The 144,179-nt window shown below is 41.8% G+C and overlaps 2 protein-coding genes and 1 long non-coding RNA gene across 3 annotated transcripts; all 3 read left to right on the top strand.

Moving 5' to 3' along the window:
* The first annotated feature begins 23,758 nt into the window (after positions 1-23,758).
* Positions 23,759-84,384, top strand: dph6 (diphthamine biosynthesis 6). The gene is made up of 15 exons (XM_073482714.1): positions 23,759-23,847; positions 24,277-24,368; positions 25,398-25,582; positions 40,071-40,144; positions 41,065-41,183; positions 48,987-49,048; positions 50,021-50,115; positions 50,253-50,346; positions 52,200-52,350; positions 52,761-52,886; positions 54,431-54,560; positions 54,640-54,814; positions 71,721-71,969; positions 76,935-77,322; positions 82,712-84,384. The coding sequence occupies exons 1-15, from the start codon at positions 23,825-23,827 to the stop codon at positions 82,828-82,830; spliced, it is 2,082 nt and encodes a 693-aa protein (XP_073338815.1). The 5' UTR covers positions 23,759-23,824; the 3' UTR covers positions 82,831-84,384.
* Positions 84,385-88,882: 4,498 nt separating this feature from the next.
* On the top strand, positions 88,883-138,983 carry aqr (aquarius intron-binding spliceosomal factor). The gene is made up of 36 exons (XM_073483484.1): positions 88,883-88,966; positions 89,437-89,542; positions 90,051-90,107; positions 90,348-90,388; positions 90,648-90,683; positions 90,809-90,929; positions 91,058-91,198; positions 92,519-92,587; positions 92,727-92,827; positions 92,931-93,007; positions 93,983-94,047; positions 96,319-96,435; positions 96,571-96,684; positions 97,093-97,196; positions 100,642-100,744; positions 102,635-102,755; positions 103,222-103,363; positions 104,037-104,215; positions 105,223-105,390; positions 108,477-108,646; positions 109,871-110,112; positions 110,229-110,378; positions 111,126-111,195; positions 112,601-112,711; positions 113,303-113,412; positions 116,808-116,943; positions 118,168-118,377; positions 120,542-120,679; positions 120,783-120,854; positions 121,637-121,824; positions 122,482-122,653; positions 126,455-126,625; positions 132,341-132,426; positions 136,278-136,452; positions 137,722-137,832; positions 138,520-138,983. Exons 2-36 carry the CDS (start codon positions 89,459-89,461, stop codon positions 138,787-138,789), a joined length of 4,422 nt encoding a protein of 1,473 aa, XP_073339585.1. The 5' UTR covers positions 88,883-88,966; positions 89,437-89,458; the 3' UTR covers positions 138,790-138,983.
* A 1,224-nt stretch (positions 138,984-140,207) lies between these two features.
* Positions 140,208-142,554, top strand: LOC141011087 (uncharacterized). Its single transcript, XR_012180215.1, has 2 exons — positions 140,208-140,334; positions 141,930-142,554. It is a non-coding gene; the product is annotated as an uncharacterized lncRNA (long non-coding RNA).
* The last annotated feature ends 1,625 nt before the right edge of the window (positions 142,555-144,179 follow it).

Genomic DNA, 144,179 nt, shown 5'->3' with positions numbered 1-144,179 from the left:
GAGCTCACTAGCTAACGGCTGCTACAGTTAGTGGGTACTCTGCTGAAATGCTGCCCCCTGTTTGAATTCAACAAGAAGCTAATTCTTACATATTGCACCTTTAAGAATAAACCACGAATTCCAAGATAGAAACTAAAATTAAATAAAACTGGTTCACAATCCCAGTTAATCTGCTATTTTTAAGTGTTGCAAGTGCTGCATTTAATACCAATTAAAATGACTAATGTCTGCATTAGTTACTACAGACATCACCTGTGTTGTCCTTGTCCTAACTAGACTTTGAAGACTCCATTGACACGGTTTGTTCTACACCACAGTAAGAGACAGCAGAGAGTACAAGCTGTTACACTGCAGACAACACTCTCACATATGCATTCACATACTGTGCGTGCGTGTGTGTGTGTTGTGCATGCACACCGCATCCTTTATTAAGCCATGGGAAAACATGCTTCCACCCCCATTAAATATTGATGTCCTTAGTGGGCTAAAATGAGTGAATAAGTCATGAAACACTGACAACACAACACTCAAAGAAATGGAGAGCATGCGGACATTTGCAATGTGTGATGTGTGAATGTTACCGCAGAGAGCAAGAGTGCTGGGGAGAGAGAGATGCGATGAATAAGAGAACATCAGTGGTGGTCTTTCCAAATGAAAAATGCGTTTAGGAAGCGGGACACAAGAAAATGTGGCCTTCCATTTAGGGCTTTGAGGATCACTGACAGTGAATAGACCCCACTTTGTTCCTTTAAAGTGGTTCGTGAGCGCTATATGCTAATAGTATATCTAGTTTTACCATAATAGAGATGTTTTATCCATTCCTTTGCTTTGGCTAGCCTTATGTATAAATTGGCAGCCTCACATTGGACAAAAAACCCTTGGTGGACCTTTTCTCTTTGTGAGCTAAACGACAGTAATTGAAAGATCGAGGTTCACCGGCTGACATTGGCTCCAAAAGCTGAAGAAATGGCTGCCTCTCTTCCGCTGTCCCCGGTGGTCTCATTTTGCGGACATCACTTTTTTGGGTCAGCGAGTTAATCCCAAAAATATGTCCTGCCAGAGCCTCGCCATTTATCTGGGTGGGTATTCTGTGTCAAGCTCAGCATGGCTAATTCTCTCTGGGACTCCCCTCTGCTGTGGAAGACAGACCTGACTGGCAAACTCGCACATTATCGCCACAGTCATCTGATCCGTCTCTGCTCTTCTACTCCCCTTGAGAGATCTCCAGAGATCCAGAGCACCAAAAAACAGCGGGTTAGGCATACATGACAATGACGACTTCATGTGTTGCAAGACTACAAATACAGCTTTAATGTAATAAGGGAAACCATTACGCAAACCTTATTGTTGCCCTTGGCCAGACGTTTGATCTTCAAGGACCTTTATATCATTTCCAGTCTTCATCAGTCTGATCAATCACCCAGAATGCCATACTGTTTTTGCAACTTCTCACTTGCCCACCACCAGTTCCAATTTCACCTTTTTTTTCCAACTCTGTTTGACATCCAAAAGAGAACTTACCATCAAGCTGAAAACCATTTAAGTTGTTCATACAAAGTCTAAGCGCACTTACAGAATGCCCTCCCACTGCACCCCAGCGCAATGTGTACTTTTTCGCCACAGGCCTTTCAGGAAGAAGAATTCATAGGCCTGTCAAGTGCCATACAGGGGTTGAATGTGGTCATTTATAAGAAGCCGACTGGAGCACAAAAAAAGCAAGAGAAGCCATTTTGGGGCTGTCAGAGGGGTTTGTGGCTCTAAAAGGCTGTGGCAATGTGCTCTGACACTCGGGGTCTTGTATGGTGCTTTTAAGAGCTCTGCGTGGGCACTTTCGGCATCACACACTGCCGAGCAAGACAAAAACATACCTGTCACTCGCAAACACTACAGCTGCACTTAAAGAGATTTCTAGCTGATTTCATGCCAGCAGAGGTCTTGAGGTGACTTTTGTGACAGTTTTGTTGTACAGTAAAGCTTTCTTTCTTTTGCGGCTGCTGGACGTGAAGCCGTAGCTCTGCATGCCTTCACGCGCAAAGACATTTGTTTTTTACTGTTTCTCTAAAGAAAGAGTTTGCTGAGATGGAGGTGGAGTCTTTAAGTTGAGAAGTCTGCATAAAGATTAATATCGGAAAATATAGAAAAATGTATTTCTCTCTTTTTGTTTAACTTTACATTATTGTTTCTCTAGTGTGAATACTGATCAGTAAACAGAAACAGAATACATTAATAATAATACTAAACTAAATAATGCAAACCTATTGTTATTTTTGCCACAGTCCTAGAAGTGTAGTTGAGTTGATTTATATCATATCAGCTCATCATTAAAGCTCGCTTTTTGTTACATCTTCCTGCATTTTTTGATGAACTATGACATTTACACCTGAAAAATAAGCACTTCACATTATTCCTTTGGCACAATATCAAGTTTTAGTGAAGTCCACCTCATTCTTGTTCTACTGCTAACAAACGTCTGCTTCATGTGAGCCCTTAAGTGAGTCGTGATGCCTGTGTACGTCATAGGGGCACGGCATATTTTGCGAATTGCACGCATCTTGTCAAGTTTTCTTTCTCGCTTGAAAAGTCTGAAGCGTCACCAAACATTTGATTTGAAGGAATGTGGTGTGACGTGTTGATCTTCCTAATCCGTGTGAGTCTTAAATGCACCTCCGTATTAGCCGGTGGAGATGAGAGAGTGCACTTTAGAAAAAAAATTAAAGGGTAGGAATCGGTCTAAACATAATATCATTGGTCACAAATTATTGCTGACATTCTTAATTAACAAAGGCATTGGGCCTTGACGAATCATATATAATGAATCTGATTTTAGAAATTATGCATCATGATTTCATCCCAAATTTTTTCGTGAAGCTCACTTTCTTTTTGCTCAAGTAAACTGTCCATTTAAATCCATTGCCTTACAGGAAGGTCACAGTGTGCAAAACAAACAACACAAGAGGACAAAGGAGAGACAGTCCTCCATTATGCCCCCCTTACTTCCTTCCCTCCCCTGCTTTTTCTTTCCCTTCATCCCCTGCTACCTTTATTTGCTGCCCTATTAACAACTGTTACTGCAGCTTTAATTACGCCCCTGTGATCTCCAAGAGTGGCGGGCACGTGTCATCTCCTTCCCAGGGGAGCCTGGGTAATTACCAGCATCCATCCAAGGGCCGTTGCTCCTGTTCCTCGGTCGCCGTGGCGATAATCACACTGCCGCCGCTAACATCTGTTCCTTGGGCGAGAAGTCCAAGTGGCCTAAGCCTGTCACACCATGCCTCCCTGTGTCAGGCTTGACCTCTGACCCCACCCATGGCTCCAAAGGGCTAATTTGTTTACTCAGAGACAGGAAGGGACAGATCAGAATCCCAGCAGAATGCAAAAGCTTAGTGGTTTAAATTTGGATATTCTGTACATGTTACTGTTACATACATATGTATGTCTTTACTCATTTCTCTGCCTGTTCCTACAAACATAAATATACATGCTCAAGTCCTTTTCTCCTGTTTGCAGCAGGCTGCATCAGCACTGTCAGTAAGATAAATACAAACCAACCAACAGTGTGCAGTACAGTTTGAAGTAAAATATATCAAATCCGAGCTACACAATATAGTCAGAAATTTCACATATGCTCTGTTGACCCGCTCATAGGCCTGTGTTTGAGCCCAAGAGACACTATAGAGACTAGACTTACAGCAAATCTGTCTGATGGGACTACTTGACCGAACCAGAACTGAGATTTTACAGCAGAGCAGGAACTTGTCCAGTTCCATACATGTCTCCTCAAATTCTTCCTCTCATGTGCAGCGCTCTGCAATTCTTGGCCAAGTTTTCATGGGAAAAGAAAGGCACAGTTACAGAGCGGGAGTCAGAATTAGGGAGCAATCAGCATACAAATCCTCAGAGACTATAAAGCCATTTCCCTCTTTCTCACTGATGAGACCCAGCAGCAAGTTTTTGCCCTGCTCGCAAACTTTTCCCATAATGAGAGCACTTTAGAAGTCTCTGACCACACTTAGACATAAGAGAAAGAGGGAGGATTAAGTGTAGGTACGGTAGATGAAGGGATAGGTAGCTACTCTAAATAAAGATATATTGCATATTTGCAGCAGATGAGGTGGCAGAATATAAAGAAGCGTGGAGGCTTGAATAATGAAAAGCTTTCTGATCAAAGGGACAGGAAAAGCGATGTATTTAAGCAGGTCAGAATCTTTAAAAGCTGTTTTATTTATGCGCTTTTTAAAAGAAAGTCATAGTCAATATTTGGCAGCTGTGACATTAACGAGCAACGTATTATAAGGGAGGGGGATTCATAAATATGCATAAAGATATTAGTGGGGTGTTAACAGTAAGCACCTGTCTACTTAACCGTGACAGGAACTCTGTGAGTGACTTTACAGAGACCCCCCCTCCTCACGGAGCCACATGTGTCCTTCTTTACTTAGCGTCGCCTCTCCCTGCCAGTGACAGTGCCGCTGACAACCCACACTTGGAAAAAAAAAGAACATGTTTTCAGAGATGTCAACCAGCGATGGTGAAAGCTCAAGGTTAGAGTTGCTCGTTGGCTGGCACATCCGCCAGCCTGCCTGCCTGTTCTTCCTTTGCACTCTATGAATATTGGCTATCCACATTGTGAAATTAATAATGCATTTTCATATTTTTTCCCATCTCGAGATGTGGGGAATAGCATAGCATCTGTCAAGTCGGCTCCTACATCCGAACTGTCGAAAGTCAAAGGGTTATGTATCTTTTTTTTTTTATGTTTTGTCAACGAGAAGTGAGAAGCTGTCAGGGGTATTAACTTTGACGGCGAGTGCTTCTTTGCAGTTGGCATGTGCATAATTACGTTGGAAGTTTTATTAGAGGAGGTTAATCATCATTCTTTGTCCCCTCTGATGTGAAATGTGCAGGTTGTTAAATATCATTTCTCTCAGTCGGATAAAATGCAACACAACAGTTCACGTGCAGTATGTTACGTTTCTGCAATGCATCAGTAACAAAAACACAAAAAATTAAGATAAAAACTGAATTCTTTTAAAAAAGGAAAAATCCTATCATCATATCCCAATGCTGTCTTTATTCTTATTATGCTTTCCAACTCTACACTGTACATCAATGTTTCTGAACTGATTCAGATTTCAATTTGATCTCTAATTGCTCGTCATTACACTGCTGTAATAAGTTTCACAAATAAAAACAATTCATAATTCACATTAAGAGGCAAAATATCTAATGAACTGACTGGATTTGTATGTGGGATGGACTGATTATCAGCCATGTAAATGTATTGACACTGAATAATCTGCAGAGTCTGCAAAGCAACTAGAAACTAAATATATCAGATGAATGCAGTGGAATGGAAGTATAATGTAACAGAAAATGGAAACGCTCAAGTATCTTAATTACCTGAAAAGTGTACCATCTTGGTTACTTGGCGCCAGAAATAACAAATAAAAATAATAAATTCATTAGGTAACTGTTTACTGAGGTAATAAATCAAGTTAGAGGTAGGGTCATTTTCTCATAAGCTTACATACATTCAGACTTCTTTTTGCAACCAGTTTAGCCCCCTGGACATTAGTAGGAACGCAGGTTGAAGACACATTGGCCTCACTTTTTCAGACCCGGAAGCTCTGTCCGCTCTTATCATACAGTCTATGTCACTGTGCTGTTAACCCAATTGTTCGTTCCCATTCCTCAAAGTCACACCGGAATGGCTGTCCTTCGCTGATGGGAGGTGGCGACAGCAATGGAGAGATAGAGAGAGAGAGGGAGAGTGAAAGAGAAACAGAGACAAGGAGAGAGGGGAGGAAAAAGTGACGGCCATCTGGGATGACTCAACATCCATGTCGGGGATCACTGAATGTACCACATGCATCTCTAACTGTCACACGCCGTAGGATGCCAGGCTCAGACAGATGCAGGACAAAAGGTGCTTTTGTTTACCGCTATGTTCCCTCTCTCCTGCCCTCCCTTCATCCTCCCATCCTCTGTTTGCCTCTACGGGAGACGGGCCCCTTCCTGCTTCAGTCAAGCCGACGCTGTGTGGCTGATCTGAATGTGACGGCGGAGGGAAAAAAGGAGGGCGGTAGGGTTGGTAGAGATTGAGGGCTGCGGTGGGTCAGAACCCAACAAGCTGTGCTGGGAGGCTGAGCTCTCTCTTTCTTTTTATCCCCCTTTTCCTCCTCTTCCCCAGCACCAGGTGGTGTGTTGCCTGCTTCCACCTGCTCACCTGAGATGCCACTCTGCCTCTCCTGGACAATCAGCACGTGCCATGCAGATTACTTACCAACACAAGGCGAAGGGGCAGACATGTAGGACAAGGAGGTTGGTAAACAGGCGTCTTAAGTGCCACCTGCTCATGTCAGAGTTGACTTCTGCTCCCTATGTGCCTTTAAAATAACTTTGAGGACTGGAAATGCAAATTCAGTCACAGACAATAATAGTAAACCACATGTGCTACTTGTGATTTGCAGCATATTTTGCTGTTTTATATCATTTCAATATTATAGTTATGAAGCAGTCCCTTTCCTTGACCACGTGATCCATCAAAACGCACATCCTCAGCCTCGCCAAGAGTGTGTTATACGTGTTCTTCCCTTCCTCTCTCCCATCCGCTGTGTTTGTTCTTTCCTGTGTTCTGCGCTCTTAAAGGCAGAGAGAGTTGGGCCTCCCGACGCCACGTGGGACCGCTGAGAGCCAACCTTCTCAGACTTCTGGCTAACCTTCATGTTCGATCAATAACTCTCTATAGAGGCTCCATCTTTGGAGTTTGTTTGTTTCTGTTCTCCTTGCTTGCCGCGCTACTTACATCACGACTAAAGATGATGAAATTGATCAGGCTCGATGCTTTTAACCCCAATGTGAACTGGAGCGTTTTTGAGAGGAGACTGTTGTATACAAACATGGAAAAAGAAATAGACTAGAATAGAATCTTGACTTTGTGTTTGTACACTGCAATCATTTTCCCTGATCCCTCACCAATCTCTCTTCAGTTGTGCAGCATTGAGTTCCAATTAACTCTTTATGATGGTTTAGAAAGGTTTTCCCCCTCACCACCAGCTATTTGATACCCAGCAAAAAAATACCTTCCGCCTGCAAGATGGATGGACCCTGGCTGCTCCGACAGAGGTCAATGATTTCCCTTCCCATGTCAGCTGAGAAGTAAACACCAGGACACAGGCGGCTATTTCAGCTCAGTGTCTGGACCCATGAGCTCTGCTGTGAAGCTCAAGATCCCTATCTCTGAGAAAAGAAAGAGCGCCTTCCCTCCTCCCACTCGCCTCGCCTTGCCCCCTCCCCTCCCTCCTCTCCTCTCCCCTCCCCTCCTTGCCCACCCCGTCCTCTGTCCTCTTACCTTCATTACGCATTTTTTGTTTATGCTTGGGCGCAACTGTGGCTGCTCCTGATGGTTTGAGGTCAGGCGTGACTGGCCACGGGTTACTCTAAATAAATACACACGGACTAGCCAGGAAGGAGCGGGTAGGCTGCGCTTGCCGCCGAATCGCCCTTGATTAATCAGCTGGCAGATTCAGGGTGACTTTTTGTGTACGCTCCCCACCACCGCCATTCCTCACCCCCCCGCAATCGACCCACACTCCCGCCACCCCTCCAAACCCATGGAAGGTGATGAAATCGGGGCGGCACGGACAGGCCAGTCCAGGCAGTCAGGCAGATGGAGCGTTGCAACAAAGTCCTGCCTGTGCAACAAACATACATATTTAACAAGCACGCACAGAAAGACATGCACAAATGCACAAATATGATTACACACAGCACGTCTGACCAACTATTCCAGCTTGTGGTCTCTTGCGAAAGTGACAGAAAGTCCTATTTTCGAGGCTGGAGTGGAGGAAGAACACATGGCCTGTTGTCACACTCTGTGGAGCCAGCTCAGTGAATAAAAACAGCATTATTACCGTGTCAATGGTGGAAAGCGGAGGAATGTGAACTACTTGACTTTCAGTATTTTTTACTGCAAATACAAATTATGCCTATCAAATGCATTTCTGCGGATTTGGAAGTGAGATGGATAATTATATGGTGCTGCAGTGTAGACACGCTGTGGCCTCCGATTGATCTTTGATTTGAAACATCAGTATAAACAAAAGCTTTTCACACAGTAGGCTCTAACAGTTGATTCCATCACTGTCCACCTCTCGCTCCTTCCCCATCAAACAGTGCAAGAGCGCACGCCAACCTGCACCAACATCTCCCTGCCTTGGCTGCCATCATTAGGGGTGGTGCTGTTCTCTCACCTGTCAGCTCCACTCGACCATGGATCAGTAGAGCCTCAGCTGGACCATGCAGACCCCTGTCACTAACCCTGACCCTTCCCTCTCTTTCTGGCTCCACATCTCGGCCCCTCACCCCTCTCTGCGCCCCATTCCCGCCTGCCCTGGCCTTCAGGCTCATGCAGCTGCTGTCCCAGCATCCAGTCCGTTACCCCTCCCCACTCCTGCTTCAGTTCAAGCTCACCAGCCCCGACTCTAGACCTAGCCCCCGGCCTAAGCCCCCTGGCCCCTGTGCCTTTCTGTTGCCCCCAGCATGGATGGACCTATCCTCGGGCAAGGTGTGGCCCCATGTGGCACGCCTGTCCAGAATACAGGTTATCAGCTCTGATCGCTGCAATAGACTTCTACCCGAACCTGCTGCCCTGAGGGGACGGAGAGATGGAGAAACAGAAAGAAGAAGAGAGAGAGTTTGAGCAAAAGAGGGAGTTGATGAGTGAGGGGAGGGGGAGAGTAGTGAAAGAGAAAAAGAGGAGGTTGGGAAAGGGATGGAGTTTTGCCTGGAGGCAGGGATGAGGCAATGAGTACCCCTCAAAAACAAGCTGGCAGTTGGAGACCACCACAGGCACTTCTACAGAGAGAGAACATGGGGGCTTTCAGGTGTGTGTCAAACACTAAGCAGCATGCTCTCTGTTCTCTGGCTCCGTCTCCACGGTGACGTGCTTTAGCCACCCCACGGACATCCTGCGGAAAACTCAAACCAGACAGCTGAACTGCTGTTTTGATGACTGTTTGATTTAGTAAGCTCCTCTTTTTCCTTTTTTCTTTATTTTCCTCGCCTTTTCTTTATTTTATTTTCATTTGATTTCTTTTTTCTTTCAAATTTCCTTTTTGACATTTGTTTATTATTATTTTTTGTTTACATCCTCTGAATTAACTCCTGTTTACGTGGTGCCATATCACTCCCACTCCAACAGATTTCATATCTGTTGCTGGACATCAAGTGTAAAACCAAACCATATGTCACCAATTGCCGCAAATTACCCTGGATCCAGATTATCAGCACTAAAAAACCTGTCCGAGTTTGAAGCGTCATTAATTCTCCAGCAGTTTTGTTTTGCAATGAGATTGCCAAGCACTCAGTGAGGGTTGGTTTGTTATCGTGGTCGCAGACATTGTAATCAGGCCTCAATAATCACACTTCCAGAAGCGGAATGCGCCTGGGGCCCGCGCCAACAGGCCCTAATGTGGGGCGCCTCGGGCCGCTAGCCTGCAGACACACAGGGCTGGCAGATGGAGGCTGCCATTAAACACGGACAATCAGAGAGCACAATCACTGAGCAATATGTTGTGGAAAGAGGAGGAAGATGTACAGTCCGTCTGTGGATTAAGTGTCATTACAGGAATCTGTATGATCCTTGCTTATGTTTGATCCAACAGATGCAGGTTTCATTATGCACCTCAGCAATTCTCTCTCCTATGGAAGCCCATTACCACCAATAACTATAATGAAGGTGAATATATAATTAAAAAGATAACAAAAAATGCTTATGTTAAGTCAAAATGATCTCATAATGACTTTGTGTCAGACATTTTATCTCAAAATCATGACATTTTATACCATAATTGTGATTTTTATCCCATGATTTAGAATTTTTATGCTACATTTTGACTTTTTATCTCATAATTTGGACTATGTATCGCAATCATGACTGGCTTTGGAAATATTTTTTTATTCTATTAAGTTTTCATCATGTTTTTTTTTCCTTTACTGGAAAATTAGCTTCCATACTCCCCCTATCATGCAGACAAATCTTTTCTCTGTGTTACAGTACTCTTGGTTCTTGGAGTCTTGAAACATGACTACAAGTGTTTCCTCTTTCTCTTCCTGAGTGCAGGGGTGGTGTGTGTGTGTGTGTGTGGGAAGAGGAGGGAGTTAGTAATCTGAGACACTATGTAATGAGCAAGCGCTGCCATCAAGCCATATATCTCATTGTTTATTACATCTGCCTATGTTAATGTCAGAAACGCAGCAGTGAACAAACAAAGAGGACATGTCAGTCACAACACAGGACCACGGACCATGAGAGGATGTAATGAGGCCAGCAGTTAAGTGACACCTGAATGAACCTGACATTGTCCATGTGACTGAGTGACTGAGTCCTCCACTGGATCAGACCATCAGCACTTTCTAATCAGACTTTCAATTTCAAAAATAGCACCTCTGTAAACCGTAAATCTTTCTGTGGAGAGCTCCGGGCTTTTGTGTTTCCCTTTCTCTAATTGTCCTGTGTCTCTGGATCGTAAATCTCTCAGGGAAGAGCCATTAGCAAAAATGGCTGGTAGGGACTCTGCCACAGGGACGTTGCTGGTCTATTCACACACACACCAAGAGGATGTCCAGATACTGACTCAAGACCCATGTGTACTCGTGAGTTGCAGTCCATTCAGCGGGGTCAAATGACAGCATGTCTGGCTTGGCAGCTCTGCGTTTCATGTCAGCAACAGGCCAGCTGGTATTTGGGATTTCTGTGGTTAGAACGGCTTCCTTTCCAACTCTCAGAAGAATTGAATTTTCGCATAATATGCTGCCTGAATGTCATTGTGTTTGGTGCTGTATTCTAACGGCTGCAAATAGTTTACAATGTGATCTGTTTCCTGAGCTCATTTGCTTGATGCAGTGTGTCTCAACACTGTAGGTATAACACAAGACTGACTCAGTACATTGTAGACAAAAACAATGGCATCAAACAAAGTCAGACCAAAATTGGTGCCGCTGAGCACTGCAAAGCAAGTCTCTAATGACTAGCAGGTCTTTAATATTTTTCTACAATGTAAGCAGCGCTGTGAGTTGTGTGTTTCATGTGTTTATGGCTTAACCCAGGGTGACGGCCAGCTCTGGGAAAACAACATGGAAAAGACTTCTCACAATCAAATATCCTGTCTTAAGTGTTTTGGGGGAGTTTGTGTAAATAGGAGCCAGTGAGTACAGCAGTAGAATGATTTCCTGTTACAAGAGCAGCGGTTTGCTGATGAACATCAAGAGGGACATGACAGGAATTGGACTCATGTAACACAGACATGAAGCAACATGGAAGAAATGGTTAGGCACATGTGATAAATATAGATAATTTCCATGTGGGGGTGATTATCTTTTCTCTGGTGCTTTTAACCAGTCAAAGAGAAAAAGATCATTTATTTTTTAAGAAATGTCTTTCTCCAAATTTTTCCATGTCTTTAAATAGATATAAGTAATTCTGTACCATGCCTGAAGTGGACAGTAATATTATCTTTAATATGGTAATCATCGCAGAAAAACCATCTTTGTGCCTTGACTTTAAGACTGTAGAACAAGTGTGGGGAATTTATGACTAATCTATATAAGCGCACCTTATTATTACTATAAATCATCTCAGAGCCGAGGAACAGAGGTATAAATGACCTTAACCATTTCATTAAATCTAATTAAATTGAATTGACATTAAAAGTCATCATTTCTGCTCTTTTTTTCATAAGTGCAGATTAGATATGAGCCACGTTGGATCTCCTCAGTGTTAAACACATACTGCGTACAGTATTACAGAGTTAATGGGACAGATAATTGACAGTGAACCATAGGAGGTTAATAATAGATGCTTAATTGACTCCTATCAATTTGTTACACTGAACATCACTGTCTCAAGATCGCATTCATACAGGGAGCAGGCGTATTCCCAGCAATGACCATATTTCTCTTTAATGATTATACACAACGACAATGAAGTGCTGCATGAGCCAGTACAGTGCGAGACAGAGAGACAGACAGACACACATGGAAGACAGAATGAGTCGAAAACAGATTACATGGACAAAGAAAATGCATACACATATCCTGAATACAGCTACATAGCCTACATATCAGGTGTGAAGTCACTTTATATTGAACATATCGCTATGGGCACAGGTTAAGACATAAGGCATATGTAAATGTTTCTTTAAGCAGGTGTTACATGACCGCACACATAATATATATTATGTACCTGCATACACAAAGCATAGAATATAATCGTAAGGATGAAGGAAATCTACATTTAAGATATCTTTTTCTTTTTTTTTAAAAAATAAATAATTTTTTAATAGGTTTTTGGATATAGGACCACGAAGACAGTATCAGCTAGTTGTACAAATATCTGTGAAATGGTTTGGTTCTCTGTAATACAAGTCTTCCTGGTCCTTTTATAACTGTTGTTTGGCAGTGATGGAATGTAACTAAGTACATCTACTCAAGTACTGTACTTTTAAGTACAATTTTGATGTACTTACGGTGGCCCTGAGGGTCAAAACTCAACCTCATTTCAGAAAAGTACATTTCAAATTATGGAACAGGTGGGGCCCTCTCCCTGTTTGCTGTTATATTTTCTGAAATGGTGTTGTGTTTTGACCCTCATGGCCACCGTAGCTACTTTTTACAGCACTAGAAATAGAGCTGCCCAGCTTATACCAATGTCGGTAAAATTGTTGTGTTTTCTAATACAAGTTTTCTTCCTAGTCCATTTATAGCTGTTGTTTGGACTGAGAGAGAACAGAAGGGTTTTTATTTACTGTAAACTACTTGAAGCATAAATTTGGACTGGCTGCATTTCATTGACTGACGGACAAGTCACAATGATCTTCTGTATACGCTACTGTATTATCTGTTCTATGACTGTATGCACTCTGGACAGCCTGACTTGTTCAAAGCCAGCATGTATGAGAAGTGTTTCCCACTGGAATATAAATTTGTCCATCAACATTGAGGAAGCGAGAGTTTATTTTCACTGACGCCACTAGACAGAATATGGCAGCCCTGACTCCTCAGTGTGAACGCTGAATATGACAGGTCAGCTACTGTCCCAGGCCCTCTATGCCTCTCCAGACTTTCTGGAAGACCTCCGCTGTTTATACATATCTGTTTCACCTTTTTCCTCCTAAACAATTAGAGTGCAGGCCGAGAGGAAACCCGTCCTGTGAGAGCTCGACACACATTCCAGACAGTGCAGCCAGCTGGAGGACATCAATGACATGCACATGGACAGGGTAAATGTGGATAAACACTTAATAGTCACATTTAATCACTTAATAATTAATAGTGAAGTGTTTTGAAAAGAAGACAAAACAAAATGAGTTTTGACGTCATCATTCCAACTGACGCGCAGGGAAAATTTCCCTTTATTGCATAATGTTGAAACAAAGTTGAAACAATTAAAAAATAAATACTCTGATCCTCTCCCTCTTTCGACCCCTTTAACTCATGCTAATTTTCTGCACCGGAGGCTCATCGACTCATGATTTGAATGAATGTAAATAGTTTGCATTGGAACACAGGGTTGGCAGCGCGCCATGCATCACTCGGAGGACCTAAACAGTTTGAGAGCAGACTGATAGATGAACCTCGCAGGAGATGTGTGGCTGGATGGAGAAGGGAAGGTGTTGGACGGTTGAGAATATTAATCATAGCAATTATTGAAAGTGTTTTTCGCTGACATCATCGTGCAGACCCATATATCAGCCGGGAGCAGCATGCTTATGACTTAGTGACACGGGCTGAGTGGAGGACATTGAGCAGTAAAAATTAGCAAGTTATGCCGAATGAAAAATGAAGCCATCAGAGAGCCATAAGCAGCCAACATTTGTTATTCCAAAGAATCCATTTCAGGAAGTTGGCTTTGTCGTTGTTACATGTATTGTTTGTATCATGGTTGTCTTTACTGTGAAATCCATTCCCTAACAGAGTTACATCCATTGTGTTGGTCCACTGTGCAATCACAGTTGCTTAGGAAATAAGTGTGCTAGAAGAGGGAAGAACAGCTGAATGCTATTTCATATCCGCAGGAAACCAAAGTACGGACGTAAATTGATCATGTCAATGATTCACACGCAAGTCAACTAAAAATGCAAGAGGTTTGTCCTGTTACAGGAAGCAGCAGATACCAGGCTCTTGAATCAGTGTTCTCAAGGCCGGAAGAGACTTCCTTAAGTAGAAATGAGCATTCGCAGTCCATGGAATTGGTTTAATTTTCAAAATTCATAGAAAGAGAAATGCAATCCAGGTTAGATGCTTTCTGTAAAACACTTCTATCTATTTTAATTATTTTGTCTCCAACTGGTCAGTAATCTTAAAGCTGGTCACTTAAAGCTGGGGTTGGTAATGTTTTCAAGTATCCAGCCAAAGAAAACACCCTCCCTCCATGGCCACTTCCCCATAAGGAGCGCAGCACAACGTTGTCATCGCTAACTGTATCCAACTACCTGATGTGTCATTCGCATGTAACAAACCACCTAACATTAACATAATGAACGTAAGTGACAAACATGGCTACTCACAGCTGTAAAGCTAGCATGTTAGCATTCTGAAATTGCGACTGCACGTTCTCTGCAATTCTCGTGTGACTAGCTCTCTAGTAGCTTTAGCATTCTATCCAACGAGCCTTGTGGAGTGCACAAGATGAGTGTGCGTGGTTAGGCGGGTACAAATCTAACAAGAAATGCTTCTAAACTACATTACCTACCCTTGTTTTAAGAACACAACATTTGATTTAAAGACAGTTCGTGCACACTTTAAAAAATAATTGGGTTTTATTCCTTGGCCTGCATCAATGAAAAAAATAATGCGCATGTCAGTCTTTTATCTGTCCTCATTCAGCTGTTTGACTGCAATGAAAGAACCACATTCCTCTTCTTTACGTGACACTTATTTATACACTGTAGCGCTCTTTCGTCATGCTCTGTGTAAGCCTGTGCGTCGCTCCTTCCCTCCTTAAATTAAAAATGTTGTAAACACACCGCAGCCTCTCCCTCTTTGGAAACTCTCGGGAACATCAGAGGGGTCCCTGGGTCTCTTACGTCTCTCCTGCATCAGCTCCTCTGGGCAACCGCCCAACTGGCTGGGAGTCTGCTGCCCTGACCCTGAACCTTGGATACGAGGGGTTAGCCAAGGGCCAGCGACGCAGAGGCTGAGGGTGGGTGTGGTGGCGAAGGTCAGGATGGGGGAGGTGGGGGGGTGTGTGGAGGGGGGCTGGTGGGGGGGACAGCTATTAAACACAACAGAGGAAGGCCCATCAGGATGTGTCTTTTATAGCTGGCTGGTACTTGAAGGCATCTAACCCCACTCCCACAGATGAGAGGCAGGCAGTCCAGCCAGCAGATGAATCCTGTAAGGGTGGAAATGATGGGGTCAGGGTTTTTACAAGGTCGGGACGAGGTTAGTGGAAGGTTAGGGACTCAGTAATCCCTCCTTTTCGGTCTAGGACATTGTATGTCTGTTAACTCCCTCACACCAGTAACCTCACACAGTAGATCTTAACATGTATCAGGGCCTAGATGACTGAAAACTTGAAAAAGTTCAAAATTTCGGGATACGCCCATTTATGTTTTTTTGCTGACACTTAGATGAGAAGATTAGTGCCATTCTCACGGCTGTACAGTAGATATGTAACTGAAGCCAGCTGGAGCCAGCAGCTGGTTAGCTTAACTTAGCTTAGCATGAAGACTGAAAACGAGGGGAAACAGCTATCTTGTCTAAATGTAGAAAATGTGCCCTCTAACTCTTTTAAAGCAGTTATCAGGGAACCAGCCAAGAAATGGTCCAGCACAGAAACACAATATATAATGGAGAATTTTAGTTTTTCCACTTTGTGTTTTGCACATTTTAAAAAACTGAGATGTAACAACAGATCTCACATTATTTACTTCATTTGCAGGCCATATTCTAAAGCACAACATACGATTTTTAGAGTGACTCATTTTAACCTGGCGCCTACATTACCCACAATGCAACTTAGCCACTGAGTTGCATCACTGAAGTTTACATGCAGTTTTGTCCTGCGGCGCTTTATACTATTTCTTTTACATATGCAGTAGTACCCCCCAAGACCTGTAAACACACTTAATGTGTCAAATTGGTGGAGTGACCCTTTAAATTCAAACCATCTGGTAAAGTCTTCAAACCAGGCAATGTCATATGATGATGATTTGTTCACAGGGATTGTTTGTTTTCATACCACAGTGAAATAAATGGACCTCAATGGCTCACCAGAGGTAGGAAATCAATCTTTAAACTTATGGCATTCTTTAAACATCATCTCTACTTTATTTGTAATCAGCAGACAGAAAGATGATGTTTACCCAGATCCACAAACTGAAAATCTGAATCGATGCACCACTATCATCATCATCATCACCCTCCAGATGACCCCGTCCCACTCGCGCCCCCTACCCCTTCACCACCCTTTGACCCTCCGGCCCTCCAACCTCTCCTCCCTAACACCGTCTCGTTCCTTGTTTCATTTTCATTACAACCCTCCTGCTGGGACTTGAACTTGTTGCCCCGCCTGAACTGGGGTGACAGCTCACTAAATCACTGCCTTTTAGTGGTGCTGCCCCCTTTTTTATACACTTTAATCACCAGACTCCAGTAACCGGGAATATTGGGCCCAGTGTATGGAATTCGCCTCATAAAAGAGAAGGCAGAGGCCACTGATGTGCTTCTCATGGCAGAATCGCCTCGAGAATTCATCTCGTTCTTGCTGAGACGGTGGCGGGGGGATTGATGGAGGCGGGGGCTCTCTCATACTGGTGACAATCAATTGCTCAGGATCAACAGGTTTTAGGCCGTAAACTTGAGGTCATCTCCTATCTAGCCGACAGTTTCTCATCTGGCGCTGCCGGTGTTAATGCTGGTGGGAGGCCTTGGATTTTGTTTGTTATTTATGGTTAGTCACAGGTTTAGAAATGGTTCTGAATGATCGGAGGCTATCTTTCACACGGGGCCTGTCACGGCTCTAAAACGGTTAACCCTCTGTGTGCATACTGTGGCTGGGAAGTGTAGGGAAAATGGTTTATTTTAAGAAACTTTTCTATATGGAAATGCTTTTATTATACAAAGTGTTACCTTATTGAGGAAGATAACTCCACAAATCCACTGCTGAATGCGTCTTTCTTTTCATCCTTCTCCTCCGCTTGTCATCAACACACACAGTGCCTGCCTTGATCAATCCCTTTTCTCAATGCTCATCCCTGCTCTGTCCTCCTCCTCCTCTCCCTCTATTTCATCTCCAACCCAGCATTAATCCTTATCCTCCCTAAGGAAGCCCACTTCGTGCAGCAGCAGGGGTATTTAGAGCCAGTGTTGACATTGGACAGCACGTTAGACAAATATCCCCAACTCAAAAACCACAAGACAAATGGCAGACCCGGGCTCGCTGTGTTCTGGCAGGCAGTCTGCTGGCCTGGCTTAGCTGTGGCCAGCCATTCAGCACAGGTGACGTCTTACTGCAGGAAAAAAAAACTGACCGCTGAGGAGGGTAGGTGGATGGATGAAAGAAAAAGTGGGGGTAGAGGAGGAAAGAGGGGGAGATGGATAGAAAATGAAAGGAGAGACAAGTGATTTAGCTTAAAAAATAAAGGAAACAAAATCAAAACCAGAATGTTTTAGGATGGCTCTATCAAGAAATAACCAAAAAAAAAGGTAAACTAATCTGCAGCTCAAATGTTGTGGTGATGATGATGTTTGATCTTCAGATGGAGGGGAAAATGGAGGGGAAAAACAACAACATTACTAAATCATTTGTCTCCTGAGACCTTATGCGGAGGGTTTTGGCAAACCAGCAACTCCCACAGACAACCAGGTGGTGGCTTTGATTATGGGTGCACATGACATCATTTCAAGGTGGAAACAAACACACACATACCCACACACACAGACAGCACTCACACGCAGACAGGGCCCTGTGACTCTGACAAGCTATCTACACACGCTCAACACATTACCACACAGACAACACGCACACACACACTCTTCAGAGATATGGGGCCTGTTTTGACAACCGCCAAGTTGACTTGGCGTTGGTCAGACTGGAGCGTTCCAAGAAAAGCAAAGCAGACCCGCGAGAGGGCTGGGGCTTTTGTGTTTGTGGAGTGTCACACTTCATCACGAGGGAAACCCGTAACAGGCCCAGGAAGACCTTTGAAGCTATGGGAGGGGTGTGTGGGAATCGCCTCTGTGGCTACCTCTGATGTCAACTCCAATATTCTGATTGCAGGCTATTTCCTGGATTAGGATTGTATTTGTCGGCTGCGAGGGGAAACTGTCCGAGGATTGTATGTCAGAGAGCAGACGAGCTAATTACAGCATCCCGCCAGACAATTTACAGATTACAAAGTATTTTCACCATTGTAATACTTAGTCAGCTCAGTTACAGCATTTATTTACAAAGCCAAAGCCAGAATTGATCCTTTAAATGCGTTTGATGAATGAAGATGCATGGAAAGAAAAATAATTATCATCTCTTTAGTTTGTTTTGTCTAGAAATGATTATATGATATGTTCATACATTTATTATTCTGAGGATTTTATTTAAGACATATATAGATATTAGTAGGGCTTGTTTATGATGGTTTGCCCGTAGAGACAGGTACATATAACTTTTTTATTTTAAGTATATAGTGTATATTACAGGGCTTGGAGGCTAAATGTCGAGCGGTTTGAATTACTGTCTCTGTAAACCATTAGACTAAAGATCCTGTATGTATTTGGCAGCAGGGCCAGGTGATAGCAGTGCGTGCAGCTTTGCTTTGGCTGCTTCATAATTAGTGGAATGGTGGCGTACTTTAATGGACCACATCCTCTTGGCTGCAGCTTCACAGGGCTCAACCACTGAAACCATAATTTGATTTGAGGATGCTAGAAGCAGGGCAAGACAATTTCAAATCAAGGAGAAGTATTCAGGATATTACATTTGTACTTATGGATGGTTGGCTGAGTCTTTTGAACGTTGGAAAGTCTCTTTTCCTGCAGAGTTGGAGAGGTCAGACTGACTGTTTTATTTATTTTGAAAATCTTGATTCATGCAGAAATCCGTTTTGAGCCTCTCACTTACATATGTTGTGTATATTTATTTCTCCAGATTAAACATGGTTAAATGAAGAGTTTTACCAGCCTGTCAGATGGTAGGTCAGTCAGCCACAGCTGTAATATGTGTTTATACCATTATACCTGCTAAACATCAGCATGTTAGCATGCTGATAGTAGCATTTAGCTCTGAGCATCGTGTGCCCCCAGTGTCATGGCTGTCTTTGTTTAATAATAATAAAATTGTCCACATATTAAGACCACATTTCTTAACTTGCTTGGACTTTCTTCAAAACCCATATTGTTGCTATTAAATTATTTTCATGAAAAACAATGCAGACCCTTCAGCAACATAATAGATTGTTTGATTGTAGTGATTGTACAGTATGACTCTTTTTCCATTTCAATCTATTTTTCACTGTCATCATATATTAGGGATGTGAAATATTGTAAAACCCTTAATTAAATGGCTGCCAAATCAATTAACGTTGGATGAAAATATGCAATATAAATACAGGCAGCACTGAATCAGCACCACTTTTCCTAACCAAAGATATTTATTATTTTGAAGACCAAATAATAGTTATCAGCAAAATGATCTCAGGGCTTTCACAAAAGAGCAGCAGCTTAGGAGGCAAAACATATTTCATCCATTTTAATGCTTTATGTAGTTTAGACGCCAAATGGAACAAGGGTAAAAGCCAGATTTTCAATTGAGGGATTTAGAGGGAAAAAAAAAACTCAATTACTGTTTGCAGACTGGGGCTGTTGTTAAAGACGTTGCCATGATCAAACACAATTTGGATCAAACCACGACTTTATTTCACATTCTCCCACATTTCCAATCAAGGACCGATTAGCCTCAGACATTAATGAGCCTACTAATCCATTTGGGCCCCTCGTGATAACAGTTAATTGTCTGTAAAAATGTGTACAGATCCCCGTTTGGGTTGTTTACTAACTGATTTGGATGTGGTTAGGCCCTAAAGAGGTATCATTATGTTGATAGTTCTTTGGAAAATGAGCCCCTGATGGAGGCAACACCAGAGTGGAATAGAGTTAAGAATACACAGGACTGCTTTCAGCCACTCACTTGAGTGCAAATTTATCACTGTTCTGAGATAACATTTAGCTGTCATCAGCTCTCATTGAACTTCATTTATATTTCGCATGAGTTTTCTGTTTTTGCTCACTACATATGGCTAAGAAAGAATACATTTTTTGTGCTTTTTTTAACATAAACCTCTGACATTTGGGTAGACATTGATGCACACTGTAAGGTCCAGGAAAAAGAACTGGACTGCCAGATGTTCCAGTCAAACATCTTAATTTGGCACCGCATCCTCTGTATCCCCTGCTTCATATTTGTGGCTCAGCTGAAACTTCAAATTACAGTTAAATTCAAATCCAATTTGTGTTCAGCATAAAGTCAGAGTAAGAATTGTACATTGGCTTGAGCTGTAGCAGAAAGTTCTGTTTGACATCAGTTGCTAATGTTCACTTAGATGAGAGGAAATTCAGATAAACTTTGTTGCTCTTGTTCCTTTGAGTCAGAGAAAAAAGGCTCAGGAAATTAAATGTTCTAATTTTGCTACTGGAGTCCAGTAGCACATGTTTGCCTCAGTCGTTATTATTTAGCATCTCTTTGACAGAAAATCATACAGAATTGTAGTAGTTTGACAACACAGTCGGCAGAATAAGAATTAGTTAAAAGTTTACCTTTCTTTAGGTTCAATTTTAAACTTTTCTCAATGCCGTGCCCATGTTCTGGTTAGGTTCAGGCACAAAACCACTTGGTTAGGGTTATGTCGCCACAAACACGGCGGGAGATGTCCCACGGCCTCGTTAAAAACACCCTGTTTTGTCACCACAAACATGGCTGCAGATGGCCTGACTTCATGTCAATAATATCCCATTTTTGTCGCCACAAAAATGGCTGGAAATTGTACCGAGGTCTTAAAAATATCCAGTGGTGTCACGCTTACAAATACTGAGTGGTTTCAAACTTACAAATCATCTATCATCTATACCATTATACGCGCCAAAATTACAGCATACTAAAACAACAAAGTTGTGCCTGCTTACTGTTTCATGTTTAATCAATGAAAATACATTTAAAAAAACTTTGAGCTTTTATTCCAGACACATGACAAGCAAATGTTTTGCTAATACCCACAACCCACTCCTGTTTAGAAGGAAGTATACACAATGCACTCTGTACTGTGCAGCTTATGTACTTGCTTTGTCATGTTGTTGATGGGACCAGAAATATGTGGGTGTGTTTGTATTCTGGCCACTCAGCGTGCAACCTTGGCTGGCCTGTTCTGACACTCAATTTATCGTCGTGTGATTTGAGGCCTTAGTTTCTCATTACACCCAAAGTTTTTGTGTCCTTGTGCGACAAAAATTAGTTTGTGTGTCTGTGTAAATCACCTGTCATATGCACATGCTCCTTTAAGAAAAGGCCAAGGGTGTCATTTGATTCCCGCTGCCTTGCTTTCATATTTATGCGTCTCATATTCACGTCCATTGGCTGTGTCTCAGTTGGGCTATCCATCAACACTTTTTATCCCCATCGCACCAACAATACGGACATAAAACGCTCTTTTACGTCAGCAAAATGCTGCCACAAATAAAACCGGAACAACACACCTCTTTATTTGTCTGGGTAATAAACTACATAAATTAAAACTGGTAAGTGACGCAATTTGCGTTGGTCATATCGGCCTGGGCTTTAATGGAAATTACCAGAGGCAGTGAAGCTGTATTATAAAGTATTACCCACAAAATTGGAAAACATAGGTGATATATTAATGAGTTTACAAAACTGAAGGACAACCAGACCCAGAGGGATGTGTCCTGCTCTCTCCAAGACATGGCCATTTTTCAAACCCCACATGTCAAAGATACATTTTGAAAACTATATCACTCATTCTGTCAAATGAAATTTCCAACACTTTGTGATATATTCATTGTACAAATGTATTTGTAGTTCTTATTTGTTGTTGTGATGCATGGATTTATTTTGGCTCCCCTGTCCAGGGACAGAGGATGAATATTGCCTGTCCCAGTATCTCAATAAAATAGTCAAGGAAGTTTACATTTTTATTGTAGCTACATGAACCGATAGAAGAATAATGAATCAACCAGAAATGGATAAATACTGAACAAAGAAGGAAACAAAGGAACAAGGAATGAAGGAAAATACTCTTAAGACATTTTAAGACATCATGATATTTGATTATTTACTCACCTTTTAACAAAACAACCCAATCAAGTCTAACAGTACATATGTCGTAAATTAAGAGCATATTCATCCATTAGAAAAGTAACCCCTGTTCTCAGTCTCAACTGCCTGTGCCACTATGCAAATGGTGCTCATCTGCAGGTTGTAGATTTTACCACATATTCAGGATGAATAAAACAAAAAAAACAAACAAAAACAAAAAAGGCAACCTAGTTAAAAGCGATGGGATGAAGAGACGTCTCTCTCAATTTTGTACACTCAAACAAAATCAGTTGCCGTTAGCCTGCTTAGGGGTAGAAGGTGAGGGAAGCACACAAAAGCAGTGCAATTATTCTGCTCTGGCACAACAACAGAGAGCAAAAAGAGCATCAAAGGCTTTCCTCTGAGCAAAATAGGGCTCCCTCAGAGGAAAAGTGCAACCTGTGTGTGAATACCAGTGCATGGACCTTTGGGCCTCTCTTGAGACACATAGAGGCAAAGGATGTGTGTTAGTGTCAGTGTTAGAGTTACACCGCATATCCACTTTGATTACATTACAGAACGGTGTGCCTCTACGGTACTTAAATGGCAGTTTGCGAAATTTGCTTTGAGAAAGGTGAATTTATGAGAGCTCAGATTCATGTTTTCACATGTAAAATGTGACAAAATGTCCTAAAACCACATGTAAAACCACCATAACTTTTAATTCATCACATGTAAAATGTGTTTTAGCTTATATTATATGTTAAAATATAATAATATATTTTGCACTGTATAAGTATTTATTGCACTGTTTGTATGTAGTTTTCGTGTGGCTGTATAGGGCTGAAATGACAAAAAAGACAGTCAAAGAATTGTTTCTTTCAAATTTGATGCTTTACAATTCATTCAAATTTAACATGCAAAATAAAAATAAAAACAGCGCACGTGTACCCACTAGGTCTGCCTGCATTGTTGTTTGTGTGCGCTGTTGTGTTGTAAGAAAGACAGATTACATTTTTTTTGTATTTATCTATTTTTATAACATTTGATTTTATCTTTTATTCATTGATATTGGTCCTTGTATTTATTAGTATTAATTTAATCACTTTAACTCTGTATGTTTTTCAAGGTTTTTTTGTCACTGGTTTGTTTCCTTAATTTCTTTAGTTAGCCATAGTTATGTAAACAGCATTAATTCATATTCTTATTAAAAAAAAATCTCAATTATTATAATTTCACTCTTTACTTTGAACAGCTTGTCAATGCTGCACTTGATTATGGCCGTGTGTGTGTGTTTTTAAATGTAAAAATTCACAGAAAGAGAGAAAATGCCAGTGACAGTGATTTTCTATCAGGCATATTTGAAGGCAGCTTGATATATAAACGGGTCCTTTACCAACCCGGAAGTCTGGCTCTCACATGTTGTTGTGTACAGGCACCGGTTTGCAGAGCACAGCTGTCACTTTGTGCACTGTTATCGCAAATACATTGATGTCATTAAACTCTTGAGAGAAAAATAAGACGATGAAAGTGGTCGCGTTAATAAGGTAAACGCTCTTCTTCGTTATAACTGTCTCCCTGATCTGTCACGGTTGTTTTAGCTAGCATGCAACTAACTACATGTCAGATGTACTGCTGTGAAGACATGCAAGACAACCTGTCCCTATGCAGTGTAAGGTGTTTTATTACGCCCGTGGAGTGTGTCTAAACCCAGAATATACCATGTCTCTTGTAAAAGTTCAAAGTTATCGACTATAAACATATAAAAGTTACAAAAGAAAAAAGCCCATACAAGAGTGGCACTTTGGAATAGAGCATCCTCAGTACAGTAGCCAAAGTACAGCCACAAACAGGTTCATCATCACTGAATATTAATGCTGCTTCATAACACACACCCCGTGATAATGTATAGCTCTGCATCTTAATGATTCAAATGCAGCTTTACCTCTGCGCCTATTTCTCATTTTGTGTTTCAGTGGGGGCAAAGACAGCTGCTACAACATGATGCAGTGTGTTGCTGCTGGCCACCAGATCGTAGCTCTGGCCAACCTCCGTCCTGCTAACACAGGTGAGGAAGATGTGCTGCCTGGGTTTATGATCTACAGGGGCAAGCTGGGCAATGTGGGCCAGCCACCTGCTCTTCTGCGGACCAGCAAACTGTGAACTGCACATGAACAAAGTACTGCAGAACTTTATGTACTCCAAATCCCACAGGAGTGTTTGCTGCATGCCATCTGATATGCTGTGGCTTAGAGCTGCAACTATAAGGTGATTTATCAAATATTTAATTGATAGAAAATGAAACTGATTTATCCTTAAACCGTATAGCGAATATGTTGGAAGTTTTTGACTATCTGTCAAAGAATCAAAACAATTGAAGACATCACTAAATGACTGAATATGGCTACATAATGATATTTTTTCTTTATTTATATGAAGTTATGAATTGTGTTACCATCTAGTATGCACTATTTGATTCCTAGTCCATAAGTCAGTGAATAATACAAAACACAATAAAGTAAATATTCATGCGAAACACAATAGAACATAATAAAATGAAATTCTCAAGGTGACTGATGTTTGTTGGAGTTTTTCTTTCATTAAAGTTTTATTTTGAAAGCCTTGTTTTTATTTCATGTTGACATTTTTCACAGTGACACTTTTATTTCATTATGGTACTTTTCAGAATAAAGTGAATGAAAATTGTAATTGTAATGAATTGAGTTTGAAAAAGCTTCATTTATATATTCATATATATGTTTTCGTTATTGGCTACATGTTATGCTGTTTCTGACAACATGGATCTTAATATAACTATTCGGTAGGTCCAGCCGTCCCAGTAGCGTATTGTTGTGTAATAAATGGTTGATTCATAGCCATGTAGTCTGATGAAATCTATAGCCATAGACCTAGACCCTATAGCCTATACCCTATCTGTCAGTTTCAACATCAGTTTTGTTAACATTTGAAATTAGCTTCTGGTTGTTTGCTCACACTTAACTATTCCTTGACATACTCGTTCTTACTGTTTATCAGACACATGATCAGTATCTCATCACCTCACAGTGGCTCAAACTTCTTTTCCTCCATGCCACAGATGAGTTGGACAGCTACATGTACCAGACGGTGGGCCACCAGGCCATAGAGCTGTATGCTGAAGCCATGGATCTGCCCCTGTATAGACGCACCATCCAGGGCTCTAGCCTGGACACCAGCAGAAACTACAGTAAAACGGAGGGAGATGAGGTGGAGGACCTGTATGAGCTGCTGCACCTCGTCAAGGTAGGCCTCTCTTGCCCCCATTTATTGTGAGAGATAAAAGGTTTTATTATTCTAGCACTGCAAGTGGATGGGTTTGTTGTTCTTGACTTATTTATAGAAAGCTATTATTTTACTGCTTGTTTTCTTTTGTTGTTACATTTACACATAAATGATGCTGTATATATCTTATCTATCAACCCAGGTCCTCTGGCCTGACCCCTCTTATTTTCCTTACACACAATACAAACGCACACATAGACATTTTACTAGTTTATTTATTGTCATAATTAGTGATACTTTATACGTAAGTATTCTGTTGAACAATACAATATAATTCAAACTGCAGTATATTGAACATATAGGTCCAGAGAATTCCCATAGCAACAAGTGTTCATAAATGTCACCATTTTTACATTTACGAACAGCTGATTAACTTCATTTACACACACAGAAGAAACCAATCAACACTGGCATCCCACATTTGTCTTCCTGCCAAACTTAAGCCCAAAATTCAAATGTTGTTAGCCTCCTTCTTGCTATATGATAAAATCTCTGTTAAAATGGAAAAGGCCCTTATTGTGACTTTAATTAGGATAGTTTGTATGTAAGTAAACATACTTTGAATGTAAGTGCACTCAAGCTTTGCAATCAATAAGTTTACATTATTCCTAAATTATCAATATTTTTCATTCAGCAGCACACAAAGATTTAAGTTTAGGTCGGACTATTTTTTTTTCTGCATTATTATATATTTTTATTTTATTTATGTCCATGTTGAAAAATATTTCAATCTAAAAGATAGAATATATGCATATACATACATGTACATAATTAAAAGCCTACATATACATGCCATACACATAATAAAAAGTGTACAGGAGTACTTGCGCAAGACTTCCTCAAAGAACTCAAAGCAAAATCAACAGAATACCTTAATTAATAACAGTATCAGGTCATAAATCTGGAATAAATATTTTTTTATCATAATAATTTAAAATTTTTCCACACATGATGTCTGATTCTTCACACGTTATTGAAAAAGAGAGTGACACTTATTCACATTTTCAATACAATGCACCATAATTATGTGAACTCACTTTTGCAATGCTTCACTGAGCGTATACAAAAGCAGTCATCGTTTTGACTCCTTGCCACCACTGACTTATGCTTGACTGCTTTCTAGTGAACAAGCTCTCAGAGCACCACTAAACTTCTCATCCCGGCTAGGGTTCGTGACATATGTCACACTGTTGAGATGTTTTACAAGTCATTCTCTGTGGATTCAGATTCACTTAGTAACCCATCAGCACTGTCTCAAAGAGACCCAGCTTGTCTAGCTTCATCTGGCCAGCTGTACACTAACAGTCCTTAGCACCTATTGTGAAGTGCAATCAAGCTGCTCAGGAGATTAAAAAGCCATGTTAGTGCTTTTAGTCTGTCCTATTTGGTATGTCTTGATTTCACTTTCAAAGTGGAGTAAGTTTCCCTTTTATCTCACTCCGGGAAAATAGTGTGCCTGTTCTATCAGTTAATGAAAGTTTTATGTGTGAAGTTGGAGCGAGGTGCCCTTCAACAACTGGCTTCACAGGACAAACTCCATCCTTTTTTTTATCTCACTTGACAGAAGATCAGATGCAAAAATTAATCACCAAATTAATATTTCATCAAATACTACTTTTGCCAGGACGTTGTGAAAATATTCATTTGATGCCAAATTATGTATGAGACCTCGGTGGTCTGATGTGGTGCAGGGTGGCTGACTGACAGGTTGGAGACAAGCGCGTGTGTGTTTAACACACCGCTGGCACCGCCTGGCTACCTGACCGCCTGCAGCCATGAGGAAACTACCTGGACGCACACTTCAACAGCAGCAACAGCTCTCCCTGCTGTCAGCGCAAACAGGGTGTGGGATTGATCCTGTGTAACACTTTTTCCCCTCTGCACCCCCCAAACAACCTCTCATTTTAGCTTGCAGCATCAAAATTTAAGAGCCTCTTATGGGATGGTGGATAGGAGTTTGTTGTTGAGATGGGAGTTGGCTTGACGTGGTGTAAATGAGAGAGAGAGAAGGAGAGGGGGGATGCTTGGTTCTTCCTGTAGGTCTGTGTGGAGACATGTTCATCCGGAGCTGAGGGCTGCTCCAGGGCCCCCGCATGTCCGCACACCGCCTGGGTGGCAAGGGCCAGTCAGCCTGCCTCGGGGCATTTCGCGCCCTCTGCCTGACTTTCTTTGTCGTCTTCTGTATAAATAGAAAGCTTTACACATGCGGCTACATGAGAAAGCTCTTGTTTTTTGTGTTTTTCTTGTGAGAACATTCACACAGTCCGATTTCTGCTTTTTGGGCTCTTCCGGTCAAATAGTGGATATCTCTCTCGTGCATGATGCAACATACCAACTCTGCCTGTGGTCAGGGCTCTAATTGCAAAGGGCTACTAATTTCCTATTTCCAGGGCTTCTCTGGTTTGACCTCACCAGTCATACAGGCCATAGATCAGGGCAGCTGGACCCCCATGGGGCCCTCATGGGCTAGCAGACCTCCAGTCGTCTCCCCATTTACCCCTCTCACCGCCATCAACAGACCTTCACCATAAACAACAGGCTTCCTCTCTCTCTCTCTCTCACTGAGTGACGTCAACCATAAGAATACAACTTTCTATCTTGGTTTTCAAGTTACTGCTCGCTGAGGTTGCTTTTTTGGCATTCTTAATAGTCTTTTCCCTTTTTACCACACTGTGAAGGGAACTATCTAAACTGTCATGATACCCAAATGATAAAGTTTGATATAATCCTAGTTTCTAAAAACAATACCTATTTCAATACCACGGCAAAAAGAAAAAAAAGTCTTAGGCACACATAATAGGACACTTTTCTTTAATCGTGCTGGTACAGAAAAAAGTGACTGGACACAACCAACACATTTGTAATAATTCAAAAAAGAAGCCAAGCACTCTTCTGGCAAAAAAAAGGTTAAAAAGCCTTTATTTGGATCGCTATCTCATACTTAAATTCTTAAACTGAGACATTTGTAACAGTGTTACAGTGTTAAAAAATCTAATCATAGATGTGTTTTTTTTTTTTTTTATAGCTCCGGTACTTGGATTCTACTTTGTATGTGCAATTAACAGAGATAGAATCATTTTAAACTTGTATCGGAAATGTATCAAGGTATTTCTACTATTGACAACCTCATCAACCAATCAGCACAATTCAATTCAGTCAGAGCATCGCAAATCCCAGCTCAAAAAGTCATAGATTATGGTCATATTTAGTCATGTCCAACACGTATGCCTTGTTGACAAAATTTTTTTTTATTTATGATTTTACCACCAGAAAGTTTGTGGTGTTGTTGATTGGTGAAGGAAATGATAGAAGAAGGAGAAAGAGAGAGAGAGAGAGAGAAAGAGAGGGAAAAAAACACTTCTTCTGATAATGAGCTGTTAAATCACCCTCACTGAAAAAAAACACTTTTAGCATGAAAAAAAATGTGTTCTGTTTGGGGAAAGTGTGATATTTTGAAAGATTCTTTCTAGCAGTTTGAATTAATTAGAAGTTACAAGATTATATTTGGCAAATGACACTTGAGCATAGATGAAAGAATTTTTTTTTTTCTCAGATCCGGAGTTGATGAGTTTTAAGTGGATATTTTTCCCTCCTTCTCCTCCTTTCACAGTGCTGGCAACAGACCCGTAGCATGAGCCAACAGTGCCATCTACGGATCAGTCTCAGAAGCTGAAGAGGCTTCTCTACACTTTGGCCTCTCTTGGAGAATGTTTGGAGCCATTCAAAAGACTCAAAGGAGGAGATCATATTCTTCAGAACCATTGTTGATAGAGGGGGAAAAAAAGTCCAATTATAATAGAAAAAATGAGCCATCCATCCCCTGGCAGTAGTGATAATGGCAGAATGACAATGTGGCCCTATCGTTGGCTCCTTTGCTCTCATCGCTGGCTGTGTATGGCAGTTTGTCTTTGAAGTTTGTAACCTGATAGACATGCAAGCCACTGCATACCCCATCCCATCGTGCGAGGTGCTGATCTTTGAACCCGCTCTTTGAGGGGGAGGAATAACAGTTTTGTCAGCAGCGGGGGGGGGGGTGCTTCGTTTGTGGACATCTATGGCTGTAAAAGGTATATTTTCATAAAGCGGATGACGTCATCTGTCCTCTGCCAGGCTTCAAAGGCAAGCAATATAAACATAATGTAAAAAGGTATGAAACATTTTGATCTGTAGCTTGTAATTCAAATACAATCTTTGTTCATGTCAAAGTATCTTTGTGTGGATTCTGGATTTCAAACTGGATTTCGTCAGTTGCGTGTCCATACTTCATGCGTGTGCTGGTCGGTCTGCTCTCCTCTGCGGTGATCTGCTCTGATGTGTGATACAGATCAGCAGTGTCAGTCACCCCTGGCTGTAACGCCAGTCCCCCCGAAGGCCCGCAAAACCCCTCATATTAGTCATATCACATCCCTCAAGTCCTTTATCCTCTTCTCTGTGCTCTGTGACCTGACACAGTGGCTCTTTATGCCCCATGACCCTGCTTGTGTGTGTGTGTGTGTGTGTGTGCCCGCGCACGCTCGTGTGTTCAAGGTCAGGTCAAATCAGGCCTCTGTTACATGATAACAGGTCTATCTCTGTTCTCCTTACACACCTCTGCCTCTCTTTTTTCTGCCCCAGTTTCCCCTCATTCAACACCCTGCGGTAGAAAGAAGTGCTGTCACTGCTATCATCCCCCTACACACTCTTTTTCATTGCGCAAATCCAACTGCAAACTACTTGATGTTGCACATAGTATAGTTACGTTTTGTATATGTATATGTTTTTATGTATAAGCTGTTTCAAGATGCTTTATAGTGGTTTCTTTTCATATTTTTACATAAAGGTGGCAGTCAAAAAACTAATACAGCAATGTGTTCAATTGCAATGACGATTTACAATCAAAATCAGCATTTGTTCTCCATTTTTAAATGTAGACTATAGCCAGAACTGAAAGAGCCTATGAATTTCTAGTTTTCACAATAAGATGTTACTACAAGCCACAAGGCTGCCAAACAAGGAAAAGTTGGACCATCTCCAGACGTTATTTTAGCGACCAAAGCCGGCTATTTTTCACCCAAAGTCAAACCATTTCCAGCCGTTATGTGTGAAGCAAAGCTGGCTATTTTTTTCCAGGAAGTCAGACCATCTCTAGCCGTTTTTGTAGCGACCAAAGTCGTCTATTTTTCATGGGAAGTTTGACCCTCTCCAGCCTTTTTTGTGGCTACCAAAACAGGTATTTTAAGCCAAACTCTGATGTTTTCCTCACTCTAACCAAGTGTTTTTTGTGCCTAAACCTTGTGCTAAATAAGCACAGCGTTGTGACAAAAGAGAAATACATACTAAACATTTGTCAAGTTGCATTTACATTATGGTTTTTCAGAAAAGTACTTGGGTAACATTTATCCTTGCGATTGGGTTGTGTAACTCAAAGAAGAACTATGTGAAGTAATTAATTCAGTCAGCACAACCGTCTAGTTGCCTACATCGCTCTACTGCTGTGTTCACATAGCGTGGATCTGCTAGTTAATGAGGTTATGTGAAGTTTGGAAACAGAAGTAAGAGGACATTAAATGCTGTGATCTCTAAGTTTCACCTGAAATGTAGATCGTGGATGCCTTCAAAATCAATCATACAAACATTTTTCAGATTGCCCGCCCCTGCTTTTACATGCTATTTTTAAAGCTGATTTTAGGCAGATGCAACATTTTACAACACATAGATGTTGGGCCTTGAAAGCAGCACAGCCTATAGGGCGCGGATGGCAGCGAGCTTTGGGGCGACGAAACTCGAGCTTCAATCACTTGATGTAGTAATAGATAATTTATTAAAAAAGATAGTGACTCTATTGCAGCAACTCTGCAACCTTTGAGCTGATGAATAAAGACAAAGACATTTAAGCTCATTAGAGTGATGAGGAACAATAGATGATATCTACGCACACGTTCCTTTCTGCCAGCTCTAATTAGCCGCACTGTGACATCTCTGTCGTACCGGGACCCGGCTTTGAGAACGATGGAAATGTTACTTTCAGATCTAATTTCCTATCCTGTAATGCATTCGACTTTTCAGAAACACTGTTTTTCCCAAGTTCTTTTATTTTTCGGATAACTGATATCGCGGGTCAGTTAACACCCTCCCTCCCTCCCTCCCTCCCTCACTTTTCTTTTTATCAAGCCAGTATTTTTTTTTTTCTTGGAGATGTCTGGGAAAAGTCTTGGAGAGGCGCGCTGAGACCTTTAGGCCTTTGTAGATGAAACATTCCTTTCCGTTTGTGTGTGTTAAAACACCTTGTTTTTAGTGAGATAATCCTCTTCTTAAACTCACACACCCTCTTCCTCCCCCATTCCCTGTTTGACCTTTATTACACACACACACACACACTCACACACACACTCCCCCCTCATCCTCAGTCTCTACCGCCGCTCCATTATCGACATCAGCAGACAAGATTGGGGCCCTCTGAGATCGCAAGGCAGTCTGTCCACAAGTCCAAACATTCTTTTTCATTCCTTCCTCTCCCTCGCTCCTTCTTTCTTTCTTCTACTGGCATCTTTGTCTCCATTGTATTGTCGTCGCACTTTCATCCGGACCCTTCAGAAGCCTGGCACTGCGTTGTTGCGAGTGCCCTGATGGAGGTGTATCCTGCTGTGAGGAAAGGAGGGAGAGGAGAAAGAAAGGAGCGGTGGAGGAGGTGGAGGGCAGAGGCAGGCTGGCTGGCTGGCTGGCTGGCAGGCAGGCGGAGGAATCTCCAGTTGAACCAGGAGCTCTGTGGTATCGATTAGGGAGCTGAGGTGTTGTGAGACAAGTCGCTGAGGAGGGGTGTGAACTACGAAGGAAGGGGAGGGGTGGTCAAAATCAAACACGTAGCCCTTCTCTGATTACCGGCATGGTGCAGCATTAGACGTACATTGGGGGCTCAACAGGAAAATGGATTTCTTTAAAAAGCTGCTTAATACATAAATCATGACCTCTGGGGTCACAGCGAGGGTTTAGGAGATCGGATCAATAACAAAGCTAATGCAAGCATGTTGAAGCTGGTTTGTGGTGCAGAGAGACCTCTAAATGGTGTTATTGGATGTAGCTTACATCCAGTCTTAAACCGATGGATAATCACTTTGTTGAGAGTTTTGTTTTATTACATTTTCGGTGCAAATTTAGAGAATTGCACTTATATTTCAGCATGAGCCAGTATAGATTCCTTCAAGCAGCTGTATCTCTGTGTCGCCTCTCTATGTGATAGCCATTGTTATCTTTTCCTTTGGTCTGAGGCCGCTTGTATTTATGTTGGTCGCCACGGTGGCAGTGGGGTTGAGATTGCAGGCTTGTTTTGCACATGAGGAAGGATAGCATTAGCGCTGAGATAATGGCACTGTGCATTGTTTCGCTGGCCGTGTGGAAGTGGTGGGACAGGATCTATTAGATGCAGGCCCATTTCCCTCCAACTGACGCTAACAGTCCCCCACAAACATTAGATAAAGAGCCTAGCCTCAAGCCTTTGTAATTTGTTTGTATTTTTCTGCTTAATGTACTTTGCTCAATCTTGTTTAGCGATGATGGAAGCTGATAGCCTTATCTCGCCTTGCCAAGGGCATGAGCCACTACCACTGCTTGGTTGAACATTGTTCCAACGAAGAACGTGTGCGTGTATTTATAGTCTTTTTTTTCTGATTTTATTTTGATGCTGGATGAATTGTGCGTGTTTCTAGGGGTTATTTGCATTTGAGATATTGGCTAATATGTTCCATTATGCACTGATGTAAATACAACATTATGGAAAGTGTATTACTATAATTTCTCTTCTTGTTTGATTGTTGATATTAAAAATTAAGGGGAATCTGTGATCATTTTCTAAGCCTGGCTGACCAAATTTGATTTCTTTTCTCAGTTTGTCATTGTGTATTTTGTCACTTTTTCTTTAAAGTGACTTGTCTTTCCTTTCAAACAACTGCTACTTTTGATCATCAGAGATCTATTGTCACATCTTCGCTGTCACCCTTGATGAAAATCATTTTTTTCACTCCCTGCTTTCTTCTTTTTTTTTTTAAAGACACATTTCAAGCGAATCTAAAATACTAGATTAGATTTAAATGGCCACCACAAGCTATAATAATTCTCCATTTGGATTCTAGAGAGTTGTTTTTACTCTGCGGCCCCGTGTAAGAGTGTGAAGGATAATCTAGCCATTTAAGAAAAACAGAAGCCACTGGGGAGCCTGGGTGTGTAATAAAAACCTTTTAAACTCACCAGTATCAACAGCTAGTCAGGCTCAATACTGCATGTCTCAGTTCAGACATCTGAGCAATAGTGCTAAGTCTTTCAACTCCCTGCCATTCATCTACTCCAAAATTAAGAGGGCTTTTATGTTTTGTTTTGTGAACCATTCCCCTCAAGAAATATTTGTGGCAGGCCCCATCACCTCCCGCAGCTAAAGTCATAACCAGCCGTAGAAAAACACTGTCTGGAGTCTGGAGAGTGGGTTCAACCAGCATCATTGCTATATTTTCCTCTCGTCTCTCTCTGGGGAAGAATTGGAGGGGAAGGGGGGGTTTCATGATGTCTGTTGGCGCTATGGAGGAGAGAGGACGGGAGAGCCAAGATGCCAAGAGCCTGGAACCTGACCTCACCAGAAAAACATTTACATTTTGGAGTGTGTGTGTCTGTCTTCAGACCGCTGCGTGACTGTGTCTATATACATGGACGTCAATGCATGTGCGTGCATATACACCCCGTGGACTAGGTGGTTGTTACGGACCATGAAAAGCAACTGACATAGTTTACCTCTCTGTGGCGTGAAACTCTTCCTTTGATTCTGTCCTACTCGCTTTCTGGAAGCAGCTTCCTGTCTGAGACGCTTTTACCTCAGCCAAGTGGGAATGTCAGAGCTGGGATTATCACTTTGTTTTATGCCCTACAGAAACTGCCGCTGATGCTTATTTATTGGAATGCCTTATCCTTTTAATGGTAAGAGGCGAGACCTTGAGTGTTTTTGGAGGAAGTTACACGATTTCCTGTCATCGTAAAAAATGTCAGTTGATCATCTGAGAGGCATTGAACGACAATTTGTTTAATCTAGAAACAACCATTTAAAATATTGCAGTTTTTAAAAGGCAGTCATAACTTAATTAGTTTGCTTGAATTGCAAGTATTCATGGACATCGATAAACAACCTAATGTCTCCCTGTTGCTTCCTAACATTTGGTTTTCCATGAGTGTAGATATGGAAAGCCTCCTCGTCCTTGGCCTGATGAAACTAGGGCTTTGTGCTTGCTTTGGCCAAGGCCCTCTCCCTCCCTGCCTGACGACTGGCTGGGCCTGTGTTTACGTAACCATATATATCTGAGAGGAAACTCGTGAAACGTTAATCTCTCTACTTTTTAACCCTGATGAATTTCTACATTTTCCAGCTGTGCGGCATGGCATATTTATGCTCAGGCTCTATCACTGAAAACAGCTCTGTCATTGTAAATGAATCACTACCCAAGACTAAAGTGTGTGTGTGTGTGTGTGTGTGTGTGTGTGTGTGTGTGTGTGTGTGTGTGTGTGTGTGTGTGTGTGTGTGTGTGTGTGTGTGTGTAAACTCCAGGCTGTACAAATACAAACTCAGCCATGAAAAGCTGCAGGAGTACTGTACCTCCATGGATAAAATTTCTGAAGCTTCTTTTTCATTCTTCTCCAGGCCCAAATCAGTGCACGCTGGCCTGTCACTCGTCTCGTTGCTGTGGGCTGATAAGCATCCCTCAGTCATCGCACTGATGAGACAATGTCTCATGTCATATCCTCTGTTGACTGGTCACACCTGCATCGTGGCCTCAGCGGAGGATAATACTTTCCCCTATTCTGCTTCCTGTCTCCCCTTCTTGTGACTCTGGCCTGCATCATCTCAGGAACCGGTTGGGGTATTCAGGTTTATGAGCAGCTGGCTTTGTGAGCAGTTTGTTTTTCTTATTCTACCACTCTCTATGGTCGAGGACTGACACGTGGTGAGTCATCCCGCCAGCCCATCCACAAGCACAAAGGAAGAGCCCGTCTTTCAACAGCTCCTTCAAACAGACAGCCCCGCCAATTTACCAAAGGGAATGTCTCTGAAAGCCTTTTAGAACAAGATTTTGGCTGATGTTTGTTTTACAAAGACATTTGCTAAGCTTGCATGTCCATTTGTTGCTTTATTTTGACGGCTCAGACATTGTACATAGTGTTTTAGTCTCAGTACGTATAAGTAGCGTATAATCTTGTGAGCATTGGGTGTAACCTAAACAGTTTAATTGGTCAAAACTATATCTTGCACCTTGTGTGCACATCTTCCACATCCTATCATTCCTTCCTCAACTCTGGGAGTCACCTTGGAGCATAACTGTCCGTACAGAATGGTAATGAGGAAGCTGATTTAAAACAAATAACCAGTGTCTCCTCCTACTAAGCTCATGCTAAGCTTGCTGTCAGTTTGGCATGTCTGAGTTGTCAGGACAGCCGAACACGCCCCGGGACTATGTCCGCATTACATTAAACACAATCGCTTGACCCTAGCTGGCCCTATCCCCTGTACCATATCTACTTGAGCTGCTACAACAAGGTCCAACCCCCTTCTCCATGTTCCCACCGTGTAGGGGAACCAGGGAGAACAATCCCATTATATTACAACAGGCCCAGAGCTGATCTAATGGAGAGAACATTAAAACCATGTCGCGTCCGGTCACTTACTTGATGGATTCTGGGAGAGAGATGGCGAGGAGAAGGAGTGTAGGAGAGAAGGGGGGAAGGGATAGGATGCTGTTGGGTTAGAGGTGGTGTCGATATGACAGTGCGGATGCGGCGATGGAAAGCTCGTGATGGTACCCCGGTGCCCTTGAGCAAACTGTCATTCAAACCACTTTAATTAATTTCTCCACTTTGTCTTCTTCCCCGCCTCCCTGCCATCACACACGAACATGCTACACACAGGAGGCAGTAATATAATAGAAAGTATGTGTCAACAACTTTGGACTCGATTAAAAAAAGAGGATTTTGTAATGGAAATTTGTGGCCTTGTGTTTTTAATAGGCAAGATCTGCCAACGCCGACTTCCTAGTTGTCAGAACAGGCTGAAGCAGGCATGTTGGAAACCCACCATTTTGCAAAATGGAGCTTTGTATTGTTAGGGGTGTATAATTAAGACCTCATTGTGACAGCCATTGAGAAAGAGCTAATGAGGGTTCTGATGTATTCCATATGAATATGAATATTGAATTTTTAATATTTTATGGCTTTCTAATTGCCTTGGTTGCTGTTAATGGCTTTGACTGTTGAATATTACCCAGACTGAGTGTGTGGCGTGCGTAAGTACCTTTAAGCTGAGAGCTGATAAAATAGGCGCATTCTCAAGCTGAATTCTTTGCTTTATGATTGTCGTGCATGTATCTTTGGGGCAGATACATATCTTTGACTGAAGGCATGTCTGTGACTGTGAATACATTTGAACCACTCTTTTACTCCCATACCAAGATGAATGTATATATAATTACAAAGTATATCACACGCACTACCTTGATATAGAGTTTAATGGCCGTATCGTTTCTTTGTGGAGCATGTCTGCTGGCCTTAATCTTCCCCACAGCTGACATCTTAATAACTCAGCCCTCTCCATCTATTTCCACGGGAGACATCCGGATGTTGGGGAAGGATTAGTTTAATGAATTTGACAATTAGTAACAGAAGTTAATGACTGCATGGGGCTAAGTACCCTGATGGACATGGCTGGGGGGACTGAGGGCTTCCATTGCTCTGGGCCATAGATCCTCATTAATAGCTTTTCTGCCTGCTGGAGAGGACAGGGGAAGCCAGACCAGGCCTTTGTTTAGTCTGCCTCTGAAAGGGCTGCTAGGGGGTTGCACTGTTGCACAACGCCACGCCAGAATTAGTCCCGCTCTGGGCGTGAGTTAATGCAGGGCCTCAGGTCCTGGATCAGGTGAAGCTTCCTTTAATGAGCTAGGGTCATTAAACGTTGAAAGAAGAAAAGTGACATGGAATCGGGGCGGGCAAAGAGCGCTTTCTTCGGATCTTGTGCCAACAGTCATGAAGGATGAAAAGTGGCTCGTGGGTCACAAGAGTCCTGATGACCTCTGCCTTGATTTATCGTTATGTTAGCTTCTTACCCAGATTCCGCCTTTAATGCAGTCAAAACATCGTTTAGCCAGATAGCTCTCATAAAGATTTTATTATTATTTATTATTATACTGTACTTCACGAGCTACCTTGTCGCTTTGTCAGGTATTCCCACTATAAACCATTTTGATAAATTTTTCAGCTACCATAAAATCAAAGTTTGTATTTTTTATGGTATCATGAATACACATGAAACACATCCCATAAAATCCATCAATTCAGATTTACACATACATGTACCACTTCTTCACAATAATTTATCCCACCTTTCCCACAGCAGATGAGAAAGTATGTCTAGAATTTGTAAAATCACGTCCAGAGCAGCATTAGCTGCCCCCTCATTCCTGCCTGTCTCCTGGTGATAGCTATAATAGCGACGAAAACATAACCGCATCCAAGAATAATCATTTTCCAACGCTGTTTGCCAAAAGGTCCACTAGCTGGAGTCTCCATTGAAAACAAGGGAATGTGTGAGAAATTTGTCTTGTTGTCATTAGTGGCGAGTAAGCCCGGGCTCCATGATGTAATGCAATGAGAGCCAGTGAAAAGAGAAGCCATTTAATTGGTCAAAGCAGAGCTGAACCTCTGAGGCTGGAGTACCTGCAGCAGTCAGAGAAGGTGAGACGAAGAGACAGAAACACAAGAGGAGGATGTTGTTTGCTGTTGCTCTGACGCTCTGTTATTCTGTCAGGCCGAGTCTGGTCCTGCCAAGTTTAAAGCCGAGGGACCAAATTGGTGTTGATGTAGCGCACTCCTTCAACACTCTCATCTCTTTTCCTCTTTCTCTCCGTCTCTCCTTATCCCGCTCTTTACCTCCTAATATGCCTCTTTAGGAAGTGACAGTTGTATTTAGGGAAAAGGTTATCATTGTATTAGAATAGAGTGCTGGCCCTGAGGCTTACCTAGAATTACATGACACTGCCTGCAGCCCCCTTCGCTCTGTGCTGGGCTAAAATGTTATCAGTCTGACTTAATTACTGTCACTGGGCAGTGGAATTGACTGTAATGTATATTCCAGCGTTGGACACAGTGGAGAGATATTAAAACTTGAGTGCTGAATCCCAAGTTAAGATCTCCTGGTGTTTAACTTCAGGTCAAAGAGTTAAATTCTAGCTGTGTATTTGTCTGTATGTGTTTAGCTTCGGCTTTATACCTCACATCATCTGCTGCACACATGCACGTAGCTGCGCACACACACACAGAGCATCCTTTATCTGATTAGCTGGCACGCCTACGTGGAGCTGTGTGTGTGTGTGTGTGTGTGAGGCACAGTGCGTCGCAGCGTCAGGCCCCAGGCAGGGCATGGATTTCATTTAGGAAAGTATCAAAGGTTTACACGCTGTTCGCTTTAATCAGCATGTTTATCAGGCAGAGAAAAATTGCAGGAAGGGACCACAGGGAGAAGGAGGGGTGGGGGGGTTATCTTAAGGACCAGTAGCCAGGGAAATTGATAATGGCTACAAGGTAATTTACTGGAGACTTGTGCATCCCTCCACTGCTTCTACCCTCGCCTCTCATTCTAATTACAGCCCATGTAATGTTCTAATGAATCTGCAGGTGTGTGTCTGTAGGGGAGGGGCGTGACGGCAGGGATGGGGGGCGGGGGGAGGGTTGTGTGCGAGTATGCACCGCTGTTTGTTTGTGTGCGTCACTCCGGATCTTTTTTTTTTATTATTTATTTCCGTGAGAGAAGACTGAACGCATCTCAGGGCGGTGTCAGTATCTCTCGAGTGCATAGTTGTCTCACTGTTTCTGAAATATGAATATGATATGAAAAGCAATTAGATTAGCCCTCAGCAATATTAAAGATACATGCCACTCACAGACACGAGGCTCCACTGATACTTCAAGTTGTCACTGCGGCACCGTCTTGCAGCCGGGTTGTGTTGAGGATGGAAGCTGCGGCCAGACACACTCATCTCCTGCTCGCTCTAGACTGCTGATAAGGTCCAGGAACTGCCTCTGGTTGTGCCTCCAGTCACACACTCACATGTCCGCAAACCTCCAGGGGATATGGGCTGAACCATGAAGGCCTTGATAGGACCAGAGTGTAAACATCCCCACAGGATTGCGGTCCAATGAAAGGAAAGAGCCGTCAGGAATTTGCTTTCTTTGTCTGTTTTAGTCTTTGTGTGTCTGTGTGTGTTTACATGTGTTTGTGTGGTTTTGTTCAGATAACACTTTGGGATACCATTGGAGGCTGCGCAAGGAGTGTTTGGCCTCATGGGACGCTGACGTCATGTTGCTGTTACAATGCACGTTGCATTGTAACATACTGTATAATGGAAAGAGCATGACATCTTTGTGGTTTCCTCCATCTTTTTCCTCCCCACAGGAAAAGGAGGGTGTCGAGGCGGTGTCTGTAGGGGCCATTCTCTCCGATTACCAGAGGGTCCGCGTGGAAAACGTGTAAGTCAAACACACGCGCGCACTCATGATGGAGAACACACTTACTAACACACACCCGCTACGTTGAGGCCTCTGAACTCAAATGACGCACACTCTGTGGTCCATTGAAGGAAAAGAGTACATCCTCTGTAGTCTTTACCTCAGCGTGTGTTCCAAACTTGGACTGAGTTTTGTTTAAACACACACACGCACACATACAGACTTTTGTTTATGCCATTTTATTTAGACTAGCTTTGATTTTCTCAGGGCGGCTCAGTTTTTATGGAGCAGTAACTTCACGTGGAGAAATTAAACTGATAGTTTCATAATTGTCTCCTGATTTTTGTTAATATTAAAATTGCAGTTTTCTCATCTTTCTTATTCGCAGAAAGACGAGATGCTTTCCTTCCGTGTGACACAGATACGAATATGTCTTTGTTGTTCTTATTCTTGTTCTACTCTTTCTCTCTTTGTGTTTCATCGCCTTCCGTCCTCTCTCTTTGTTCTCTCTTGTTCTAAACTTACACAGACTGGACACATCGCAGCACAAAAGCTCTCCTCTTATTAACAAATCCTGTTGTCAGTCATCTATTGTTTCTCCTCATACAAACTAGGTGCATACACATAAGCATCTCAGGCATTTCTTGAGCTGCAGACTTTATGTCTCTGGTTACCTGCCGTGGATGTGTTTCACACTAGCTTACGATGGAGTTTTCGTGTATGTCTTGTCTTTGAATAAAGCCACTGGCAGTGGTGGCAGGTGGTAGCATGTCCTGTGGTCCCATCAGGGTGGCAGCCTTCCCACAAATGGAGAAGGTGCCCACCTCAGGTTGCTTTGATGTTGTTCTTAAGCTGGCAAATATTCAATATTAACTGCTTTGTAACCTTCTTTTCTTTCTACGACCCACTCCTCTCCCTCTCGCCCTTCACCTGTTCCCCAGATGTTTGCGGCTAGGTTTGCAGCCCCTGGCCTACCTGTGGCGCCGAGACCAAGAGTCCCTGCTCTCGGAGATGATATCATCTGACCTCCATGCTATCCTCATCAAAGTTGCTGCCTTTGGTGAGTTTGTGTCTCACTCTTTTGTGTCTCAGGCAGCTGGCAAGAAATATGACATCCCCTTCCCATGTGCTCTCACTTTTTACTTTCTCCTGAGGTGCCATGTTGGTTAAGTGGTGTTTGGCATGAGGATCGAAGGGACAGAATTTGGATTAGTGAGGTAGAGGAGGAGGAGAAAGAGAGAGGTGTAACCAGAGAGAAAAAGAGAGACAAGCAGAGTAATGCCCTAATCATCAATCCGTGGCTTAGCAGCGGTGTTGAGACTTGTGCCAGCGGCGAAGGTATTGAAGCAGAGAACAATATGAAAAGATAAGAAGCACAGAGGGAGGAGGCGTGAGGGGAAGTGCGCAGTGGTATTGGAGGGAGGAGGGGAGGGTTGGCAGTTGAGAAATAATCACAGGTGATTGCCCCGCACATTAATGCAACCTGTCAATAAGCGGCGCATGTCGCCATTGTGTGAGAGAAACACTGCATTCTCTGCTTATGCATAGCTCAGAATACGCGGCCCGTGAAGCGAAGATTAAAATCTCTCATTTACGGTTTTCAACTGCTTCAGCACTGAGGGAAGAGGTTAATGTGGTGTCACCTGCTCTCTACCTGCCTGTTTTGGAGCCCGAGGACAGGAAGATCAGATTACTGAATAACAGGAGAGAGTAAAAAAAAAAAAAAGTTTTCATTTTCTTTTCTCAGGTACATGACGTTAAGATCCCTACCTGTATGTACTTGACAGTGCAGCCGGAGCCCTTTTGACGGTGCCAGTGATAAATGATAATTACGGCTACAAATGGTTCTTTTTAGTCTCGAACTACTCACGGCGATAGATCATCATGTAGACACTGTTTACGTGCTGTTAAGTGCTTGTTGTCACCTTTGGTAGCAATCAGTCGAAAAGGGGTCCGCGGCTGACTGATGACCTGCAGAGCTGAGCAGCAGCATTCGAGATATTCGGTGTATCTTTCAACGCTGCTCAAGTAGCCTCTCGTGGAATGCACTTGTCAAGCCATTCATCTTTGGTACTTTATTTGCTGGACCCATTTTTCATTTTTAATGGTCTCATGATAAAGGACTTTTTGGTAATAAACAAAATGACTTGTCAGATGCCCGTCAGAGGAAGGATGACATCAGAATCCTTTTTTTTCCTGTGGGATTATAATTATTGTTTATAAGTCAAAATGTATTTTTATTTCCATGACACATGTAACCAGATAAGATCTGAAAGTCTGCATTTAATGTTAATTGAACCATCATAATGCGAGCTTACCTTTCTGGAATAACACATAAAGAGAAACCACACCTTAAAGACCTCAGTCACCTCGGTAACCCAGCTACCTCCGCCAAGATTTCTACTCTAAACACAACGTCGTCTAAAAGCGAATTCTGAACATTTTTTGGAAGATTATAATTAGAAAGGAAAATCACCCCGGGTGCCTTTTTGAGTGTGTACCTTGGCCTCCCACTGGAGGTGTTTGTGTGAGTATGTGTGCATGTGTGTTTTGGCTACAGGTAAAAAGGAAAGATCTTATCAGCCCTGACTCCTCACCTGTCCCGAGGCGGTGGTAATTAGAAAGGAGAGAATTGAATAGGGGTGCAAGCGCCCGAGGCGTTTTAGGCAGTACTCATATAATTGCAGCTTTGGTGGGAGCAGGTCTGAGCAGTGAGGTGTGCTGTTTAGGGGAGATTGGGTGACAGAAGGGCGTACCTGGTGGCCTTTGGTGTTTGCGTGCGTGTGTGTGTGTGTGTGTGTGTGTGTCAGTGAGCGAGAGATTTGGAGGGATTTACTCGCGCAGACCCATGAGGAGAAAAAAACAACTCTCTCAGGGCAAAGGTTAAGTCTGCATCAGAACTGACAGCCAAAACGGCTTATGATACTCTGTGGTAGTATGAAATGGGTTTTGGTGGGCTCTGAATAGTGAGAAGTCATTCAAGATTAATTTTCCTTCATTAGGCACTCAGAAAGACAGGTGGAAATTAGCAGTGAATAGATAAAGGAAGGGAAAAAAAGACTTTCTTTCTTAAGGGTGGATATATTCCTTGATGACAAATCCGTGTAGTGAAAAGACAGCTGTCCAAATGCAGGATGATCCTCTAAGTGAATTCTCTGGAAGTGTTCATTTGCGTGCTGATGGCAGCCTTAAACCACAAAAGAGAGAAAGAGGATTTTAGTCTTTGAAGATGGCAAATTGCGTGTAGCGAAGTAAGTTCAACTATCTGAGTCTGAGCCGATGAATGTCACAAAATGCTTCTAATTAGCAAAAAAAGCATTTCCCTCAAAGGGAAATGCACATTTTTGTTGGGAAACTGTCTCTTTATAATGCGATATCGCTTGAGCTAACCGTGGTAATTGGCAATTCCAAAAAGCTAGTATTAAATATTCATGTAATTAGTTAATTGATTGATTAGTGCAGGTGTGTATGAGGGCACAGGTTCAGCAGTTAATTGGTCCTCAGCTCCAGAGATAATTGGCATGTGTGAAATCAAGGTCTGTACGCCGGAAAACCTTTTATCACTGCATGATCTTCTACCCTTCACACGAACAGGGCCTTTGTGCTGTGAGACTAGGAATTTATGTCACAAATTTGCTTTCACTGATCCCCTCACCCACTTAAGGACATTGGATATCATTTAATATACACTTAAAAAGCAATTAATGTTCAGAGACATTAAAGAAAATGTACTGAAAGTCTTTCTGTCTTGTTGAAGACAATGATTTGGCAGCCTAATTGGCGTTCTTTCTGCTTTAAAGAAACATAATACAACCTGTTTTTTCAATTGCGACCATATACCCTATAAAGGAATGTTTGAGCTATATTTCCAGGGCATATAGATATGACAAACAACAGGCAGAAGATATTTTTGGAGGATGATCAACAAGGCAAGATGCAGGCATTAAGTCAGCTGTCCTCTAACCTAAGCCAAATTAACGTTAAGTCATTTCAGTCAGTCAACTCGTGTTATCTATTGTTGATGTTTTCTGTTCCTCAGTAAAGCTCTGGGTCACTACCTACACATTTGAGGAGGTTTTAGGGCATTTACAATGAATGACAGACTATTCGTTTCTGCTTTTAGGGCATAAGATTGACTGTGTTCTCATGTTTAGCCCGCTGCTTATACTGTTGTATTCTGTTGACTCAGTTCAAAAGCTTGTAGAAAAGCAATCAAAAATTGAGTCAGGTCATCAAAATTAAAACAAATATAACAAAAAATCTGAACCAAATTCATAAATCAATCACTGCTAAAACTAATGCTCGCTCTCTAAAGCCGAAGGAGACTTACACGTCACTTATTTTGTCCAGTATACACTCTAAAACCCAAATATTTTCAGTTTACAGTCAGAGAAAATAAAAAAATTTGTTTGGCTATCCTCACATGGAGAAACAGGTACCAGATAAAATGACTGAAAAGATTATCGCTTCACAAATTAATGGCCATTTAATGCTGTTTATAGAATACTAATTTCAGCTCTGTTGTCATGACTCTTAATTTTGTTGTAAAGTACGTATTTTGGGGGAAGTTTGTGACTTTGTTAGATGGCATATCCTGTAGGTACAGTAGGGGGGAGAGAAGGTCAGAGGATGACATGCAAGATTGTTATTACATGCTCAGCACCTTAAACCCCTCATTGCTCTTCCTCTTTTGCTTTTTTAAAAGAAATTGATCACATCCAGATTATTTAAAAATTTCCACCTCACAACCAGACCTGTCACAATAATTACATTATTGATTTATCGTACATATCTTATTGACGTGTCGATACACGCGCATGACCTTTATCATTTTCGCCGGCCTCGATATTGCCTGTTGTGTCTACATGCATTTTTTTCTTAATAGAGTTCAAGAGTCCGTTTAACGTATTCTTTTGATTGTGTGTGTATGTGTGTTCAATTCATTTACTTTATCTAATATTTGTTTATCATCCAACAAAAGCAGTTTTCATGACGGGCCTACTCACAACAAGAATATGTACATGACACAATAACTCATGACGTTCAGCACCTAGACAACTGTTTTACCTGCCTGACCTGTTAGACACTGACTGCGACCTTTTCTTGACAGTTCAATCAAATTGACATTCTTGAGCAGTTAGTGTAGGGGTCAAAGTTCAGCTGAAGCAGTCGTAAACAGTTGAAGTATGATGGGCAGCAAGTGTTTCTCTTTTTTAAAATCTCCTGCCACACGTTGGACATACATGTGAAGTCCCTAAAACAAACAATCTATTAATTTGCACAGGTTTTTTTTTTCCAGTTATGTACTGCATGATTGTAAGTACTCCCGGTTTCTCCTTTTTTGATGTGTTGGACTGAAAAGATTTCATCTTGATGTGATTGCTACACAATTCATGCTGCCTATTATTCTGTTCACAGACGGTGAATTTCAGATAAGAGCCTGACAAATTTCACATATAACCTTAATCTTATCATCCTTTGTACGGTGCCGCCTCCCTCCCCTCTTCTACTCCGTTCTGTATTCCTCTCTCCCTCTCTCTCTCTTTCTCTCTCTCTTGCGAAGATATGGTGATAGTGAACAGCTATTGTTTTGGCGGGGGTCTTTGAGAGTGTTGTTTAAAGGCGGATGCAGCTCACCTACTTGGGAGGAGATGCTCATTTCATCCATTTAAAGGCTAAAATGTTACACATCATGAATCCAATTTTCTCTGCCTTTTCTCTCTGAAGGCAGGGATTAAAGCCGAGCTGTCAGCTGGCACGCCAGATCTTAAGACAACCCGCGGATGTCTGCGATACTGCGCTCAGCTCAGCTCAGCTCAGCTCAGACAGTATCTCGAATCTCCCAGCTTTTTATTTAGCATTAGGCTCAGTAAGCAAAATCACAAGCGGTTTCAATTAAATAGGTAACGCACTGCTGTGGGTTTAAATTAATCAACTTCTTCGAGGTAGGAAAAGGCCAATCATGATCGTTAAAAAGAATTAGTGCAAAGGTGTGCTCTGGAAATAATTGCCATTGACTTTTATAAGGCTGGAAGTGAGAGCGGCATTGTCTGTAGAGTTCAGAAGGAGAATAATGTTTTTTATCTTTTTCTTTTGGTCCAAGACTTGAAAAAGTGAATTTTTCAAGCAGAATCAAAGGCTTTTCCAGATTTCACTTGTTATTGTAAGGTTTCTGCTATATGGTTGACTTGTATTGTGTCCTATAATGTTCCGCACAAAGTTTTAAGCATCTGTTTTTTTTCATATTTCAATATAAAAACTAAGTTTAATGTCCCACTGGCTCTCACTTTCCTGGTAAAATTTTTGTTCTTGGCTAATTTCAGCCTACTAAATGTCAACAAGGTTTTTAAAAAATGCTCTCCCTCATTACCGAACTCCCCGGTTTTAAAGTTCACTGAATTTAATTGGAGTTTTATAGGATAATACGAGGTAAAAAGCCCTTTTAAAGGAGGGCCATACCTCTCAGTCTCTCTTAAGGAAGGTCCTCTCTCTCCAAAGTGCGCTCTTGCTGTCTCTGGCGGCAGACTAATGGCAGCTTCTAGTGAGCTTATTTGGGTTTAATGTGGCATAATGAGGTTAGGTAATTGGGTTTAGGTCAAGTTGTAAAACAGGTTCAGAGGAGACAGAGATGTGAAGATCATGTAAATGAGTGGCGTTAGATCGCTGAAGGCTCACACTGGTGGCCACTCAAAAGACTTCTCAAAGAGCATGTGTTGTACAAAGACGAGCTCGTTCCACCTATCCTTCGTTTCCAAATCGTTTCGGTAACCTTAAGTCAGTCAGGAACATCAATTAAGAAAACACTCGTACAAGTGCTAAGTGGTCTTGCGAGAAATTCCTCCATGTTAATGCCATCTTGGTATCATTTTATCACTCACTCCTGTCTTCCCAGATTTCCATCGTCCTCGTCCCTCCTTGTAAATATCAAATCATGTATCATATATTATTTAAGAGCAGGGAAGTTAATGAACATATTAAAAAATGTGGCATCCCCTCAGCAATTTGGAGCCAATTATTAAAATTTGTTAAAAGGCATGACTAATTAAAGAGGATATTTAAATGGGATTGAATTTTAATGCTTTTTTTCTCCCTCCTTATTACCTTTGTGGCAGGGTTAAGATGAGAGGATGTTGAGATTAGATATTCTCACACTAATTAAGACCACAGATCCCCTGGGAAGAGAATAAGGGCCTGCTCATTCTCTCCCTCCACACTCTCCTCCCTCCCTCCCTCGCTCACTCTGCTGTGGCCCCTCAGTCTCTCCCCCGTAGTGCTGGACCACCGGGGCCCTGGAGGAGAGAGACACAGCTGGGATTAAGATGAACCCGGGATGGGATGCGACGTCCCGCCGCCACGTCCTCTCCACTCTCCTCCTGCCTCCCATCCATCGCTCCCCATGGGGCCTTGCTGATGACACGTTAACCTTTGAGGTTGTCAGGCCATGAGAGGAGAGAGATTCTCACATTACGATTAACTTTGTTCCTTTAATTAAACACATGAACGTGCCGATGAACAGGACCACGTGACACCTCGGAATAGAGGAGCTATATTGGATTTTGTAGATTATCATTAGGGTCAATTCAGCAAATTTGTCTATGGCATTATGGTCACAACTGCATGTCACTCCATAGAAGTCATCAGTAACTTGTTAATGATTATGTCAATCAGTTAAAGATAGGGAAGGCGATTCTGGAGAAAGATAATTGATTGTTGAGTCTCATTCCCAGGTTGTCAAGTTCCAGTGCTTTGGGTTAGAATTTCAGGCTGAAAACCAACCCAAAAGATTGTAATTTGACGACCAGGGAAGGAGACTCAACAATCAGCTGTCTTTCTCAAGAACTGACTTCCCTACCTTCAAAAGTCAGGGAAATGGAAAATGCTGGAGAATGAGGCAACTCCAGTGACCCCTAAAGGGACAGTTCACCCCAAAATCAATCCATCCATCTAGATTGCCTTGTGTGCATATTTACCTTAACGTCCTGTTATGTTTTAACTGTTCTATTCTTTGTAGATATCACCTGGCCTTTTTGTTTTCTTTCTTTTCTCGGGAACAGCGAAGAATGGAGGAAAACCTAGTTGTTGTTGATAGTGTGAGATGGAGTTTGGTGTCATCAGGGACAGATAAGATTGGGATTAAAACCCTTGGACGCTGGTTAAGTGCACCCATTTATTCCTGCTAATATGTACTGTACTTAATCTCTAAATTGGACTGATCAAAGTGCTAATCTATGGGTAAAGCTATGGTGCTTGGATGTCTTATTAATAGGGCAGTAGTGTATGACAAAGGGCTGATTTTCTACAAGTGCACTTGGTTGGTTGGTTTAACTTGTTTGTGTCTGGGGAGTGAGCGACAGTGAGCTTGTATTTTAGGAGCGTGGCACCACCGGGTATTCATACAAAAGCTCTCCTCCAACCTCCTCTCCCCTCCTTCTTTTCTCTCCCATGCCTCTGAGTCACTTCCATGCACCATTTCAGGGGAAGGGGAAGGAAAAGGCAAATAAACAAGATCTCTTTCCAGAGTTTATATTCTCAAAGGGAACTCGACGAGGGGGTGATGGGGGCGTGGGGGGTCTGCGGCCAGCAATTGAAAACTGTTGCCCTTACCCGGAGAGATCTGTGTACACTACTTGCAAAGTCAAACAAATAGATCCAGGGTGCAGGTTTACGTGTGTGTTTGTGCGACTGCCCGTAAACCTCCCTGCCTGTCATCTTCAATCACTGTTCTCTGTTCCTGATCAGAACCCTCTCTCTCTCTCTCTCCCTCTCTTTCCACACGTGTGTCTGTGTGTGTATTTCTGCGTTTGTGTATCGCTGTGTGTATGTTTCACATGTTCCCGTGCTGCGTTTCCCACGTGGGTGCCAGGCCTGGATCCAGAGAAGCACTTGGGAAAACCTCTGGCTGACATGGAGCCCTATCTGAAACAGGTCACAGACTGGCGGATACTCTGCCTCCCCATTTACTCTCTACACTGCAGCACTTCCATGTATAATTACATGAACACCATTTCACAGTCAGGTTACCTGATGCTCACGTACAAAGTCATTTAAAGTTTTGAAATATCTAAAGTCATAGTCCATCACATTCTTGTACAATCGCTGATTTTTATCACAGTGTTTATCGCAAATTTTTTGGGGTATTTTTAATTTAAACTGGCAGAGGAGGCGAAAGTACATACATTCTTATGAAAATAAATAGAAGTACAGATAAGTAAGAAAGTACAGGCTCTGAAATGTACTTAGAGTATAAAAGTAAAAAGTATCCCTCTGAAGGACATTTCTACCGTCAATTTCTGCGCAAAGCTAACTGAACCTCACGTCATACAAATATAATACAATTTGACTTTTAAACTTAAAGGTAGAATCAGCAGGATTTGTTTGAGAAAGATAGTTTATTGTTGAGTCTCATTCCCAGGACATCAAATGCCGACATTTTGGGATGGTAAAGCATCCCGAGCTCAGCAAAGAAATGAGAAAATAAGAAAATCCAGGCAGAGGGCTGCAGGGTCTCTGTGGATACGAGACACACACACACGCCTTTTCTCCCTTTTTGTTTTGAAATTTTAAGGAGTAGAAGGTACATATATTTGTGTTCAAATGTAGAGTAAAAGTAAGAAGTTAGAAAAATAAATACAAGTACAGATACCTGAAAAATCTACTCAAGTACAGTTACAAAGTATCTGTACTTCGTTTCTTCCCACCTCACCCCAACTGGTGTCAAACATCAGATAGTTTTAAACTGAACGTGAAGACACTAGTAATGAAAGACTTGTATTATTTCTAATGGCAATCTATTGTGTTTCTAGACTATAAATTTAAATTTTAGTTGAAATTATGGACATTGGGTGATAAGTGACAGTGACAAGTATTTTAATAAGGTGTTTTGTTTTCACTGATCAGCTCTCCCAGAAGTATGGAGTTCATATTTGCGGAGAAGGAGGTGAATATGAAACCTTCACTCTTGACTGCCCCCTCTTCAAAAGGAAGATAGTTATGTGAGTAAAGCAAAATAAACTTACAAGAATTTGTCCCTACTGCTTCTGTATGTGAACGTTTTTGTGTGTGTGTGTGTGTGTGTGTGTGTGTGCGTGTGTGTGCGTGTGCGTGTGCGTGTGTGTTTGTGTGTTTTCAGTGATGCAGCGGAGACAGTGATCCACTCAGCAGATGCCTTCGCTCCAGTCGGCTACCTGCGCTTCACCGGGATGCACACCGAGAGCAAAGACAGTGTGAGTTGAACTTCTGAAGGAATCCATGAGTGTAACTTGTTTTACAAATAAGATCAGCGCCGTTCGATGCTGAATCAATCATCTCACAACAAAAGTTTGAGCGCTGCGGGGTCGAGATACTTTAAAAGCACTCTGAGGGCAAAACAAATGCAAGAACAAAACCTTTTGGTGTCTGATAACTTTGTCGAGCAGAAGAGAAACACAGCACTGCGGGGCAGAGTTCAGATCGACCTCCAGAGGGCCTCCCTCTCTCTCGCACTCTCTCGCTCTCGGTCTCTCCCTTCATCCCTCGCTCTCTCTCCTCTAGCCCCACATGGCCTACTTTGACGTCTGCAATATTCACTGCAGCCCGAAACTAGGCCCAGCTTAATAAACATGTCTGCTCACATTAAGGCGCTTTGCATTCAGGTAGCTGGCTAAGCGGACACAGGCGGGAGTTGCGGGGAGGCAGTAGGAATTGGCTTTTGGTATATTAGAAAGAGCTGAATTGGGCTTTGCAGACAAGAAGGGTGACACTTTGAAAAACACTTCACTTCCCCTGCAAGAACAGACAACTTTATAATTCTTAGTTCACTGTGAAAAAAATCTGCAATAGAGACGCTGACCTCATTTTATGGGTGCTTTTAATTACTCTGGTTCAAATTGTCGGCTTTAATAAGACACCTACTGGCTGATGAGCGTTCCTGGCGACAGGAAGTGCTGCTTGCATGCCGTTATATTTGTTGCAGCGGGGGTCACACCGAGGGATGCTACTCGCCTGTAGCTCGACATGTCTCTGGGGTAAAGCATGTGTGTTTCACACAATAATGTGTACATTTGATTTTGTTTGCGTGCAGGAAAGTGTGTGTTTGTAGCCGCGTGTGCATCTGCATGTGTGATGGGGGCTGGGACTGTTATGGACAGAAAACATACCCCCATCCCACAACCTCCTTGACCCTGCAGCCTCACTCCCTACAGCTATATATTTTTTCACTCCCGCTGCTTCCAACCCCCATCACACAAACACACACACACGCACGCTCCTACAGCCCCTGTAGCCCCCCCTAGGTTGCTGGGGGAAGAGCAGGGAGATCCAGGGCCTGCGAGGGGAGAGGAGGGGAGGAGGGGGGGGCAACCAGGGGAGAACCTGCCCTGGTTCAGCCTTCTGAAGCTCTTCTCGTCAGGGTGACAGATCTGCGGTGACACCAGCACTAGAGGAAACTGCACCGAGCTCAGGGGGTGGGGATGGACCACCATCATTTGCCCTCCGTTAATGCTAGTCAAGCTATTTTTCATGCTGGCCAGGAGAGAGGGGCTGAAGTATAATTAATTTGATTATCATATGGCCTAATGCGGTTGACAGCAGATGAGGGGGGTGACTGAGTGTGAGGGGGGGGCGTTGAGGAAATATGAAATATGTATTCAAATGTGTGACGCCCCAGCAGGATTTGGCAGGTAATATGTATGCCTTAGAGAATGGTAATGATTTGTTATTTAAAGAAGTAGCAAAGAGAGTAGAGAGGCAAAGTATAAGTAAACAGAAGGAAAAAAACTGAAATCCAAAACATGTCTCACCCATCCAGGCATGAGTTTTGACTGACAGCCAGCATGATTGAATCTACAGTATCAGAAAACACCACTCCCTACTCGCCTGAGCCGCGAATATGTTAGCATGTTGTTTCATATTCATTCACCTTGAAGTTATGTGTGTCTGGGCCGTTGTCATAAAAAGAATGACACACACACGCAGCCCGCTTAGTGGGGTATTTGAAAAGGCCGGCTAATTATACAGCATTTTGTCTGTCTTTGCAAAAGGCTCTGCGCTCTTTGGTGGGCGTTTGGCCTGATGTATTCCCTGTGGTGCTTTATTGCAGGATGTGGTGGCGAGAGCTTTGCCCCATGGTAGTTGTCCTTGCCAGAGCGCCATTGACAAGATGACTGAGGAGGTGGAATATGCTGATCAAGCTGAAGACAACCAGCAAGAATTTACATCAAATTGTGACCTTAGTTGTCAGCGGGGCCACGGTGAGATTCATTTATGGTGAAACATGCACGTGCAGACATGCATGCTCGAGTGTGCGCGTCAGATGATATCTGTGTGTTGTGTGTGGTCCCTGAATCTGTGTCATGCGGCCAGCATCATGATGCTAGTGTTCTTTGAGTGATTGTTTGACAAGAGCTGTCATTTCTGCAACGTGTTTGTGACAGTCTCTGAATTCATTTCTTCTTTGACATAAACCACCTATGCATGAATTGCTCTTCATACAGCATATTCCCTGGTTGTAAATGAAGAAATAAACAGCCTATTTTATACGTTCTAAAAGTGTTGATCAAGCATTGGACCAACCGTTTGTACTACTGACTGCACAACGTACTTGTTGAAATCCAAACCTGCTAACCCTCCCCTTTTCATGTTGCTGTATCTCTTCCTGCAGATCTCCCTCCATCCTGCTCACCAAGGAGCTCCAGAGGCTATCAGTGGATCTCTGGCATCAACGGCCTTCAGAGCCAAGAACCAGGGATCCAGGGCCAGACACAGGCAGCTTTCACACTGCTGCAAAGTAATACTTGAAGATTCTTTCAGATTCTTTTTTTTTCCCTCTTTGAAAAAGCAAAAGGCACACAAACGACATTCACAAGTAAACCAATCTTTAATAAGTCATGTTTTCTCCCATCAAATACAGATTACATCTTTGATATGATCAAGGGGAAGATGATACAGAATTCCTTTGTCCAGGGGTGATTGAAGGAGCTCAGTAAAAAAAGATTCTGCAGGGCTTACTGTACCTCCTACTCAAGAACCAAAAAATTAAATGGAGAGAAGCATACGGGGGAAAACTTCTTTGTCCCTTGGGTGTCTTTCTTTCTCCTCGCTGTGTTTGCTAAAGACACACGAGGAGGTGTGGCAGAGCTTGAGAAGTCGTTTCTTATTCAAAGGTGCTTGTCAACCCAGCAGGCAAAACCCTGTGTGTCAAAAACGCCATCCGTCACAAGAATGCTATAGCGAGTTGGCCACCGTACAAGGACAAGCACTTCAAATTAACCAAGCCTCTTTTATTTAAAACACACACACTCAGACAGTGCAGTCATGTTGGGTGGGTTATCGTTTTTGCCCTGCAGAAGTTTAAAAGTGCACGCTTTTACAGTGCATCTGAGTCTCTTTTTTTCTCTCTTTCTCTTTTTTGATGGAGAAAGAGGAGCGAAAGATGAAAAGCATATTTAATGTTTATCGTGGTGCTCGGCTGAACAGCCTTCACAGTGCAGAGACAATATTAAACAAGTTAATATTTAATGAACAACCTCTTTGTATGAGGGCGAAGTAGTCTGAGACGCTCGTGTTGGCAAAGGAAAAACAAACTTGAAGCTCTTTCAAATGATTGTAGGGAGAAAGGCTTTTGCTTTGAGCCCTCGTGCCTGCGTTTGCATCTAAAGCCTACGATGTGCACACATGCTGTGTTAGACCGCACTTTATAGAAGGGGACAAACACCATTACCACTTTAAAGCAGTTTCAACGGATTTCAGTGTCAGAAAAAAACAAACTTCTAAACTATCACCTCTTAACTACGATGGCATTCAAATGACTGAACTGTTTGAACAAACTGAATATGTGGCAGGTATAGCACCGACACTTCTACACAAGCAATGCCTGTACACTGACTTAGACTCCATGAGTATTTGTTTACTGGCAACCTTGCTTGTTGCAGTGGTAGAGGATACAACTCATAATTACTTCAAAATATGAGGAAACCAAACAAGAAAAACATATGCAGAACCAGAAGAAGTTTATAGAGGTAAACCAAAAACACGAGTCTCCAAGAACCAAAACTAGTGCTCGGGCCAAATGGGGCACTTCCTTTGGTCACAAGCCTGCAATTTTTCTTGTGTAAACACGGATTTGGATTTCATTTGGGATATATTGAATTTTTTTGTTTGGACTATACAGCCCGTATTATTATATGCGGTACATAACAGCATTTCCCCAGCATGCTTCAGTTAGCTTAGCCAAGATGGGATCAGGCTATGGTCGGTTAAATTATGTTACAATGATTTAAATATGATGCTACACTAAATTGATCTACCTTATAATGTGTTTCCTGTGTCCAGGTGAGTTGGACAGCAAAGGCTGGAAAATGAAGGACATTATCCTGGTCCACCTGTATGTGAGGTGCATGGAAGACTTTGCTCTACTCAACGCAGTCTACAAGAAACACTTTGGCATGAACCCTCCAGCCAGGTGAGAATAGCAAAGCATTTACCATTTATTTTTAATTTGACTTATTACTGTAGCATTCGTCCCCCTCTTTTCCTTGTAGGGTGTGTGTTCAGGCTCCTCTACCTGCAGGTCAGCTGCTGCAGATGGACTGCCTGCTCCATGACTGGAGCGAGCCCCTTGAGGAAGGCTGCTTCCACCAGAGGGAAGCCCTGCATGTCCAGAGTCTGTCCCACTGGGCCCCAGCCAACATCGGGCCCTACAGCCAGGCACTCAGGGTAAGGCTCCAAGGCCCACAACAGGGAGAAAGTGGAGTTTTTAAAGGAGAAGTTCACCCAAAAATGAAAATTCAGTAATTATCAACTCACCCCCATGATGATGGAGAGTTGGGTGAAGTTTCGTTGTCCACAAAACATTTCTGGAGCTTCACAGCAAAACAGTGTTGCAGCATTCTCCTAATTAGTGAAGTAGCTGGGGACCACAACAACAAAAAACTCCATAAAGCTTGTCTGATTGATTGATTTGAAAAGACATCATTTAAACCCTTGATGTGCGGTCAAGCTTGTGCATCCACTTCGGACGCTTTTAGCCTGGCTTCGCAGCCATCTTATGTTTTTTTCTTTGTTTGTTTTAACACAATTCCCCATCTATTTCAGTTGTTGCAATGCTGGTTTGCTGTGAAGCTCTAGAAATGTTTTGTCGACTATGAAACTTCACCCACCTTTCCATCGGCAAGGGGAAAAGTGGATAATGATTACATTTGAATTTTTGGGTGAGCTTATCCTTTGAGAGTGTTGACAGTTTATTTTTGGTGTAAACTAATCAATTATTCATTGATAATCAGTTTTTAACATTACAATCTTGTCAACGGATTACATTTTTTCTCTTGATCATTTTCTGTTTGTTTCAATCTTGTTCTTCACATTACTTGTGTGGCTACTGATTGCAGTTAATCCCTTAAACCCTGCCTGAGAGCCTGTGCCAAAACAAGGAACATTATTTTCTTATGTGTCATTGTTTGCAAAGCAATTCATAGTATCACTTGAGGGTGGTTAGTAATGGATTAATGGTGGCACACCAAGGATTCATTTGGTGAATGATGAATCACGCCTGTGTTTCTTGTGATGCTTTATTGTGCTTGACTCTTACAAAGCAATTGAAGTGTCCCAGATTACGTGATTTGCTTTGGGTGCGTCTGTGTTGTCTCTGTTTATGTGTAGGTGAATGTGTGCAGATGATTGTGATTGTTGCTTTGTGTGATAGTTTGTTCTCATTACTACTTTTATGCATACATGTAAATATGTATGCCTTTTATAGGGGACAGTGTGTATCCATTTTTGCACTTGTTTGTAAAGCTACGAATTGAACTTCTTTCATATTGTTTCAAAACCCAGAAAGAATGCTGAATTCAAAGACAGAGCAGAGGAAGTGTGGGCCGCGGTTGCACGGTTGGCTTGGCGTTTTGTTTACCCAGTGTGTATTATATGGGATTACACTTGTCAAGGTACTGTCAACAAGGATAGTGTCCATCTCCTCCACACTGTCCTTGATCCTGCAGCCAAATCCGTCTATGAGTGAGAACATGTGTGGATTAGCCATTCGTTCAGAGCTTGACGGCATATCTCAGCAGTGTGTCACTGAAGCTCAGAGGATCTTGTGCAGTTTGGATTCCTGAGATGTAACCTACAGAGTCAGGTTTGCTTTTAACATGCCAGCAGTGTTTGATTTCCTCAATGGGGTCTCATTGAGACATGAAATTGAAGTCAGCTGTGGGCATGTACTGTTGCCTCTGGAAAACCGTCTAATCTCTCATTCCTCTAATGATCATTCATATCCAAAGCAATTTGAGAAAACAATGAGAGGAGTTTGCTCGCTCAGAGCGGTGCACGCCGCTTCATACGACCCCTGCGTCGCCTCTCAGTGTGTCTGCTCCTCCTCCACGCTACAGTGACTTAATTTGATCAAAAATGTATTAACAACTCTTCAGTACAGCTAAAGATTTTTACATATTGATACAATTACCCCCACGCTGTGAGCAAGCATGCATTGCCACCCCTCCTCTCACCAGTACCACGTTGACTCCATCTTAATGACAATTTTGCTTGGTGACTCGCCGTGTGACACCATGGCGACCGGCTCTGGTTACAACAGAGACAGTAAAAGCTTCTGTGTGAGACCAAATAACCTGGAGCCCTCCACACTCACTGTGGAAAATAATTAGTAATTAAAAGAAGAATCCATCTACACAAGGGGGTTGGGAGGGGGGTTGAACTTGAAATAATTAAAGGACGAATGTGTGATCTTAAAGCAGCGATATGCAAGAATTGGCAATTTCTTTTTTGGTGACATGGCATCCCTACAGTTTTGGGTCACAATTCATTACGTTTTTGACAGGAGTCAGCGTTTTTAATGGGAATGGTAAATATTGCATTAGGTATTCACTGAAACAAATATTAAACCACAAAGCTTAATTACCACAAAGATTGATTACCTCCGCCAAGGTTGCTGTGTTTTCACCTGTGTCCGTTGGTTGGTTGGTTTGTCAGCAGGATTACACAAAAACTACTGAACGGATTTCCACAAGACTTGGATGGAGGATGGGTTTTGGCCCAGAATAGAGACTTTTCGATGTGGATTCAAATAAAGAGACTAGAAATTGCTTTTCCCACTTTCTTAAACATTACGAGATAATGTGTTTTTCGACATTTTCTTTCATTTTAATTTCTCAGAGAATAATGCATGGATCTTGATGAATTAAATCAGCTGTATTTAGGTGGCTGGTATCTATGACTGAGTACAATATGGTGCGGATCCTTGATCTGGTACGCTTTGATTAGATCTTTGAGGCAAATGACTGTAGCCTTTGATAAATGACTCTGGTTTATTTTCTTGTTTGTTAAGCGTAATAATGCTAACTGTGTGAATGCGCTGTAGTCAAATACAACTGTAAACTGACCAACGTCCATCTCTATCGGGACCAGCGTCTTCTTTTGTCAAGTGTCCATTTGTTTGAGAGACAGCACATGGCTACTGACAGAACATGCCACTGTGGCCCTGCAGGATTTGACTGCAGTCGGCCTCCCCCGCGAAAGGGTGGTACTGGTGGAGGTAGAGACGGACGGCATCAGGGGTTGGCATGTGATGGATGCTGGACCTTCAAACTCCATCCATCTCTTCATCTATCTGCCTGGCTTGTCATGTCTCTCAGCTTCAGCTCTCGGGAGCGGCATGCTGACTGAATGTCGGCTCGGCCTGGCGAGCTGACAGATTCAGATCCGACTTGATTTAAAGAATTAGTTAACCTTTATGATGTCAAAGCTGGGGGCCTCTTGGTTTATTGTATGTTAATGTATGATAAGCCGGTAGTTTAGGTAAAAGCCGCGAGCTATAAAGACAAAAACAGTGATTTAATTTATGCTTTGTTTGTTCCCTACCTGGTTGACACTTTGTTGAGGTTACATTCACCATAATATGTATTACTTTCAGTGTAATATATAATTTATGAGTGCAGTGGTATCAAAGTTCTTGCCACTAATTGTTTTGTTTTGCTGTTTGCTTGTTTTTTTTTTTATCAGCGATCTGATGCAAATTTCTGTCATTTATTTCGGACATAATTTGCATAATCTAATTAAGATATGAGACATTTCACCCTTTTATTACATCAATCAATTCAATAAAAACAAAAGATGCTCTCAGACATCCGGCTTTTATTTCAAAAAATAAAAAACAAATTCTCTCACTACAACAAAAGCAAAGTAATGGCATGCTTTTAAAAGAACTAAAAGTTATTACTGCATTGTCTGTCAGTTGTTTCTTAGAAGAAGCTTTTAAACAATTATGTTGCATTAACATAAGAGCCGGAAAAAAAGGAGCACGAGCTTGTTGCTTTAGCCAGCATTGTTCCACGTTTTTAAACAGGAATCCATTTGTACAAATTACAGACTATTACACTTATGAGATGCCAGACCGGAAAAAAAATTGACGTATCATTTACTGAAGTCCGACTTAACAACAGGAGTCTCAAACTGCAGGATTTCTCCACGTCTATTTAGATTAATGCTGCCTGTTCCGTCACATTCCCTTCAGAGACGCGTTAACAGAGGCAAACACAATAGCCAAAACGGGTCTGAATAGAAAGACTATCAGTTGAATGGTTGTTAAACATCTCCTCTTTCCTGTTAAGGTAAGTGGCTCACCCCTGGGATATTTGCAGTGGAAATTATACTCACTGATCAGATTCTGCGGGGTGTGTTTTGGGAGCAGACTGCACTAGCCTCAGGTTGCTGGTGAGCACTAACCCCTTGCCTCGTTCCCCTAATTGTGAGTGACAGTCAATATTGTGGAAGGCCGCCTCGCACAAGCCGGCGACAGGATTTGCATTGGATTTTGAAAATTGTCAAAGTGGACTGTGAGGCATCGGGAGGGAAGTGGATCTGACGTTGCCAATTAGCGTCAAAAGGGAGGAGTGTACTGTGGCGGGTGGCAGAATTTGAATAATCTTCTCACGGGAGTCTTAATGTTTAAAAACAATGAGCTGAACTCCGTCCGGCCCACTTGATGAAAAGTTCAGAGGTCAGGCTGAGTCACAGTGAGGTTGGGGCCACCCATGTAGGGCCAGAGAGAGGGACTAAAAGTAGAACATAGGTAAAAGTGTCCTCATCTTGTTGGAATTCTGACAAACATTCTGAGAAACATTTTTTGGGGGTCTGGGAAACATTTTTTTTGACATTTTACAGACTGAAAGATTAATTGTGACAATAATTGACAGATTAATTGAAGGAATCAGTTGAATAAAATGTGATAAAGATCCCCAAACAAAGTTGAACATGGACGTTGCGGTTACGTGGCATGCATCTGACACTGCTGTGTCACGCCACAAAATGTACTCGTTCTAACCTATCGTTCGCCATCTGTGTTTTAAAATAAACGTACGGATGTGTCGGAGTGTTTTCCATTAGAAATGTAGTAGGTGAACAAACAGGCCATGATGTGTTTGTGAAGATAGCAGCCGTTCTTTATGTTGAACAATCAAAGAGTCGACAGCTAAAAATGAGCTAGTGTGGCGAGTGAGAAAGCAAAGGTTTTTAGTGATGAATTGCAGAAATTAAGCTAAGTGCTTCAGTTTTATGGTTTGTTGTTCTCACCCAGAATGTTTCACTACTGTAAAAGAGCCAACATGCACAATTCAGCAGCCCCCCATTACATCAAACATCCCCCCACCTCCCCAAACTTCCTTAACCTACATCTAGAGAATACATCTACCTCAATTACCACAGAAGAGTAATTAGCCAAAAAACAGTGTGTGTGCGTGCGTGCATCTGCGTTCAGGGAGGTATTCATGCAGCACGAACAGATTAATTAGGACATTTAACTTCATTTCTAATATAACAAAATTAATCCCATAAAATATGAGGGATCTCGGAGGAGGTGCCTGTCAGCATCTGACGCCTCTCCCCTGTTTGCCATAATCTATTAAAACCTTGCTTTTATCTCACCTCTCCCCCTGTCATACTTTATGGATTTTTTCATAAACACGGCCCATACTTCATAAATGTCTCAATTTTCTAGTCTATTAACATTACTTCAAAAGCGCTTGATAAAAGAGGAGGGCATGCGTGAAATAATGCACCAATAATACGAAGCGCTGGAGGCTAGAACAGTAGGGGCGGCTCTCCAGCGTGCACACTCAGACAATGCAAGGGATGTTATCAACTTTAATAAAAGAACAAATGATCACTTTCGCCCAAGGAGGAGGGGAGATGAGGCAGGGAGGAAGGGGTGGGGCCAGGAGGGGAACAGTTGTCGAGTAATTGAGACGATGAAAAATGAGGTCTTGAAGGCTCAGCGGTTTGAGATTGAAGGCTACTCAAAACTACGGCGCTCTTCCGTACGTGTAGTTACTTGCTCCCAGTTGCAGCGGAGGATGTTAACACAGATTTGTTTTTCCTTTTCATTTCACTGTAGGCACAAGTGGAACAGGCTGGCTGCTTCCTCTCCTGAATGCCTGAATTGTGTGCAATGAGTTGAACCTTTTGTCTGCAGAGAGTCAGAAAGGTTTTGACTGACAGTCGGGCTTCACCTCACAGCCTTCTCCCCGGCGAGCATCGATTCAGTTCCTGTCTCTGTACATCACCCGAGTCTGTCTCTGTGGGCTTTACTCATCCTGCCCAAACACTGGGGTCAACTGTCTTCACTTGAACTGGACACACACGAAACACGCTGATCAAACCCAGTAAGGCCTTAGCGCAATGGCATGTCGGGCTGTATGCCCCGAGGCCAGGTCTTACAAAGACACACACAGACGCACAGATGCACCTGTGTGCTCTTTGTGATAAGCCCTGGCTGCACGACAAGGTAAACTGGTTCGGTCATTAAAATGAGTCACGGGTGACTCACTGTAAGAGACTCATGACTGACTGACAGGGACAGGTATGCAGCATTCAAACCACATTCTGTGACATGCAAATATATAAAGATGTATGTGTAGACAAACAAAATGAGCAATTGAGCACACAGATAGTATCTCAAGCCATCTGTACCTAAACATTTGTTGACAAATGTTTGCTCGTGTGCAGGTCTGTGTGTACCCACAACATGTGTGCATACTCGTCTCCCCCTTTCTCCCCCCTGTTGACACATGTTCATTGCTCCGTCCTAGGACGATGCTGGAGCTATCGGATGTGAGTTGATTACTTGTGCCTCTAAACGTGTCCAAATCAGACCAGCTTTTTAATCTGACGAGGGGGCAGTTTTATGGGAAGTGGTCGAAGGCAGAGGAGGTAATTATGTTCCTCCCAACCCCATCCCACACGTCCCCCCTTTCCCCCCTGCTGACCTGCCATTGCAGTGGTCATTTCCCAATGCTTTCTATACTACATTATCCTGCGCTGCTGCTGATGCTGCTGCTACTGCAGCACCACGTGGGAACAGGCTGGTATCAGCTTGTACCAGGCGAGGACAGGGTAAGGACTGGATCTGTCAGAGTGCATCGACTCTCGGGCGGCCACGTACGCCGGCGCTGTGCCTCTGCCCCGGCCCCTGCCACACTCCCACTCATTAATGGGCCCGGCCCTGACAACTGATCCTAATTGCCTTTGAACAGCTCTTCATGTATTATTGGTGCCTGACTGCCTTGGTTCATGTCAACAAGCCATGGGAAGCAGGGACAGGATAGCCACGGCCATCGTCGCCCTTTCCTCTTTTACATACTGGATGATGTGGAGGGACACTACTAGATATGCATACGTCATGTGTGTACGTGGACTTATAGGTGGACATGTACCACTTAGCCGTCCTTAATCACCCTGGAAGCCTCAAGGGACACAGGTCTCTTGTGTCTCTAGTGAATGGTCAACATCCTCAGTGTACAGGAGTCTTTCACCTTTGTGTGCTGACCGTGTAAAATTAAAATTTAATGGATTTTAGCCGAATGTAATCAGTAGAATTATGATTTTATTAGAGAATGGTGGACATGAGTGTGTATGTATGTGTGTGTTTGTGTGTGAGATTGTTTTCTTCTCACTTTGTCACTGCTGATGAGCAGCGGAGGGGTGAATGGTTCAGAGACATCAGGAAGGCATCTGAGAAGCGTCATGTAAAGATCCCACCACGGCCGAAATCCACCAAGACACTCGCGCTATTACAATCGCAATCACAAACACTCAGTCAAAACGCATCATTATTTGTAGTGCCGTGTGTGAATTATTACCCCATATCCAACTATTTACTTCCCATTTTACCCTTCCATTTGAAAACAGGAGAGGGAGAGGTGGGGTGGCGTGGCTTTTTTTATTTGCGGAATGAAATAACTGAATAGCAAATGCATAGATAAAAAGCATAGCGGCGTGTCCTGTCCACTCCCATCACTGTCTGAGAGAGGAGAGACGTATGACCATCCCATTACTATGGTAACTAGCCACTATATTCAGAGCTGCCCGGGTGTGTTTCTTCCCCCTGCAGTGACGAGAGGGCATAGCTGACAGGGCCTACACACACACGCACACGCACACACGCACACAGTCACACACACATGTATTTATATACACACACAGATAAGGAGGGTCTGGAAGATGCTCCTTGTGAAATATACACATGTGTGGCAAATACAGACAGAACAATACAGGGGCCAGTTCCCACACATACTAATGTGATGACATACAGAAACTAATAGGAAACAGTGTCAGGGAGAAATGCAGTCCCTTACCTTTTGGATTTTTTTTTCCAAAATACACAAGCATTAGGGGAATGTAGCAGTAAGGGAATTAAATCAAATTAAAAGAAAAACTGCATTATGCGTTCATATTTTTGATAGCTATCAGCCAAAAAAAGAATTAAATATAACTGTCCAGCATTAAATGAATAGAGTGTTTTGTTGTTTGTGGTAACAAAGAGAAACCATGATTGATGTTACCAACAAACACTAATTGTCACCTACCCAGAATGGGTTAGTGTGAAAGATGGCTTGTTACTGCAGCAGATTCACCTACTGACTGCTGTACAGCACTGTTATGTGTATTTTTAGGAAGCTGCTGTTTAAGAGGATCTCTATCATTATTAAGCTCTGCCATGTTTCTGCAATTCTCCAAGTTGCACACGCCTCTGGTTAGAAATGATTATTACGTCCACGTGCAACAGCGTGGGAGCATTCCCATTTTGTCTTCATTTATTAAGGGTTTTTTTTTTTTTTTTTTAGCAGTGCTGCAGATGACTCAGAAAAGAGTTAGCGTTCACACTCCATTTACTTTTGGCCACTCGCTTCATCATAAATTTCACATGGAGCAATTCTTCTGAGCAGTAACTTTTAACCTGGGTCATTCATTTTTCAAATGCCATTGTCATCAAGGCACGTTTTACTGAGTTAAAAACTGCTGCAGATGAATAAAATACGGTCTCCTGTTTTTTCTGCGGACATATCAGCATGTTCACTTTTAATATATATTTATTATTGATAATATGGATTTATTATGTAAGGGGATGTCAGGCCCTGCAAGTCTAGGTAATGTAATGAAGCAGAGATGCTCAGGGTAAGAGTTCATTCAATATAAGATAGAGAACACAATATTTTCCACATGTCAAGATTTATTGAGTTGAATTTGATGCTGACACAAATGTTAATATTTGCTCTATTTTTCAGGAGGGATTTAGTACATTTTCAGAGCAGTGTTTTCTATCAAATTGCCATAGTGAGAATATTATTATCTCTGGTGCACATTTAAGGTAAAATGGCTTTTTTAACCTTAGTAAAGTTGGTATAAGCAAATATTTCTTCCTTTGTATAATTTCATTTTTTTTACACTTGTCAGCTGCAATACACTTTTAATATTTGATGATAAAAATAAATCTAGAGCAAAAATCAGTGCCTATATCGCGATGAAAACCCCCCAAAAATCTTAGCATTTTTGCAATTTTCCTACATCAGTATTTCTCTGTTTCACTGGTGGAATTTGTCTCTTATTTATGCAAACATTTTGACTTAACTAAAAAAAAGGAAAAAGAAAATACAAGAAGACTTGGATGCTGTCTAGCCAGACTGTCGATGGATTGAGTGGACTTTGTATGAATAGCATTGTTGATGCTCGTGCTGCCTTTTTAATGCAGCCATACTGCCATCTGTTGAGATGAGAGGGGACTACACCTCCTTTTGCTCTCCTCCACTGTCTTGTTTACTCTGTCTTTCATTTTTTTTGTTTGTCTGTTAGTCATCTTGTTTATGTGAACTACATGTTGTGTCCATTACAAGCAACCGAGTGGCAATGGGGCAGGGAAGAGAGGCTGTGTGTGTTTAACTGGATGTTTTGGACACAGAGGACTTTTCTCTCTGGACCAGCAGCTTCATGTCGCTGGGGCGCAGCCTGGTTTGTTTTTGACGTTCACGCTGTCACATGCAGCAAAGACATTTCACACTGTTGTCCTATCCTTCATATTGCATCCACACAGACACAGTTGCGCACACATACTTAACTTCACCACTGCTGACAGTTACACTTTAGTGCTTGTGTTTGCGTTGACATAATTCTTTTGTGCCCAGGTTAAGTTAGTGCTCCAATTACCAGCCAGACCAACAGATGTAGCTTCAAAAAGAGGAAAAAAAAATATGAAAAGACAGAAGAGACGAGGTGGTCACAGCTGGGAAAGGAGAAAGAACGGGGGTTGAGGGTTGCAGTTTCAGCATCATTCAATCAGACAACATGCCCCTCAGCTGAAACAGCGAGACCCTCCCCGATTCTCTCGAATTAGGGAGATTAGCAGGAAAGCGCATAATGCAGGATGATGGAATTTGTCATAATTTGCATTGTCCTGGAAAGATTCGGTTTGATAGAGCGATGCATGGAGGGGCTTGTCATGTCCCACGGGCAGGTCATAGAGGAAGCTTGGCAGAAATGATTTTTGCGATATGTGCATCAGTCGTAAAAGCCTCACAACCAATTTGTCAAAAAATGTGAGGTCGGGACAGTTGAAGGCAGCAGGGCATTTTGCCTAACGCAATGAAAAACCATGCCCTTCCATCACTCTTCAACCACAGCCCAGCTCTGGTGTGGCACAGTTCTCCACAGCAGCAGACAATTTTATTACATCAGCTTTGACTAAATGTTGTCTTATTTCTTTTTTGTATATATATGTATCAGTTTATCTATTGATTTTAAAATTATTATAGCAGCAGTAAATATACACAAAGCAAAACACAAAAATGAAACCAAATTGTGTCAAAACTGGTTATATTTTGTTGTCAACATATTTTTTTTTACAATGGTAGACAGATTTATTTATTTATTTATTCGTTTATTCATGCCCGTTGGCATTCAGATGTGTCTCCCTGAGCATCCAGCAGTCAGGCTCCCCTGACCTTGGTTATAGTAGTGAGCGGCAGCTCCTGACCACCATAAAGTTGACCAGAGCTGACATGACAGTGTTACTCTTCCACACGGTTCAGTGTCTATGCAGTGGGCATGTCGAGGGCAGACATCCAGGCACAACAGGAAAATACACATACGCTCAGAGAAGGTGGGGGTTGGGAAAAGGCCAGTGTCCCTGGCCCAGACTGACCATACGTTGCCTCAACAATGGCTCATTATAGTTGTGTAATTTATAGCATTCTTCTAAATCTGTCCTCGTTAAAACCCTGTGTTTTGAACATATGCTTATGGTTTGTTTTCTGAATAAATGTGCAGTTTTAGACCTGAGAGAATGCATTCAGAAATGCCCTATACTTGCCTTTCTTTGTGCACTTCATACGGCTATTTATGTCGCTGTTTAAGTAACACTGATTTTGTGTGACAGTTGAGCATACAGGGGTTAGGCTCAAACTGGAGCACAAACAGGAAGCAAAAAATAGAGATAGTGGGAAAAAAAAGAGAAGGGAATAAAAAAGGCAAATATCTCCCTCCCCCTTCCCATGGAGCCTTAAATGAGAAGCCTAACATGGGGAGAGAACGGTTGTGGTTCTCCTGAAAGGTTTGTATTTGTAGAAATGAGGTGTCAGAAGAGGCAGGATTTCCTCAGGGCGCAGCACAACATGAGCCCATCTCTTATCATTTCCCACTCCCAGACGTGATCTGCTTTGAATGCACTAATGCTGAAAGAGCCCCACAGACTTGAAGCCAGTTCAAGATGAAATCACAGCACACATCCCTGACAAACTGCCATCCACCACACAAGGATTAAACAGTCGTTGCATATCAAATCCCCGCCAAAAAGCAGAAATAATATATGCACTTAAATACATTCAACAAAACTTCAACCTCAGTTTTTTGATCCCCACATTTTGAACTATTTTGAGCTATTTGCCATCCCTAAAATATTCAAGAAAAGAAGAAAATTACTAAACTGAAAAAGTCAAGACGCAAATTTAGAAATTTGTCACATATATTAGGAATGTTCCATGAGGGATTAAAAGTGAACCAAAGAGTGTCCCATTTAAAGTAAATTATAGTTTATATATCAAGTTAAGTCTCAGATGAAACGTACCATAAAGGCAGCGTCCTGGATTTTAATCTGGCCTAGTGCTACTCACACGTCATGCTTCTTTAAAAATGTCTCTTTGTTCACTATGAAATATTAAATAAAGGCACAACAACTTTGAAAAATAATCTTTAAAAAGTTTTGAGTTGCCCTATTGCCCTGGAGATGCACTCAGTCTCCCCTCACTCACCCTTACTCCATGGTGAGGCTGTAAACAGCACTTAAAAGATGTAGTAACAGCTCCATGAAAGGACATATCACAAATATTAATTACATTTAGCATTTAATTACCCACCCTGTAGCTTTTACTGTACTGCCATTACCCTTTTAGCTTGGTTACATGTGTCCTTGCATGAGGGAAAAGTTACACCATATTAATCTAACCTATTTTACACATTTTGTATTATCATTTTCCTGGTTAAATTATGCATGAGGTCTCAATGGGGAGAAATGTGACCATTAGCATATCTGATAGGAGCGCTGGAGCAGTTTTCCACCTCTCTCTGTCCTTGGAACCAGGCAGAAAAACCTGACTGTTCGTCAATACCAGGTCATTTTATCCAGGCTGGCCCAGTTCATCTATACCATTCCAAAGCTCCGCTAATGACACTTGGAGACGTCTTCGACACGATGGGGGCCCAGAGGGCTCCGACACCGCTGTGAATATAGTCTAGCACTGTCTGGTCATCTCTGGAAGCTCTTTGACAAAAACTGCAATTAGAAACACCTCAGACACACCAGCCTGAAACGAGACACCGTTAAGGGTTGGAAGTGGACACGGCCAGGCGCTTCCTGAGCACATTTACATATATGTTACTGTCTGCAGCTGAGAGGGATGGAGGGAGAGAGAGAGAACGTCTTTGGGGAGGGTGACCTTTTGACATGTCATTGGGTTTATTAGAAAAAGGATGGTGTTGTAACCATTAAATAAAGGTTGATAAAGCACGAGCATAAACACAGCTCAGTAACACTGTTGAAGTCACTGGATTGGCGATTTTAGATCATGACTGATCTTGAAGGCGTCCAAAGGCTACTTCTCAGGCGAATCGTAGAGATTGCAATATTTACTGTCCTCTTACCCATATTTCCAAACTTCACATGACCTCACTGACTCGCAGATCCACGCTATGTAAACATACCAATAAAGTAATGTAAACTAGATGGCTATGCTGATTGGACGAATGACTTTATATGGCTCTTTCTTGACGTGACGTATTGTGAATAATGCAATGTCAGTTATAGCTAGCGGCATGGCGGATGAGGAGCTTGTGCCAAAAAGAGCAATCTTAATGCAATACGGTGTTTTAATGATGCAAATGGGGAGATTTATGGGCTATTTCAATTATGACCATAGTCTACAGGGCATTTCAAAATCAAGATAACAGATCGTAATTTAGATCAGAGGTTGTGATTGCAATTAAATAGATTTTTATATTATTTTTTGGCCAGATTGCTCAACCCTGCTTGGCCAATTCTCAGACAGAGATGTTGTGATACTGTTTGCAATTCATGTTAAAACATCAAAAACACAGATTAAAACAAACATTCGACCAGCCGACTAAATGGGACAAAAACTCGATTCACTTTTTTATTTATCTTAAAATCTTTAGTAAACACCATCAAACATTGAAAATTAGATACTGCTCTGATATTTGTGTGAGATAAATTTTGCCTATCCATAGTTTCCTGCTTGTGTAATCTGATGAAAAGAATTGATCTAAGATATAATAAAAAATATTCATTTTCTACTCCAAAAGGCAGCCACTGAAAACTTACATTTTTAAAAATCTCTAAAGTTATGGTAGCAAATATAATTAAGAAGCAGTAAAACAGTAATAAACCAACATGAATACGCTGTATTGATTCACAGGCCCTTTTCTCTGTGGGCCATTTAGACTGCTAAGGCTAGCATTTGAAAAATACTTACCTTGTTATAGAAAGTTTAATGTCATATGCAATTGTTTGACCCTTATGAATATTAAAGGATCCCATCTCTGGCCTATTAAAAATGCATGTGGCATTGTGGTTGTTGATCACGTTTAGAACGCCCATGCAAATTGGACTGTCTTCCCTGTCAGGGCCTAAGATGAATAATGTAGTTGTGTTGTATATTCAGGGACACGCCATTGACAGTCAATTAACAAGTTTGATTGGTGTGTGAACTCATTCTTTTGAACTGTTAATTTTATGTAAATAGTATTCGCTCTCCCCTTCTCCACTGTCTCTCCCCCATCCAGGTTCACCACAGAAAGATGTGCCCCCCCCACCACAAACCCCCAAATCCCCAATTCCACCTCCCACTAAGAGTAACCAGAGCGGGATCCTTAATAATTGATCATCACACACCTGCTTGGTAGAAGCTATGGGAGTCTGCCTTTAACAGTCAAGGGGCCCCATGCTAGCCCCTTTTGATATTCAAATAGACAAATGGTAACCAGCCTTTATGAATTCAAAATGGAGCGAGCTCTTTTCACGGGGACAGACTTGTTAAGAAATTCTGGCCACCCGTCCAACCTGATGGAGCCCTTCTTTGTTGGAGTGGATATGATGGCATGTGATGGCTCATAAATGGAATGCCAATGACAATTTGTTGTTGATGTGTGGGAATCTGGCTTTCATGTGAGGCTAGACATAGTAACGCAGGCGCTCGGGCAGACCGTGCTCGCAGGTAAATGATCCGATGATTGATCCAAGTGGTTGAAAGCAGCGCGGGCCTTATCTCCTCCCTCTCTTCCCCCTCACTCACTCGCGTCCATCTTCCCTCCATCTCTCTTGTCTCCCGCACTGTCCCAGTAATTTGGAGCAGCAGAGATGGAAGCTGAAGATTCATCAAAGTTGACAAGTGAACCCAGGAGCTGGGGATCATGGCAAACCCATCTGATTATGGAAATAGCCATGACCATGTCCGCCCTCTAGCTAAACAGTTGTGCGGCTAGCATCTTGTGCTGCTTGTATCCCATAAAAAAAACATACATTTCAGCAAGAGGAAAATATTCCTTTTCAGTTGTCTTCCTTTGAACAAGTTATGTTAAGGCCTATATGTGTTTTAGGCTTTATCAGACAGGAAAATAAAACGGAGGGCTTGTCTGAAATCAGAAGAAGTTTGCTTGAAAGGGCGCTAAGTCTGACGTAATACCTTTGGTCCACACTAACCCTGCTAATCTCGCTGTAAAACATGATACCCCTGGCTGTGTCTTTGCTAATCAGTAAAGGACCTTGTCTGAGGCCATGTATCAATTGATTCAGGCCTTTCTGATCCTCCCTGGAGATCTGCATGTGCTCCGGGGTCCCTGCGGAGGCCAGCAATTATCAACATGTCATCAACAGCTATTTGCATTGACCAGCAGCCAGTGTCCAGCGCTAATGCCATCCAACCTCAAACACTGGTGAACTCCAGGGTCTCTAAAGGCCTGACCTCCTTAATGCCGCTCCTCATCCCCACTCATCTCTCTGCATTAAACAGATAGATTTTCTTCAGGCTTCATTATACACGCAGCTTAATTCTAACAGACGTATTTAGCAGAGAATTGAGCTTATTATCACATGGTTAATTGTGCTTATAAATAACACTGGTGCCGCGAAGATACATTGGCAGGCTTCTCGCAGAATACCTGCTCGTGAAATGAGAATTGTTGGTGATAAGATGTTGAAAAATGGCAGAGGTGGAACGTGTTAATTAATGCAGTGCTACTCAAACATATAAGCTTATAATTAATGTTAATTTGATTATAGCACCTCGCTGATTAATATTGTACTTGTTTTTTATATAAAGCTCATTGCGAAGTTTGATTACTTTTTTATGGATGAACGGAAACTCTGTTCAAGTTCATAACTGTCTAATTAAATATTCTTATATTTTACTGACTAAGTTAACACACACTCCAGTGCTGACAGGAGTTTTGATAATACACTATACAAAACCTTTGCAACCTTATCAGTGACTACTTTTTCTACATAGGCAAAGTTTTCCACTATCAGTGTTTGGGTTTAAACTTCATGTCTTGAAATAAACATAAATTGCCAACCTCATGTTTTGTTTTATTTGAATTGACAGTTATGACTCACAAATTAGACTTTTAGGCCTTTTGAGTACAATGAAAACATTTGTAGTCCTTTTGTTCAGTCCTTTTGATCACTGCTGAACACTACCCCACCAGAACAGTTCTCTATAATGCAAAATATAACAGCTTCAAAATCATTTTAATGGCACAGTGTCTTGTAATAGTGTGAATGGTGTCTCTGTCTCAGCCACTCTGCCCCCCTATCACTTGTTTCTGCACTATGTAACCTCAGTGAGAGGGTAGGATCACAGCGTTACATACATGTTTACTTCAAGATACAAGTTTTCAACACAGAACACTGTTATGTTACTGTGTTACACTTAGAAACTGTGGGGGCTGCCAATTGTACAAAATGCCAATTTCTTCATAATGATGCTTTAAATAATAAAAATAATATATTTACTTTAACCAATGGTATCAGATTGATACCAGGTACCGGCCAATACATAAAGCTCAGGTATTGGAAATCATTATCGGTAGGGAAAAAGTGGTATTGGTACATTTTTAGTAAGAGGATAAATACTAATGACTGGTGATCCTCTGGCTAACTAACCTAGTCTTATACAGTGAAATATCTCAGAATCTAATTTTGATGGGTTGGCACAATATTCATGGTCTCCAGACGAGGTGTATCCTACTCCCATTTTTGCAATCTCCTGACTACTCATGCAGTGAAACCTTGACGTTCCCATTAGTGCTTCTGAGTGAATAATCTCAACAAATGTTGGATGGATTGAAATGACATGTGGTAAAGACATTCATGTTCCCCTCAGGATGAATCGTACTAATTTTGGTGATTCCATAACTTTAACCTAGTGCTACCATCAAGTCAAAATTTTAGGTTGTTTATGACCCAATAGTTGCAAAAAAATCTAAAAGGCATAATCTGTACTTTATATTTAGTGCTAAATGGCAAATGATAGAATGCACATTAAAACTAAGATGGTGGAAATGGAAAAACATTATACCCACTACATATCAGCATGTGAAAATTGTCATTGTAAGAATGTTAGCATCCTTACGTTCGCATTTAGCTCAAAGTGTGCCAAAGTACAACCTCACAGAGATGCTAATTTGGCTATAGACTCTTAAATGTGCAGGTTTTACAATAATAAAGCCAACATTTCTGTATCTTCTGTGTTTTCTTGTATGTTTTTTTCTCCAGCTCGATGAGTCAGTTTTCTGTGCGGGCCAAATCGCTTTGGTCCCCTGTACCATGCAGCTGGTAAAGGCCGGCACCAGGACGCAGGCCCGTTTGTCCTTCAGCTATGTGAAGAAAGTTCTGGAGGCGGTGATCAGCAGCCTGACTCTAGCTCATGTCGTCCAGGCCCACTGCTACGCCACGAGACGCCAAGACATCCCCATCATCAGGGCCGTGTGGGAGAGCATGCTGAGGGCCGCAGAGGAAGAGAAGGTCAGCCACTGTGGAGTGTTGTTTATGAAATATATACCAGTGGTTAAAAAGAAGAGCAATGACTGGCTGTTTTATTATAGATGCAGAGGAAATATTGATCATACTTACAATACGATACTACTCCCACATAGAATGAACACATGTTTAATGGATTAAAAGACAGCGGGATACATGTGTCGATGAATAAGTAAAAGAAAGAGAAACTTGATATGTTCTCCAAGTTTTTCAGAGAGGCCTTTCAGAATTTGTATTTTACAGTTGTGAAATAAGGGAAAGTTCCTCGCCCCTCTCTGCCCCCTTGAGACCCAAGCCGCTGCGACTGATATTTACCAGTGAGTGCGCTCATGAAAAGTTGATGATGTGGGAAATGCTGGTGTCTTTGATAATGTGGAGCTTGGCACAGAAGCAGATGTCTTCCTCAGAGCTTCCCTAATCCTTTGCCCCCACACACCATTTTGGAGCTCCGTTCAACTCTCAGAGCAGCTTATCCCCCCTCTCCACCCCTCTTTCCTGCCACCTCCCTCCATCCCTCCCTCCTTCCCACCGCCCCGGCTTACAACCCCTGCTCCATACGTCTAATAGGGGCACCAGTCTCCCCTGGCAGCCCTTCTCCTCCCACAGTAATCTGTCTAGCCATGGGAATAAGGCCTAAGGGAGAGAGGCAGGAGCCCACCTCCAACATGTGGCTCTGCTCAGGGGTGAACTGCGTTAAAGACTAGAGAGGGGGACGTCAACTTTGTGTCAAAATTATGTGTGTTATTTAAGGCCAAAACTTATAATTCCTGAATTCAGAAACTTAGGTTTAGCTTATCTCAGTCAAGGGTTAGGGTTTGACATATTGTGCTTTATCATAACTCACAGTGGAATAGAAATCTTGAAGGCGTTGACAGTGTACCATCAATTTAGCATGCAGATTGGGTCGTTCAGATAACAAGGCTAATCAAGGGCAAAGCTTTGGGATGTGACAAGAGTAGCCTCATGTCAGAGGTCACCGAAGATGGACAACATCGTCCATCTGTTGTGCTTCCATGATGCGGTATGTCAGGACGATCAAAAACATTCATTTAGCTGACCCAGGTTTGCCACGTGGACGCCATGTTTTATTTCCAGATTATGCTGCTCTAATTGACAGCTCCATGTGTAAACAGGTGAGTTCCCCCCCAAAGAATAGAGCGAGCTCAGGTGGAGGGTTACTAACCTGACCTCACGTTCTGTCTTTGCTTGTGAGGCGGATCATCCTCAGTGTGACTTCCCAGTATGGCCCTCACACTTTCACACCCTCTCTTCCACTTCAAATGCAGATGTGTAGCAGAAGATAGGGAGAGATGATGTGGTGGGAGGTGGGGGGGCCACTGTTTCATCCCAAACTGGGTGAAATGCTCTCTCCCAGGGGTGGGGATTATACAAAGCACCGGTGCTCATTTGAACTGATCGTAATTAAAATGTTTAACTTAGGTCAAACACTGATGACGCAACTGCCACAGACAGACATAACTCTGTCGGCTGGCATTAGCACAAAGAGTCTTGCTTTACTTATAGGGTCCGTGAGGTGACAACTTCAAACATACATGCGATTAAAATGTGCAAAATAGTTTTTAATTATAAGAAAATCACATTTATTTTTTACAACCCATTTCAAAACATGTATGAGCCACCTAAATAAGATCATTGCATTATTCCCTAAGAAATTCAATTCTTCTATATTGCATCTTTAACTCAAAATAAACAGCAAAATAAGATTTAAAAAATAAAATAAAATGGGAACATTATACTAAAATACTGTTAAACTGTCATTGGCAAAAAAATATTTTTCTTTAAGTCATATTAAGTACTTTAATAAATTATATTACATTTTATTTTGAGTCTATCAGTATACATTGTGTTATTAATACTGTAGATTTAAGCGATTGAATAGGCAAAATGCGTCTGTTATTGTAATGCATCCTGATTACCGTGAACACAGCATGTAATACATAGTTAAGTTATGGATGCTGATTGAACTCAAGCAAAAGATAGACATGGTATACCTTTCAGTGTATTTTCTGACAGCGGACCTGTGAAGTGAAATGATAGAAACACCAGTGCCTAGCGTGTCTGCGAAGCCACAGGGCCATGTTGTTGTTGTGCGTTGATAATTTCTCTAATCAGGTGGATGAAGAAGCTTGCGGGGTTAATTGGGAGCATACTGGAGTCGCTACAAGTGTGAAATTGTATTTACGGTGCATTAAACCACAATGAGACTGTTTGTCCGTGTGTGTGTGCGCAAAGGCTTTGATGAGCAAGGAGATTTTGATGTGATAAGTCAATAAATGTTAAACAGATGTCCCTTTGTGTAGAAATAACAGGCTCAGAAAACACGTCAAAAAGTCAGAAATAATTATTGAGCAAGTTTCAAATATTTTTTTAGTTTTAAGGCTAAAAATATTTATTTTGACATTTACTATTCATAAACACCGGGTTGTTTTAGAAATGTGGAGAAGATTTTATAGAAATTGTCAGTTTTAAAGAAATTTTGATTAGAGTTCAAATGTATAGTACTGAATTTGCATTGATGAGAGTTTCTTCCCTGCGTACCCTAATTTACATCAGTTCTCTTCTGCTTACTTGCCACTTTTGAAGTAACTCTGGCCTCTGGCACAGTTTTATAATGGCCTCATACCCTTAAACCTCTCCTCACCCCACTGACACGGCCCTGTGTGTTTCATTTACACAAACAGTTTGACGAGCTCCGGAGCAGACTCTTAAGAAAAGAGAGTGAATGAGGGAGTGAATGGGAAGGGATATTATAGCGGACTGACAGCACTACAGTAAGTGCTGAGACATAGAGCCACATGCTGAAGGCGTCCCGCTGGGCAGGAAATGTAGGGGAACTGGCTAAGCAGCGCAGTCCCATCAGCTCCCCGCTGTTCCCCGCCTTTACACCACTTCCTTATTACCGTGTTTACCGTTCGGCTTTCACGCCTCTCGGCCCTCCAACCCGCCGCACGCTCCAGGCGCGCGGGCATGAGTTAGAGGGAGGAAAGTGGGGAGAAAGAAAACAAACATGAGGAGAGGCAGGTCACACACCATCAGCGTGGAGAGCTGAGCGCAGCAGATCCAGACTTCATGCGTTTACCTGCTGCCTACAGAGTGAGAGAGCACTGGGGGAATGGCTGCCTGCCCTGGAACTGAAGTGGGATGAAGTAATGAGATGGATTGTGTTAAGTGGCTGGTGCAGAGCGGAACAGAGCCCTCTACACTCACACACACTCTCTGCCCTCCTAACTTGCCAGTCCAGCACTCAGCTCCACCGTATATCAAAGTTTGTATTTTATTGGATTAATTTAATAAATGATCTGTGGTCAGGTACGGATGGCGGCCACTGTTCCCCCTCTCACTCCTCTAGCTCGGAGCTCTGACACGCACGTGCACATACAAGGACACGTGCACAATAAGGCACCATTAGCACTTTCAGTCCCACAGAACTGCTGAACAAACTTTCCACCTAGTGTAACATTTTGGTTGGGTACATTAATAAAGAAACAAATGGCGACTGATGTAACCTCGTCCGACAGCTCTGACGAAAAGTCAGCAACTGTGCCGTGTGACTGTGACAATAAAGTCCTGCCAGAGGCTGGAGCTGCAGTGCTGGAGTCCCCTGATCTCCTCATGGACGGTCGGTTCAGTATAGTACCTCAGCACCCAAGGCCTGCAGGGTGGCCTTTAAGCCTGGCTGAGCAGGACCCCCTATGCTGTCACTTCTCTCCCCAGTTCCCCACTCTCTGTTCCATGTTCAATCACTATTGACAAGTGCAGGAGCAGTTCCCTCTAGGAGAATACCTAGCCTGTGCCAGAAGTGCTAATATAACATTTATCAAAGCATAGGACACGTATGTGTGCTGTCACTTTGTCTGACATGCTAAGAGCTCCCGCGCTGACACGGCTATTGTTCTCCGCTCTCGTGATTGTTATTGTTGATCACCGCAGGCTAGCCGCTCTTAAAAAAATCAGCAGAGTATAGAAATCTTAACCTAACCCCTGCAGACATACTCATTCAGGACACTCTCCAAGGCAAGAGGTTAGCTGTTGATACACAATTAAGCGTTTGCTAAAGTTTAATCTGAAGGTAAGTGCTGCTTCAGTGAATCCGGCTGATTGGGTCATGACGGGCTCGTCTGTTGAAGGGACAAAGAGGCCGTCGTCTGCTCTCGTCAATGATTTCTCTCTTTTTTTGTGAGTGAATATCAAAATAAAATGTAAGTAACCTGTTATTATTCTGCACTTACGAAGTGGGGTGTAAGTGGATGAAAATTGATCCAGCAAATTGAAAAGGGGGTTAAGTGTTTTTGCCCTATCGACTCCGACTGAAATGACGGTTATATAAAACACTCATTTCTCTCCCATTAGCAGATGAAGCCACAGCCAAGTATTATTAGAGGGCCACATTGTAGCACTGCTCCAAGACATTTTGTTACTGCTAATGGCCCTCAGTCCAGAGGAGAGAAAAACATAAAGAGATTTTGGCTCTGTGGATAAAATTGAGGCAGTTTTCTCACTAAAAGTCTGTGTGGTGAAGCTGCCATAACATGTTGTGAGTGATCTTCTTAGAAAGGTGAGAAGTCATCTTGGATAGGACCTGTCATGTTAGCAAATGCACCTCAAAGTGAAAGCGTTTGTGTGTTTACGGTGGCTGCAAGCAGTATGGATTCTTTCTGAATTGTTTGTACACTATCATTACAGAGGGTCACCTCACAATCTCATGTTAATTGATAGCCTGTCAGTCCGTCAAGTAAAAAGCCTATCTTAGTGGTTGAATTTTATGATGTGCTTTACAATAATGTTTAGTGTTGATGGAGTCGTGTTTGTGGTCAGAAAGCACAGCGTGTATCTCAGCAGGAGGGCCATACATTTGATTGTAGTGTGCGACACAACATGGTATATAATTTGCAAGCCACTTCATTTGAATACCATCTGTCTGCATTGCAGGACTTGTCGTGGGAGCCTGAGAGCAAACCTGCGTCGTTATTGGTCGCTGTGGTACCTGCCTTACCCAGGGGTGCAGCCGTTGAGCTTCATGTAACTGCAATTCAGGACGATCCCGCCGAAAGGACTTCCTGTCACGTGACTGCAAAGGTGGCGTGCGGATCCATAGAGTGCCACACTGTAATGTCTGCCGACATGTGCAGTGCTTCTCTTTCACTATCCCTGGCTGTGTCTGGCGATAACCTGGAGGTCAGCGGCGTGAAGGATGTAACAGAAACAGTCGGCGCAACATTCAAGAAAGCCATGAAGAAGATGGATGCTGAGCTGGTGCCACTTTGTGCCAGGGTTTTCTACAAGTGCAACCACTCAGTGGTTCAGGAGATTGTTAAAGGTATGTAACTCAGTGATGGAATGTATCTAAATACATTCACTCAAGTGCTGTACCTAAGTACAATTTTGAGCTTCTTTGAGGTACTTCTTTACTTAAGTATTATCATTTTCTGTTACTGTATACTCACCACTCCACTACATATTGTACTTTTTGCTTAGTTGACCCATATTGTACAGTGTATTCATACATTTAAATATATGTGTAATTTACTTTTACTTGTACTTTCCTTTTCAAAACCGGCGCCTACATTACCCACAATGTAATTTAGCCACTGAGTGACATCACCAGAGGGCAATTTATCAGATCATATGCAGCTTCCTCTGGAGCCACAAAAGTCTTTAAGCTACTTTTTTCCCATATGCATTGGTACTCCCCAAGACCTGTAAACCCCATTTAATGTGAAAAATTGGTGGAGTTACCCTTTAAGTACATTTATTGCCAGAAAATTACTTCTGATACTTACTTTTTATGACACTCATTTCAGTGGACCTGTACCTCACTCAGGACACTGCACATAATCCTTGATTGATCTAATATTTACACCCATTAAGAGGATTTATCCTTAATGAGCTGTTCTGTTGAAGGCAACACTTCTGAGATACGCTGCTCCTGCAAGTTAAGCTCTTCATCACCGTATTAATGGAAACAAAGTGACAGCTCGTCTCTCTCTGCACTCTCTTTTCAAAGAAAGTTTGAGCTGACATTGGTTAAGTAAACTCCATAAGGTATTCTCGGAAGCAGTCTCCAGAGAATCTCCTCTTCTTCCTGTGTTTAATTATTGTAAGTCATTTGTTGTGTCTGCAATGTGTACAGTAACCCAAGCAGCTGGCACAGTCTTTTGTCATCATTACACTTTTATACACTGCCATCTCCTGCTCCCAGGATCCTAGGTTTCTTGTCGAGGCAAATGTGGAATGGTATTTGTTTTATCCTGAGAGATGTTCTCTCAGAGGGAAAAGGGCGACGAGCACATCGATCACACAGGCTCAGTTGTCAAGTCATCGCTGAAGCAGTCAATTAACATTTTTGAATCGGAGCCAAACCAGCCATCTTACTGTCATTTTTAGCTTTGACATAACTCATCTTTCTGAGGACGGGAAATTATGGTTACCCGTGATGAATGGGAAATAGGTTGATCTGTTTAGAATGTGTGTTGATATGCATGACACATGAACAGTGCTATTTGTTTTGTTACCTAATTATATAATAGTTATTCAGCATTGTTTCATGATATATGATGCATGTCATTTATTTCTTCTGTCATTTTCACAAGAGAAGAGTAGGATGGTTTAGCAACGAGAAGGAAAATATCTCAAGTTTTATATGCAAAATTCTATTGTTGAAAACAAAATAGATGTTGATATAGCAATAAATGCTGAATGCATGTATTTTGGTACAATTGGAATCAAATCTTTTGATTGAAATGTCTATAGAAAGTACTCCAAAATGTCAGTTTTATAGAAAACATTAACTGTGTTACTGGGTCATTCGTTCACTGGAACAAATTCAACCCCAATCTTCACCCTTGAAATGTATGTTTGTTTGATCATCAACCCTAAAACCATTTACTGACTCATCATTGAGCTGGATTCTGTTACCTTACCCTGCATGCACAGCCAAGCCCTGGAAGCTCACCCATGGGCGTTTTTATGGGTCACAGCCTATGCTCATCGGGTGATGAATCCGAAAAGTCAAAGGAGGAAAAGTAACACCTCTGGCGCTAGCAGTCACAGCCTCACAACTGCTGCTGTCAGCGGGCAGACAGACAACAACACTGCAGCAAAATGTGACTGCACAACCCCCCCCCTCCCCTTCGGTTACTTGCGTCAGGATTCACAGCTGATAGACATGACATATGCTCCAAATGAAACCTTTAAACATCTTGTCTCAACCTGTTACTTCCGATAGAAAGGTTCTCACAAAGATAGGCCCCGCAACTCAACTAGAAACCTCAACTTTTAGCGAAGGACTTAAATGTGACCTTGTGATGGTATTTATCTGAAAATGAAAGAATTCCATTATTATACACTGTAAGTATCAATGGTTTTATGTCTTTGCTTCTATATACCCAAAATAAAAAAACACAAGGGGACCTCATATAGTTAAACCTGCAATGACTGATTTTGGCCTCTTGGGGCCAGCAGAAACAGGCAGTGAACGCAACACTGACATGTTTTCACATTAAAAAATTATACGATGAACTTGTTAGCAAACAGTTGCCTATTTATGCACCCAACAGATACGGGGCAACGTTAGCATTTACTGGAAGTTGTGTTTGTTTCCACCTGAGTTTAATATGCATTCTCTTTTTAGCTTGGTTTTGGTCTCCACCACCTCCAGAGGAAAATAACTGCCTCGTAAGCAGCTAAATGCTCTGGTTTGTTCACTTGTTGCCGACTGTCTTGTCTGACTAATCGGTGCTGAGCAGGCGGTGTCCCGACTTTTAAAGAAATGACTTGATGAGAGTGGTGAGAGTCAACCAAAACAGTGGTTTAAGTTGTGGCCTAAAAAACCTAAACACTAAGCTAAAAGATGCTATGAAGCGCTGTGAGTTGGATGATATTTTTCTGTGGGTTCATCACTACCACTGACCCCTTTCACATCCAAATAGGCATGTAATTTGTTGTTTGATACATGGGCCATGCATTAACACCGTTTGGCCAATCAGGCAAGCCGTCAGCTACCCTTAGGATTAATTGGTGTCAATTTGGTGGCGACTTTCAGGTTAGATTAAATCAGGTTATATTTGTTTAGTTATTGCAAGTACTACCATCATTGCAAGATAAAACAATGTTATTAAACATCACAAATGTTCCTTACATCATTCAGGTCTATTGTTAATATCAAATTATTAATGTTAACTGCCTTAAAGTGGCAACAGACAACTTTTCTCCCTAGTTTTTCCAAATTATTATTTTTGGCGCCACTGTTGCAAAGACAACTGGATAATTTCAATTCTCCTCAGAGTCACAAATAATAACAACACAGCACAAAACATGAGTTTATTCAATCATTTAGTCTATAATAGAAATGGATCGCCAGTTAACCTTCTTTCCAGGTGACCGCGTTCCCGGTTGCAGACAAAGTTGTATAGCGATAGCAACTTTTTATAGGGAACCAATGTAAATGCAGATGGCTTCATTGTTCTATATCATTTACATTGTGCAATTAACATTTACTTCATAATGATACATTTCATCTGAAGACATGTCTATTGCCAGTTTAAAGAAAGGTGAGGAACTTTTCCATTTTTGTGGCTCCACTGCCCACAACCAGCATCTCAGCCCCCTTTGTTCAGTCCCCTTGGACTAAATGAACAATTTTCATGAGCCAACACTCGCTAATTATGACCTCGTTTACCGGATAATTTGACCAGTTTGGAAGTCAGTGTAGCACAACTAAAAACCACTGGCTCTGGGCCTTGGACACTGCTTAAAAGCCCCGTAAGCCCAGCAGGCATCAACCATTCCACACAGGAACCCCCTCTTTCTCTCCTTTTCACCACTGCTTTCACTGACACCCCTCCTTCTATTCACTTAGGCTTACAATATTTATATATTAATCAGTTCAAACTGAAATGGTTGTTGATGTTTAGCATAAAAGGGTGTTGTGGGCATTAGTAATGGTTTGGTTTTTGAAAACACAGAGATTTAACAGCAGCCCCTTTCAGCTCCCTGTGTGTTCACCATGAAGCAGAATAATGGCTGGTCCTCTTGGGTAGATGGTTTAGTTCCATCCCATTGCTAATGTGATGGCTTTTTGAATCTTACAGCCTCTGTCCACTGGGCCTCTCAATGAGGCTCCCCGTGTAGCCTGAAGGGGGGGTGAGAGACCAGGGGACGGGGGATTGGGTGTGATTTTGTGATTTTAGAGAAGCATTTAAAGTGCTCGGAGCCAAATATTCTGTGTCTTTACCCACTTTTTACCCACAAAGACAAAAAAAACACAAAATTGCATGGTCACTCAAGTCACCTTCACCCCCCTCATGTCTCTCATTCATGCATAAGCAGGCGCGTCGGCGTACGCAGACACTGAAAGAGACTCTCAAAGAGAGAGCGCAATTATTTCCTATCTGTTAGTACAAAGATTAAAACATCCTGACATAAAACAGGCTTAGTGTGCAAGGTGTGATGAAGGGTGTGTTTCTTCTCCTAATGAAACCATCCCCTGTCTGTGATCTCCCGAGCTCGTTCAGTTGTCAGCTAGCCATCTCCAGAGGATCCTGCTTCCCAGGGTGCACCACATGGTCTGATAACACATATTTAGGCTTTTAATGCCCTCCAAAAAAGGCCTGTGTTCAGTGGGGGTATTTTAAGCTGTAGTGCATATTAGCTAATTAGGGTGTGTGGGCTCTTTGTAAGGATGTTTGGCATGCTGCGTGCGCTTCGAATGAAAGAGAATGAGGCTTATTAAATAGTGCTGAACTGCTCGCGTAACCTCTCTGTCCTGATTTCTCTCTCTAAAAGTTCCCATAAATGTCACAGAACGGTGCTGCAGTACTAGTAGATGTTATTCAAAGAACATAAGTTTGTGTTTGTCTACTGAGACTGGTCAGGAATGACATTTTGACATCACGTTAGGCAGATGTTCTGCATGGAAACAAAGACAGATATTCGCAAGAGTGATGGGACAAAAGTGACGTGGCATACTTTCCCAGATGTTTAACTCAGATCACAGTGACCACACCCAAGTCGCATGCAACATGCTGCTAAATCTGAAGATTTAAGCCAGGACAGTCAACCATGAGACAGGAACACTTGTGACCAATTAGTGCACGGAGCAGAGGAGGGAAGGGCCAACATCCCAACGGGGCTGCTGCTAAATAGACAGGCTGTCATCAAGACCAAGCTCTGAGACGCTCGATGAATTCTCACATGTCCGCTGCCCGTCTGTAGTCCGGCCACACACACACACACACACACACACACATACACTAACAAAATCTCTCAGCCCCAGCAAAACTGAGAGGTAGTCCCAACACAGCTTCCTAACATCCCAGCACAACAGGAGCAGAGGATCCATTCCACTACATCCACCCCCCCAACAAGCTGCTCAATTGTCCAAAAGGGTATTGGCAGGGGTGCCCCCTCCCTTTCTTCTGTGTGTATGTGTTTGGTTGTGTGCGAGGTTGGGAGGGGTAGCTTAGAGTTCAGTCTTTGCTGACCATATGCCTGCACTGCAGGGAGTTGAATGGGGGGGCTACAATCTGCCAAGGATTTAAGAATGCCAATAATTTGTAAATAGGCCTGTGTTCCCTGGTCGAAGGGTTAAGTGCAGCCTCTGTAGTCGGACGGTCCCAGAGGGACGGCTACATGTCCGACTCCAGCCAATGTTCTCTTGAAACTAACGCTTCCTTCTTCTTTTCTCCCTCCCCACCTCTACCTGCCAGGACTTGAGGAAAGTTTGAGAAGCTGTCTGGGAGAGTCCAGTCCGTCCGTGGCCCTGGTCCCAGTCTTGGACTTGCCTGACTCCCAGATCCTCCACCTGTCCTGCTGGCTCAGTTTATAGACACACAGCCAGAGTCAACAACCCGACTCCTGTCATCCACGGCACTGGAATTCAGTGGGGCTTTTCTGGAGGCACAACTCTTACAGCCCCAACACATAATGACTTACAACACGACATCAGTGAATGCGGAAAAGGAAAAACTGCTTCACTGCTCATGAATTTTTGTTGAAATGCAAAGCTGTGTCTGTCTCCAAGTGGGTTTGATGATGTGCCGTTTTGAGGGTGTGTTTATTCCACCTCATATCCCAAAACTTAAGCCAGTAATTCACGTTGTCCTACACTAGAGTTGTATACTGCCTGCAGCAGCTGTTATTATGCCTCGGAGATGAGTCTTATGGAGCTTCTGTAAGCTAAAGCTGCATACCAGAGGACCGGAGACCATGGCCCACAGTAGAAGACACAGCAGTGTGTCATTCCACGAGGAGATAAACTGTATCCCCTGATATCCCACTGTCTCTGCTGGAATTTCTCTTAGCACGCTAGCTAACACCCCTCATAAAGGCCTAGTGCCACCGCTAACACCATCTGTTCAGTTGTAAACCTATAGATTTACTGTGTGGCTGTGTGTAATGTGTGCGGATGAGGTGACTGCATTCCTCCCTCTCATGCTCCATGGGATTCAAGGTGTGTTATTATTGTGTAATAGGCAATCAGCGCAGAGCACCTGAAAAGATTAAGCCTCTTTATGTTTTCTATTGATTCTAAGGCAACCTGGTTAATAGGAGGGGGACGCTACAACACACAGCTGCGGGGCACGTGTGTGATCTGTCTGTGTGTGTTTGTGCGTTGGGGGTGTCAATGGACACAGTGTGACGACGTGGGAAGAAAATAACACCATTAACCATTGCTCCTGGAACATTTCTTTTCTCAAAGATCATGAACCGTATTGATGATCTGAGTTGGAATGCATCTTCACTCCGGCTATTCTCTTCATCGCGCTCGTGATGGCGGGAGAGTGGAGTGGGCTATTGATCTTTTTCACCCACCACAATGTTGTTTTGATTGTTGTTATCAAAAATTGAACAATAGAGGCAGCCAATAGAGCCTGGAGATTTTTATTGAGGGTTGAGAAACACAAACAAGCAATTATTTATGAGAGCGAGCAAAGCAAATGCCCGGTAAATATACAGCGTGTGTTAATGTTCACCTATTTGGTTTAAAAGGGCCCGACCAGGGGGGGAATCAGAGTTTTTGAATGATGCTGGACTAAGATATGGATGTTTTTTACTTTGTACTCTAATATATCTCAGTCAAGTAAACACCATAAATTTCATCCACAAATCTAACAGCTCCAGGTTTGGCAATTGCACCAACAGTCACATTTTTGTAGAAGACATCCCTCTGAGAGTGTTTTCTTTTTCAAATTACAGCCAAGCAGGGCATTGCCAAACAAGACTCGTTGTATGTTCAGCAGTCATACCCGATAAAAATAGTTTACTAAGGAAGATTGAAGAATATTTTCGTTCAAATTGAGCAATGGAAATTAAGTAACAATGCACATCAGCTTGTGGAAATGTACTGACGTTATTATTAAAATTCCATATTCATAAGACATTTCTTTGTTTGGTTTTGAATCATGTGCTTTTTTCCCTTCACAATACAAGGAATTTATATGTAACCAAACATTCAAATACAAGAGTCAGCATTTCGGTGATCACAGAGGAGCTCTGCCACTAGAATTCAGTGCACGACACACACTTGTCGATCACGTCTGTAAACATAACATTCGGTCTGTCTTTCAGCAGGCATGTTTTCATGCAGACACAGGGAAAGCCACAAGTACTGTATATCATCACACCCTCATCATAGCCAATGTGATGGCCTATGGCAGGCACATTTCTTTGTGTCTCTACCACTGCGTTTCCTCACAAAATGAATAAAGACAGGGTGACATTTAGTTTTCTCATGTGTTTTGTCAAATGTACGTTTTCTACCAAGCTGACCTGCAACCACTCTGCAAACAAACTGTCTGTTGTGGCTAACATTGTCCTTTGTGCGCAGTGTACCAGCCTGCGGCCCTTGTCATTGTGGCCTTGCACATGGACTTTAACTGTGTGTTTCTTCCTCCAGGCTAACCAGGCTGATGTGTGTGACTCTCTTTCCCCACAGCAGTGGGCTACAGTAGGGGAGCCCGGCTCAGGACCGGGCTTGCTGCACAAGACGCCTTCTGAAATTGTGGTCTGTTTGCCTCAGTGACTGCGGTTGTGTTTGTTTTTGTGTTTCAATCCTTTTTGTTTCATAATGTTTTGTTTTCCACTCCTGACGTATTGTGAAAGCATGTCTGTACGGTCACAGCACTGACTTCATAAAACTTGTTCTATCTGCTGAACTGGCAAGCTGTCACATGCTATTGAGTGGTGTGTGCCGCCCTCTTGTGGTCGACATGAATGATGCAGTTTAAAAAGCAAAAGAGCTTTCAATTCCATGTGTGAAGTATTTCCACTGATATACTGAGTGCCACAATTGATAAATTGAGGAACCACCATTGCATATTAAAATCTATGTGACTCAGGTGGAAATGCTCTCTGACTTTAAGTTTTATTCACATACTTTTAGTCTCTTCTCAGGCTTAGTCTGACTCTCCTGAAAATTCTAGCAACAGGCGACCACATGAAACGCACCATTACCTTATTACATTTATGATTATGTAAGTACACAACTCAACAAAATTAAAGAAGGTCAATGAGTTTTTATATATTTTATACCAAAATTGTTACATATATCTTTAAGACAATAAAATATTGAATTCTTTTCAAAACATTTCCTTTACTAAAAAATTTTTTCTGTCTATTCTGTCTTTATTTTTACCTTGTTGTATTTTCTTTTTTTTAAACCCATAATCTGATGATGATGATGTGATATTTTTCTATGCACATTGGATCTTTCTTCCACTCTGTGTAATGCAATGTTAAGTATATAGTACTCTGGCACAGGGGTGGAAGTAACTAATTACATATTCTCAAATTACTGTAATCATGTCATTTTTGGGGGTACTTTGGTAATATTTTGAAATAAAAGTCTGTAATTTTACTCGTAGTATGTATTACAACGTGTTATCATCAACATGTTACCTTTCATTTGCAATTTTGTAGCTAGTAAAGCTATCCAATCACAAACAGGCCAATAAAAAACCCTGACGGACAAAGAAAAACACAAAACTCTGCAGCAGGTTTGGAGAGGTGACTATGACCTCTGAGGAGAACAGAGCAGGAGTTGGAGAAACAGAAACCCCTTTGATTGAATGCCTGCTGTAGATATTGCATTAAACACCAACAGTTAAAAAGTAAGGGTTAGGGTTAGACACCCTAATGTATTGCAGCTATTAACAATGTTACATACTGTACACCTATGGGCTATCCTGGTCCGTGCAGTACCCTAAGCGGGTAGCCAAAGTAGAAACCCACCCACATATTGACAGCTTTGATTCCTGTAGTCACCCTGCCTGGGCTCTACTAGACTAAACTATGTTGCCAGACCAAACACATTAATCTAGACACAACACATCACTGAATTATATTGTCATCTTTCTGTTTTTCCTGAAAAGTATTGTAGAATTAGTGCAAAATTAGTATTTTTAAATATTTTAAAGCTGCCAAAACACAATCTGCTTCTGACATTAAAATATAAGATTAGATTCATATTTAATTTTATTGTCATTGCACAAGTTTTGAACGAGTACAGGTACTGACACAATGAAATGCACTATCAATATGTTAACCGAAACAACCAAAAAAACACCAACACTCCAGCATAGAGGAGCAAACCCATCAGCTCAGAATTGTTTATACATTTCCAGAATAATAAATAAAGGTTAGCGGCAGAATTGAACATCATCAGAGAAAACAGATGGTTTACAGTAAATGAGGAGGGAACAAGGCCATACAGTGCATGCCTTGGTAGAGAAACCCTCAGTTAACAGGAGAGGGATATTTTATTCATACAGTGATGTGATAATGTGAAATATATGGTCTTTGATAAAAATCACTTGAGACATGGGTATGGTAAGGGACTATATAAATCTTTTCCTCATTAATAAAACGCAGTGGGTTGGGGATATCAACCTCAACACTAAAATTGAATGTGATTTAAATAAATTGCTGTATAACGAACACTATTTTATGACCGTGGCTTCGTGAGAGGCCTAACTTATTTAATGTTAAAGGCTGTAGCTGGTCAAGTTGCAATGTAATGTTGTGTTATATGGTATTTAATCTATCTTGACAGTGATATGACTTCTTGGCAGGTAGTGAAGCAATGATTGATATATGTAGGCTACCTACGTTATTGAGTGAGAACAAGTTAGACATAATGCTCTGTTGTAAAATATTACAACAATATTACAACTAGACACAAAACAAATGTTTTTATGTTGTTATTTATTCAACTTCTGTGTCGAGTCTGTTCTGACCAACAAATTAAAATGAAAAATAACTATTTTCTATTCAAAGTTGACTTTATCTGTATCTATTGCCATATGAACTTCAGAGGTATTGCGTCATCATAGTGGCCAGAGGCCCTTCATCTGCAAAATCTATGGAAAAGTCTCCACACAGTCATGCATGTAAAAACACATTTGCAGAAACTCTGCCATTCAGTGCTTCCAACAGACCATCAATCAGATGGCATTTAACTCATAACCAACATCCAAGTTCTGATAAACCATCTGCAGTTATTAACAAACATGTCAATAGTAATAAATCTTGAATGGCACTTACTGTATCATCCTCTGTGGCCTCCCAGCCGGAGTGGCAAAGGGAAATTGTGACTCACAATAATTTTCTTCCTTCCTCAGAGATTGAAATTCCACCAAAAACTATGCTGCATGCAAATGACTGCTCAGTCATTCAGAACACTATCTCAAATGGATCCAGTCCCTCGGGAGCAAGTTGATTCTGCAAATATAGACACGTCTGTAGGCAATAATCACAATGGATACACCTGCAAAGTGTGCTTGAAGACATTTACTTCATCCCTTCAGCTTTGGATTCACTCACCAACTCATAACAAACCAAAACAATTTAAGAGGGGCAAAGTAACAGGCCTGACCTTCTAAAAACAGGCAATTTAAAGGTGCACCTGCAGTCACAAGATTTGAGCTCCAGCAGAGGCTAAAAGACTTTGTAAAACTTAAATGTCTCAAAACTTTTTGTTCACCATCCAAATTACATTGTTCAAAGGTACTTAACACATAATGGCTAGCAGTGCCAGAATTAGTCCTTATTCATTTGCCTCTAAACTTGCCTTTGAAATAAATAAGTTGGTCCAAAATAAAAAATAAGAAAATAAAAAATGCAGCTCCACCTTTGCTACATCAGGATGAGGGCAATGCATACCATGTCAGCCTAAAGGAGCTACAGCTATTTCAGATAGCAACAAGCTGCCCAGTGATGAAATTGTGAGGACTGTGGTTGAGAATCAGATGCATCCAGATGATTAATAGTGTCAGCCACTAAATGTATTTGAATACAACAAGTGCACTGTAAGATTTACAAGCAAAAGCAATATTAAGCAACACATTTGTTTAACTTTAGTTTGACCTAAAATAAAAGAGTCAGCTAAAAAGAATAGTTGAGATATTTGTTTCAAATAGTTTGTGTCTAAACCTAAACAGCATTATCTTAATCCACACAGGTCAGAAGCTGGTATATGTGATATTTGTGGTAAGACGTTCAGCACATCAGATCACACCCACTTAAATATTTGAAATGTTAGTGCAATGTTTGTTTTGTGTTAAATGGTGTTTATGATTATCATAATGTTTGTGTGTACTGTATTCATATAAATTCTGTGATAGATGTGTGATAATGTAGAGATGTGTACTATAAATTAAAAATACTAATAAATTAAACGTATTTCATATGGTATTTTATAGTGTCTGTTGTTAAATCTGATTCAGTCTTCTCAAAAATAAATATTTAACGATGATTTTCTTACTTTAATTCGGTCTTAGTCAAGTTGTCTTTGAGAAATGGGAAAGCTTTCTCAGTAGGAACGGAAGATACGACCTTGTACTTGGGGACGACTTTTAGGGACGTACCAATTCAGGAAGTCGGTCGCATACAGCGCGTTTTCGTTGTGTACATGCGTAACCTGCCGTTCAGCGGCACTTTACACTCATGCTGAAATAAAGTAAAAGGTAAGTGAGCTTACTTTATCATTTTTATATATATATTTATGCGTACGGCATGGGACTAACAGTAAAGTTATTGTCAAAAAAATATCTCTGTGTCAGCTTCTGACTGTTCAGAGCTGCTAATTAGCCTAGCTCATCATCTGATATTGAGAAACGGCTAACATTTACTAATGATAACATAGTATTTACCGCCGTTTTATTAAAAGTAATATCGTATAGGAACGATGGCACCAATGTGACGTTTATGAAAGTATCGGGAAGACATTTGAGTAGTTATAATGTTTATAATTGCCCGCAATCAACTTTGATTCTCTGCAGTTTTTAACCTAGCTAGCTAACTTTCTCAGCACTGTTCTTGCTTATATTTTTTCAGACATTTGGTCAGAATATGAAGTTAAATTCAAACCCTACTTGTGTTAATGAGTAGCTGTGATTACTTTCATACTATCTTATTTTCGCTCTTTTTCTCACAGTCTTCATTGTAGCTGTTTTGAGATGGCCACCACCGAGAAAGAGACCCCAGCTAAGAAGGCTGCAGCGCCTTCTGTGTCCCAGATAAATGCTGAATATGTCACACAGGTAATTATTGTGACGTTACACTACACATGTGGTCCAGCACTGTATGTTGACATACGTTTTTCCATGCTGAATACATCAAGATTGTGTCCTCACCTGCAGTCAGTTTTGTACATTGATCAAGTGAGTCTTTTTAGATAACATGAATTCCACTTCCATAAAATAATAAATTACTGCATCCTATGTCATCCCACTTTATGTAAAAAGTATTAATGTGTGGGATGGGCAGATAGAGGCAACTAGGAGAAATGTACCACTGACAGTATTTGTGCTGTAACTCGCATAATGTTCAGTCTTTGTTCAGAATTTTCTCTTGCCTCAATGTTTCTCTATTTGGTATTAAACACGAAGAGCATAAATCCAAATCAGAAGTCCACAGAAGTGTATATCTTGTTGAGCTTTGCACCCATTGTTAATGCATCATTTGTGCTCACTGCTGTGTTGTTGAATGGGCTATGGTCATGCTGCCATGTTGACTCCTATTGATGTTTTCCTTATTTACTTTTTTCAGCTGGCTAATAAATACTGGGCTCCTCATGCCAAGAATAAACTACCCTTTGATCCTAAGGTGAGTTATAGGCATTGCTGGATTAATATAGGTGTTAATATACTGTATAGATTTTTTTTTACAAGCAAGGTGCAAAACATATGTTCTACTGTATATACTGTATTTATCATAGTATTCATTACATGTGTCTTGGTTCTAACTGGAATGTCTTCTAATCATTTAGTTGGTCACAATAAAATGGTAAAGGGGATCAACTGTGTCTGCCCCTGATAATTTTAACCTGCTTTTCTGTTTGTTTAGGTGATGGAAGATGTTTACGAAAAAGAGATTCTCAAGTCTAAGTAAGTACAATTTTTTTATTTTATTTATTATTTTTATTGCACACAGGATTAGATTATATCAAATAATTTAAATCTTGGAGATATGTCAGGAGAGTCAAGAAGCCATCAGCCTTATACGAAAGACCCTTACACAAAAAAAAAACGAATGAATGTATGTATGTTTGTAGTATCTTCAACTGTAACTGCTGTATTTAATCCAGTGAAAACAATTCACGCTTATTTATCTCGCTCTATTGTCTTCTTTCTCGTCTGTTCACAGATTTGCCATCAGAAAAATTATGCTGCTTGAGTTCAGGTGGGATATTTCACTTCTTCTTGTTCCCTCTTTTCTATTGAGCATTAATGAATCAACAGTGGTATCACAGCTTGGTGAGTAGATATTCATACTTTTTTTTTTTTTTTTTTTCTTCCATCTTTCAGCCAGTATCTTGAGAACTACCTGTGGGTCAACTACACTGCCGACGTGTCGAGCAATGCCTACCTCATGTCCATATGTTGCATCGTCAACGAGAAGTTCAGAGAGAATGTCCCAGCTTGGGAGGTAGAAAAATGCAGTTCCTCAAATGCAGTCTCACGTCATTGATCCAGCTTCTGAAGACTGTATGTCACCATCTCTGATGTTACCATTCACCTTTCTACAACACCATTCTTTCTTTTGACAATCATCAGGTGTTCAAGAAGGAGCCAAACCATTTCCCATTCTTCTTCAAATGTGTGATGGAAGCTGTATTGGCAGGCGATGAAGCTGGCCTCACATTGAAAGAACAAACCGTTCTGTTGGTCTTCCTGGACCACTGCTTCAACAGTCTGGTGTGTAACACTACGTTGATATCCATATTTCACTTTGGGAGTATTATGCTGCTACTAATCTGCTTAAATTTTGATTACGCTATTTATATGGTTTGAAGCAATTTCTCTACATGGATTTATTAAAAAAGTTCTGTATTGCTTATCACAGCACCGTGAAAACAGCCCTGATAATATGAACCACCAACAAAAGCATTATTTTTTAAACTTTTTAAATACAAATTCATTTTATCATAAAATTAGAGTTAATGGACTTGGCAAGAGTATTATTAGTGTACGTCTGGATAACAAGATAATTCAGATGCTCAGCCTGAGAGGACAAAATACAATTAAACACTTGAAGTACTTACTTTACCATGTTTTTTTAATTTGCTGTGTCCAGGAATTTTGTCAAATTAACTGAAAGATGGAAAGAAAACTATTCAGTATTTCAAATATGCTCTACTGGGAACTACATAAGAATTTGAATAATCAAGGTTTAGGTTAAGAACGGCTTCTTAATTGTGAAAGGGATAATTTGCCAAATTTTAAGTGGATGTCGTGTCAGTGTTGGCTGCTATATTGCCAGAAAAAGCTGAGTTTTGCTGCTGTAAAATATGTTCTTCTGTGGACACCAGTGGTGTATTTGGTGTAAAGGAAAAACTACAAGCTATTCCAGCCTGGTTCTTTATCCCTCTGGGTAGCCAGGAGGTCGGCTGTCACTCATTAACATGTTCTCTTGCTTGTAAACTAGCTACATTTAAGCAGTTATAGCATCCCAAAATGTGAGTATAGAGGATATTTTGCATTTCTGTGCGCAATGGATCCTAGTTCATGCAGGCAATGCAGCAGGATAACTCGGCTTTCTTTGTCAAAGTAGCACGCACTGAAGTGTTTCATTGCTTCGGTTGACTGCATCTACCATCAACACTGATAGGACTTCCACATAAAACAAAACAACACATTTTCTGTGTAATCTGAGCAATGCCCACAATGCCTTGTTGCCCAACATAAATGTAGAAGTTGAGGCAATTATTTGTATTGTCCACTAGGTGGCAGTAGTAGACCAGCCAGTACAACTTGAGTCAGATCCCACCCATCTGTATCCTCTGCAGCCGCATTAAACCACAGGGAAGCACTGCAGATGTCTCACTTTAAAAATCTGCTGTGATAGCCTGCTGCACTTTGATTGTATCCTATAAAGGCCTCTAAATATTTTAGTTGCAGACTTTTATTATGGGCTGATGTGTAATAAAAATCTGTCATACACAGTACATTCTCAAATCTCTTTCTTTCATTCTCTCTCTCTCTCTCTCTGTCTGTCTTTGTATGCCTCTCTACCAGGAGGTAGATTTGATCAGAGAGCAGGTGCAGCAGCTCATCTCTCTGCCTATGTGGATGTGCCTCCTACCAGTAAGTTGTCTACCTATTACCTTAATTAAGTTTCTCTGGTGGTTAATGATGCACACCAAGTAATGACGTTGTTTGATCATTTTGTAGAACACATTCGCCTCTGTGCTTTCACACTAATTTGTTTCTGTCATGTTTGCAGTCCAGACTCCAACACGAGCTGAAGAAAGTTCCAAAGCTGCAGAAGTTCTGGAATCTAATCAAGAAGAAATTTGAAAAGATGGATGCTGACGCAGCTGAGCTGTAATATTATTTTCTTTTCTTGTGTGTTCAGATCTATACAGACGAGAAAATGATGTTTTGTTTCTAAGCTTCTTCTGATTTGCTTTCTTCATATCTTCCTCAGGGCCAAAAAAGAGAGGACCTTCCTCTCAGCTCTCATTAAAAAGTTTCTTGGAGTTCTGGGATCAATTCCGCCATCAGGTAAACAGGAAAAAATATGTTTATTTCCCTTGGGATTTCATTGTGGTGTTGTGCACATCTGCTTCTCGTGGAATTCCTTCAGCAAAAGAAATGCCCATTAGATTTTGGTCCTGTTTTAATTAAAAAGTTGTGTATCCCACGTGTGGATTTCCACCTCCAAATACTGAATAAAATAAATGACCCAGATGACTCTCCCTGTGGCTGTGGTCCCAAAGCAGGTCTTTGCGTGTGCTCTCTCTACTTCTCTACTTTTCCCGCTATGATTAATGTAATGAGGCGTTTCTAGAGCTTGCAGAATGTTAGAGAACACATCTCTTCAGTCCCGGGCCATATTGCCAGTATGAAACACAATATTACCCCTTTTCATCGCTATTTCAGTTGCAGTTACTCCCCTACTTTCTTTCTGAGTCGTGCAGCCGCCGAAGGAGCATGTGCTCCAGCTGCCATACAGCCACCGGCACAGACTCCCGTGTTGTAATGCAGGCCGACACAGAGGCCCCCCACCTGGTTGCTAAAAACAGAACAAGCTTATTTGTGTGTTTAGGTAGAATTCAAACCTGACAAAGTAGATAACAATCCAACGCCCAGCAGGATCCACATCACTCTAATGCTTGCTGCATGCGTCAACTTTAAGTGCACACACTCACACACAGACACACGCACCGACATACTTAATGAGGGCTGAGGTCCCAGCGTGCTGCTGTGCTGGCATTGCAGTATCTCATAGTGAAGCTCAGACACTCAGCATGGCACCTCTGAGTTGTCCACATGCGTTTGCTATCCTCATGTCCTCGGTGATAGCTACAGTGCCCCCTTTTCACTGCTACATCTTATCGTTCCCCATCTTTATTTGGCCTTGTTTGTTCATATCATCATGTCTGCTTGTCTGTCAGATTGAGTTTGCCATCGACAACAAGTGTCCCCTGATCTGAAGTGAAGTGCTAACTTCCCTGATTTCCCCCTTATTTCTCTTAGGTCCTGTATCCATGGACAAAGTGCATTACTGCGAGAGATTCATCGAGCTCATGATTGATTTGGAGGTAAGACACATCATTTGCCATTTTTATTCCCTAGATTGGATAGCTTTATTGGAAATTTACAGTGTAAGATGATGCACTCAATCATTACACAGACTAGTCAGACCCTCAGAGTATAGAGCTGCAGTGTATTTGCTTAATCATGGTATCCCAATGAAGGAAGCAGTGTAGACATCCATTTCTGCAGAGCTCATTTGCCTTTTGTCCTTCACATTTATAGCTAACTCAGGTCAACAGACAGTGGATAATTGTTGACTCTCAACTCCACAAAATGCGTCTGTCACTGCTGTCTGCAAAGCTGTGCAGTATTTGAAACACTAGTCTTTGATTGCAGTCTGAGAGGTTATTTTCAGCCTTATGGCTTTTGACATCTGGTGTAAGGTGTAAAGTTATGTGCAGTCTGCTGGACAGATGGGTTGATGGAGCGATGAAGGAAAAGCATGTTTACTTTGTTTTATCAACCATTTTTAAGTTAACAACATCCTGGTATGAATTAATTACCTCCACCAAGGACGTTATATTTTCATCTGTGTCCATTTGTAGGTTGGTTGGTTTGTCAGCAGTATTGCACAAAAACTACTCAGCAGAGTTGCACGAAACTTAGTTGGGGTCTTGGCCCAGAATAGACCCCATTAACCTTTGAACCAATTAATGTATTTGAGTAATTTTTCAAGGGAAAAAGTGTAAAAAAAATTATTTTTATTCCAGCTTTTTAAATGTGAATATTTTCTGGATTTCTTACTCCTTTTATGACAGTAAACTGAATATTTTTGGATTGTGGACAAAGCAAGACATTTGAGGACATCATCTTGGGCTTTGGGAAACATTTATCACCATTTTCACCATTTTCTAACATTTTATAGCCTAAACTAATTAAGTAATCAAGGAAATGATGGATGAAGTCATACAGTGGAGTCTATTCTAAGTTTGGATTCATGGTGCATTTTCAATCAACTCAGTTGCAGAGGATAACTTGGCGTTTTCAGGGTGATGAAATAGCTCATAAAAATGAGGAACCTTTATGAACTATCATCATATTGGTTCATTTACAAGATTTCATTAAGGAAAATAGAGTTCGACATAATGTTTCACGGAGGCAGCGTTGCCAGTGAGGTTGTCTAAGTGAAGACACAATGTCACATAAGATTGTTGCCTGTGCAGATCTCCTGTTACCAGCGAAGGAGCTCAATAGATTTCATCTGGCTGCCTGCTGACAGGCCGGCCTTGCTGTTCCTGGCAACGGCTAGTGGCCGGCCAGCTGACGGTCTCTAGAGACATCTTCTGTCCTTCAGCGCTATCCTTTTACAAAGCCTCAGATGCTTGAAATCCATACTTCCCCTCTCTGATGACGACCTGAAAATTAATGCAGGGAAAAAAAGATCCCCGTTTTCATGGCTGTTTCATGCCTGCTGTCAGGACTGTATTGAGATCAAAGATGGCGGTTGGATATCAAGGTATCTGTTCTCACAGTGTTTAGGTATCACTTGCTGCACCTGCTGCCTTTGAAGAGCAATTTTCAATGAATAAAATAATAGATTTTTCATTTTGTTGGTGTTTTGCTGTTCCATGTCCCATATCATATTTCACAATGCATTTTTTTTCTGGGTATTTCTTCATGTTCAGTCTTTGTTATTTGATAGATTGAACTCCTTTTTTGTTCCGTGTGCACCAGTCATTCTCTCATTCAGACTGTCAGCTTATCACCATGTTGAGTTTTTCTTTCTTACATCGCTACCAAAGCAGCTCTGTTATCTCATTTTGACAAGTTTCCTCTGTACTTTCCTTCATGTCGTGTCTGTGTGCTACAACAAGCAAACGAATAACAGCTATAGAGGTAGCTGAGCCTGTTTTTTTCCCCATGTCTTCTTCACATCACACTGCCATTTTGCCTTGTTGTTTGCTGCTCTACCATTTAAAATAACCTCAAGACAAGAAAAGACCATGGATCAATAAGATGTATGGATAATCGTGGTCCAAATGCTGGGAAATGTGGTTGTTGTTAAGTCAATTGATTCATTTGACCCCTGAGAGATGTCCGTTCATACAATACCGAATTAGTTTTTTCTGTGATGGAGTAGCTATTTCTTCCTGCAAATCTAGAAAATCTGGCTAATTCCTTGAGTATATAAGTTCTGACCACTGAATTCACCCTGCATGTTTTATTTTACCAAAAATATTCCGGTTATATAGAGATATTGTGAGAAGGTCAGGTATTTTAGCCACAACTGTCAGCATATAGTCCAGTGCTGTAAACAAGGTGTCCCGTGTGTCCAGGCCCTGCTGCCCACCAGGCGTTGGTTCAACACCCTGCTGGATGACTCTCACTTGGTGGTCAGCTGCCACCTGTCCAGCCTCTCCCACAGAGAGAAGGAGGGACACCTCTTCTGCCAGGTACAGCACACTATCAAACTGCGTGTCAACTTGCTTTGGAATCAGGGTTGTATATGCATATGCACTTGAAATGATTGTATGGTTACACACTGAGATACAAACTAACTTACTTGTATTATTGTCTTTTCTCTGTAGTTGTTGGACATGCTGAAGTTCTACACAGGTTTTGAGATCAATGACCAGACAGGAAACGCCCTGACAGAGAAAGAGATGACCACTCTGCACTATGACAGGATCACCTCCCTGCAGGTAAATACTAGAGACATTTCTCTGCTATGTTCTTTGCCCAGTCTGTTCTGATTCTGTAGTTGTTTTTCACTGAAAGTGTTAAGGATTTACCTCAAGTTTGTTTGTTTGTTTTCCTGACATGCTCTTTGTGTCACGGCATACTGTCCATACTGTATTTGCACTGATAATACTGCTATCTACAGTACCAAATGTGACTTTTGTAGTTATGATAATAGATGTAAGGATTTTCTTTATCCATAATTATTTTTTAACCTGCGTATCCTGGTCAAGGCAGGTTGGCATGTGTAGTATTTTCCCATAGAGATTGTGTGTATTTGAACATCAGTCTTAATGTTAATGAAGGTTCTCAGTCATCCAGGTCATGGAAAATCAGGCTTAATGTTTTGCTCTGTGTTTTCTGTTTTGCAGAGGGCAGCTTTTGCTCATTTCCCAGAGTTGCAAGACTTTGCTCTGTCCAGTGTAGCAGCAGTAGACACTCGTGAATCCTTGACCAAACAGTTCGGGCATCTCAGGTAAATCATAACATCCGGAATGAATCATGAACAACTTGTGCGCTTGCAGCTTGGCAGTGCACAGATGGAGGGATGTGGTGGGAGGGTATGCATGATTGGACTGAGTACAATTACAGTGAACTGTTAATACTCAAATCCTGTTGCACCAGAGTGTTGTTTTTGCTAACAAGGATTTGAAAATGTACTGCATGTCTAGTTAGAGGTGGCTCACCCTGTTTGCTTTTTTACCAACTATATTTACTTTTTGTCCTTACGGAACATACCATCATTTATAAAATTACTGTCTGTGGCAAAGAGTTTCATACAAACAAACAAAACTTATCAGCGCACCTACAGATCTGCCCTTCTTATTGAGTTTCTTCATCACGAAAACATACAAGCCCCAGTTTAAGTACAGACACACATGCAGACTACCCACCCATCGTGATCTGTGTTGCAGTATAGCATCAGCACCACCGTTGCTGCCTGACTTCCCTGCTAAATGGCAGCTAGTGAGCCCTTGAACAGGCAGCTGGTACCAGCCAGAGAGCGCGGCACGCCTCATTAATTTAATCGATTTGCAGTGGCTTGAGAATAAACTCTTTGAACAGCTGTGTTTGTCAGATCATATTAGCGCGCCAAAGAGCCAAAAAGCACCCTCGCTTTGATGAACTGGCCGGTGTGTGTTTTTTTTTGTTGTTTTTTTTAAACTTGTGCACATGCTAAAGGGTAGTGAAGAGACATTGATTTATCAGTTATTTGCAATAACTTCAGGGTTTCTAACCTTTCTTGGCATTTCATATCTTAATGGAAATTTTAAATTATTGATTGGTGCTCTTAGAAGGTCCTAAAACCATAATGTTTATTCTCTACAGCACTCTGACAATGAGTGACTGATGACTTATTTATTTGTGTATGGTGTCATTATTAGTCATGATTTCTCTGAGGTGTTGGAACAACACAAATTTCCTCTTTGCAGTCGATGTTTGTATATCCATCACCCTCTCCTTAGTGGATTATAAATGCTTTAAAACCCAATCTAAGTTTCTTTGAGTCAGGCAGAGGGTTATGAGCCACGCTGAGCTGAATCAGGTACAGACTTAGCTGAACCATTTCATGTATTTCTAGAAGCTCTGCTCCTTTCCTCAGAATTAGGGTTTTGAATATAGCAGGAACCGCATTGTTCCCTGCTCCGCAACTGTCACCAAAGCAGCTCCTGGGTAACTCCAAATATGCCGATCAGATTTAACGAGGCACTTTTCATCCAAACAACTCACGCTAATGCCAGTTTATTCCAGCTGCACTACCCACGGGCTAAGCTCCCAGTCACCCGCCGCTCTGAATTTATCCGCTAAGTCCCCCAAACACACAAACGCAGCATTATTGCATAGCCTGCCCACACATGTACACACCCATTCTCACACATACACACACGTACACACATACACGTATTTCAGTTACATAAAACGTGTTGAGTGTCATTTCAGGCCAAAGAAATGAATTGACTACAAGATCAAAGAGTATGCATCACTTTGAAATGCTATCAGAAATTGAAGAGAGTCATCACTACTGGAAATGTCAAAATAATTGGTGTAATTAGTTCTGTGGATTAGTTCCTCAGTGTTGGGCTGTCATTGGAAAGGGTGTTTCCATTTTATGCTACTTTATTTAAGAATGCACAATGCACATCAGTTAACATGAGCACTTCGGTCCATCATGTAAATGTGCCAGATATATTTTTATTTGCAGTCCCTGGTAACTTGATGGTATGTTAAAAGAACACATTTAAGTCACATAAGTATAGACAATTAATGACATGCCACTTCTCCAGATTATGACAGCATGTTTGATTGTCCATTAACCACTGTTTTATAGTTATGGAGGAGGAGTTGAGAGATGTGATGGTCCTTACAACACATCACTGATATGTTTTTTTGTCATGACCAATACTGATTATTAGTAATACTGCACTTAAGGGCAATTTTGAAGCACTTGTACTTGAGTATTTCTAATTGCTGCTACTTTATACCAGTGGTTCTCAAAATGGGGTCCTTGAGGGAGTTCTGGGGGGGTCCCCAGCAGAAAGGGGCATAAGTTATAATCACTATAATTTCATCCATAAGCAATACAGTGACCTTATATGACTAAGTTGGTCATGTGTTTCATAAACTTTCTGTAATAAAACATCTAAAAGCTAAATTCTTATCAGATGGGGGACCCTGGGACCGATCCTTACTAAATTGGGGTCATGGTTTAATTTGTGCCTTTGATATTGGTCCCTGACATGGAAAGTTTGCTGCTTTAAACTTCACTCCACTACATTTTGAAGGCAAATATTGTAGTTTTTGCACCACTCCATTTATTTAATAACTTAAGTTACTTTGCAGATTCAGATTAGTCACTGTCGATAGGCTGTTACTTGAAAGGCAAAAGCTGCCTGTTTTTCCTTAAGCGATGACATTGCACATCAGCTTATTAAAATTGCTTACTCAAAATCTGAACAAAACAGCCTTCATACTATAGAGTAAACTTGCTGTAGACCAGTTTCTATCATGTCCCCATCCTTACCTTACCCTGCCAGTAGCTCATCTGTCAGTCATGACCTGGTCCAGTCATCTCCATTACGCAGAGTGACTTGTTGTGCTGCTGTTATTTTGTTGCTAAGGGAAGGAATGTCCACATGACCTATGGCAGGTCATCCTCTGGGCCACCAGACTGCAACACTGGCAGAATTGCCACCCCACTGCCCAAGCGTGGCATCACAAGTAGCAGAATGCATGCACATACACGGATACAGTCGCTCAGTGCCACGTGTGGCTGTCAAGAGCTGTCACAATGTGTCCAGGCCCTGTCCTTCGTTGTGTACCAGACCCTGCCTTTGTCACACTGTGTCAGCCTGATTAAAACAGGTCTGTATGCAGAGAGCCATGCCTCAGCTTTCCGAGATGGAGATGGGCTTTGATTTTCATAATCCTGTCGCATCAGTGCGCCCTGGCCCCTTAACACACACATGCTGACAGGGCAGGAGTGCAGTGTCAAAGCAAACAGAAGTATTGCTTTGTGCCGCAGTGCTAACAAGCACAAAGGATTTGATAAGGCTGTGTATCTTTACACACATAGTGTTGTTGCAATCGCCATTTGAAAAATGTTCAGGAGCGAGGTAGTGTCCCAAAAAAGAGGCTGGACCTACTCATAATTTATTTTTATAAATATGATGCACCAAAGTAATGATATTAAGTCAGAATGTTATTTTTAATCATTGTGAAATGAATAGACATCACATTGTCCCAGTCGTAATCTTAATCTCCACCATTTCAGTCATTACCAAATAATTGTCATTGGACGGCAATTAGTTATTATCTGCTTATTGTCATCCTGCTCTGGATAAGAGCGTCAGCTAAATGTGTCATTTGCAAATGCACATTTTCTAGCTGACTAACCACTTGTTTCTCATCTTTTTCCATAGTCCCAATACACTCCACCAGGTGGCCTCGTATCTGTGTCTGCTGCCAGAGCTGGCGGAAGGGCAAGACACCCCCTATGAGAAGGTGGTTCTGTTGGAGCTGCTGGTAAGTGCAGTCTTAGCTCTTATGAAATTGTGCATGCAGGCATTTGAGTTCTTAAGTCTTTGTGGCAGTTATCTGATTTTTGGGAGACGGCCATACCATTTAAAATTAACAAGTAAATACTCTATTGGGTGTCTTGCATACCATGCAAGACTAAGGCTTCACTGTGGCATGTAATAAATAATGAGAAATAATCTGCTGCGGTACAGTAGTACAGTGGCACACTTTTCTGTTCAAAACTATGAACTTGGAGCATATTTTCTGCTGAGTATGATCCTGATCCTATACACCAAATATTAATCATATTTATTGTTAAATATCTATCAATGTTTAATGCCTCAGACATCAAAATTAATTGGATGGAATTCTCTTGGTTGTTTGGGGGGAATGAAGCAATACCTTTGGCACTATGTGCTTGTCCACTGGCAGTATTAAGATGCATAATTTGTCTTGGTGCACCTCTACAAACAGTGTAGGTGAACAGTTATTTTCTAGAACAATAACTGGCCAGTCAGCGCTACAGCATATTCGGTTTTGTGTTTCTCCCTTTAAAGTAATTAATTTAAGCTCTTGACCTTGGAATACATATAGTATCCCCTCTTCACCGCCTGCCCCTCGTGAATTTGCCTTCTAATCCAATTACAGCTTTATGTGGGCATTTGTGTGGCGTGGGGTGACTTGAAGATAGAGAGCCATGTTTATTTATTTTAAAAATATATATCTCTTAAAAGGCTAGAGCTAGTTTGATTGTGCACTCTGGTTCCCCTTCCCTCGCTCTTCCAATTTTTCAAAACCCCTCCAGGATACTACTGGACCCTTGTCCCGCTAGTCTTCCCAATACACACTCACACATGTGCTCAAGACCTCTTCATCAAAGTGGGTGTTTCAAGGCTGTCCGGCGGTTAGTCATAATTACCCACTCAGACCCTCCCCAGGTCCTCTCCGAGAAGCGGCAGAGAAGAGCTGTTTCATAATTATCTGATTAGATTGTTGCAGGAGACAATGTCAGGGGACTCATTTGTGTGCGCCTGAGGTTGCCCCCAACAACCGACATCTCTGACCATGTGGGTTTAATAAGAAGGGGCCACGGGACTAGAACTCTGCCACGCGGTAGCAAAACAGTCGTACTCGCTGCAGAGAACGTGGTCATGAATACGCTCACGGAGAAAGAACCATTCTTTTCGAGAGATAGTTGTGCCAATGTTAGGCTAGTTTAGGCTGTTTACCTTCTGTGGTGGAACAGATGAGCTGGTTTGTATTCAAGCAAATAGTACTCCCCTTGAGTTGTAATAGTAAATAACTTATGTAACTTGTGTTTTGTCCCTCCAGAAGAGTAAAAACACTGTGGCCAAAATGAGTGTGTGCATCAGCAACACCTCGGTAGGACAGATGAGTACAAAGAGTACAGATACGTTCAGAGAATAATGCAGTTACATAGAGAGACAGTAGCACACCAGACTAGAAGAGTCATGTATGTTAGAGAACAACATATGAAGAGAAAACTAGAAAAGCACTCAGTAGAGCGTATACCTCCGCCAAAGCCCAACACTCCCCTATAATTCAATCAAACCTAACGACTGTATCTATATATTTTCTGCACATTTTTAAACACACACACTTAAAAGACATTGGCCAACTGAGGTCTAGCAGCAGAACTGCATTGAGGATGTCAAGTGATTAAAAGCTTTAGTTAAACCAGACGTTTGCGGTGGGTATGATGCAACTGATTTCTTTAGTGACCTGAATTTTCTTTCTTCATTCTCTGGTCCATCTTCTAGTAACGGATAAGATAAAGATCCTAGACACTGAGCCAAACAGGCAGAGGGGCAACCGTTCATTAACCCAATTTCTCTGTGTCTGTGTCTTTGTCCTCTCTGTTTGTCACATACACAGGTGTCGCGTCATGAGCGCAGAATCTCTCAGATTGAGCAACTTAACCAGATGCCCCTTTATCCAACAGAGAAGATAATCTGGGATGAGAATATCGTGCCGACAGAGTACTACTCAGGCGAAGGTGTGTGTGATTGTGTTTGTGTCAGAGTTAAGGTGCACTAGAGCACACATGCAACGCTCAGTGTCTAGTCAGTGTCTCATTCTTACAAGTATACACCCACACACACCCTGTGTTATCCCTTATCCTGAGGGCACTCATCTGGCACTGAATTGGCACCTCTCTCTTGGGGAATCCTCTTTAGATGGCAAGGACACCTTCAACAACTCGCAAACCACTGACCATTCAAGCAGCATCCCTTAAGAATACTACTATTTGACTGTAACAATAGTCTGTTGTTTGAGCTACAATGTACACAAATGATCATTTTGAGATGGCTTCATACAAGACTATTCAAAATCTTTTGTAATTGTTTTGGAAAAATATACTTTAGGACCTTAAGGACTAACTGTAAGTGTGCATGTTTGTTATTACTCACACATTTAGATTATTATTCACTGTCTGTCTATTCGTTTGTTCGTCTTCTCAGGCTGTCTAGCACTACCCAAGCTGAATCTCCAGTTCCTGACCCTGCACGACTACCTGTTGAGGAACTTCAACCTCTTTCGTCTGGAGTCCACGTATGAGATCAGACAGGACATAGAAGATGTCGTATGGCGTATGAAACCATGGTGAGATGTCCTCATTTATGTAAAGCTACAGGAAACATGATCCAGAATCTGTACAAAAATGGAAATTTCTCTGATGCTTGATCACATGATATTAGGGCTGTCACTTTTTTGAAGACATCAAGATTCAACGTTTTATTAATCACATACTCATATTTTCAAATGAGAAATGCAGGGAGTGGATACTCAAGAGGAAGTGGTAAAAGTCTCATGTGGATTAATAAAAGTTTGAATAAGATGAAAAAAATGTAACATCACATTGAACTTACTGAGTTTGAAATAGGATTCTAGCACACTCACTGATAAGCATCTCTGGTTTCTTTGTCTACCTAAGTAGAACAAATTCCTACCATTAGGTCAGCTCCAGCATACTTTGTCTCTTTACTTCAATGAATGAAGATTCTTATCCTCTGTCTACCTCTCGCTTGGTGGCATGGAACAGTGATAATATTTTATTAAAAGACTGTGACATTCGGTACACCACATTTGGAAACCCATTGCTTAACATAATAAGTGCTCCCATTATGTCAAGTGTTGTAGCAACTTGCTTGTCGTTTCCTGCAAAAGTAAATAAGTAAGCAGCGGTGCCATGTGCTGCCCTAAATCCAACTGATTTCAATCTTGACAACAGCCCACAGCGCCTGTCTTACTTCTTGTTGTCTGTCCCTTTGCACAGGCAGTCAGAGTATGGTGGGGTGGTGTTTGGAGGCTGGGCCAGGATGGCTCAGACGATCACCTCTTTCTCCATAGTAGAGGTTGCTAAGCCCAAAATCGGAGAGAGCTGGCCTGCCCGTGTGCGAGCTGATGTCACTGTTAATCTCAATGTGCAGGATCATATCAAGCATGAGTGGGAAGGTAATATTATGTGTGTGTCTGTCCTTTTTTGGGGGGAAATTGTCTGTCCACCATTTATATTTCTTATGCTAATCGCTTTTACTCACAAAGAATAATGGGAATGGAAATTAACAAAAAAAATTACTTGATCACAAAACGCATCCTCAGAAACATTTTGACTATTACACCTCACTACCTTCCTCTTTCATTCTGCCTCGCTACACCTTTTCTTTTCCTCCTTTGTCTCTTATTGTGTCTTCTAACAGTCCTCATAGTAAGCAGTTTATAACCTCCATAAAGTCTTCCCTCACCTCTTTTTCATCCCATTGGGCCTTGACTCATGACCCTTACCTGCCTCGTGTCTCTGTGAAGACATGCCGTTTCTGTGTAGCCTCTACCACCGAGCCTCTTTGTTTTATTTTCTGATCGTTTTCCCCCTCTATTTCTCTGTGCGGCTGATAAGAGCACTGTAGATAATGTTAACAGGAGCTTGTCAGCCTTGAAAGATATTGATTCAATGGGACATAGAAAGCGCAACGAAGCCATTTGCTATAGCTCTCCAGAGAAAGATATAGGATATGTTCACACTCTGATGTATGCCAATTGTGTATTGCACTAATTAATATAGAAAATAAATGGGTTCTTTCATCAGACAAGTGGTGTGGAAGTAATGGGAGGGATAACTGGATATTTAAAAAGTTAGCTTAATGTATCCCAAATTGATGTTTTCAATTTCTTCATACCCGCTTTAATGTTTGTTTTTTTTCAATTTGTAATTCAGTGGTGGTATGAAGTATAACTTCCTTCCATCCACTAGCCATTTCCCTATCGTATAATTAAAGCTTCATGTTTTAAAGATCAGGCAAATGCTGACAGAGTGGTTTCTCTTGCATCTCTAAACTCCGCCACACTACTACTCTGTCTCGCTCCCCCATCACCTCTCTTTCTCCCTTATAACTCTTTCTCTAAAACCCTTTCTCTCTCTCTCTCTTACTCTAACCCGTCTCTCCATACTCTTTTCCCCACAGGGCTGCGGAAGCATGACGTTTGCTTTCTGATCACGGTGCGGCCCAACCTGCCCTACGGCACGCGTTTTGACCGGCGCCAGCCCTTTGTGGAGCAGACCGGCCTGGTGTACGTGAGAGGCTGCGAGGTGCAGGGTATGCTGGATGACAAGGGGCGCGTCATTGAAGAAGGTATGCTCATATATGCCCCTGCCTGCACACACACACGCACAGTGACACATGACATCCATCCACCCATCAGACCTTCCATACAACCCCACCGACAGATGCTCGGGAGAGGGTCAGACTTGTGTTGTCATGGTGACAGTCACAGAGAGACCTGACCTGGTCACATTAGCATTCCATTAACCTGAGGTCGACATCAACACCTGAGAGCTTTGGGCCCTGCCCCCTGCTTTATTTATCGGATTTAACTGAAGAGCTGCATTGGCTATATCGGGATAGATGCTTCTGTAAGAGAACACCGAATGTGCTTGTCCTGCAGAATACAGTCATGTGTCATATAGGAAACACTCACCTCTGTCTCTGGAAGACGGTAGGTTCCGGCTTTCAGCTCAGTTTAGCCGTAGTTTATTTATTAAACAGTTTAACACAACTACAATCACACAAAACAATAAAGATTATCTGAAGCTTCAAGGTGTAATTTGTAAAATATGGCTAGAATTCGGAAGGTAGCTCCAAAAATATTGTGGCCAGCATAACGGCAGAGTAACCGACAACTGCTGCTCTTTGGTAGCCATCATTGGATGTAGATGGTTACTGTTAGCTAATATGGCTCTGTTTTTCTTTTTACTAGGGAAACTTTAAGTAATAGTTTTTAATTTCTTGACATTTTGTTTGTGTTTATTTTTTTAATTTATTACGCTAACAGCTGGCATCCATCTCCCAGCTGAAACTATGGAGGCTTTCAGAGTATTGCCAGGTTTAGCTGATTAGCATGCTAACTGCATAAGACCTTTCCTCAACACAGCACATATATGCCTTTGACATGACATCAACACTGTTGTTGTAATATTAGTTTGAATTTTTTTTTTTTTTTTTTTTTAATGGTTTAGACTAAAATTCTGGCTATATTTAACAACTTGCTCCTTTAAGAAAATAGGGGCTCAGACCCTAAGCAGATGGTATTTAAAACCTATGTACACCAGCACGCTGTCTAGATTTTAAAAGGTTAATGTATGATACTGTGACATTTACACCTAAAACAAAAAACCCTAACCTAACTACAAAATGGTCTTAATATGTCTGCTCTATCAGTCCAAACATTAATTAAATAGGTAAAATACAACAAATATAAGACATATGGCAGCATAGCACCATTCAGTGGACCTCAGAGTAGAGCAACCGGTCCGACACAGTATAAACATTGTATCTGTAAGCTACCATATTTCCACACAGGTTGAATCCCCTCAGACCGAATCTCTGGTCTTTCCTGGAAAGTAAAATATGTTTATACAGTAACATGATCTCCTCCTTTTACCATGTCGTGCTCTTCCTCACGGCCCAAAGCAGTCCCTCTGAGGGTTTGGTTCACCCAAGTTAGCCTGCAGCACTGTTATTCTAAGTGTTTCCCCTGTGGGAACATGTGTCCATGCAGTGAAGCACCCTTTCCCCTATCCTCCCTCATCTGTTTGAATTAAATATGCAGAGGGCAGGGCTTTCTAAATAGACATGCTGCCAGGGGAACATGCCCTGCCAGTGTAGGCTTGTTTAAACTTTCAGATCCCCAGCAGGGCTAAGTGGTACTCTGGCTAACAGGATGGTGGGGCGGTGTCACATAAATCACAGGGCACCTGGTGGAGGTGTGGGGAGACGAGCTGGGAGGTGCATTCTAAGACACTATAATTGACTTATGTCCTGTTCTAAAAGCTGTATCGTTTGTGTATGTGTTAGAAATAGGATGTTACAAACGTACAAATTCTATTCAAGTTAAAGGAACATACATTTAAATCATGTACTGATTTAATCCTACCTTTCAGTAACTGACAGTTTTATACTATGACACATACTCACACACCTTGGCCCAGCTCTCCACATTGTTATCCCATGGTGTTAAGGGTATAGCTTCAACTCCTAAGCTATCGCCACACTCCTCTCAGTAAGGCGGATTTGACAATCCCCACATAACTGTACAGATGTACACATTTATGAGCCCACACACACACACACAGACACACACACAGACACACACCAGAGGCCAACAGGATTGAGTTTCACTCTCCTACTCTGTGACCTGCGGCTCCATACAAGAATCTATTTAGACATCTGTGAAAGCTGCACTTGCTGCTCCACTCACGCACCCTATGGGAGTAAGCCTAAAGCCTGTGGCCTGTCAGTCAAGCATCTACATTTAATTCCTGTCCCTGGGGAGGCATAGTACTGTAGCAAGGCAAGCCAAGGTGAGCTCTTTTTAAAGGGTTTTATTTTTTTAATGTAAGGACAGGATATGAATGGCTATTGAAATCATGGTTTTAGAACTGACCCATCAGAGTTAAAGCTGCTGTAAGTGATGTTTGCTTAAAAATAAGTGTTAGAAAGCTCTATATTCACACAGGAATCACTATTAATAGTGTTTGGTCTGTAGACCATGTCTCTCCTCCACCTGCTCATGCAGTAAAAGAGAGGAAATGTGGTATCCCTGTCCACTTTATCCAATCAACTTTAATTTGACCCATGTATTTCTAAAGCCACACCATACCATTTTCTTTTATTGTCCTGTTTAGTCCAGAAAGCTGCCAAAATGGCTTGCTATGCTAAAATCATCAATACATACATTAACGAATAAAGAGTGAGCTACCACATCATTGTCTTATTGCCACGGGCCATTTAGGTTCATGATACGGCAGCAACTAATAATCATTTTAACAAATATCAATTAGTCGTTTTGGCTATAAAATCCCAGAGACCAAAGTGACTCTTTCAAATTGCGTATTTGGACAAACCAGCAGTCCAAACCCAAAGACTCATCATTCATTATGAAAAATGAATAAGAAAATGAATCCTTACATTTAAGAAGGTGGAACCAGCACGTTTGACATTTTATGTGAAAAATGCCTGAAACTATAAATTGATTAATCACCTTTTTTTTTTTTTTAATAAATGAAACAACTTATTGTTGCCGCTGTAGTTAACATCATGTAACACTGACTTGATATATCACAGACAAATTTAGATTTCTTCCTTGTCTATTTATCACTAAAGGCCACCATCATTACTCTGTTGCTGTAACAAGTATTCTCCCTGCCTCTCTGTTCTAGGGCCTGACCCGAAGCCCAAGCTGCGAGGAGACGCCAGAACATTCCGTGTATGGCTGGATCCAAACCAGTATCAACAGGACATGACCAGCAGTATCCAGAGTGCCACCGAAGACCCATATGAGACTTTCAACATCATCATGAGACGCAAACCCAAGGAGAACAATTTCAAGGTTTGACTCACTCTACATTGTGTGTGAGTGCTTTATCTTCAGACCTTGAGCTCTGGTCCTACCAACACCACCCCAGAGTGATGTATCGCACATATTATACTCTCTTGGGTATTGCATCTGTGAGGTTGGGGCCAGGGCAGCTCTGAGATTACCAACCACTCAAGGCCCTCTCAATGATCCCAGTGAGAGACACTTCTCACTGGATATTCATGTGATATTTACCCCCACCTCTCTCTCACCTTAAAGAATCCCCTCATGGTAGCAAGGCACTGTTATTCTTTCTGTAGGAAAGCATGTTATTTTATCAGTATAACATACAGGTGCCCTCAGCTGACTGCAGGTCACAGTAAAGTTATCCATGTGTGAGTGTGAAACTTTTTCTCCCATCTGTCTCATGTTGTTTTTCTTTTGAATGTTAATTGCTTTTTATCTCATACTTGACATGCTTTGTCAAATCTGCTGTTTCCAATTCTGCCCACCCATTTCTGTCTCTCACAGCGGGAGAAATGACAGATAATTTTGAAGTGTTTCTTTTTTTATGAATTTGAAAAGCACGGGAACTAATGGGTATTCAAGAAACATTCTTCTCTATCTTTGATGTGTGACACAGATAAAAGTTAACATGTTTCCCCACCCAATGTTTGACGCTGCTGAGGGTATTAGACAGGTTGCAGCTCATTAAAATGTAATTGACAGACATACAAATTACCTGCTGTCCCATCAGCCCACCACGCAGCTATTGTTATCCAGCAGAACCACCTCTAATGGGATAGTTGTCTGTTGCCTCATTTAGTTGAATTTTTTTACCTTCAAATTATTATTAATTGTATTTTTGTTTTTACAGGGTATCTTCACATCTATAAAAGTCTTAAATTGCATTTTTATAAATATAAGGCCTTAATGGTCATTAAATATTCATATATTTGAATTTGTGAGGTCTTAATTGCCACAAAACGTTTATGTAATTCCATTCATCCTTTCTTTAACTTGTTTTTTGGTCAGAATTAGTCAAACTCTTTCACATGAAAGTAAAATTTTCTGACGTTACAACTCTTTGAACCTACCACTCGTCCTAATTCTTTCTTTTTGCTTTAAAATTGCACCTACCTGTTGGTAAAAATAATTTTAAAATATGGTAAAAAAAATATCGTAAAAAGTATTAAGCATTAAATTTAAGTGTCAATCTATCGGTTGATTTCCATCTCATGTCTTTGTCTGTGTTAGGCTGTGCTGGAGACCATCAGAAACCTGATGAACACAGAGTGTGTTGTCCCTGACTGGCTTCACGACATTATCCTTGGCTATGGCGACCCAGGCAGTGCCCACTACTCCAAAATGCCTAACCAGATATCCACCCTGGACTTCAATGACACCTTTCTGTCTCTGGACCATTTGCGTTCATGTTTCCCTGGTTATACCATCAAGGTCACAGAGGAGAACCCCGAACTGCAAGTCTTCCCTTTCAGGTGAAACTCAAAGATCCAATAATTAAATGATAAAGACACGAGTTGAAGTTGATTTCTATTATATTATATAATGGCCATAATAATCCCTCTTTGTCTTTTTCCGTTTGCTTTACCAGAATTAAGTTTCCCATCTCAAACAAAGCAGACAAAGGGAAGAAGAGAAAGGCTGATGAAGAAGTGGAGGACAAAGCAGAAGACATGACCTTAATCGTTGAGCCCTATGTCACCCCGAACCGTGGACCGTATCCCTACAACCAGCCCAAACGGTAGGAGTTCAAGGCCATTACTCAGGCTTTACCCTTCACAACCTAATGGGATTAGGGGTCCAAAAGTTGTTCAGTGTTTGGTTAAACTTTGACTTTCTCTGACCTTAAATAGCACTCACTGAATATGCAGTACATTAACCCTCATTCTCGAGTTCTGGCTGAAAGTGTGAATTATATAGCAGCATATTTTACATCCATAACCTCATAATAACTTTGAACCCTATAAAACAGCACAGATGCACCAGTTAAAATGCTTATTAAAGGTACCCTACTCTGAGCCTCTGAGTATTTTGTTGGTCTGCGCCTGTCTCCATGGTATTTCCTCTGACTTGTTTGCCATGTAATCTTGTGGTGCTATTTTGGTCGTTGTTATGCCGACGCTTGGAAGATTTTATGCAATTAAAGGTGAACAGAGAGCGCTTTAATATTCCTGTACTAATAACACCAAAAAAATAATTGCCCTTCATGAAAGTTTAAGATTTATCTTTTGGTGCTTTAGCATGTTCAGTTTGCACTTTGATATTTAAATCTTGATAGAAACAACATGTCCGTGGGGAATCTCCGGCTTAACAATCTTTAAAGATGGTCTCAAAAACATCACAACAAAACTTGCAGCATTAAGCATCTCTTTAAAAAAAAAAGCTAATGAAAGGATTTGATCACAAATTTGTTTATGCCGTCAAGGATATTCAGTAGCTCCAACTAATTACTTGATTTATTAATATCAGCAATGTACATTTCTTACAGGAATACAATTCAGTTCACTCCTACTCAGATTGAAGCCATTCGGGCTGGGATGCAGCCAGGACTCACCATGGTAAGTATTCTGTGTTTTTAATTTTTATGTTTCTCACATAAGATTCAAGATTGAAAGCCACCCAAAGAAAATCTGCAAGATATAAATGATCAATTTTAAATATAAAAGATTTCAACAGACTCCTTTTTGTCATTAGAAGATTAAGTTGATCGCAGTACAAACAAAAGATACTTTATACATTTTTAACTTTAAAGTAACACACAAACTAATGTTTAATTTTGACAAAGTGAAAGTTACAAACATAGGGGACTAAATTAGGAGAGCAAGCTATGTTTTAAAGTCATCCGGCATATCATTGGGTGTGATACCTTCTGAGCAAAGCCTCTAGTCAGTCCAGTGAGTGCTGATACTGCAGGTGCATACTGTTCCAGCTCGCTGTTCTAAAGCCAGCGATTTGCAACCATTAATCTTTATGATGTACACCAAGGGAATTCCCTTACCAGTAAATATGCTGCTGTTTGGTGTCCGTATCTCCATCACTCATGTAGAGGGATGACAAATTTCTCTGAACTCCTCTCTGTAATTTTGGCATTGCCCATGAAATACTCTGCCACACATATAATGACATAGGATTACAGCTATGGATACACCCAGTCCATATGCACATCCACAACGATTTCATTCCAGCGCGCTGTTATTGCACTGTTTTGACAAAGGTAGTGTTCTGATGTGGTGTTTGGAAGCTGGCGGTGATGTCTGAGTTATTTATTATGCAGCTAGCTGAGGTAAATATGGCAAGTGGGCTATCAGCAGAGTTGTAAAACAACTATGCATGCATGCCTTTCTGTGCACCTCTCCTCACCCCTCTAACCTTCCTTCTAGCACATGTTACAGTCGTTAGCAGCCATAACAAACACACACTTCCTCCCTGTCTGCTTTACTTTCATGTAGGAAAACCAAGGAGCTCATTATGTACTGATTTATGCAGGAGTATCTAATTGTGCTTACTATTTCAGCAGAAATTACTCACCTGAGATACCCACACCAAGACCAACCTGTTTCATGAATATTTATTTAGTAAATTGGATGTGCTATTCCCTCCAGTTCAGTTAATACAAGGCTTATTATCATTGGATGAAGTACTACTAGGCTTGAAAGATAGCTATGTCTCCTTTTAGCTTTTCTCCATTTTTAGTAGCTGTCTGTGTCTTTGCCCATCTGTACAGTCACTGGGGTTTTGGCACGCCAGACAACACCACAGCCTTGTTGCATTGCATTGGCACTGCCAATGATGGCGCACCAGCCTAGCCCATTCTGACAAGCCAATGGCCTAGCTGTCGCAACCACTAGGGTGTTTCTAAGGCAGGCGCCTTTGTGCTGTGACCTAACTTCTGATTGTGCATATCTTCTCTTCTGCTTCTTTCTGTTAACATTTATCATCTCTTTCTTCACACCCCCTCTGTAGGTTGTTGGACCACCAGGTACCGGAAAGACAGATGTTGCTGTTCAGATCATCTCAAACCTCTATCACAACTTTCCTGAGCAAAGGACCCTCATAGTGACACACTCAAATCAGGTTAGCTCCCCACACACACACACACACACACACGCACAGTCCATCTACGCATAAACCAGCACAGCATACATCTCTGATCTCTGAAAAGTTTCCCCAACACCCTGCTCAAAAAACTGTTTAGCTGTCTGGAGAATTTAGTGCTTGTGCTCAGAGCTGCCTATTAATCAGACTAGAGTCGCTTTCAAACCATGGAAGAAAAATTAACATCTAAGCTCCCTTGTGCCCTGGTCTGCCACCCCTCAGTATTTAATCATAAAGTAATCGGCTGTTGTTTTAGACCAGTGGAAGCTTGCCAAAAGGAAACTTGGCCACAAGAAGCATAGCTGATATAATGATGAAAAACCTTATAGTTGAGTTAATAATTTCCCCCCTAAATTTACATCCCTTATACGGGAATATACACATGCTTTATAGCATGCTAAATACCTCAAATATGATGCATCAATGGTACTGTATCAAGAATTAGAATGAAGGCAGTCAAAACATGTTTATATGAACAAGTACTGTTGGTAGACAAATTACACACACATATCAAAGTAAGGATTTTCCAGATCTGATCATGTTTACTTTGTTGCCACGACTCTACACCAGGCTCTGAACCAGCTGTTTGAAAAGATCATGGCTCTAGACATCGACGAGCGCCACCTCCTGCGTCTTGGCCACGGAGAAGAGGAGCTGGAGACTGAGAAGGACTTCAGCAGGTGAGGACAGCAGGGGACAGGTTCAGAGAGATCACACACACTGATGCACCTAAACAAACAGGAATGCACACGTAAAAACTGAGACAGCTTGATTTCATGCATGCGTGGAAGTGCATCACAGACTTATAGTGCATATACACTGCAGTTTGATCAAAGCAGACAACACACACACACACACACACAAACACACACACACACACACACACACACACACACACACACATACGTACAGCCCAGCTGCCCAAATACATACTTAGTATGAGCCAGCACAGTGACAGGGCTACTTGATACTCTTATATGCCGGACCGTGGACCTGGTTTATCTTCATTCGGCATCGTTGGCCTCTCAGGCCTTTGCTCCAGTGAAAGGGATCCCTCCCTACAGCTCTTCACTCAGGCAGTTCCTGTCTGACCCTGTCATCACTGTTTTGCACAACAAATGACCTCGTAATAGCCATTTTGGGGATAATTTCCAAGAAAAGCAGTATGGCAACAAGCTGTATGAAGAGAGATGGGTGAATTTATTGCAGGCATGGAATACAAGAAAAAATCATGTATTTTTGGAAAATTTCTCCAGGGCTGATTAAAAGTCATAATTATACATTTCTTAAACAATTTAGAAATTAAATTTAGGGTCAGTCATGTGCGTGTTGTGATCATGTAAGTCTGTAGTTACAGTTATGGCTTCTGGTATAAGTTAAACCGTTAAGTACAGTGGTTATGATAATATAATCATTTTCCAAACTTTCAGATGCATTAGCCCTTTTATTGAATAATTAATTTACAACAATGACTGGATGATAACATGAATAAATACGTTTCATTTCTAGTTTTTAACACCATTAGAATTTTATCAGGTCACAAAGGACCACCCTTAAATCTGTGATGGACGTAATTACCTGACAGTGACTTAATGAGGCCAACATAAAGTTTTAACACCAGTTGTTTCAGAAGTCTCTTTGTCTACACCCTAATGGACACATAAAACCGATGCTGCCTTTATTTCACGTAGCACTGGTGTCAGGGCACAGAACAAATGGCCTCAGACAAGAACCACTAGAGTCCCGTTAAGGAAGCCCCAGTAGTTCTCCAGCTCTCTCACCCACGCCTTTGTGTAAACTCCACTGTCTGTTGCGTGTGTTTGACTGTGTGTGAGTGTGAGAGATGCCTTGAAGGATTGTGACTCAGTCCTTGCTACTGAGACATAGTGAGATGGGAAAAGAGAAGAGCACACTTTCAGCACTCATGTCAGACTTAAGAAAGGGAGATTATCTCAAGATACCCAAAACATTTACAGTTCCACATGACTGCTGTTATATTTAACTCCATGATTAGATGAATCAGCCACAACCTTCTTTTTTTTTTGCTAGCAAAGCCCTTTAGCCAACTCCTGAATAAAAATAGCTCAGTGTTATTGAATATTAAGTTTTCATGCTGTTACTATTTATAGTTGCGTTATAGCCTACATTGTTAATTACCACCTTATCCATCTGTGGCACTGAGCAAATTGCACCCTATAGCTCTTAGCAACACTTCCAGAGGAGGAAGGGAGGGGCGACGTATGTCGCTCAGTTGCTATACTTGTCTATGACTACTGCGCAGTGTACTGTGTGACTGTAGTATGAACAGCACTGGGGTCTGCACATGGAAGCAGTCTGTTACAATCTTAAATTATGCAGCAACACAGACTTAAAAGAAAGAGCTGTAGCTAGCAGCATTGAATATGTTCCCGCCTGCCTCATAACAACATGCAGACTCCACACTCCTTCCACCCCACTGACACCAGCGAGAGGAGAGAGCCAGAGAGTTTTAATTAACACTGTATATGAGATGACAAAGTGGAAGGCAGTGCTCCTCAGAATGCTTAACAAAGGGAAAGCTACAGCACCATCAATTAACAATGCCTCCCTACATTTCAGGATGGATATTGTGCTGTTTTAACGAGATTTTGAGAGTGCAAGTTGGCTGCTATAAGGGGAGACATTTTGTGGACAGTCTATATGTGTGCCATAGGTTCTAGGTTAAATATTTCTCTCAAAAAAATGTCACTTTTGCTCTTGGTAGACATTAAATGCAGCATCCTCATTCAGGTTCAATAATTTTGAAAAAATCTAGTCCTCTCGATAAATGCTACTGTTCACACCTGTGTGTCTATTCTGGGTTTTCTGTCTCAGCAGCTGAATGCTTCACAGGTTTGTCATCCTGGGAAGCAAGGTCACTCCCCATTTTTATTTAATTTTATTCAGGCCAAGCAGGCAGAGCACTGTGATTGTCTTTGAGTCATCTGCTGACTGAGAATCTTTGCAGAGGGTCTAAAAATAGAGTTCACCTCTAGTATTACCCTGTGACCCCTCCCACTTCCTGTCTTCCTGTACATGCTGCTTTTCTTGTTGCCACCTGATAATTGCTTTTAAGCAGCATTGTTTGGCTCCACAATAGGACACATGATAGAACTTTAACACTTTTTGTGTACAGTCAAGGTCAGTCATTGCCCTCTTTAAACCTTTGTGCTCCATTGTGTCATATTTACAGTATAATTTACTTTTAAATACACTTCCTTTCAGCCAAGGGCACAGACACAGCAGTGGTAATTTAACCACAATCACATAACAACCATCAGACCAAGACTGACTCTTCTGTTTATCAAAGTCTGAATCCACAATAAGAAGAAACAATATTATGTTTTCAGGTTGTCCGTCCATCTGTTGCATTCTTGTGAACATGAAATGTCAAGAACGCTTTGAGGGAATTTCTTCAAAATTTGGCACAAACAGCCCCTTGGGCTCAAGCATGATCTGAATAGATTTGTGGTGGTCAAAGGTCAACACTGTGACCTCACAAAACCCAAATTTGGCAATTGTGCAACAACTCATATGTGATTACTGCAACTTGACTGGTGCGTGGAGGCATACAACCATGAGGCAGTGCCTCTAGTTATAGGCAGCAGTTTGTTAAAAGTCTCTGTCTGGTTTGCCAAACCAGCATGTAGGCCGGGGTCGTGACACCAGTTGGTTCTTGTTGAAGCTGAAACTGGAGCACAGGAGCAGGCGGGAGTCAATCTCAGTGCATCAGAAGTTGAATAATACATAAGAGTAGCAGCCTTCATAGAGTCAGTGTCTTTTTGAATTAATGAGACCATGATCTGTATCTTCCTGCATGTGTTGGTGAAATATATTTCCTCAAATCAACATATCCTAACAATTATGCTTATTTCTGTCTATGTTTAGATATTCGCATATCATGAGCCGGTTGCATCTTCCTAATGGTTATCCAGTCTATCATTCTTAACCTGTGATACTCGACAATTTCTTGTGATTTTAACTGTTTGTTCCTTTATAAAGAGGTAAACTGTTTGAATTGTTAACTAACTATGCTGTGCTGTCTGTCTGTCTCCAGATATGGCAGGGTAAACTATGTCCTAGCCAGACGACTGGAGCTCCTCAGAGAGGTGGGGAGGTTACAGGAGAGCTTGGATGTCCCTGGAGATGTTTCTTACACCTGTGAGACAGCTGGACACTTCTACCTCTATCAGGTAAGACTATAACTAGCCCTAACTGTGTTTCTTTGCGACGTGCAAATGAAATATTCATGCCAATCATATCCAGACAGTAATACAATTTCCATCTCCCAGACCTACTGCTGTTTTTACGTAAACTGCAAATAACAAGAAACTGTCTCAACCCTTGGTGTTCATTCCTGTCACCTAATTATCACCGTCCTCTCAGGCAACAGGAGAAATACCACTAAATAAAGACGTGCAGGGTCTAGCTGTCTATCTTCGGTGTAATGAGCAGCTCAAGTTAATATCCAACATTTTCGTCTTCTTTCACTTAAGTAACGCATCACATCACACCAGTAATTTGAGACATATAAAACAGTGTAAAGATGACAGTAACATAGTTTTTAAAGGTGGTCATAGCTCAGACTATATCCCATAGCAGATAATTGTATGGTGAGACAAACACTATACAGTGGCCCTGTTATCTGAGTTCATGTTTGAAGATATTCATGCTGCCATTTTTGCACCTTGCCAGAAGTCTGTCACTTCTCTCTTTCTCTCTCTCACACACAAACACACACCGAAGTTAAAATGAAGGTTGGGATTGAGAATCCAATCTCCACATATCATCAAATTCATGAGTTCTTGAGTTGAAACTTGGCAGTACTGTAGTTCTGTGACATTTGAGGATGCAAATGTCAAGAAGTTGTTAGCGTGGTGTATCTGAGCATGAGCAGACTACTCTCAGTGATCAATGATAATATACACACATAGACATACTTATGGTTTAGATGGGGGTCTTAATAGCCCATACAGACAGATACTTAACACATAATTAAGCTAAGTCCTCTGGCACTTTCATCAGTGTTATCCTTTAAGTTGTTTTTCCACAGGGGTACAGTATTTATAGAACCAGACTGCCCTGCTGTTTGGTGGAAGCTGGTTTATTAGGTGCTCAGCAGGGGCACCTTTGTACAAGTGAAGCTATCAGTTCTCATTTGTCCCTTTGTGTGTAATGTGTTTTTGCTTGTGTTTTGTCAAATAATTATAGGGAAAAAACAGAGAATGCATCATTTAGGTTGTGAGCCATGCAGAACACCCACTGTGAGACGGGCATCAACACATAGAACCATAAATTCATACAAGCCTCAAGGATGTGTGGGATTCTCTGGCATAGGCCTACACTAAACGCAGACTATAACAGCCCCTTAGTATTCGAAAAGTACTGACTGTCTGCTCTCTTCCCACCCACTACAGGTGATATCTCGCTGGGAAGAGTACATGAGTAAAGTAAGGCCCAAACAGGGCAAGGAAGTGGAGGTGGAAGCTGTGGCTGCACACTTTCCCTTCCACAAGTACTTCTCCAACGCCCCCCAGCCCGTGTTCAAGGGCCGCTCATACGAAGAGGACATGGACATCGCAGAGGGCTGCTACCGCCACATCAAGAAAATATTTACCCAGCTGGAGGTAAGAGTGTCTCTCTCTCTCTCTCACACACACACACACACACACACACACACACACACACACATAGAGTGCACTAGTTCCCTCACTGCTTAGCAACACCCAGTGGGATCTAAGGAGGTTACTTTAGTGCAGTAAAGCAAGGTCATTTTATTTAAAGACTACATGTCATTTTAGTTAATTCCAACATGCTTTAGATTAAAATGCGTTCAGCAACAAATTACATGTACAGACGCACACACAGACGGATGCACACACACACACACACAGAGGCTACATCGGCTATATTTAATGACCAGCTGTGTGCCCAGGTGTCGTACAATCTCCCATGAACAAGTAATTGTGCCTTCCTGGCCACCACAGTGGCAGGTTGTTGAACATTTACAGTGATAGGTACCGACCATTAACCATGTTTTTGTGGATATGGCTGCTTATAAGCAGCTCTTCTGCCACTCTGCATCTCTCTGAGTTGTAGTCATCATCTGTCTCTTTGCTTCAGCTGATAGAGTGAATCATTACATAAGATACTTGACAGCACATGTGCTGTTTATTTGTGGATATGATTGCTGACCCCTTTGAAAAGATAAGAGATATAACAAAGTGATGGAGGCTATTACCACTTATCTTTTTTACTCTCTTTCTGTCACTCTTTTTCACACTCACAAACACACACCTGAATGTGTTATGGTTCCTCCTCAGCTCATCGAGTATTTCTATAGGGATAACAATAACATCCCAGATTTATGGGAACACCAAGAAGGTCTCAGAAAAGCAATAAAGAAGTTATTGGCTGGAGGTAATATCCCAACACGTGTGGTGACCTTGATTTATCCGGCTGGCCTCTGTATCACTGCATCACAGCACCTCTCCCTCCTCCCTCAGCCTCACCCATGCTGCAGTGAAATCTGTACACCCATTAAGAGGTATTGCTGTCTGTGGTGCAGGGTAGACAAAGTAGCATTCTGCTGAATTTGCTTATCTGTCTGCCTTTTCAAATGTAAAAGCAGTTTGGAATAAGCTGTCACAGGAATATCCTTAGAATTTATTGCTAGACAGACAGATACACAATGTGCCTCCTGGGTTCCTCCTGTACAGACATATCCTGTTTCTCCACTGCAGTCCCACCACATCTTCACCGCTGTTTACTTCTTTTTGTTATTGCCGCTCTTCTCAGTGTCCATGAATTCTTACCATCTTGATTTCACCCTTCCACCGCTCTGGAGCCACGGGGGTTAAAAATAGATCTCATCAATATTGCATGTTTTGATCGGTTTAATATTAATGCTGAAATAGTAACACATCAAAAATTTATACCCCAGTGCTGTCCGAGTCTACTTCTCCCGTCCTCTCTCTCTTTTCCCCCTTCTTTACCCCTACACATCTAGTGTGGCAGCCTGAAAATAGCACGCCTGCCTACCCACATTTCCCCTCTGCGCTTCCCCCACAGCCTGTTTTTCATAGTGTCATGATATCGGCTCTCTGAAGTGAACTGATTCATATTTTGTGTAAACCCAGCTCCTAAACTTTCCACTCCAGTATAACCCTCGCAAGAAAATCTGAGCTCAAGTGCTCTTAAAGCTGCAGTTATTGAACAGCAAACTAAAACCAGTATACTCTCTGCAGAGCAGCCCTGTGACTGACTGGCTTCTATATCACTTCATCATGGGAATATGTTGATAATATGTTTAATTAAAAGGTGGGTAAGATGCCACTTTTGGAGTTATGAAGCATCTCCAGGGAATCAAAAGTAGAGGCAGTTTGAGTTATTAGAGGGTTAAACCTTTGGAGTTTTTCAAATATTACACTATACTTTTGAAATGTGGGTGGACACAAAGATGTATTGGTTGTGTACCTAATAATTGAACTGTGCCTCTTTTAGAGGTGTGATTATTTCACCCTAGATAATCATGTTATCCATCATCTTTGACAGTTATCATCCATCATTTTGTCAGTATGCGATTTAAGTTTCCCCTCACAACCCCACTGCATAAAACATGAATGAAAACTTCTTTCACATGTATAGAATTCTTTACAACGGTCATTATAAAAGTTGTTTTAATTGCCTGTGGGAGGTTTTTTTAAATTTCTTCTTTTCCTATTTGTGTTCCCAGTCTGTTCATAAAACATTTCTTCTGACCCTCACCTCCTCTCTTGTCTACTCTGGCAGGAGTTTCGGGCCTTTGAGCTGCTGAGGAGTGGACTGGACCGCTCCAAGTATCTGCTAGTCAAGGAAGCCAAAATCATTGCAATGACATGCACGCATGCTGCGCTCAAACGTCATGACCTGGTCGAGCTGGGATTTAAGGTAGACTCTTATCAGTTGGCATAAAAATAACAGGCACGGTTACGCTTGTATTCACCGCAGTTACTTTAAGTACTTCTTTTAAAATGATGATTCTCTTTATTAGTATGACAACATCCTGATGGAGGAAGCTGCTCAGATTCTGGAGATCGAGACCTTCATCCCTCTCCTGTTGCAGGTAACCCTTAAGATTTTAACTTAACTAACATGCAGGCTTCGGGCTAGGACTGAAAATGTTTTCAGTTAATCTTGATTATTGAAAAACTACAGCCACGCCCCGGCTGGAAACTCGCTGCCAGGCCTGAGCACAGTCGTAATTTCCGACATCAGGCCTAGTTTAATCCATAACTCACGACTCGGTCTTCTACCACCTGACTTTCTCTGTTAAGGTCTGACTGATGGGCTCCAAACACAGTAATGGTGCTTGTCCTTGGTAGTTGTGCCTAATTGTCCGAGATAGTGCTAATGTCTGTTTACAGATGAGATCATTAAGCACATCAGCCCATCTAACAACCTCGCCAGAGCTCCTCTCTTTATCTCTTCTCTAGTGAGCCACAGTCAGAGCCTTCTGCCAGGTATACGTCACTGTGAAACCGTTTATTCCTCCTCCTCCCCTTCCCTTTCATTATCCAGCCATTCAACCTTTATCAGTAATCAGAGTGATTAAATCAGATCTTGACTTACAATTGTTGCTAGATCAGATTTGTCTGAGGTCATGCTCCAAATAAACCACATCTTATTAGCAAAATCTGGCAGCCAGACATAGATACAGTATGAGTAAAAAACTGTACTTGCCCCTCATGATTCACTGCCCACCTGGATTTAAATGTTATTTTCTGCTAAAAATCTGATTTCATGTACAGTTGATAATATTGTCAAGTCATTAGACAAAACCAAATTGAATAAAGTTGAACATGAAGTAGTGGTTTACATATTTTTTCTGTCTTCCCCTCTCTACAGAACCCAGAGGATGGCTACAGCAGGCTGAAGCGTTGGATCATGATTGGAGACCATCATCAGTTGCCACCTGTTATCAAGAACATGGCCTTCCAGAAGTACTCCAACATGGAGCAGTCTCTCTTCACCCGATTTGTGCGCCTGGGAGTACCCACCATAGATCTGGATGCACAGGGCCGTGCACGTGCAAGGTAGGTCACCAGCTTAATTTCACAAAGGATGCCGTTTCTTATACCCCTTTCAAACTGAACTAAAATACCTCTCATACCAACATCTGGGTATTGTCTTCAGAGATAAAGGATACAACCGTCATTTATTCCCAGGTCAAATGACTCTGCAGTAGTAATATTTATTGGCTCCAGCTCCGATCGGCAGTGATGGCAACATGACACCCGTGTGGACAAGCTAATTTTCGCCCCTTTACAATGCTATAATGTGCGTTGAAGTCCCGGATGTTGGCAAAAAAAGAAGTTCTTCATCCATCTCCGTTCAAGCAGTGCGCGAACATCGTTTAATCTGTGTTGAGTTTGCAAGAGAGACTGAAGTAAAAGGTATTAAAAAGTACTGTAACCACTGTGACATTGTCACTAACTTACTAACTTCCATGCTGCTTTCTTAATTTCCCGGTTTGCAACGCATTTGTGGCGGTGAATGTGACGGACAAGAAAAAAAGAAAGGCAGCCCTGTCCACTGATAGGGGAAAAGAGCCAATCCCCTCTTTGTAGTGGGTTTACCCGTGCCTAAAAACCCAGCATATGCATGCTAATTTTGTGGTATTAATGATTGGTACTTTCTCTTTATAGAAAGAACATAACAACAGTGTGACGTATTGTGTTTTTGTCCCACAGCTTGTGTAACCTGTACAACTGGCGCTACAAACACCTGGGGAACCTGCCTCATGTCCAGCAACTGCCTGAGTTCCAGGTGCCCAACCCTGGCCTGACCTTTGACTTCCAGCTAATTAACGTGGAGGACTTCAATGGGGTGGGAGAATCCGAGCCCAACCCTTACTTCTACCAGGTCAGTGGTAGTACACACCACAGTTCACAAATACACACACAGCACAGCTGTTTCTGTGTTTGCTTCCATGTCACACATTTAATCTTTTGCTATGACAAAAATCAACTAAAATGAGTGATGTCCATGAAATAAAAGCTGTTAATGTATTGTAAAACAAAAAGCTGCAACAAAACAAGGATTTGAATCCTAACAGAAGAAATGCTTTCAACTGTAACTACAGGTACAAACACAATGTTGGAACAATGTGTGGCAGTTTCCAAGCACAATTTATAAACTACTTTACACAGATACACACTCATGCACACTTAATTCCACCAGAGCAGAGACCCATATTCCTCCCCAGCCTCTATTTCCTCTGAATTGGCTGTTGCACAGCACTCCATTCATTTTTAAATGTTAATGGTTTAGCTACCAGTCCATATGATATATTCATAACCCTGCTTAGTCTGCAGCTAACACTGGCTTCACAGACCAGCACAAACCAGTGGGTTTGTCCTTCACACCAGGAGCCAGATTGTGTTTCATCATGACATTGCTGAGACACTCAAGACTGTGCGTGGGTGGGGGCAGGGCTGATAGGGGTGTTTACTTTGGCACCACACCAGCACAGGAGCCAAAATGTAACTGCCATAAGTGACTGCAAAACCACTGAGTATAGCCGTATCATTTTAAATTCTGAAATGTTGGGAAATTTAACATGAAATCAGTTACTTTTACTTGATTATTTAGTGGTTCTATAAAGCTGTTTCCTTTTTAAATAAAGGAAGGAAGCTACTACCAGAGTAGTTGTTAGGGATAACAGATAGATTTCACAATAAACACACCAATTGCAAGGACACAATGGAGCTTCTGGTCTTCAAAAAGTCAGCTCAAAGGCTAAAGTCAGTAAATACGTGCTAATTGGTTAATACATCCATTCAGACACTGATTTGTTTAAAAGCTGCATGGCCAATGAACATATATCAATGCTTCATGAATGTTACTGCAGCCTTCAGCGCTGTGCGTGATCTTGTCCCTGAAGCCTCTTATTGTTCTTAAATCCGGACCATGTGCGCTTCTCGAGGCAGCAGGTCACATGAACCTCAACTCCATTTGCCTGTTGCCATTTTCAGGCTCCTCAAGGGAATTGCCAGTATCACTCACTATGCTTTACGCGCATGCACACACACTCTCACACACATGCATGCACTTTCCTAAGACCCAGAAGGGATAAATTGGACACTAGAGAAGCAATTGTATCCAGTGCATGCTGAATGCCTGTCACAGCTGAACAAACACTGCCACAGCTCAGCTTTGCACTTACAAAGAAACTGTACAACCATCTTATAAAAAAAAAACCTCATGTACGTGCACTCTGTCACACTATTGCATTTGTTAAAGCACTTTCCATATTGAGTCTCGGCCCATTGATACTAGTTCCCAAGTTGGCAAATGGCTCATAAAGGGTAAGATGCTTATCTAAATCCACATCTTCTGTTGTTAGAAAATGGCTTTTCTCAGCCACTAGGCTTGTTAGTCTCAGATTTTCTGCTTCACAAGCTACATTTTAAATTACATAAAAGCAAAAAGCAGTGTGGGCTTCACTCACAGGTAGTCTAGATTTACGTGTCTTATAAACACTTATGTGTTTGTATCTACACCACTATGTGTGAGCCTCTCTCACCTTCTGTCTCTTCTCCTTCCCTGTTTCATCCCTCCATCCTCTCCAGTCCTCATGTAGCCTCGAGGCAATAGGCTCAAACTGTAATGGGTTCTCTGGGATGTTAGGGCATTAGATCACATTTATGTTAAATATGCATATGAGGTAGGCTGGAAATGCCAACCACATGTCTACTTAGATATTACTCCTCGTGTGAGTGTGTGAGACTCTTGCATATATATTTTTCTCTGCAGCCAAACTGTAAAGCTGTCTGATTAGTATTCTTCTATGTGTTCAACTGAAATAAAGGGCTTACAGAAACAGTAATGATGGCTATTTTTATGGTGTTTATTTTGTGTAGTTCCTTGTGAAACATGATGTTGGGACATGATATGACAGCAAAAATCACCTTGTCACTGCCATGCAGACAGTTTTGAAACATTTTGTCATTGTGGTTTTCAACCTTTTGCAGATAATGTTGAATATTTCCCCTTTCAAAACTCCTGCTCATACCTTATGTAGCCAAACGTGAATGTAACATTTCTATCAGTAAAAACCTGGTGCGGTCATTAAAGTTATGAATCTGTGCCATTTGGAGACAGGTAACAAGGGAGAAAGAACAAAGGCTGTCACTGTTTTTGATGTGTTGACTCCAGTGCAGCTGGATCAGGAACTGTTGATGAAGCTGCATAAATTATTATCAAAGATGTGAGGCTGCAGTCCGGGCTTAATTGAAACTGGATGAATAATGCATACTGTTGGCTTTTTTTCTTTCTGTTTTTTCTTTTTTTTTGGTCACATTTGAAGGGCAGAGTGTAGCCTTGGAGTCAGGATGCACATGCACATGCAGAGGAATTTGTTTATTGTAAAGTGGGTAAATAATGAATGCAATGGTGGCCTTCACATTTAGGCAGATTTTGAGGTCAGGCTCTTGTGATGTTGTCCTGGGGGGCCTGGAATTGGAGATGAGAGATCGATAAATATAGCAAATGGGTATGTTTACATGTTTAGGACACTGTTTCTCTCTCTCTGTCTATCTGTCTGTCTGTCTGTGTGAGGGTGTGTGTGTGTGTATGCTCCTGCTACAGTCATCTTTGCATAAAATCACGAAACCACCCTAAAAATCTTGCCTTTCTGAGTTAAAATGTAAATGTGGTAATGCTGCTACAATATTATAACATTCTGCCATCAGACAGAGTAATGAAATTTCTGATGATGCAGCCTTCTCACACTTCCAAAAACACAATCAGCTATTCCCCACTTAATGAATATCAAAGTAACAGTTCAAATATGCCATTTACCCTCCTCGCTTCTATGCAGGGAATCCTACATTGGGACATTTTGTCCCGGCCTGGCAAGTGGTGGTGTTGGGCTCCATCTGAGGCAATTAATTCCAACCCAAATCAGCTGGCTACTCATGCGTGAATGAGTGGGCTTTTATCTGTCTGAAAATTTAAACACTTTACAGGCAACAGTAATATGTTAAAGTACAAGAGAATGAGAACAGCAAGGTGTCAAACACAGTACACAGCCCTGGGTGTGCTGATAGGAAGAGACACATATGTATTTGGGTAATTAAGCTTTGTCCGGGGGTGTAATGGTTCTGAAACAGAGACAGAAACCATCACACAAATGTCCACAGTCTCAAGTTGCGGTTTTATTTTTTGATGTGGCCTGGTAGCTCAGATCAAGACAACAACTAATGCTATAGAAGTGTTTATCTCTGCAGATATGTGTCCATACTCAGTCTAAAGAATGTAGGAAAATATGATCAAGTGCTTTAGCTCTGCTGCAGTGTGCCTTCCCATGTGCATGTCAGTTTGTTGTGCCTGTCCTGTATAAATGAGCACAGTTGTTGAAGGACTGTCAACATAGTCTTACGATGGAGTATTACTGGCATTTGTTAGTTATTTTTTGTGACAGTATTTGGGTGCCTTAACTGTAATGGTAGGAATTGCGGACAATGAGCTTCTGTTGAATGTTTACGCAAATATTATCTTGTTACATTTTTTTCCTCCTGCTATGCTAAAAACGAACTAAACTGTGAATGTGTTTTTTGAAGACCCAAACATCAGTGTTTTCCCTCTCTCATTACTTAAAAAAATATTGTATATTTAAAATATAATAATCCAAATCTTCCCTTTCTCTCTCTTCTTGTGAAGAACCTGGCAGAGGCGGAGTATTCAGTGGCTTTGTACATGTACATGCGTCTGCTGGGCTACCCTTCTGACCGCATCAGCATCCTCACCACCTACAATGGGCAAAAACACCTGATCAGAGACGTCATCAACCAGCGTTGTGCTGGCAACCCCTTCTTTGGTCAGCCCAACAAGGTAAGGACACGGTGAACGGTACACACAGCTGCATCCAATGATTGCATTATTGTTTTTATAAATTATCACTATTGTAAAGCAGGATTAGAAAAACGTATGCAAAGTGTGGATCTGAGTCTGCAAGCTGAGATGTGCTAATGCATCACCTTGTAAGATAACAGATAATGGTATGTAAATGTACTATCAAACAAATGTCACATCAGCATAAATCTACTGTACATTATTACACAGCATTTGCTTGGCAGTCTGAGCTGCAAGTATAAAGTCTAGCTTTGTTTAATCTTCATCGTGCTGCAAGAAATTGTCTTTAATACACCTGAAAAGGAGCTTCACACATATTCTGGTTAAAGGTTCTGGTAAATCACCATCCAGGCAACCACATCTCCAGTTTGTTTAGTGATTCAAACAGGATTTAACAAAATGGAAATTCAGTCTGAAGGATCAAGCTAGTTAAAGTGTATTTATGACGTGTGGGCATTTACACATTTCATGGAGCATTCTAATCCTGAGACGCACCAGCTTCCATATGCATGAACTGTGCACTCTCCTAACATCACTTGAGGGTGACACATTTCTTCTCTCCCTGTCAGGAAGGAACCACAGACCCAACAGACATGTTTTCACCTCCTATATAAGTAGAGAGCTTGGATAAGTTTCAGTAGGAACATACTTAACACACATAACATGCACACCAACACGGTTTCTTCACACCTTCAGATGTCGGCTAGAGTCGGTGCACAAGCCTTCTATCCTCTGTTGCACTTAGAGAGTAAATTCACAGCTCTGAATTCTCACAAGGCATTACTGTTACCACAAGCACACTCTCTTCTCTCCCTCCGTGTGCAATTTTAAGTAGGTTTTGAACATTTTGACTCCAAGTTTTTCCAGCCTACCTTACCCTTTTAATTTTGTGGATCTGCATGACTCTTGCGGGGTGGAAAATTAATGAGCAGCTTGTGAACTTTCTTTTACCTTTCCAGTGTTTTAGGCAAAGCAAAAGACTATTTTTTTTTTTTTTTTTACTCTGGCCTTCATTGTCCTGCTCCATCAAATCATGAGACCATCAAGAATGCTGCAGGTCATAAGACCCAAATAGAGCAGGACACTCTGTGCCCTCTGTCCACAGCCGTTCACATACCAGCCATCTGCATACCTCTGTAAATCAAACTCACTGAGGTGTGTGTAAGAGTGTGTGAATATGTTCGAGGAAAGGATTTAAATGTGCATACTGTGAGAGTGGGTGTAAACTCAGTGCTATGTTCATGCCTGATAGATACCTTTGGATTGTCTTCATCCAGCCCACAGTGTTTCCCCCCAACTCCTCTTGTCTCTAAGCCCTCTTTCCTTCTTTTACACTGTTAAGTCAGCAGCCCGTTGGCACAGTTTTCCATCCGTTTTCTGTTTGCACTGCTAAATGCTTTTATCCGGTAGCCTCAGGTTATGCTTTCCCCTACCCACACTCTCTCACCTTTCTTTAATCTCTGTTCTTTAGGCTTTTCAGACACTTTACAATGCCAGAGTGTTTATGCATGCCAGAAAAAGTTGCAAGATTTTACTGAAAATGGCACATCACCAGTCTGGAGGAGTGTCATTGTGCCATAGGGGCAGAGGGCTGCCATACCTCCACTTATGTTGTGATCAATTGTGTTTTCGGTTATTTGTGTTATGTGAGTGGTGGTTTTCCCCACTGGCCATGAAAATTTCAGCATTATATTGTCGTCCGATGAGGACTTCTGGGGCCGTTCAGCGACTGCTAGAAGCAGTCTCGGATGATTATATACGGCATTACTGATATATCTACAGTATGATGGTGTCCATGTTCACTGTAATGATGGAACATGTCATCCAGTGCAACAGTGTGGCTCACAAACATGTTTTCAGAGTTTTTTCACAAAACGGCAGTCTATAGCACAGTTAAAACTACAAAAAGCTGTATCATTGACCATTTTATTATTGGGTTTGGTCTTTTCATGGGATTTGCTGACAATAAGACCAGACTTATCCTTCAACAAAGACTGTTTATTTATTGTCTCGCAAACAAGCCAGGCAGTGAATCCTTCCCCTGTCTTTGTGTGTGTGGTTAATTCTATCACCTGCCGGCTTGGAGAGTTTAATGATACTCTGTTGTTGTGTCTGTATTTTGTGCTGTGCAAGGCTACCTTGTTGCTTTGTCGTCAAGTTTATGACATGTTCTGACAGCTTGCCAGAAATTGTGCTTGGTCATGTTAAATGTCTCGCAATGTGAAGACAGAGTGTCATTCATTGTGCTCGTGGCCTTAGTCAGTATGCAAGCCCAGTAATAAAGTGACTTGGGTGACAGGCTGTTAGATTTGCTGAGAAGAAAGATAGCCAGAGAGGCAGAGAGTTGGAAAAGAAAGAAGGGCTCCTGTGAGAAATGCTGAGCAGCTAAAAGGTCATGGCGCTGAGCTTTGGGTCCACAGTGTGTCTGACAATATGTCACAATGGCTAAAACCCAGCAGATGTCAACAGTCAGTCCATTTTACTGTGATTACTTTAATTAGACAGAAAAGGAGAGGAAGGCTAGTTCTCACCAGTCAAAATAAACACATTGCACATAAATACCCCAGCTTAAGATGTTCACTGAATCTCAAACGACCGGTAGTATACATACTGTATGCATGCTTTTACAAACTTATGCATCTTTAATGATGTTTGTTCTTTAGTTTATTCTGTGAATTTGAGTCCTTTAGAGTTTCCCCCTCTGTTGTGTGCTGCATTTTAGCAAATAAGCGATGGAATTGTGACTCATGTAAACAATGTTTTTCTCAATGTTTTTATCTCTCTCTAGTTAGTTGGGATGCACATCAACAGAGTCAAGTAGGGATCATTGAGAAGCGAAAGGTATGACTGTTTAAGTTTTAAGTCCAAAGTCTGCATCCCTCTCAAGCTTTTCCATAAATAGACATTCTCCCCATCCCTCCAGTGCATTTCCTTCATTTTCTGAGCGCAGCAGCCTCTTTATCTTTCTGTGTGACCGCAACCAGGAATATCTTACAGACAGATATGTTGACATCGATAAGAAAGCATCTTCTTTACATGTCCCCGTGTGTCTTTTTTATAAGACAGATATGAAATCCTGAGACACGTGAATATGAAGGCACAGGAAATGAGACATTACACTGCTAACGCTGTCATCCCAGAGAGTCTCTTGTGAAAAACAGAATAATCCGATCGTCTGACTTTTGCACATTCCAGGGCTTAATTGCTGTGAATAAGACACGGCAGGGTGGACAGAGTGGGTAACAAAAAAGAAAGAAAGAAGGGAGAGAACCTCACTTGACCATCAGCTGAGAGTCTTTGTGTTATTGTCTTCATGACAATGAGGAGAAGGAGGGCAAGATGGAAGAAATTATCAGTCAAATAGCTTCTATTAGCAATAAACTGTGTATTTGGCTCGCAGCATATTCTGCGTGTCTTCGTGTGCTTCCTTGTATCCACAGACATGCATGTGCCACAATGACATGACCTCTGTAATTCACTCCCTGGAAGATTTCTCATAAATAACTAAACACCATGCAAAATGCTACGCCTGGGGGAGATTCTGTATCTGGGCTTTGTTGTCACTGTCTGTGGGCTAAGAATAGCTCCCTCACTTAGGCACTCCTTCTCTGCTAAACAAGTTGCACTGTTTGGGTTCAAACCATGCAGTTTCATACAGTCATAGCCTACTTTAGCAATGGGTCTCCTGGAGTGCGACTGTGTATGTCACGTTTGTGTGAACATGTGTGTGCATGCATACCACGGCTGTTGGACTTGAACATTAACATTTGATTTGAACATACAGCCCGTGACACCTCATGCTATTGCAGAACCGACATATTGTTGCCTCAGGTGCTGCACCTGTTCTACATAGCAACAGGGAGATTTAAATAAATATTGGTCTACTACATCATTTTCCCCATCTCTGCCTCTTTTGCACTTTCGCACACTCTTCCCACACTCCTAACCTGGTACCACAACCTTTTGTGGTTTGAGTTTTGTAGGGATTTGGCAGGATGACTGAAAGTTACATTAGCTAAAAGGAGGTAACCGTGACCACAGAATGATTTATTTAGCATGGCTGGTTCATAGGTCGGTTGCAGTAGCCTTGGGTCTGTGTGGCCTCTTGAAGTTAGCTGATGTCCTATTGATCCTCTGTAGAGAATTGATCCATAGAGGAAAGGGCAACCTTTTCTGCTGGGCTTTGGATTTCTTAGCATGTCGCCTGTATATCCACATGGTGCGGTTAAAACCTATTCATGGAGACTACTGATGCCATGAAACCAACCCAAAGCATCGATATTAACGACTGAATCAACTGTCTTTGTCCAGAATCATTCCACTTTAATACAATTCAAATTTTGCCTGTGTTTATACAGAAAGCAGTGCATATTTCTGCCCTTGGTTGAGTTTGGCTACAAGATTGTCTGTGTTTATTCAACACTTACAACCTTACTGTACATTAGCTTTAACATAACTTGCAGCAGCAAGCACTGAGTGTGTCTGTCTGTGTTTGTGTCTAGCTCAGGCTCTGACTGGATGCAGCACTCAGTGTGTATGTGACATTTGTGAGAACGTGTGTGCATGCATACCACGGCTGTTGGAGTTAAACATAAACATTTGACTTAAATATGAATGGGACACAGCACTTCCACACAGCACCCTCCAGTCTCTTCCCCTTTCCTCTCTGTACATTCATGAGGTAAATGTACATTTCCCCTCCAGTCAGCAGTCAACAAAAGTGAAGAGAGACTAAGTACATTATAGTACATTACACCTAAGAGTGGAGGTGGCCACCTCCATGGCCCACTGCTGCAGACAGGTTGAGACACAAAAGGGAAGATAAAGCCACTTTTCAATCCCAAAAGATTTTTTTTTTAAAAACAAAAGTCTGAGCTCTCCTCCCACCGTGTGAACACAAGGGAATTATTGTCAGTGGACATTATGACCGGAGAGATTTAAATATGTCGGTAACGTCAGTAATTACCTGATAACGCAAACTCTGTTAGGAGCAGCCTCTCATGCAGACAGTACACCAACTCCACTACAGTTTTTCCATGGTTGCATCTCAATTTCCTTGTGTTGTATCAAGTTCCAAGTGTAAGTGCAGTATGTTGCCTCTATTATGTAAGGTGTACCAGCAGTGACAAAGTCAAAACACAGCTCTCTTCCTCATGTACAGGAATGAGCACGCTTCTCAGCAAGACAGGATTACCAGGGTATAAAAGCAAATTGGCTGACATGAGTTTCCTTTTGCTTTGAAAAAAAGAAGAAAATCCCACAGAGAGTCACTTCTCTGCCGTTCCCCGTCTCCGTGAAGTAATCTTTGATCCAGTCGAGCATCGTGGCCCCCAGTACCTCGGCCCCCCAAGTCTCAGGGGCCCAGGTAAGAGGCTAGTGGTAGCAAATGCCCTCTAAGCCGTATTAGCCCAGCTGGCTTCCCATGTGGCCCACAGCGATAACGGCAATAACAAGTAAACACAGGCACCATCGTTCATCTCACTCAAATATGAATAAAAAAATAATTTAAGACGGAAAGCGTTCAAGCTCATGTTTCTCAACATTTCAGCTAAATCCCTCCACCTACCCAAAAATGCACATTTGCTTTGCAGAATACATCAGCTGCTATAGCTTAGTTAGCATATCTTCGACATTCATGTGTATATTTGTGAGGTTTCTTTGTTCAACATTGAGTATGTTTGTGTGTCTGTGCAGGTGACAACAGTGGACAGGTTCCAGGGTCAGCAGAACGACTACATCATCCTCTCACTGGTCCGCACCAAAGCCGTGGGACACCTGAGGTAATTACTTCAACGCATGCCAAGCAGAAAAAATCTGCTCACCCAAAAATGGACACCCTGAGCAGCTATTCTTCTACAAATATACTTGTGTATCACACCCTAGATGCACTTCCTCTGAGGACGCAACAGCAAAAATTGTAGGCACTTAACTCTCTTGAGACAGCTGCTCTCGGGAGGCGTTCTCATTTTGTCGTGTGTAACTACTGAACGAAGTTTGCTAAGGGAAGAAGGAACACAACAGAGTCGCTGCCTTGAAGTATGTATGAGCTTAATGTGAGGCAGGGAGGATAAAGAGTGCTTCAGGACAGGAGTGTGTGGAGCTAGCTGTACTTTTTTGTCCTGGTTAAGAGAAGCTTTTGTGCTATGATGATTGGGTTGAGACTATTAAACAAAGAGCTCTGTTCTGATCAAAGGCATACCATATAACAGTCATTAAGAGGCATGATGGCTAACCAAAGTGCAGCAGTAGGTTTTATGTCTTTTCATTCCATGTCCCATTGCTGTCTTCTCAACTCTACTTCCTCCTGGCTGCTCTTCTTAGTCCTTATCTCTCTGCTCCCTCTACTCCAAACTCTCGACCCCTCCTTCATTTGACTGAATTGATTTGTACTGAAATGGCCTTTCACTCCTCAGCTGCCGTGAGATCCTGACGGGCTCTTCACACTTAATATGCTGCATGTTTTAATACCAGACAATTGAGGCCGAACTCTTCCACAGTACTTAGACTTGCCATGCAGGCCTCTGGCTGTGATGTACAGTAGCTGCTGTTGGAATTGCACCGCTCACAGCTTTATCACAGCTGCACTGCCAGTGCACTCACCCACCATCTCACTGGACAGGCTGCAAATTGGATCCCCACTGCGAATAATAAGTCATTCCTTTTGTAGCTAAATACATGAACCCACAAGCCTCTACACGCCATCCTCGAGCGTGGTCATTTTTAGCTGGCAGAGAAAACGGTCAAAAACTAGATTTTGTTCTTTCCTCATCTCACAGATAAAGCAGTGAATTGATGTAGCTGGGAATAAGAAGTTCAGCGGGCCTAGAGAGGGATAGTTTATCTTGCTGGCAGCTCCTGCTCTCCTCTCGATATCACTCATTTGATCTGGTCTTACACTGGATATTGCACACTGCCTTACACACAGGCCACTCAAAGTGGAAAGATTGCCAAAGATTGTCCCTTTGACAGTGTGATACAACTCCAGTTGTAGTATCGATACAGAAGAACCAGAGATATCATCTTTTTCTATAGACTGTATAAAGATGGATGACGTGCCTCCACATCCCCCCACTGTACAAAAATGAAACCAAAATATCCTGAATTGGAGCGCAGGAGTCATGGTATCAAAGTCCCGCAAATACACCCACCCAACTCAGTCGACAGGGCTCAGCTGTGAAGAGAATCAAATAACTAAGTAGAGCACATACCTCCGCCAAGGCCCAACAGTCCCCTTTAAGTCAATCAAGCTTAGTTCAATATCAAATAACACATATTTAAATTCGCTAGATCCGCTAGATTTTATTTGGATCTGCATCGAATTATACTTAAATGTTAAAAATGTTAAAAGATGTTAAAGAAAGATAGAAAAAATTCTGCACCCAAAGTTAATGGGGTCTATTCCAGGCTAAGACCCATCCTTCATTGAAGTTTAGTGGAAACCCGTTCAGTAGTTTTTGTGTAATCCTGCTGACAAACCAACCAACCAACAAATAAACAAACGGACACAGACAAAAACATAACCTCCTTGGCCAAGGTAATTAAAACCAAACTGTCATGTCGCCCATCTTTATATACAGTGAGTGTGCTTTTTCTTCCATGCATTCTTCTTCCTTCTCAAAAACCAGCACCTACATTACCCATAATGCAACTTAGCCATCGACAGTTAGGCCAGGGAATGGGGTGTGTTATGCTACTAGTGGCTATTGTAGCTATGAATAGCAAGCCTCAAACAGAAATGAGGAGCGGGCTACAGACATCTGATGAGCTCACATCTTTCTAACTCCACATCAAACCTGTAGTCCTGAGTCCCCACTGACATTAACCAGGAGCCACAACAATAAAATGTTAAAATCGGCCCACTCCCCCTTTAAAAATTAGAGCAATTAAAATAACAGATAATGTATTTTTAATGCTGTTGTTCATAGTTTGGCTTTGCCTTAATATTCATTCATATACTGGTGTCCCCTGACACTACTGAATGGTCTGCTTAGTGGGTGAAAGAGCAGTGGTTCATGGGAAATTCTTGTGCTGTCCATTGTGTTTTTCTTTAACTGGGATCACTGAGGTGCACCACTGAGTCCTACCTTACAATCCTCCTCCTCCTGCACTTTCCCCTCTTCCTGCATCCCTCCTCATGGCAGTCTGCTGCCGTGACAACCACAGGGGAGGGCAGCTGACCATATGACGAGCTTGACCCTTGCTTTGACAGGAGAAGCATTCCTGCTGATACACACAGGCACGGTCACATGCAGGAGCACACTCTTTGACAGGGAAGCACAGATCCAGACGCACTCTGACATGTACACACACGTGGGAACACACACACACAAACGGTATTTGTCCACTTTGCTCTGCCATGTCACCGCACAGCCCAGGTGGGCGTCTCTCAGTAGTGCCATGTCCACAGGCTATAATGCTTCCCGATTGGTTCATCTCTTCTACAGCTCTGTGCTCATTGGCTGCAGGTCAGTGTAGTTTGTCTCTGTGGAAATGTTCAGGTTTCAAGTTTTTGAAATGTGCAGTAATTTTACATAAACCCATGGTATAAACCCTGCACAATGGTTTCTATAAGCCTTTTTTTTCCTTCTACATATTCATGGAACTCATCATGCATATTGCAAGGATTAATCCTCTTAATCTCATGAAGTGCTCAGGTGGACGTATTCCACATTTTTTGGCTGCATTTCAACGTGAATATGTGTTGATGTGTGTTGCATATAAGCATGGGCGAGTGCCAAATTCTTCTGCATCAAACCAAACAGTTTTTAGTATCATCAGAGCTGTTTGAGTCAGCCAAACCCTTCTTCCCCCTCATATACTCTTCCATCGTCTGTGCTCTCAATAAGCCAGAATGCTTTTGTCTCAGAGATTTATTGTCCAGCTAAATTGTTACATTTTGCACAGCTCCATTTGGTTGCCACCTTAAAAACACAATATGAAGATTTATGACTTGCTAAAATTGGTTGAGGGTGCCCCCTCAGTCTTTTTTTATTCTCACTTTGTGAAAGAACGCATTTTTTTTGGTTTTTAGAAGCTGTCAGTGAATTTCCTCCCTTCTGCTATCATGCGTAACATATGCAACTTTAACAACATGTGGATGTGCATTCAGCATTCATTAAGTGGTATTCCTCTTAAACGTGGCAGGTAAACAACCACTTTGGCGACTACAGCCAGCCAAGCAGGTTTCCTCCATTCTGTGGGAAATGACTCCTCTGCCTCTAATCTCTTAATTCTACTGGATGGCGAGGGAAAGTTACTTCTCTGCCTTCTCTTGTACTCTCCCACCTTTCCTTCTCTTTGTCTGCCTTGTTTATCACTGCCCTTTGCCTTTCAGTCTTTTATTTCTCTCTTGTCTTTTAGATTTTTTCCCCCTCACCTATTGCTGCTTTACTAAATCCTTCACTAAACCCCTCTCCTCCTACACCACACTGCCTTTTCCCTTCCTTTACAATCTTTCCTTGATCCTTTCACTTTGATCCTTTTACTTCAGTTTTTGTTTTTGCCCCTACACACAATTTCTTCTCCTCTTACAATTTCACAGTTTCCTCCCACACCCCTGCCACTTCTCCTTGATATTTTTTCCCCCCCTTGTGTCAAACCAATTTTCAATTTTTTTTCTCTCGCTCCACAGGGATGTGAGGCGTCTGGTGGTAGCCATGTCAAGAGCCAGGCTGGGTCTGTACATCTTTGCCAGGGTGTCGCTGTTCCAAAACTGCTTCGAGCTGACTCCTGCCTTCAACCAGCTCACCGCCAGACCTCTGCAGCTGCACATCAGACCGCACGAGTACTACAGTCAGGAACAGCCTGTATGTACAGTATGCACACATCAGCTCCTTAAAGCTCAATAATCCTCTTCTCCATTGAATTCGGCTGATAATGAAGCTCTCAAGCTCTGAATTTTCTGATAAGAATTTCACGTATAACTGTTGCACCCTCCGACATCCTTCTACGTCACTGCTGCCACTGCCCCCTGACTTTCCCTAATCCTGCCTCTATATTCTGAATGGCATCTTCATTCCACTTGGGTCCTCACTGGTCCCAACTGTTACTGCAGCTTTACCCATAGGCCCCCAGTCTGTTAACGGCATTCTGCAGGGACCATCTGCAAACATGGGAAACACGGGCCTGGCTATAATTAACCCTAGAAGGTCAGAAGGCAAAACTACTCTCCCATATCCTGCCAGGCCAGCATGAGATGACTGTTGTCTGGTCACTGTGTCTCGCTGACTGGCGTGTGTGTGGCAACAGGGGTGTCTAAAATACCCCACAGCCTCTGACACTTCCTCCGACTCTAGAGTGTTCATCCCCATGGGGGACAGCTCTTTTGGGCACACACATGCGGCCCCTGCTTAGCCCGTCTATCTGGAGTCAGTAAACCCCTGCTGCTTACACGCAGATGCAGATTAAAAGTCAGATTTTTGTCTGGTAACACTCGATCAGAACTTTCACAAGCCACTTCACAGTGCTGATTCAGAAGCAGTTATAAAAATAAAGGATTACACTGCTGCCTAATGCTCCATGTAGACATATTCACAGCACTGATAGATAGTATTGGACAGACAATAAAGCTTGATATCTAATCGCATTCAATCACAGGGAAACACATTAATACCCTGATGTTTTTACAGCAATAAAACCGCACACAGTTAAGTTTTACAGTACTGAAGCTGTCAGTGCATTCACTTTGACATGATGCCCAAAGGGCCTCTGTGAGCATCACCCCTGTATTTAGGAGGTAACAGCCCAGCAGATTGAATATTCTGCTCGCCTCAGTCCTCAGTTTAGGCTGTAAGACACTGTCTGCATACTAATCTTGTCAAATTACAAACTCTGCATCCTCTCGACTCCTTTTGAAGCTACGTGAGGAGCGAACACGGGAGGCAGAAAGTGAGAAATTTGCTTTTAAATAACAAGCCAGTAACGGGCAGGTGAATTGTAATTTCACTGCGCAATTGCATCACATCAATAGTTTACCACGACTGCTAACAAGACAGGGATACTTCTTCATTGTCATTCCTTTCACATCACAGTGTTGATTCAAAACAATCTTGTCTTTTTTTGTTTCCTTCACTCAGAGAGATGCTTCCGGACAGCAAGACCAAATCACCAAGAACATGCCAGAGATGGCAAACCTGGTGTACAATATGTACATGCACATGATCCAGACCTCCCAGAAGTACAGACAGGTGAAAAAACAAACCAAAAAAAACCATTGATAAATACAAAAATGAAGAGTGTCAAAGAGATATACTAGCCTGTCATTAAAAACATGCAGCAGTGCAATACTGTTACTGCCTCATACGAATATCTACCCGTTTAAAATTGTCTCAGATGTATCATAGAGGTGATGTTTTACATTATACTAGCACATTAACAAGTCTCTGACTTTAACATCATTGAAGTCGTGAAATCTCAACATCTTGTCCTAGTCACTATTTTGGTATTTTTAACCTTTAAACTTTGATGCAGCACAGTAAATAGGTCAGGTGTAAGAGAAATCTTGTAGATGAGCATGTGGGGAATTTACAGGCCACAAGCCAAGCATAGAAAAAGAGGAACTCAGGTGATTTTTACACTGCATGCAGTTTCATATATTCTCTCTTGTGCTAATTTAAAGAAAAAGGCTTACGACAAGACTTTGTTTTGACAGTATATCCACTATATTGTCCCAGTAGAATGTGCCAGGATTTCTAGAAGCCAAAAACGGAAAGAAAACAGGTTACTTACTAACGGGTGATAGTTTCATGATTGGGGATACAAGGGGCATCCTCGAAAGGCGCAGTGTATTTTGAAATGAGGGTTTGTTTAGTCAAAATACATCCATAAGATGTCCTCCATATTTTGAATCCTTCCTCTTTTCATTTCCTTTTTAGCAGCAACAGCAGAATTTGGCTCTGCCTCCACAACAAACCAAGACAGATACTGTGGCCGAAAAAGCGCCAGCCAAATCTGAGGGACCGCAGGAAGAAACCCCCATGGAGCAGGAAACCCCAGAAGGAGAAGCAAAAGCGGAGCCAACCTCGGAGGACACCAGTGAGGAGAAAGAAAGTCCAGATAAAGCCGAACATGCTAAGATGCCAGAGCATCCGGGCAGAGACAGCGACAGTGACGGGGAGGACAGTGGAGGAGAGCAGGAGCAGTAGTGTCCACGTACAGTATGTCTACTGTTTAATTATTATGGGGACCAAGTGGACCGTCCCTCAAGAACAGATCAGTAATGCTGAATTTGTTTTCTACTAAAAAAAAAGATCCCAGCGATAATGTTTCACTCTTTTTCTAGAACATGTGATTTTGTAACCATCAGTACTTTTTTATTAAAACAAATGGAAATCCTTCATTGTCTGTGACATATTTTACTATAAGTGCACCCACTAGAGCTTATAATACTCTTTAAGAGACTCTAATCTACATCCCTCTCACACGCACACATTGACAGTCAAACACAGTGTTATACTCAACATGTTTAAGCTGCCTCTGTCATGATACTTCCATCCATTCATCTGTTTCCCCTCTCTGCTTTAAGTACAACTCAAATCTGATTGGCTCAGCCTATACCAGCTACACAAGCTGCGACTAAGCTGCATTTGTAGGTCACTCACTTCACCCAAGGGCCAGTGTGCATGCTGGGGGATTTCAATTTACCCTCTAGATGTACACAGTCACTCAACCAGGAAGCCATAAAATCCTCTGCCATTCATAACTTTGTGGAGTGTTAACAGCGCAGTTCTCTGGGAAATAAGTTCATATCAGCGGCATCATGATTGAAGTTTGATAACCGAATTTAAGCAAACAATTTGAAGCTTAAAACTTGTGTTAATATCAAAACAGCCTTTCAAAAAACCAAGTTCAAACCTCGGTCTTGGCAATTTAATGATAAATCCACTTAAAATGAGGAGGTTAACACAGTCCACAGCCCTGCAGGCAACAACACAGACTGGAAATTCATTCATTATCATGCACCAGAGGTTGGTCGTTGTTACATCATACCTCAGGCAGGCTGGGAGTACAGGTCAGCTGCACAGCTGCTCTTGCCTGGGCCAGCCTAAAAGACCTGATGGAGAACCATGTGTTGATAGATGTGGAGAGACATATTTTCCGCATTCAGTCAAGTGTGGAGCCATGTAATGTCTATTTTTCCATCTCCTGAGAGCGGGGCACGCAGGGTCGAAGGGAGTGTTTTGGAGTAGTAGACTATTCCTTTCTGTCGGCTGAGGAGAGGATTAGAATGGGAGGTTAGATGAGGGAGATAATCTCTGTCGGCTGAGGCTGCACCTACGAATTAGTTTTGGCACAGAGCCCACAAGAGCAGTATACTGTAGCACATGATGCTGAAATACCTCATGAACGAGCATTACCAAAATATACTTTTATGTCGCATATGTATGACTAATTAGTCCTCTACTAACCCATGACAGCAAGCATACTTTTTTCCTGAGTCACATGAATGTCTGCATTGTGCAATTTCCTCCCTCCCCTTCAGCCTTCCACTTGCTAACTTTCTGTTTTCTCCCAGCTGGCCTCTTGAGAATTCAGTCGCCCGTGGTACCTTATTGTAGTAAATTAGAGCTAACTGGTGGGAAGTGGCTACAGCTCGCACACAACATTTCTGCAAGTCTCGAGCAGGATCTAGGCTGTGAGCAAGACGGAGATCAGGACCTCAGTTCCTCCAGAACGTTTCTCTGCTGAAGGTGAACATGTCTTTTATAATCACACGACAGGTATTCATTAGGTTAATAGTTACTTTGCAAAGCTTGCACTCCTAACCTTTGCTCTTGGCTGAGATGTCAGAGACTAACAGCATGCAGTAAAACTTAATTTTGGTCATGAGCACAGAAGTGTGTTTTCTGTTAGTGACTTGTGTAGCATTAAATCTTTTAGATATTTTGTAATTCGAGCTATATTTATACATATATGTGTTTGTGATTATTTAGCAATTTAAAGGGGTTTGTAATAGATTTAACAAGTAAAAAAGCCAGATATATGACATGCAAGAGGAAGAACAGTACAAAGAGCCCAGAGTCCAGTTGTCCTGGCTGTGCAAACTTATTCCAGCCTAAGAATAATTTCAGTGGCTGATGTGTTTTTTTTTATTGTGAAGGCGTTTCCCAAAAGCACGGGATTCACCGTGGGACACACTCGTGTTGAATGTGTAATTTATTGCCCAACCCTACGTGACAGTAGTGTCACAACAGGAAATTACACATTACGCAGAGTCAAGACAGTGGTGCCTGGAGGGGGGAAGGATCTGACCATTGTGTCTTAAAGCTAGAACAGACTTGGGGAATCAGTGTGACAGCACACAACACTTTCACACTCATAAAACCATCAGCTCTACAATCTCAACTTCAAGGCTGGGCCTCGGGGTAGATTTTTCTGGTGGATTTTAAAACACACACACAGAAAAAGCTCCTCTCGCTAAATATTGCATTTCTTGGAGAAACAATGTTTCACTGTGGCAACCGTCTACACACATGTGTATACTATTCTTTGCTTAAAATCATCAGGTAGGGAGGGTTAACACATTGCACAGCTCTTCAATTAGCAGTTTTTCATCGCGGATCAACAACAGGCATTTTTATAGCTCGAAATAGCAGCACATCATACTCCTGGGCTGCCGTTTGTTACCAGTGCTGACAGATAAAGTAATGCTCATTACCAAAGTTATGCATGATCTCTGCTGATCTGCTATTAGTGAGTGACTAATGTGCCAGCACCGATCTTCAACACCGTGTAAGTGGGTGGCCTGTTGAACTCGACGGGCAGACAGGCCTGGTTGTTATTGCTTGAGGTTGCCAGCTTATCGTGCTTTGTCAAGGCCACTGCCTAATCCTGACAAGTACATCCAGATCATCAACAGGGCACGTTTCAATCTGATAATCTCCTATCATCACTGACTAGGCACGGCTGCTCACAGGTCCACACTCTGATGCTATTGTAGTGACTGACGTGCTGTCAACTACATCTTAAAGTGCTCGTCTGCCAGACTTCCTCCTGAAGTCTAATAATCTGTCAGCAGTATTACTGCTTAAAGGTACATTTCAACCTGGGTGTAAAATTACCCAGATCTTCTGCATAGCTTCTGCATTGTATGGCCCAGAGTGTGCACACTAGAGACTTCCACTGGCTGAACAGCTAACTTTCACTGTAGCCCTTTGCTAACTTGTATGGGAAAAATATGTGTTTTTGAATTTGGGGTGAACTGTCCCTTTAACTCAAGTGGCTTTGCAAAGCATACTGATGTCCACTTTGATTAGCCACTCACATCTTCCTCTCTTCCTCCCAGTCTAAGATGGCCAGTTGCGGCTCATGTTTCTGGTGCATCATCTGGCTGGTGGTCCTGCTGGTCATCGGCTGGCCCCTCAGCATCACCTTAGGGGGTCTCTACGGCCTCATCTGCCCCCTCACCACCTGCCTCGGCCTGGACCGACTGTCCGATCTACTCCTGGAGGGGGCCAACCTGGGCCGAACCTGCGCCAATAACATGAGGCACGGCAAGCCTTTGTGTTGAGATCCATCCTGAGCGATCAAGATCTGCAGAGATCGAAGGGCTGCAGAGAGAAGCCTTCAGAACTGTTCATGTCTGTTTTATGTGGAGATATCCTGAGATGATTGGCCCTCATTATAGTGAGGAACTTTACAGCAACTTACATAACAAAAAGGTCCAGAAGGTCTGGAAAATGGATTCCACTCATTCTTTTAACATGTAATTAACCATGGATTTTAAATTTGTATGGGTTTGTAAGGAAGGAAACAGGCTTTGTGTTCATGGTCTGTGTTTGCGGTTTAATTCATGATGACACTGCAAGGAGAAGATAAGAATGAAAACAGCAATTTAACAATGGAAATGCTTAGACTTGTAAATGACTGTATGGAAACTTATAATGCGATTAAAACTGCTTTGAACTTGCCCTCTGTGTTTGTCGACTGACTTATTGTATACGGCGTTTGGTGGAAAATCCATGTTGTGACGCTTTAAGGTGAAGGTAAATAGGGAGATGGAGAAAGCTGGAGATATAAACAGATGTATTTGTAGCTTTCCTTCAAGAATTTTGTTTACCTGCGTTTTTGTATTTAGGGTCATAGAGTTTGGAGCTTATCCTAACATTAAGTATAGGAAGTCGGGAAGATCATTTTGAGATACAAATTGACACACAAATGTTCACATGAAGCTGAATAAGTGACCACGTTAGCAAGTATAGACTACACACTGCAGTTTTATGTGAGAATTAGAAAAATACTTTAATTTGTGCCCTGGCCAAACACTGACTTTCTTAAACAGTTGATCTTTGAGCATAGGAGATTTCTAAATTCAAATACTATACTTTATTGGTATAAATTACCCAGTCAAAGGTCAGCTAAGTGCCTCATATAAATGCACAAAAATAAACTTAAGATCGTTTCAGATGAGTGGTGTTAGAAGTTAAATCAGAAGAGGCTGAGTTTGATCGTAACTTTGAAATTGTTGGTTACAGCCTCACAGTAAAACCTGAAGATATCTTTTCATTGACCACTGACGAGACCGAGAGAGAAAAGAATAGTTAAACAGTTGTTTAGTTGTAAGTGGTGGACTGCTTCTGTAGGCCGTCAGCTAAACTGAAAAGCACTCAGACAGTGAGTGTGAAAGTAGAGCGACTGAGTGGCTTAAAGTGTGAGACAGCTGCTAATTCTGGAAGACAGACTGCAAATAATATATGAAATCTCGAGCAAAAACTGTAAAACTTTTACATGCTGTCTGAATCGGTGCAACCTGTTGGCTCAAAGATTTTGAAAGCGTCTTGTTTTTCAATCATTGGTTCGGATAATGATGGTCTTATGAGGTCTTTTGAGAATCCAGCTAGGCTTAACGACTTACACTTTCTATGAAAGTTTTGAGGTTTTTGGATTCAAGGTTCAGACCTCTTCTTCCACTCCGAGACTGGAACCTTTGAAAGCAAACATCTAAAAGTAAAGATGAAGTTTGGGCAAAAAAAAAAAGCTCTGAAGAATCCAGTGGTTCAAAGTGCTGGATGGCTGCACTGAAGTTTTGACATTGTGGGTTTCGTGCCTGAGTAAGTTATTGAATTTTGAAAGCTGGCACCCAGAGGAGAGGGTGAAAAGTTCTCAGCGAGGAGCTTTGAATTTGTAACCATTATGCATTGGCGTTGTAAATGCGTAAAGACAGGAGCGAGTTCATTTGACGGTGGTCGATGAGAAGAGTGCAGAAGGCAAATTAACCTTAAGTATAGCACTTGAGTAAAAGTACTTAGTTACATTCAGCCACTGCTAACAACACACATGTATGAAGATGTCAAATTTCTCCATATCTCCAAGATAGCTTGGGTTAACATAAAGACTGGAAACAAGGGGAAGCAGCTAGCTCGGCTAAATTAAGTTGTGTCTCGTTTAATCCATGCAAATATCAAAAGTGTAAGAACAACATGTCTTAGTTAACCAAAATGAGATATAATGTGTTAGTAAGTGAGCTTCAGAGGTGTTGGTAGATAGATTTCTCCTGGCCAGCGGGTCTTTATGCTAAGCTAACTCTAACATCTCC

Source organism: Pagrus major, chromosome 16 (assembly GCF_040436345.1).
Source record: "Pagrus major chromosome 16, Pma_NU_1.0".
Lineage (NCBI taxonomy): Eukaryota > Metazoa > Chordata > Actinopteri > Spariformes > Sparidae > Pagrus > Pagrus major.
This window is presented reverse-complemented; position numbering and strand designations above follow the sequence as displayed.

Bases quoted from the DNA above. Each gene is read 5' to 3' on its own strand.
- dph6 (XM_073482714.1), top strand. From the start codon at position 23,825: ATGAAAGTGGTCGCGTTAATAAG. The intron at 25,583-40,070 runs GTAGGCCTCTCT...TCCTCCCCACAG, and splicing joins AGCTGCTGCACCTCGTCAAG to GAAAAGGAGGGTGTCGAGGC. The intron at 54,561-54,639 runs GTGAGAATAGCA...TTTTCCTTGTAG, and splicing joins GGCATGAACCCTCCAGCCAG to GGTGTGTGTTCAGGCTCCTC.
- aqr (XM_073483484.1), top strand. From the start codon at position 89,459: ATGGCCACCACCGAGAAAGAGACCCCAGCTAAGAAGGCTGCAGCGCCT. The intron at 116,944-118,167 runs GTAAGACTATAA...CACCCACTACAG, and splicing joins GACACTTCTACCTCTATCAG to GTGATATCTCGCTGGGAAGA. The intron at 120,680-120,782 runs GTAGACTCTTAT...TCTCTTTATTAG, and splicing joins TGGTCGAGCTGGGATTTAAG to TATGACAACATCCTGATGGA.